We start from the raw sequence: 144179 nt of genomic DNA, 5'->3' as shown, positions 1-144179 counted from the left end.
GCAAGGGGGGAAAGTGCTCAGTGCACTGGTTCATCCTCCGCCCCGTCCCACCTGGAACGCCCCTACCATGCTCTCACCACACCCCTGCAGGGGCCTGCACCCAGTGCATTGCGCACCCCCAGTCCCCTTGGAGCTACGCCTCTGTGCAACACGCATACACTCCCTAGCTCCTGATAGTAACTGAGCTGTAACAGAGTTTTCAACTTGTCTTCAAGGGCAGACTATGTTAGAGTAGTCTAGCTGCAAGGTTACTGTGGCATGAATCCATATAGCCCGATCAGACAAATCTTGGTAGAGAGCCATCCCCCAGGCTAAATTGAGATGGAAGGAAGTACTTTTGCAGCTGAATTAAGTTGCTTCTGCAACTTTTTAGTCCAGACAATTCCCTCAGTTCAAAGACATTCAGTAATAACTTAGCATTAGTATCCTGGCATGCAGTGTTTGCAAACTGAAGCTCCATTTTAAGGTACCAGCATTAACAGCAAAGCAGAGTTTAGTTCCAGGTCAATGTATTTTTTCTATCATTTCAGAGGTTCCATGCTCTTGTCTATTCTTCAGGATGAAAAAGCTTTGGGTGCTAAACTAGGGTTAAAGAAACAGGATTGCATTTTGTTGGCACTTCGAGGTGTGCTTTGAGGTTTTCATTTTTTCCTGGATATGCTTCTGCCCTCGTAGCAACGCATGGCATCTGACCCACGTTCCCTCTGGCTGACTATCATCATCATGTGTCTTTTCAATTTCTTCCCTGATGAAGGCAAACTTCTAAGCTGGGGGACAATTTTAAATTCTATCCATTTCCCCCAACTTTCTTTTTCTTTTTATCAATCCAACATCTGACCTCCCAAAACTGATCAGGCCATACAAAATTTTCTCTTTCTGCATATGCATGTGTCTTTCTTTTATTATTATTTTTGCTACGAAATGCTTCAAACTGCTTATTGTAATTTAAATTTGATCGCTAAGCTGGATTCTTTAGGCTGGAGGGTGAGGGGTTATTGCTGCAATTCACAGCTTCTAAGGCATGTGGATGAAAAAAGTCTGTTTGAACTTGCAAAAGAGGCAAGAATTAATCTAATGTGACTGCATTTGTAATGAAAACTCACTTCTTTGCTATCCTTAATAATGTGGGTATTTGAACAGATGTAATTAAATGCCCCTGTAGATAATACTTTTGGCAAAGAAAACCTACATTTTGCAAGAATTTGCTTGGAATGATGTGAACATTGTTTGAACTTTGACAGTGAGAGGAAAATGTTTCCTTCCAATTAGAGACTCCATATAATGTTTGGTTAATTTGTTAAATGTCTGGCTTATTTGACTATTTAAGATCATCGTGGTAAATATTTGCCTTTTCTCCATAGGGTCATTTATTAATTTTTGTTTTAGTGAGGCTGATATTGTGTAAGTAAGTAGTGCTTCTGACATTTTCATAGATGCTCGAATTCAGCTCTCTCTTTGTTTTTACAACACACAATGCAAGACTAAGCACCTTTCTAAATCCACTGAACTCAATGGGCTGTGATTGCTTAGGATTGTACAAACATCAACCAACACATCACATAGTAAACCAGGATCAGGGGATGTAACATCCTGCTTCTTATACCAAGGGTCACCAAGCCCCATCCCCAACTATGACACATTTTTGAAGGGTCTACTTTGCCTGTTGTGATTTGTTTACATGCCTCTGCACTAGCTAGTCTTTCATACATTTAAGAACCAGAGGATAGCTACCGGTAGTTCTTGGTAAATGTATACTTTAAAATCCCACCATAATTACCCTAAAATGGTTATCAACAGTTCAAAATATATCTCAGCAGATGCAATGTGTGAAATGGAAGGCTGTGATCTGCTTGGTGCCTGGGATGTAAACTAAAGATGAGATGTAGCCACTCTCCTCTTTCCAATTTAATTTCTAGAGAATTGGAGGAGTTGTCTGATTCCTGAAGAATGACAATTCCAACAGTTCAAATCAAGACAATATAATGTTCCCAACAGGCAAAAACATGGGCAGTGATGAATCAAGGGAAAGTATCACAAAGTAGGATCTGTCTCCAGTAAATAAGAGACAGTTGGAATATAGGGGGTGATACATATACAAATTGATTATATCCATATTCTGTGTGAGCATTAGAAGCAATGAGGATTTAAATAACTGCTTGAAATAAAAACTACCTAGGGAAAAATGAAGAGCCATGTGGCCTCTTCAAGACTAAGAAAGACATTGCTGCATAAGCTTTCAGGGTCATTGTTTGTCAGATGGTCCTTCTAGTAATGAGATCCAATATGGTGCATTGGTTAAGGTATCAGACTAGAACCTGGGAAACCTAAGTTTGAATCCCCAGTTGCCAGAAACACAATCATGATGTATACCTGCACTGTTGAGCCTGGGTTCTTTTTCCCCTCTAAATCCACTCTTCCTCATACCTTGAATGGGCTTACACTCCCCTTGGCTCATTCCGTACATGCAGAATAATGCACTTTCAAACTGCTTTCAGTGCTCTTTGAAGCTGTGCGGAATGGCAAAATCCACTTGCAAACAGTTGTGAAAGTGGTTTGAAAACGCATTATTTTGCGTGTGCGGAAGGGGCCCTTGAGAAGTCAGGTTCACACCTTGAAATATCTGCTGCACCCAAGTGGCTGCTGTGTTTAGGAATGCTTCCTTCCACCCATTTTTGGCAGGTGTGCCAGCTGCACCCATTTCTGGCTCTGTCTGTACTAACCACAATGATCCATGCTTTAGCTACATTTAAACTGGACTACTGCAATGCACTCTACGCTTGAAGAATATTCAGAAGCTGCAGCTAGACTGCTGGTAAGTGCCCATTATCAGGATCATGTGACCCCAATCCTACAATTTCACAGACTTCTGATTCACTCTCAAGCCCTGTTCAAGGTACTGGTTTTGAACTTTAATACCCTCAGTGGCTTGGTGCCAGGGAATCCGAAAGACCATCTTCTCCCATACGTTGCTACCTGGGTACTAAGAGCATAGGCAAAGGCCCTCTTGACTGTTCCATCAACCAGAGAACCTGGGTGGGTTCATGAGAGAGAGCCTTTTCATTTATTGAACAACCTCTCCAAGAAAGTACGCCTGACCTCCTCACTTGTGATCTTTTGGAGGCAGATGAAGACAATTTTATTCAGGATAGCATTCAAATAAAATAAAATAAAAATATTTAATGGCATTTTCAAATAATATAAAGGGAATATTAAAAAAAATCATGTGTAGGTTAAAAGTTTGTTTACACAAGGGAGCATCTTATGTCTTTAGCTTGATGTTGGAATAGGTTAGCAAGATCTGTCAGCCATTATGGTAGATAAAAAATAAGCCACCGTACAAGTTATTGTTTCCTTCCTGTCCATCAGCAACAGCTTCACATGATCCTTGTTCGGGAGACCATTCTGATTTTCAAGTAATTGTCCAAGGACAAGTGTTCGGACTTCTTCATGTAGAGGGCAGTGAAGAATAATATGAATGAGTGTATCCGGTTTGTTAGCATTACAAGAACACAGTCGGGCAGAGTATGGAGTTTGTGAAAATCTCCCTAGGGCCATGGTGGCGAACCTTTGGCACTCCAGATGTTATGGACTACAATTCCCATCAACCCCTGCCAGAATGGCCAATTGGCCATTCTGACAGGGGCTGATGGGAATTGTAGTCCATAACATCTGGAGTGCCAAAGGTTCGCCACCACTGCCCTAGGGTGACTGCAGAGGGGAAGACGTTTAATCTTGCTAGGGAGAACGCTCTGCAATGTATTGGATCATTTAGTGTAGTCAGATATTTTGCACTTGCATCTACCAGGGGAGTTATTCCTAATGTTCCTGGAGAGCATGTTCTGGGTTTATGAGGGTGTAATAGATGCCTATCATGATCTCTTTGTTTGATTGTTTGGTGAATGTATTTTTCATCACATGTTTGCAGGGTGTCCAGTGCAATTCCAATTTTGGCTATTTTGTTGTAAATGGGTTTGGACCAGTTTGAAAATTTTGAGTCCTTGAGCAGAAATGAAATAAGGTTATCTTCACTAGAGTTGAAGTGAATGTTCAACCAATATCAGATAGCAAGTCGCCATCCTTTGGACTCAAGTAATTGTTGGCCAGTTTCAGCACAAAGAGTCATATAGCTGACACATTTGGGAATGCCAAGAATTTGTCTAAGAAAGTTGACTTGTACCTGTTTGATATCTTTGTGGAAGGAGTTTGTCCAAATTGGAATACCGTAGAGTAATTGTGGAACAGCTTTAGCCTCAAAAATCTGCAAGGCAGCAGGCACATACTGGTTCCCCTTTAGAAAGAAATTTTTTTGAATTCCAGCAGCAGTGCATTTTGCTTGTGAAGTAGCTTTCTTCCAGTGGGTAGTCCATTTAAGATTAGATTGAAAGTTTAGACCCAGATATTTGAAGAATTTCACCTGTTCCAAATAAGCTCTGCCAAGTTTCCATGTGTGGGATAATCTATTTTTAGAGAATTTCATAATTTTGGATTTTTCAAAATTAACTGAGAGTGTGTTTTGTTGGCAATACTGGTCGAAGGTTTGTAGGCATCTGATTAGACCAATTCTTGTACAGGAAAGAATGGCAGTGTCATCGGCATATAAAAGGAGCAAAGTTGGGCAATTCCCAAGCATTGGTGGGTGACCATTGACTGTGTCAATGGTGTGGAGCAAATCACTTAAGAAGAGGTTAAATAGGTGAGGTACTAGTATGCAACCTTGTTTGACGTCTTTCATGATGGGAATTTTTGCTGATAGGTTGCCATTTGTGTTAAGTTTTATCTGGCAAGATGTTTTAGAATATAATTTTTGTATCAGAAATAGCAGTCTAGGATCTATTTTCAAATGGGTCAATTTCTCCCACAGCAGGGTCCTTGATATACCATCAAAGGCACCTTTGAGATCCAGAAAGGCCACAAAAAGATCTCTTCTATCACCCGCTGTATACTTTTTGGCTCAACTTGTTTTAATTGTTCTGACTACTGCAATTTTAAATTATTGATTGATTCTTAACTGGTGGTTTTATGCATTTTATACATTTTTGCATTTTGTTGTCATTTAAATTAGAAACTATTTTGAGTACCTGTGTGGAGAAACAGGCCTAGTATTTCACCCAGCCCTTTCCCAGGGATTCCCAACTTCTCCTGGAATGAATTTTATTTCTCTCTCTAGGGCCGTGGTGGTGAACCTATGGCACTCCAGATGTTCATGGACTACAATTCCCATCAGCCCTTGCCAATATGGCCAATTGGCCAATTGGCCACCACTACTCTAGGGTAACTGCTGTCCCCACCTGACCTTTGTAGGACTTTCCCACTGGGGAGAGTCAGGGCATCCTAGCTTTCTTACCAACTCTGAGGTCTTGCCTCTGTGTCTCCCAGTTTCCTGCTCCTGGATACAATAAGGATGGTTTACAGCCTGGTACAGCCCTGAAGGAATTGCTGCTTGCCAACTACTAGCCTTCCGCTTGGTGCCCTCCTTTTAAAATAGCATGTCCAAAATGTCTATGTGGTTTAGAGCACTGCTACCAGCATCCAACATTTCATTGCATTTTTTTTTCATTGCATTTTAATTCATACCCCGCCCTACCCCCAAAGGGCTCAGGGCAGCTAACAATGTGATAAAACAGTACAATAGAATAGAATAACCATTAATAACAATTATAATGCATTAAGAGTTAGAAATAAGATCAAAATACTCAGGCCCCTTCCGCACACGCAAAATAATGTGTTTTCAAACCACTTTCACAACTGTTTGCAAGTGGATTTTGCCATTCCCGCACAGCTTCAAAGAGCACTATTATTATTATTATTATTATTTATTTAATTTGTATACCGCCCGATCCCCGAAGGGCTCCGGGCGGTGAACAACATTCACTACAACATCAACAGGAGCGGTCGTACAAATATAAACACATAGGCTCCATCCCATAAAATAGCTTAAAACTCATAAAACAGCAAAAAACCATAATACATAATAAAAGGCGTCCGACCCCAATTTAAAACCTACCCCCATGGGGGGGATGGCAGGACCCCTCAATATGAGGGGACCCTGATGTAACTGCCCTAGGGGCAGGGCAGTAAAGGGGCACCATGTCAGCAGCTGGACACTCCAAAGGCCCGGTGGAACAACACAGTCTTACAGGCCCTGCGGAACTCACCCAGGTCCCGCAGGGCCCGGACAGCTGGAGGAAGGGTGTTCCACCAGGCCGGGGCCAGTGCCGTAAAGGTCCTGGCCCGCGTGGAGGCCAGCCGCATCATAGAGGGCGGGGCCACCAGTAAGTTGGCCTCTGCAGAGCGCAGAGGCCGAGTTGGGACATATGGGGTGATGCGGTCCCGAAGGTACGAGGGTCCCAGGCCGCGCAAAGCCTTAAAGGTCAAAACCCACACCTTGAAGATGATTCGGAATTCAACCGGGAGCCAATGCAGCTGTCGCAACACAGGCTGGATGTGTTCTCTGAAGGCGCCTCCTGTGAGCAGGCGTGCTGCCGCATGTTGGACCAGTTTTAACTTCCGAATCAAACGCAAGGGAAGGCAGTTTTAACTTCCGAATCAAACGCACTGAAAGCAGTTTGAAAGTGCATTATTCTGCATGTGCGGAATGAGCCTTAGATGATGACTTAAACATAGAAGAAGCAGCACTAAAACAATACAAAGTTTTGTATTTTAATAAATTTAACAGTATCTATTAAAAAGAAAATGTTTACAAGCACGTTTTCTTCACAATTTGTAAGGTAGAAAGATGAGTAATACATGTTTTCAATAAATAAATAATCATTTAACTTTTTGTCTGCTATAGAACATTGTGCTTGCTAGAAAGTGTGTTGCAATTCTGTTTTTGCTGTAAAGACAAAACAGTGATTCTTTTTTTCTTGGTTAGAGGTGACAGGCTTCATCTAGCCACAGAATTGGAGCAAAAGAAGCCAGTTATAGAATCATAGAATCACAGAGTTGAAAGGGACCTCCAGAGTCATTTAGTCCAACCCCTGACAATACAAGAAATTCACAACTGTCCCCCCCAAAAAATCCCCAGTGAGCCCTGCTCCTTGCCCAGAGGAAGGCAAAACAAAAACAAAAACAAAAAACCCTCAGGATTTTTGGCCAATCTGTCCTGAAGGAAAATTAAGTTTTCAAGTGTTGACTGCTGAAGTGTTGACTGGCTATGGGAAAGGTAAGAGCTGGGGATCAGACCTTAGTACAGCAATATGTTTTATAGATGCTAGTTCCAGTATGTGACTGACCTGACTCCTGAAAGACTTTAGTTAGCTCATTCATAATTTAGACGAAACAGTGGCTAACAGCACTAGTTTGCATTCTGCACAAGACTGTAGAACTAACAATGCTAGAGAACAGTCTGATATGGTGCACTAAAAATACACAAGCACAAAAACTGCAAGGCTCTAATCTCTTTGCAACAAGAGTGGAATTTTGCTATTCCTTATTATTGGTTTGGTTGACTATGAAACTATGGAGAACAAAAACCATGCAAGCTGGATTGGTTCTCCTAAAGACATTTCCATTGTGCTGTTGTGAATTCACAAGTTTCAGGTATCTGTGTGTTGATGTACCTTTTCACTCTTTGCATTTATGCTACATTTTCCATTTGCATTAGCCTTGTTGGCTTTGATCACAATAGCTCACCCCTGTGGCCCCTAATGCGGTACTTGCAATCTCTGCTGCCAGTTCCACTGAGAATGGATAATGGCCTATTGAGGTTCATTGTGTTCAAAGTCTCTCTGAGCCATCTTTATATTTCCTGTCACCCATTGGCAAGTAATTCTCAAGTGACCTTTTGGAGAAGCACATCTATCAAAACTACTTGATATGCAGAAACTCCAGAAGTGCATCTAGAATTAGCAACTACTCCAGATTGCTCTGATCACCTTGCAATGTGCCACTTCACATCCTTTAAAGAGTCTGATTTGGGAAGTAAATGGGGTTTAGAGCAGGTGAAACATTCGGTAATTACAAATTATTGGGACACTTCATGGCGTGAGGACTCTTCAAATAATTTTAAATTGCTTTACACTAATTGTGATCAGTGCTACATTCACTTCCAAAGCCTCTTCAGGATGACAGCAATGTTGTATTTTAGGACCTGACATATAGAGCCTAGAGTGATTGTTGTTGTTTTTAAGTTCAAGGGGAGGGGGGTCCATGTTTAATATGAAATGCTTCTCCACAGCAAAAGTGAAAATCATTTCCAACCCCTAATACTCTGACTTTTCTTTTTTTCAATTCAGAGGTAATAGTCAAATCCAAGGTCACCTGAGGAGAATTCAGATAACCAGCTAATGAATAGTAATTTGCTTTGGTGTCCATACAGTCGTATGAAGAAGCTGATCATGAGTATTGTTTGCCCAGGGGACAAGAATTCTTTTGCAATATTCTCATGAGGGGTTGCATTTGGCTTTTGCTGAAAAAGCCAAATTAAAAAAAATCAGCTTTTTCAGGATTGCCACAGCTGCTGTTAAAGGGTGCCTAAAGAAGCCCCTCCCCCAAATGTTTCTGTCCATTCACAAGGCATTTAAATGTTAATGCCTCCAGTGTAATATGGGACTACAATGGCCCTCAAATGCATTTGTCTTCATTTTCCAACAAAAATGTAATTTTTCAATACTGCATCTGTCAAATGTACTTCTACAGTGTGAAGAGAGTAGCATATTCATGCACTTATTTCTTTAAAAGTAGCAGCAATATATTTTTTTTAAATCGGACTGCCCGGAATATAAATGATTATATTCCTGGTAGATAATATTCTCCTACTTGTATGCTAGGTCACTACCACCACCATTTAATGTATTGGACTGTAATAGCTTATCATAGATTACTATTATTTTCATTAAGTGTATTTCAGAAGAAAATAAATGGGTAGAATGCATTTTGGTTTTCTAGGTCCATTCACAGCAGGCATCAGAGTCAGTGTTTCCTCTTCTCCCCCTCCCTCTCCCTCTCTCAGATTAATACTACTTAGGCTTCATTTCTCCATCACTGTCATTTATGAAAACATAAAATCGCATGTGTGATCCCTGTTGGGTCCATATGCTTGACTTCGAGATACTGACAGCCCATAAGGTCAACAGACAGATGGCTGACGTACTGAAAAATTGACAGAGCAGAAATTCAACGGCGATATCCATCATTCAGGCTGACAGGCAAGATAATTATTAACCTTAAAAATCCAAGCAAGATCATGCTGCTTTTTATGCCGGTTGTATTATTCTCTCACAAGAACCCTCAAAGGGAAGTATGAAACATGGTTGGCGACAAAAGGCCAGAAGATTTAAAGGAGGGGGTGTATTTTGAAATGCTGAATGTAAAAATCCATGTGCTTGGTTTCTCAGAACTCCAGTGAAGAATTCTTGTTCTTTATACCGGGAGAAAACCCACCATGGAGAAGCAAGATTTGACTTGGAATGTTTAACATTAATAATTAACCTTCTGTCAGCTTCAGCCAGAGGCAATGCCTGTTGCCTGTCTAGCTTGTCCTTTTCTCAGCCTTTAAACATTTTAATGACCTCATTTACTCCTTGCTCTTTGGCTGTTAGCCTTTTTTTTTTTTTGCCAATACCCCCTCAAAATGCCTCCTGGAGTGAAGTATATTAATGAATTCTGGCTTTCCTGGTTGCCTTCATGTATCATTTATTTAAGTTTGATTGTGCCAGCATTACTTTCACTTTTTTTGTTTTTACCGCAACCCAAACATCACAGGAGTCAGCCTATTGGGAAGACCTTCCACTGGGTTACAGCTGTCTTTGCCTGTTTGAAAAAAAAAAAGACAGCTGCTTCATAAGGCTCGTGGCTTTGCGAAATGGTACCAAAGAGCAGAGAAACAAGCTGTTCTCAAAGATGTGACTTTGGGGTTTTCTTCCAGGCGTTATGTCATGTCAAGGAGAGGAGGGAGGGAAAAATTAGAGCAGCACTTAAAAGACACAAGTGTGTATGAAGAGAAATTCTGAATATGGCAGGTGGGAGGAACATTGCAAAATAATCCCTAATGTATTTGTGTAAGTCCCATATCCCCATGACAATCCGTTCCAGGTTAGGAAGGTTTCCACAGGAGTTATCCCTAACTGTGACTTTTGAAGTCCAAGGCCAATAAAACACTGTTTTAATTCTGGATAATCAGCTATGCAGCTTTTCAGCCAGTAGGCAAACATCTCTTGCTAACTTTTACCGAGTCAGACTAGTCCTTCTAATCCAGTATTCTCTGCCCTGATTTGAAAAAGCTTTTCAAGATCTTGACAAAGATCTTTCCCAGCCTTACTACCTGATGCTGTGTGTATGCTTCCTGAAAGAACTATTTCTTCTTTCCTGAGGGCATGGGTTTCTAGTAACCAGGAACCTGGTGCAGCACTAGCCTAGGCACAGCTGGTGGATTGTAAGGTGCTGGGAGAATTCAGACCGAAAACCTGGGGTTTGCAGTTCTTTTTCTGTATGCCAGCTGAGCTGCCTGCTTGCAATGTAAATAAATAATCTCATTTGCACACTCCTCAAGTTGCACAGCACATCTGTTAACTATGGGAAAGAGCAGACTGAAAAATCCCATAAGATCAAGCCTGCAGATATAAAGCAACTGCCTCCAGCTCTGGCTCTTGAGTCTGAGCAAGCAAGTGGTTGTTATTTAAAGACTACTATTCCCACTGGATCGTGAGATCTAACCTCTGTCTTTGTTTGACCTCATGCCTCATTTCGGACTGCCTTTCCGGTTCTGAGTCTCCTTACCTGATCGCAACCATATTTCTGCTTAATCCTAGACTTGCAGATCCTGACTCATAGCCTGACCTGTATAGTTTCTATCATACTTTATGAACGTTGCATCTGCTTCTGAACCTCTGTTCACCTGACCTCTGTCCTGACACGGATCTCTACTCTGTATTAGTGTTCTAACAAAAAACCTCAGTCTCCATGAGGCTTCCAGTGCTGTTTTTTTTAAAGTATGAGAGTTTGTAGGTAAGCAAAGAAATATGGTACAGGCTGTGGCTCAGTAGTACAGCATCAGCTTGGTATACAGAAGGTCCCAGATTAATTTCCAACATCTCCAGTTAAAAGGATCAGTAGGTGATGTGAAAGACCTGAGATTCCAGAATTGCTACCAGACACAATAAACAATACTGACTTTGCCAATTGCAAGGAAAGGCTTCCTTCTGTTTGAGACTCTGGAGACCAGAGTCTGCCAGTTCTAGACAATATTGAGTTATGAACCAATAGCCTGGCTCAGTATAAGGTAAAATTCTGGGTGTGGGGGTGGGTGTGTTTATCCCCCATGTAAAACTTTTTTCCCCAGGACTTCAGAGTATATGCACAAGGTTCCCAGTTCTCACCTTCTCCTTAGCCTCAGAAGTAGATCTACATCAGGCATCTTCAGACCAATCTTTGAATTTTTCTCTTTATATCCTCTAAACGTATTTTCTAAACATGGAGCCAGACTCATTTTTTGAAAAATCATGAAGGCTTTTTTTACCTTTGCGTCTTTGCAGACAAAGATGTGGAATCATCCACCTATCCATCTCTTACTTCCAAACAGATACAGGTGCAATTCTTCTGGTGATATTTTTCTCACTGAGGTGACTTGAGGGAGCGCTCAGTTAAATGAAAATCTGAAAGGATGAAATACTTCTGAACTAAAACATAAGAGTAGCCCTATTGTTTTAAACTAAACTGGTCCCATGCTTAACATTAAATTTAAAGCGCTTTGTTGGACTGAGATTAGGAAAACCATGTGTGTCACATCAGATTCACATTGAGTTTGTAATTAAAGCCTCCTGCCACCCGTTATTCTTTCAAAAGCAATTTAATAAGGTACCCATACCACACAATGCCCTTGTGGTTTGCAAAGCAATATGAAAATCATGCATGTGCATATTCAATATACACTCCAAAACTGATAAATATATTCATTCATATGCGTAGAGCGCTCACACAAATCAAGCACTTCATATTTTTCACTTCTTACGAAAACTGGAAATGCAACATGATGCTCAAGTAAAATCAACAATAATGACAAGCCCACAATATGAAAACATTCACAAATGTTCAAGCACCAAAGCAACACACAATAAATTGAGGTTAACATTAACAACATTCCTATCAGATTTGGCAGGTTTGGGAAGGACATGTATACAATGACACAGGGAATGGGTTCATAACATAACATAACATAACATAACATAACATAACATAACATAACATAACAAACATAACATAACATAACAACATAACATAACATAACCTTTGTCTCTTCAAGCAAATCTTTTGGTCCAAACTGCCCTTGATGACATCACCCCAGATACAGGGAAAAGAAGCAGAGTCCTTAATTATCCCATTATGGCCAGAAGTGGCAGTCACATTTCTCACTGGCTGATTCCCAGGGATCTTCTGGTGAAGGGTCACTCCTAAGAACCTCACACTTGCACTGCCTGCCCTAGCCAGTCTCCCTGGATAGGCTCCAAACTCTACTCAGCATTACGGAGAAGGCTCCAATAGATTTCTCTGTTTCTTGTACGTGGCAGTCATGGAAAGTACAACCAAGTCACCGCTGACAAGGCAAACTTTTAGGGCAGTGATGGTGAATTTTTTCGAGACCGAGTGCCCAAACTGCAGCCCAAAACCCACTTATTTATCGCAAAGTGCCAACACAGCAATTTAACCTGAATACTGAGGTTTCAGTTTCGAAAAAACGGTTGGCTCTGAGACGCACATTACCTGGGAGTAAGCTTGGTAGTAGTTGGTGGCTTTGCTTTGAAGCAACCGTGCAACACTTTGAATGGGTGAATCACAACCCTAGGAGGGTTTACTCAGAAGCAAACCCCATTGCCAGCAACCAAGCTTACTCCCAGGTAAAGGAGTAACCATAGGCACCAGCCCTCCCAGCCGAGTCCTACCTGCTCACTGCGGTGCACGCACGTCGTGCCCAGCAGCCCAGGCCAGCCTAGATGTGCGTGGGGGATGATTTTCTGCCCCCCCCCCACATGACGAACTCTGTGCGTGCATGCCCACAGAGAGGGCTCCGAGTGCCACCTCTGGCGTGCATGCCATAGGTTCGCCACCACTGCTTTAGGGTTTTCAAGGCAAGAGACATTGGAAGATGGTTTGCCATTACCTGCCTTTGTGTGGGCTGAGAGAGTTCTGAGGGAACTGAGACTGACCAAAAATCACCCAGCAAGCTTCATGTAGAATTACAATGTTTTCAAAACAATGTTAATGTTGATTCTTTTCATTGGTATAGATTCTTATTTTTGTATTTAAATTGTGTTGTAAACTCCCCTAGCCCAGAAGGCATATTAAATCAAACTAAATAAAATAATAAAAAATAGGAGAGTCTCCCAAGGTTAATCACTACACCCTTCTGGCTCTCGTGAGTGGAGCTAGCTAAAATTCCTCTCTGCCCATCACTCACATTCCAGTACTTCATTGTTCTTCTCTTCCCTGCCAAAACATCTTTGATCCTCCCAGGAATACATCACTTTCAGACTTCTGAAAGTGTTATCACTGTACAATAGCAAATTCAGTATAGCATTTAGAAAGCCCTTTTGTTGCTCTGTAAATACTACAGTGGATTCTTTTGCTGCTGTTGTATAGATATTCAGATTTCTCAGTTTTGTTTTATATTGAAGGGAAGTTGTATTAACTTGTTTGTGTCAACTGGAATTTTGACACGGTTTTATGGGAGGTTAGTCAATAATTTGTATAGAATTTAAAGCAGAGTTAGGCACAAGTAACGGTATCCATGAAAGGTATGTCTTGGCAACTTAATACATACTTCAAACACCATAATAATAAAACAATAATGAGTGCAGTAAGGAAACTATTTTCTTGCAGCCCTGGGGTTCTAGCTTGCTGGAACGTCCAACTCCCAGAACACTTTTACTCAGACTGTGACTGAAGATCGTTACTCAAACAAAATGTGCTTTATCCAGTTAATGATAATCATGGCTTCATTCTTATTAAAAGCAAAGTTCAATGGTCTACGTGTTCAGCTTGACATAAAAGCCAGCCATTATTTGTGGTGGCTGCTGACTCTTCCCCTGAACCAACTTTGGAGAAAATGTAGGGAAGAATAAAAATCAATCCTTCCTATTTCAAGTTCACAAAGAATGCAGATCTCTTTTCTGGTTATACTACCCAGCCCAAGAGTTAAGCACTGCCTCTCCAGGTCCTAATTTCAGTATCATTGCCTTCAGAAGTGAGGCAGGTTGTGACCAGAAATAGGGTATTTTCTATGATGGCACCTCACCTTTGGAACACCATCCTCCTTGTGGCTCCCTCAGCACCTACTTTACTTCCTTTTAGGTTTTAGGGCCTTTTACCCAGGCTTTTAATTATGGGTTTTAAAAAAAAGAAAATATCATCAACTATTTAATGATTTGGTTCTGTTTTATGGATATTTTTATTCTGCTTATGCCCAATAGCTTGTTTTTAATGGACAGACAGACAGTGAGATATATAGATATAACAGGTCAAAGTTGGTTGGCAAAGAAGTCTAGGCACTGCTGGTGATTTACCAACAGGACTTGTAGCAATTTTGGAATAACTATGGTCAACCCTACTTAGTTTCCAAGCTTTGATGAAACTGGGCTAGTATGGGCTATTAGGGCTGCTACTCAATGCAGTTTAGCCATGTCTAATTTCAACTGTATCAGGACCATAAAGTGCTTTGATGTATAAGGTACAGGTTCAGAATTCCCTATTCAGTGATGGATTGAGAAGAAATATGGTTGCCTATTTTACAGTGTTTGTTAGCTTTGTCTCCTCTGCTGTTACAATTAATTGCACATGTGAAATGCCAAACATTAGTCTGGCTGCTCTGTATCTTTCTCTGCTACTATCAAACACAGGTCATCTTTTTTGGGAAGGGGGAAGGAACCAAATCAAGGTATCAATCTATCTAATTCTCAACATAGCCAGATCTGTAGAAACTTCAGAAATTGAAGCCATGAGCAGATGGTAGATCTTTCTACAACCTGAGAGGAGCCCCAGGTTTGCAGAAAAATCTGAAATCTTAAAAAAGGGGGGAGTAAAAATCCCCAAATAATAGAGGCAGTCTCTACATCTTTAGGAAATGTCCTCTCAGTTGCTATTGTGTGTGTTCCTAGGCAACCACAACATTATTGTTAGCCTTCAAGATCTGGTTTCCATTTAAAAAAGGCATATGGAGGAAGGCAGGACCTTTTCCAGGATGATTTTGACTTGTGAGGGATGATTCATCAAGGCTAGGCCTGCCAGCAGCCACCAAACTTCTTGATGCCATGAGATTTCCATAACTCACTCAGACAAGGCTGTTCAACAACCATTGTGATCTACTGGCAGGGGCGGAGTACTCACAGGGACATATGGGGTCACATGAGACATATGGGGTCACATATGGGGTCACATATGTGCCCACAGGGACATATGGGGTCACATGTCCCTAGGTGCACACCATCCTGTCACGTGGGGGGTACAAAATCACCCCCACACCCTTCCTCCCCCACACTGACTCGGCTCCTGGGACTGCATGGGGGAGGAAGAGTGTATCATGTGGAGGGCTTTTTTGTGCACCCTCCCATGCCTCTCCTGCAATGACTTGGCTTGTCCAAGTCGGCTTGAGAAAGGAGGGGATGGTGCCATGGGGGGTTGCAAAATTTCCCCCCACACGGCACACCCCATTTTGCCATTTTGCCAGGGCGTCATTTTGCCCTGGTTGCCATTTTCCCCCACTACACCTCCTTCTACTGGGACTTTCATTTCAGTCCAACTAAACACTGATCCCTCTTCTTCTCTTGCCACCAGTTCATTAGGTTCCAAATACCTTGATCCTGATGATTAAAAGGTCTCACAAAATGCGAAGAAAATCATTCATGGTTTTTGTGACTTCCATGCTTGTCACAATAACCTTGATGCACCACTTATACGCATATCTGGATTCTAAAGATTAAAGTTTTTCTGTAATATATATCACTACTTCAACGATCAGAAAAAAAATAAGAGTTAATTGTGATTGGTGGGAGAGATCAGGAGCCATTTCCCCAGATTTAGCAATCCTCTCGCACAGTGGTATGAAAGTACCTCTAGTTACATTCTTCTGCAAAGCAGATCAGTGCTCTCAACATTTATTAGAAGGAGGATTCTTGGATGTGATCCCTTCCACTTTTTCTTCCACTTTTCCATAAGAGGTGACCGGTGTTGTCTGCATTAATTTTGTTTGGTGCCCCATAGGATATGGGTCCCCCCCTATCAACTTCCTATGCACCCAGGAGAATCCATGGCCAGAAACCTTTCATTTCTGTACACTGACTGCCTTTGCAGGATTGCTTTACAGCTGTTGGGTGGTAGTATTCTCCTGAAAAGGCTTGTACAGCATTTCCCAGGGTATTCATCTCCATCTCTCCCATTTTTAAGGTTAATGAAATTTCAAAGAATGTACTAAGGACAATGTCCTACCTCACAATAAGAACCACAGTCTATAATGAACATTCTACTGCTGTGTGGCAAACAGAGTTCATTAGTATTGAAATTGTCTCATACATAGTTCACTTGCAATTTAGGGTCCAATAAGCTTTCTATTTAGATCCAGCAATGCTATGAATTTATGTCTTGACTGAAAGCGGGTGTAATACTACTGCATAGACATGCAATTTCATACAGAGATAAGATACTGATCCGCTGTACTCTGGTGATTCAGAACATAATTTGAAATGCTTTTACCATCTCTCTAGGATAAAAAAACCCCTTTAATTCAAAGAAGAAAAAAACACATTTCACTCCTCTGTTCTATAATAGCACAAATAGTAAAAATGGTCAGATTATATCAATGGAATAGGGAAAAAATCCAAAGAAGAAGGGTACTCAAGGGAATTTCATTTCTGGAGAATTTCATGTAGCATTCCACTGGTGCACAGTCTGGCATTTTGTCCATTTATGTTTACATATATGTATCACGATATGAGTTGTACAAATGACATTAAGGAAAAGACAGAGCAGTTCCCAATAGTTTACAGGTCATTATGCACATAGGAGCCCAAATGGGAAGGAACCCTTTTGGGAAGAATAAAAGAGACACCAGAAAGAAGGCAGGAGGGAAGGCTAGGAAGGAAAGGGATGTGAAGTGTGAAGAAGTGGTGTAAACTGTTTGCCATTAACGTCCTCCTGCTAGAAACTGCTCACCTCAAGGTAGTTCACTAAGGTGATCCCCCTACTTTGCAAGTAAGATGGGGAGGGCAGACACCCACAGCATGGGGCTCTACAAATGTATAAGAGATACTTAGTTTCATCTGTGAAATATTAACGAGCATCCAAGCTCAAAGACAATATATGGTATTCTCTGCTGCTGATCTAGCATACAGGAACACCATTAGAATTATTGTGTGTCTTTTTTTAAAAGGACCAGTTACAATTCTCTCAGAACTCTCTCAGCCCACACAGAGGCAGGCAGTGACAAACCACTTCTTAACATCTCTTGCCTTGAAAACCCTCCAGGGTTGCTATAAGTCAACTGTGACTTGATGGAACACACACAAACACACCTTTTCTTCAAAAAAGAATCTCAGTGTAGCTTATAAAACAAGTCCAAGTAAAAACCAATCTTTTTCTAAAACTTAAACACCACTATCATAAAATATGGGTGTATATTCCAGATAAAATACACACAGACAAATGGCATTGATTGTTAGAAAAATGCCGTATTGACTGAGCAAATGCCTAATGGGGGAGCGCTGAGTTGATACAGAATACCAATTACACTCCAGCAGAACTTCCGGCTGCTGCTAAAGCTGCTGCATACTCTTGGGCTGACAAAGAGAAAAGCAAAGGCATTTCAGGCTGTTGTGTGTTGCGCAGCAGACTCCTGCAGTGCATACTTACAAGCTTGCCTAAACAAAAGAAATGTCTCTTTGCAGCACCTCAAATGCATGCAAATAGCCGAGAATGCCCTTCAAGGCAATACAACAATTCTCCTAGTTAGAAAAACTGAAACTCCATTCATGGTTATAAAATATGTGATCAACTGAGACTGTTTTTAACCTAAGGCTCCCTCAGGCAGTGGCATCCTGAGTGGAGCTAGAGGTACACACCTGCAGCAGCACAGGGGGGGTATATTTTTCCGGCAGCTGACTTGGCAACACTGCAAATCCAGTCCTGTCTTTGGTGAGGCTGCACTGATTACGTCTGATCAATATGCCAAATTATTCACACAGTGCTTCTCCCCCTGGTCTCTGCCATATTGTGAAGTGTAAGGCTAAGACCTGGGAAACCAAGGTTTTGAACCCCCACTTTGCCATGGAAGCTGATTGGGTAATCTTGGGCTAGTGAGACACTCTCAGCCTAACCTTCCACATAAGATTTTTGTGAAGATAAAACAAGAGGATAGAACAGGGGTAGGGAACCTGCGGCTCTCCAGATGTTCAGGAACTACAATTCCCATCAGCCTCTGTCAGCATGGCCAATTGGCCATGCTGGTAGGGGCTGATGGGAATTGTAGTTCCTGAACATCTGGAGAGCCGCAGGTTCCCTACCCCTGGGATAGAAGAATGATGGCAGAAGCTTTGGGTCCCCATTGGGGAGGAAGGTGGGGTATAAATTGAGTAAATAAATAAAATGAAATGGTCTCTGTAATATCAAGTTCAATGTTAGCATTCTCAGGATAAAGAAGTCCATCCTACCCCACCTCTTATTGCCATCATTTTCTAGTGCTGGCTGTTTTGGGAGAAGGGTATTGGACTAGATGACTTTTGCCCTAATACAGAAGATATTGAGGGTTGTAACAGTGGAACTAAGTGGAGGTATCTGTGGTCAGATGTTCCAACTGTGTTTTTAAACTGAGATGGCTATGTGTGGCCCCAATTCATATTTCGGCCACACAGGGAGGGCAGAGAAAATGTAGCTGTTTTACCCATCCAGCAAATAAAAACCACCACCACTCTTTATGTACTGATGGCTCTTTTTAAAAAGATTTAAAAATAGGCACCAGTCTTTTTACTTTAAAAGGTTAAGACTGGAGGAATGGTGCTTGTTTTGATCAGTGAAACCATGCAGGACTGTGGAAGGTTTGAATCCTCCTTTGCTTCAGAGCTTCAATCCAGTCTGCAGAAGCAGAATTCCTGCTGGACTGTGACAGTGTTTGCAATAGATGTGGGGCTAATTTGCCTTTAAAAGACATGGAAATTGCTGAATTTTCCCATCATAGCTTTGTTTGACCCCTTAGACCCACTGACTTCAGTAGAGCTAAACAGACTTAAATGCAAGCATTTAAATATGAGGGTGCTCAGAATTGGTCTATACATCTGTCTGTGGGGAAGTTAGTTTGGATTCTCTGCTCTTTGATGCAGCTCCACAGATTAATTCAGTCTGTTGCATTTGACACCCACGAGTGCAAGGTTTGACATGGTTAATCCAGCTGAAAAATGAAGATGTGTTTCTGTTTGCCTCCCAGCCCTATCAACCATAAGATACAATTTTCTTCCCATATTTCATTCAAAGGAGCCACCCTTTGTTGAACTAGATAGAGCGAAGATATCAAATGGCTCCTTTTAGTAGCACATTTGCTGTTTCAAAGTGTTTAAGAGAGCAGGAGGCAGCTCATTCAGTTATTCATTTGGGCTCAGTAGTGTTAGACATGGATCTTAATGGATAATATTGATTGAGAGAAGCAAAGCACATTCTTTTTTTCTTTGTTCAAAAAGGGGAGTTTGCCAAGAAGATGAGAACAGAAGGATGTTGCTGCTTCAGTCACATGACAGTAGAGCACTGTTGTACACAATCCACAAAAAGCCGGCGGAACATCATCTCAGCCAAAGGAATGTGTTGTGTATTGATGGTGGTAAGTGCAAATCCAAGATATTTGCATGGGAATTCTTCAGGCAGTCTGGAATTCCAGTTCTGGTTGCAGTGAAACAGTCTAAGTTCTTGCAGCATTAGTTCTGACACAGGAATTTTGGTTGACACAGAAACTCAATGGCAGGCATCATTAATGGCTTGAGATTACAAAGGAAAGGTTTTATCTCAACCCAACACTTGCTTGCACCAGGAGGTCTTCTTCATGCTTGAAGAATGATGGCTTAAAATAGGAATCTATCCCAGCATATATGTGAATCCAAGTCCAGCATGCTCCTTCATATATGTGAAGGAATGCTGGCAGGCAGCAATTAGGTTTGGCACTTCCAATTTGGGAAATAGCTGGGGATTAAGGGAAGTGTGATGGAACAGCAGGGCTTGGGGAGAGAGCTCAGTGGGGATGTGATGCCATAGTGTCTGCCCCCCAACACTGCCATTTCCTCCAGTGGAACCGGGGTCTGTAGTCCAGAAAAAGTGTCGTCAAGTCACAACTAACTCATGGTGACCCCTTCCATGGGGAATTCTAGGCATGAGATGGCAGCGTGGTTTATCAGTCTGGTGACCAACTATAATTTTTGGCATTGGTCACTCTGGCTGCAATCCTTTTCCTTTTAAAAAAAAGTGGCTGAGACTTCACAAAAAATTAGATCAATGGTTTCAAAAATTAAGTCAGTTTTTAAATCTCTCTCTTGGCCAATGGAAGAGCTATTTAACTGAGAGAAAACTGTTTTACATCTTCCAGCCTAAGGTAGGATAGATGCAAGTCTATTCAATGCACAGAAGCCTTACTCTGTACATTTGCAGTTTTGTTCTCTTGGGTTATGCCATAGACTTTTCTAATGACTTGTTTTAAGATTGTGTGTTTATCTTTGACTAAACATCAGCAAAGTTTGTCTATGGATCATAAGTAATTGTGTTGCTCCAACCTTATTCCTGGAACATCAAGAACTGATATGGTTGAATCTTTAGCGCTTATTAATTAACTGAAAAGTAATTGCAAGCTACAACGTAATGATGATTTGCAATAATGGAACCAGGCCAGATTTTGTCTATACGCAGTTGATTGATTGACAGTAGATTCAAGACAGACAAAAAGAAAGCACCTCTTTACCCAATGCATAATTAACAATTCCAGCCTCCCTGCCAACATGAGCCGCAGCTATCAAATTATAATCCAATGATTTTTCCCAGTTTACAAATTAGCCTTCTTCCTGCGGTATCCCTCATTATTTCTTATATGATATAAAACAGTCAGACAGCATAAGTAAATTGATTATCTCTGTAGGATGAGAAGGAGGTGTGATGGTGTTTGTTAGTGACACCGGTAGAGTGCTGTACTCCTATTTTTTCTAGTTATACAATGAATATCTCAGTAGCAGCCTATGCACAATGCTTTGTTACATTTATCTCACTGACTGTGACAGATCCAGAGTCAAGAATAAATGCATCACCCGACTGCACTCCCATGGCAGGCCAAAGAAACACCTTCTATTGATTACCCACAGTACTCTAGAAATCATCTGTTTTGTCCAAACTACTTGGACTTAGTTATATGCTCTTTCTCTTTACAAACAATCCCCATAATTCATTGATTTGTTCTGTCAGTCTTGCTCTCATATCATAAAGCAATCATTAATCTGGTTTAATAAACCAGCACAGAGGAGTTAATAACGTGTGCATTTGGGACGTATATGATCTATTCCTGTAGATGCTGTATAGCACGAGATTAATACAACGGCCCAATGGATTGAACTGCTAAATGTTCCTGTCACTGATCCATGAGGGCAACTCATGGTCCTCTCAGGTCTTCTTCTCTCTTCTGGGGTTCAGCATTGAAACTTCATGTACAGGATTAACCACCTGGGCGCACACCAATTAGTCACATGGAGGCACTTCATCGCTGATGTTTCAACTCTCCCCAAATCATGGGGCACTGTGATATGTAAGAATTATTTGGTGGGTAGGAAAGGAGAAGCAAGGCAACAACTTCTTTCTGGCTGTCGTGCACAGAATTTTGTGGGTCTTTATGAATCATGGGAAATGTACAGGCAATCACAAATCTGCCAGAGTCCAGAGAATAGGAGAGCCAAGCTGGATCCCACCAAAGGCCCACTGGATCCAGCATTATATTCACATGGGGACCAATCAGATACCTCTAGCACCCCACAAACAGTAGGACTGAAGCAGCGAAAAGCTTTCCTTGCATGGAGGGCAATACTGGCTTGTTTTTTCTCACCTCCTACAAAAAAGGAAGATCATCTTTTAGCTGTAGTTAATTGTTTGTGTTGGTACAGCTAAAGTCAGTCTGTAGGATCAGGTTATTAGAAGAATAGGATCAAAGCATACCAGCGACATCTGCTTTAATCCATTTATGGGCGAGGTAACCACTAGGTTCCAACTAGCTGGAATGTATGGGGGAATGAGGCCTTTGCTACATTTAACAGAAACACTTTCACACTTCCACTTATTTTGCAAGGGATTCATATACTGGGTGTCCACATTCCCTTAAAATGATTGCCTGAATATGAAACAGCCTCAAATCTGCTCTTTATTTTATTACATTTCTGTTTCTTGTGGGACTTCAAAAGTGCATCTCCCATCAATGCATGTCTAGACCTTGACATTCTTGGCTTTATAAAACTCATTACATCAAGTGCCTTTTATTAAGACTCATTTAAATATGGCGGGGTTTGTAGAAGGGGTTGAAAAGTAGAGATGCTCCCAAATTCCACTTCTCCAAACTGACAGGCAAAAGGAAGGAAAATACAATGTCAACACAAATCTACAGATTTTGCAGGAACCTTTTACCTTTTGCAAGTGAAACTTAAAATGCTGAAAGGATTTAATCAACAAAGGATGAAGGACAATCAAAGTAGAAAAATATTAATAAGCGTTCAAACTTCAAGAAAATACAAGAACGTCTGAAAGGTGATAGGGTATTTTTCTTCTTCTCTATTTTAGCCTTTCTGAAAACCTCTCAGTCTTTCTGAAGGTTGGCTGCCTCACAGTCTCTGTGGGGATCTGTTCTTGGTGTTCTTAGCACTGCTGCAGATCTCCATGTGGAGTTTGGGGCAGGGGTGCAGTTGAACACTGGCCAGCAGGTTTACCCCAAGAGGACCTTGGGAGCAGGGTCAACTGGGCTCGCCCCCATGGAGTTCAGGTGCAGTGGACCCATTTGATGCTGGCCTCAGCTTGCCTGGGTCTAGATTTAAACTGCAGTTTAGAACTCAGTCCAAGCCTTGCTGATGCCAGGATAAAACTGAGCTGCTGGGCTGAGTGGCTCCATATTTATACTGCTGGCTCTAGTCAGGTGGAGCTTGGGGATGGAAACAATAGTATAAATCTGAAGTCGAACAGCCTAGCAGCTCAGTTTGATCCTGGTCTCAGCAAGGCTTGGACTGAACTTTAAACTGCAGGCTGGAAGCTATAAGCCTGAAGTTTAAAGCGGGGCCTGGGTGAGATGAGGTCAGTATCAAATAAACCCAAACTCCACATGGGCAAACCCACCTGGGCCCACTCCTGAACTTTGTGTGGAGTTCAAGGGCAAGGCTAGCCCTGCTGGCATGCATTCAACTGTGTCCCAACCCCAGTTCCACAGGGAGTGTGGGAGCAGGGTGCAGTTGTGAAGAGGGGCGACTCCATAAAGGGATTTATTTCTAAATTTGATGCTAACTCTGTACAATGTATTGTCAAAGATTTTCACAGCCAGATTCAACTGGTTGTTATGGGTTTTCCAGGCTGTTTGGCCATGGTCTGGTAGATCTTGTTCCTAACATTTTGCCTGCATCTGTGGCTGGCATTTTCAGAGGAGTGTAACAGACTTCCCTATGTGATACACCTCTGAAGATGCCAGCCACAGATAAAGGTGAAACATTAGGAACAAGATCTACCAGACCACGGCCACACAGCCCGGAAAGCCCACAGCAACTAGCTAACTGTACATTTTCTTAAATCCATCATTAAAAGTTCATCTTTTCTTTCCCCATAATCTCCACTGATAAGAATTTTTTAATGACTAAAGGAGTCCTTGGATTCTCACCCTTTTAAATAAAGGTACAATCTTCATTCTACCAACAGAAACTAAATTTCTCAGGATTAGATCCAACCATTTTGTTCTAAATACTGATGCCAGGGGCAAAACAAGGTCATATGATCCAAGTTCTCTCTGTCCACATCAGTCTCCTGCTATGTCAGATTGGCTCCTTTTTGCCTCCTCGCCTGGGAAGTGCGTGTGTGAGAGGAGGGTGGAAATCATACCATCTTCCATTAATCCATGTTTTGAGATTCTTACAGGTCTCATATAAGGTATTTTATATATAGCTATTGTTAGTAAAACCATATTCACATCTGTGACGAAATTTGTACCACCTCTTTAACCTTAAATATTCACTTTCAGGACCATCAACAGGTCAAGCATTCAAGATGATGAACCTGAGGAAAATTTAAATTGGTGGAATGTTTTCCTTTCTTAGGAAGGAAAGAAACACTGAAGCCATTTCTATACAAAATTATGAATGTTTTATATAAACAAGATTTTTTGAAGCAGTATTGCCACCCAGTGGTTAAAACACTCACAAACAGGCTCTTGATGTTTGAAACTGATATGAATGTTAGACTCCTGTACCTTGAATCGTTACATAGAAAGTATAGAAAGCAGAATTTCATCTAGTGCAACTGTATATGTTTGTTTGTCTATAGTCTGCCTTTCTCGATGAGACTCAAGGCAGATTACATAGTGTAAATCAATAACAATCAACTGGATGGAAAATGCAGTAAACAATGTAATGGGTTTTGGACTGCAGACACCTGAAACAAAGTGTAAGCATTAATATGACATGTTAAACAATGCAGAAATTGCACAGAAGTATCATACAGCAACAAACAATATGTTCTACACATGGTAGCATAGTTTCTAATTCCTATCCCTTTACAAAGCATCTGTCTGAACCATTTTTACAGTACATCCCTGTTGTATGTAAAGTGCCATCAAACTGCAGCCAACGTATGGTGACCTGGTATTTTCAAGGCTAGAGATTAACAGAGGTGGTTTGCCATTCTTTCCTCTGAATAGCAACCCTGGCACTCCTTGATGGTCTGTATAGATGCCATGGGGACATGTGGGGACATGTGTCCTGGGCGCACACCAATTAGTCACATGGAGGCACAAAATGTGACTACGCCACTGAGCCTGGGAGCAGGAAGCAGCATGGCTGTAGCTGGAGTGCTCCAGCCACAGCTGTGCTGCTTCCATTCTGAGCCAAGACTGGAGGCTGGAGCATCCCTCCCTCTCAGAGAGGGAGGTCTCTTTTGGCTCCAGCCTTCAGTCTCGGTGCTTTTTTTTTAAGCCAAGAGAGACCTCGGCTTTTAAAAAAACCATTGAAAGAGAGAGGCAGGAAGGGCTTTCCCCCGGTCAGGAGTGTGGCTAGACTGCGGCCTCACGCCCAGTAGCTCCCCAGCTAGTCCCTGGGCCAGGGAGGGGGGAAGGGAGGGGCTTTGCCCGGCCTGGGAGTGTGTCTGGGCTCCTGCCAAGCCCAGGAAAAGGGAACGCAGCACCCCGGGCCCAGGAGGTAAGTGGGGCGTGGGGGCATGGCACGGGGGCATGGCGCAGGGGCCAATGGGGGGCAGAAAACTTGGAGTCTGCACTGGGCTCCATTTTTGCCAGCTACGCTTCTGCTCCCATCCAAATACTAAGTAGGGCTGACCCTGCTTAGCTTCTGAGATCTGATGAGATTGGGTTAGCCTGGACTATACAGGTCAGAACACATCCCGGTTTCCTGTGTGAAAAAGCCTTTCTGAATAATTCAGTTTTGTACAGTTTGCAGGAAGACAGGAGAGAGAGAGCCTTCTTGACCTCCTCAGGCAGGCCATTCCATTTGATGGAGGCCACAACAGAGAATACACAGTTGTTGATTTTGCCCATTTGCAAGGTGGCAGCTGCAGAAGGCTCTGTTCAGATGAGCAAAGCTGCCATGACGGAACATAAGAGGAGAGACCATCCTGCAGGTAGGTGGGACCAGGACCATGAAGGGCTTTGTATGCCTGACACAGAGATGCAGTGCATGAGAGAACCTGCACATGATGGAACTTGCTATTTTATAGCGATCTAAAGTTTCTGAATTTACAGGCATCCCAGAGCAATCCCGGTGAAATAGGTTAATTGATAGATTGAAACTGAAGCTAAAGAAAAGTCATTTGTCGGAGTCATCATCTTGGATAAAATCAAGGATAACTTACTTGCAAATTTCAGAGAAGTTACAGCCCACTTTTTTTCCATAACTGTTTTTGAGATTTGCATTCAAGGTCATAATTAATCACTGTGACTATATTTCATGAGGGGGGGGGGGTGAGCCAAAGCCCTCCTGAGAAAAGGCAATTTGGAGCCTGGAATCCCTAAGAGGCTTCTTGAGCTTGCACACATCAAAGACAATGTTATTAGGTATCCATCCACAGGATCTCCAACCAGCTTCTGCTCACCCACCCCCAGCTCTGCCTCAAACTGACTGCAAGTAAAGATCATTATTTAAGGCCATGGAAACCCAGTCTCCTTCCAGCTTGTTGAAGCCCTGCAGGTGTCTCACCTCATCATGACGCCACTAGCTCTAATCAGGGAAGTTTTAGAGTATTCAACAAGTTTTGCATTAGTAGAATGGTAGAATAGTAAACATTTTGAGAACCTTCATTTTCACTCAGTTGAATGGTGAACTGCAACTAGAATCATGTGGGATGCTTCAGAACTGAGTTGAGCCAGGAGCTTTTTGAAGGATCCTGTCTAGTGTGAAATGAATTGCTGCAGTCTGTTAGCTTTTCAGTTAATCATGATAATCTCTCTCTCCCATAGGACAGTGAAGATTTGCACTTGAGAATTGTCATGACTTCAGAGACAGTGTACATTAAAGCTGTTCACTGTTCCTGGAACAGTTGTCAAATACCACAGAAAGGCAATGCCAGTATACATTTCATGAGAAACTACTACAATGCTGCAATGATGTTTTGAAGGCATGTGGTAAATGTGGATATGTATAATGTCTTGGAAATGAAACTGGCATGATACATTCTTTCACAAAATCTGGCATATACTAATTTTCATTTACGGTAAAGATAGGAAAAACTATCAGCTCCTTAAGCTGTTTCATTCACTCCATGAAATCTGGATAACATCTTGAGAATTTTAGCTTTCACCTTTTTTTAAACAAAATATCTAGCATCAAGTACCACGATCCTAAGCAATTGCATCAAAACAAAGACCCTGAGAAGGATGCTGTGAATGATGGCATGGTTTCATGAGGTAGTGAAAGCTTCCAGTAGAGTCTTCCCTTCAGAACAAAGTGTTGACTCTGTTCCACTCAATATACACATTGTGCAAACTGGCTCGTATTTCAGCAGATGGAAACAGTACTTCCAGCTACAAAAAACATAGGCCCCTTCCGCACACGCAGAATAATGCGTTTTCAAACCACTTTCACAATTGTTTGCAAATGGATTTTGATATTCCGCACTGAAAGAGCATTGAAAGCAATTTGAAAGTGTATTATTCTGCGTGTGCGGAAGGAGCCTCAGTTTCTTTACAAAGATCCATTCACAATGCATCTTAGTTAAGGCCAACCCACAGCCCAGAAAACCCACCAGAACCACATATTCATGTTTGCTTATTGAGTATATAGGTTGGTTGGATCCATGCAGAGATTATTGCATGGTAACTCGCAATTGCTTTCCCACAAGTTGTGGTCCCACTGTAGCTGTACGCTGATCTCCTGATGGTCTTCTTAGAAGCAAAGACGTTTCATTGCTTCCTACAATGATTGCAGGGACGTAGGTATAGATTTTTTATGGGGGGGTTGGGGTTGGGGCCACACCCCCACCCGCCCCTAGGGCATGGCCATGCCTCCCCAAGCCCCGCCCCTGGCCTAGCGCTTGTAAAAGCAGCTCTCTGGGGCCGGGGATGGCAGACTCCCCTGCCCTGCCCTGCCCTCCCCAGCCCCTCCCCTCTGGGCAGAGGCATAGAGGGAAAATGGAGCCTGGTGCAAAATCTGAGTTTTACGCCCCCCTGGGCAGCTGCTGTGATGCTGGAATCCACCCCCAAACAGCATCACTTTCAATGGTGTTTAAACTAGAGAGCCCAAATTCTCCTTTTAAATCCACCTTAAAGGGAGAATCTGAGGTCCATAGTTAAACAACATTGAAAGTGATGCTGTTTTGGGGTGGATTATCCCCCACCCTGAAACAGCATCACGTTCAATGTGGCATAGTGGTTAAGAGGAGGTGCATTCTAATCTGGAAGAACCGGGTTTGATTCCCTGCTCTGCCACTTGAGCTGTGGAGGCTTATCTGGGGAATTCAGATTAGCCTGTGCACTCCCACACACACCAGCTGGGTGACCTTGGGCTAGTCACAGCTTTTCAGAGCTCTCTCAGCCCCACCCACCTCATAGGGTGTTTGTTGTGAGGGAGCAAGGGCAAGGAGATTGTAAGCCTCTTTGAGTCTCCTACAGGAGAGAAAGGGGGGATATAAATCCAAACTCTTCTTCTTCTTCTAAACTAAGGATGGGGGTGGATTTAAAAGGAGAATCTGGGGAAATTTGGGGGGTGCCTGCTGTCAGGGGTGCAATTATTAAGCTAGAAGCACCAAACTTTCAGGGTATCTTTAGGAGTCTCTCCTAATGATACCACCTAATAGAAGATGGGGCTACACCTTTGAGGGTCCATAACTTTGGACCCCCTGAACCAAACTTCACCAAACCTGGGATGTATTATCAGGAGGTTCTATTATTCATACCACCCAGGTTTTGTGAAGTTTGGTTCAGGGGGTCCAAAGTTATGGACCCCCAAAAGTGTAGCCCCCATCTCCTATTAGCTCCCATTGGAAACAATGGGGAATGGGGCACCCCTTTTCGTAGTCCATAGCTTTGGACTCCCTGGACCAAACTTCACAAAACCTGGGTGGTATCAATAAGAAACTCTCCTGATAATACATCCCAGGTTTGATGAAGTTTGGTTCAGGGTGTCCAAAGTTATGGACCCTCAAAGATGTAGCCTTTGTCTTCTATTAGCTCCCATTGGAAAGAATGGAGGATGGGGGCACTCCCTTTGGGAGTCCATAGCTTTGGACCCCCTGAACCAAACCTGACCAAACCCGGGTAGTATTATCAGGAGAGTCCCCCAAACAATCCCTGAAAGTTTGGTGCTGCTAGCCCAAACAATGCAGGCCAAAAACCGAAAAAGCACTAAAATGTTTTAAAAACCCACAAATGGATGGGCGGAGCTTCGGACATGAATGGGGGGGGGTTTCAAACCCGAGAACCCCCCCCTTACCCACGTCCATGAATGATTGGTCCCTGGAAGACAACCACCCTTGAGAAACTTCTGTAGATGGAGTCCCTTTGTTACCGCGAATTGCCAGGTAACAATAAGTGATTTCAGCTCAGCAACTTAATGAGGCACAGGGAGCAGGCGTTTCTTCAAAGCAGAAAGGATTTTATTGCAAGTGATTTCTTGGCACAGCTCAGCAGAAAAAGCCCCCACATGGCTGTGCATCAGCCCCTTTTATACATTTCCCAGTAACCCAGAAAAGGGGGGTGTAGAACCGTTAGACAAAGACAACTTTAAATGATCCAATGAATTCTTGGATCCTGAAAGTAAGGATGTGAACAGTCCAATGAGCTTCTGGATCCTGAGAGTAAAACTTCAAACAGTCCAATAGCAAAACAGGGTGACATCTTCCAAGGCTGGGTGACCCTTGAGTGCTGGCAACAGATTCGATTAGCAAGTCCAAAGAGGGTCGTTGTTCTTATCAAAGGGTCAGCTGGGCGTTGGTCTAAGCAGCATTCCAGAGTCAACTTCCTTGTTACTTAATTTCAACCTTTCTGGCCACTGCTTTGGCCATCAGAAACAAATTTCAAAAATAACATTTCTAAACTTAAACGTTAGGGAAACCTTAAAGGATAAACATACGTACTTATACTTATGGGCAAGACTTTACAGATACTTATTGGCATGGCTTTCTTAAATCTAACAATAACAAAACCTTAAACTAACTGAAGAACCTAACTAACATCCTAAACTGCAGGCACATCATAAATTCAACTTAAAAGGGGCTTTTATTACATCCTAGAAAGGCATAAACAAGAGGGAAACCATATATTATTGGCACAAGCATACATAAGCATTCTTTACGAGCCTTATGGAGGCTTCTGAACCACACAAGTCTCCGCGTCTGGGCATGGAGCCAGTGTAGCTAGGCAACCTGACTTCAGGAAAATATTTTGTTTATTTTTCTGGTGGTAACACCTTCTCCTTCCCTCTAAGAAGAACCATTCTTGGGGAGAAATAGTGTGCTCACAAGGCATCTCCATGACTAAGTACTATGTACTTCTTGTGGGAATACCCATCAGCCTTGAATGCCATCAAGCAACAAGAATGACAAACTGAAATTGCTGCTGTGTAGAAGTAGAGTAGCAACCCTGTACCTTTAAGAACTCCTGGGCCTCACTATTCTTGAAATCCTGGCAGAGTGATGTCATTCAGTCAGCTAAGGTTTAGATCTCAGTATATATGCTGCAGAGGATAAAATCTGCTGCTGCTTTTGTAAAAGCCTGCAAGAGGAAGGGCAGATGCAGAAAAAATGAAATGAATAAAATAAAAAATAGATGACTCATGAAAACAAAATAAGACACCCAAAAACATTATACATAATTTAATTTTTTTTAATCTGACAAATGCTTTTCTAGCCTTTTGTTGAGGCAAATGGCCTTCTTCCCCCACCTGGACATGTGGTAAAGCAGGCACAGATGGCAAGTATGCCTGAAACTGCCCAGGTTGCATTCTCAATAAACCAGCTTGGACATGTTAATCCTCCCTCAATCTGAAGCGAAACTGATTGTAACTGATTCATGTACACTAAAATAAATGAAATAAAAAGTACAGCAGCTAGTATTTCTTCAGTGTTCACATTTCTTGCTCTTATATCTGTATTGGCACTGAAGGCTTTATAAAGTGGTCATGAAACTGCATTCAAATTAGGTATGAGAACATGATCGGCATTCCATTTCCTTAAGTTCATTGGTATTCTTGTCAGGGTCTCCAATTCTCCACTTGTTGCTGTTAGTTTTAAAGATTTGCTTGCAATGGGTATGTATTCTGTGCCATTTTTATATTCAATGTATAAGTACAATGTATGCCATTTAAAAGTACAATATACTATAATATTGATTTATTGACACACAGATATTTTTAAAAGGTGTATATTTTATAAGGAAATAGAAAATAGCACAAGAATAAAAACTCATGGGTTTAACACAAATATAGGTAAAATGAAATCAAAACAGATTAGGAGGTTGAAATAGCAGGCATGGGAAATCTGAAATTACTCCTAACAGGCAGCCCAATCCAGAATGGCCATAGGAGGTGGTGCAGGCTTGTGCCAAGGTCTGAGGCACCCAATCAGTTTCCAGTCTTTGCTTCCAGAGTTGCGTTGGCCTAACTTGAAGGCTGATGCAAGTGGGAGCATTCCAAAGACAGTCCTGGAGTTGAAACCAATATTACTCAGCTTCCACTGGGACAAGTGTTCCAGGAAGGGGGAGAGGAACATGCGGGTGCTTCCTGGTGATAGCATGATACTTCTGGGGGAAACCTAAAAGTAATGTCACACCTCTATATGAATAGTAATTCCTAGAGCGGATTGACATCACTTCTGGATTTTCCCCAGAAGTGATGTCACCTAGTTAGCCAACAGTGAATTTTTTTTTTACATTACCTTTCTCCTGCCACCAACAGGAGCAGTGGCAAGAAACGAGCTGGTAGCAGTGGATGACCACCTCCAGTGGGAAACTGGCAAACCTGACCTGTGCCCTCCACTTCTCACTCTGTAGAAGAAAACTATTTGCATCATTACTGCAAAATATATTTGCAGTATTACTGATGTGGCAAAAATTATTCCCAATTCCCATTCTTTTATTTTCAAAATATGCTGGTGCTATTCTTAATTATTTAGGTCTTGAAGGTTTATTACTCTTCAGAGCAACCAGCAGTTAATTTAATTAATAATAACAAGTAGTTCAATTGCTTTTTTGAAAGCTTGTTTTATCATTATACAATACTATTAAATTATTATTTAGGAGAAAATTGTTGATTCACTCGAGCATAAAAGAGTTCCTCCTTGTCAAAAATATTTTCCATTTTCTTCTCCACTGATCTTCAGGTTCCAAAGGGAATTGCTTCACAAACAAATACCATATAGAAAATCCTGACTTGACATCCTAAAAGTTGTTCAGATTAGGAATGTCTACAGCAGCGTTCTATGTGCTAATGTATAAAATTATACACCAGCTTCCCAAGGGAACTTTTTTTAGTTCAGAGATTTTATAAACCAGACCAAGCAACGTACTTAGAAATAAATACTACATACACACAATCACATTCGTGGATAACTCATTCATAGTGTCCTATCAGATCTGTGTCCAGATAAAACAGAAGAGGTTGTTCACAGTGATTTTAATGTTGTGTTCTTGAAATCACTTCATTCTAGTAAGAATGTATCTTAATACCATCCTTTTTTCACTTCAAAGTGTTATGTTCTTGTTTTGACATTGGCCCCTTCCGCATGGGCTAACCATGGGTTAAAACCCGTGGGGGGGGGGACTTTGCACAGATCCTGCTTCTAACACGAGTCCCCTCCACATTTCACACACCCTAACTATCAGTAGCCGAGCTAAAGGCCCAGGGCGGGAGGCACTTCAGTCAGATGCATCTTTGTCTTTTCTTGTTTCCCACCTCTCTCCTGTGTAATTTTAATACAGAAAAGTCCTGATACAATATTTGGTAATTGGATTAAAAAACGGGACAGATAGGAACATATGAACTGCATACAAGTGAATCAGAACAAAAGGTTATGTAGTCTACCCTTCTCCTTCCATCAGTGGCCAGCAAAATGGCTCTAGAAAAATCACAAGCATGGAATGGAGGTGATAGTATTGTCCAGCAGCAATCACTGTCTCTGAGCATGGGAGTCCCATTCCAGTACCACAGCTAATAGTATTTTGCATCACATTCTTGACCTAGTACGGTACAGTTAAAAGTCCCATTGCATGGAAATAACATCCTGTCATTTCTTTGTGGCCATACCTGATTTGCAAAGGTATTCATGTCTGATCTTAGATTCCCTTAGATTGGCTATTCAATAAATTTTTAGCATTGTAATTGAGCCTCGTGGAAGGGTATACTTGAGTGGTCTCTTTTTGACCACTCATCACTTCTTTTGAACTCTGATCATATCTTCACTGAGGCAGCAGGTGAAAGATGGATCTTCCCTACAATGCAATGTCATACAGAGGGCAATGTGCCTTCCTACCTGTGCTGGGTAATTGTGGGAGAGTGTGAAAAAAGCAATCCCTCTTTTGTAGGCTTTAAACAAATTGAATTCATTGTTTGCTTTAGAGCTCCTGGAGTGTGCCTACTGCCAGTGTGGCACTACTTCTTTTGTCTATTAATCCATGTGCCATTATCCTTTATCAGTTAAGAGTAGAATTTCTATGTATGGTATCACAGTATTTGTTTGCTTTGTTCTATAGTGGATGCATTAACAGTCTTATATCCTTCATGAATTTTCCAAAACAGGATCTGCCTACAACCAAAAATAAACAAAACAAGTATTCTACAGCATTTGGTTTCTGTAAGGAAGCAGAGCTTTGGAGCTTTGCCTAGATCTGAACAAATAGCAGTAAAATGTCTCTTTTAGTCAATTGTTATTAGGCTTTGGAAAACCAGTGAGCTTCCACTATGATGGTGCACCAGATTCGATCAGGCTCCATCTATGATCAGTTCAGCTCCATCTAAGTATCTTCAAATCACAGTCAACTTATGGCAACCCCACAGGTTTTTCAAGGAAGAGATGTGCAGAGAATTGCCTGTGCTCACTTAGCAACCCTGGACTTCCTTATTGGTCTCCCATCCAAGTACTTAACCAGGTCCAAATCTGTTTAACTTCTGAGATCCAGTGATATTGTACTGGACTGGCCCAACCAGGTCAGGGCATCATCAGTAGGTTTTACCCTAATTACATCCATAAATTAACCAAATTCAACTGGAGCTGCCTCCCTCCCATTTGTCACTCTAACCTGCTCTATCTCCCTTCCCCACTTCCTTTGAGGACTCCATTCCTCTGCCCCAATGTAGCACACAGCTTATCATGTTCCCAGCTGCTCAGTGCTCCATGGCTCTTTACAACCTCAGAATCCAGGATGAGAAATACCGTATCTGTTCACTGTGCAGGTGGTTCTGTTGAAGAAGTGGTCTAATGTTGTAGGAAATAAAGAGCATTGATTTATTTTGGGTTTCACCACCTATTGTGTAGGGTTAGCATGTATGGAGTAAGCAAAAGCATCAGATAGTTCAGAATTCACCAAACTTTAGCTTCACATTTCCATCTTTCCACTTAAGCTTCACATTTCCATCACATTTCCATCAGATAATCCTGTCACTTTTATTGCAGTCTGTAGCTGCCCTAGCCACTGCCACTGCCACCTTTGTCTATACAACATTCATCTATTCAATCTTCTTGGTTGTGGCTCCAAAATTATGGAAAATCCTCCCAAGGGATATTCATTTCTCCCCTTCTGACACTGTTGTTCACCAGATGAAAACTTTTTTTTGGTTCCATCTGGCATTCACTCAGTGATCTCTCCATCATACCTTGTGTTTTAATTTGCTGTCATTGGTTTGTCATCCAGGTTTGTCCCCAGGGAAGTCTGTTATTTTATGAGAAGAGCTGGAGATCTCTATTAGAAATCTAAGTATTCCTTAGGAGAACCCATGGTTGTCAATCAGGAATAAACTCATTATGAATTATAGTAAATATGTTATTATCACCTTTCAAAAGCAGAAAATAACAATAGTATATATTAATACTGAATTTGTTGGTGTCATACAACAGTAGGCAGTCCCAGATCAGGCACACAGAAGACAGAATTTTCAAAGTCAACCACTTACTGATGTTACCTTATTAGAAATAATGCTGGGATTTTCCTGCTTTAGTAAAATGATATATCTGATGGAAAGTCAAGTTCAAAGGAAATGGAGGTAATACATAAGAACATAAGAACAAGCCAGCTAGATCAGAACAGAGTCCATCTAGTCCAGCTCTCTGCTACTCGCAGTGGCCCACCACGTGCCTTTGGGAGCTCACATGCAGGATGTGAAAGCAATGGCCTTCTGCGGCTGTTGCTCCCGATCACCTGGTCTGTTAAGGCATTTGCAATCTCAGATCAAGGAGGATCAAGATTGGTAGCCATCAATCGACTTCTCCTCCATAAATCTGTCCAAGCCCCTTTTAAAGCTATCCAGGTTAGTGGCCATCACCACCTCCTGTGGCAGCATATTCCACACACCAATCACACGTTGTGTGAAGAAGTGTTTCCTTTTATTAGTCCTAATTCTTCCCCCCAGCATTTTCAATGAATGCCCCCTGGTTCTAGTATTGTGAGAAAGAGAGAAAATACAGCAGCAAACAAATCCTCACATTCAAATATTTGTTCCTTTCTTCAATGTTTTTCATAAGCAAATTGTCCAAGTCACAAGTATCTTACTTTCATTCTCTGATGTCATCGTCATTAGAACCTATAGAAAACCAGCAAATAAAGGCAGCCCACAGTTTATGAGCACTTTGTGCAATGCCCAAAAAAACCAAAGTTTTGTTTTCACCATTGTGGATGCTTTTCCTAAATATACTTTTCCAGGTATGCAGATGGAATGAGAAGTACCATAACCAGCCCAGAGGAAATCCTGGCTAAATACTTGGGACAGAGTATGTAAAGAATGAGCAACAGTTCCCATTGCTGTGTTTATCATGCAATGGTACTTTGATTATTTGAATTTTCTATAAAGATAAGATATAATGCCCAGAACTTGTTTTAATATGAATGCAATATGTGCATGGAAGAAATCTTATCAAACAGTAAATTTATGGCTGGGGCCTCAATAACTTGATAAATTAATAGTTCATAAATAAAAAAGAAATAATAGAGCAGTTCCATGTCTGGATCTCTTAACATCCTTAATTTATTTAAAAGCAGCTACTAAATTTGAGGGAGCAACTCTAGGGGAAGGCACCATTTCTTCATTTAACAATGCATCCCTAAACAATTGAGTCAATGGGGCTTAAAAGAGGATAATTGCTTAGGATTCCCTGCCCCCCAGCTACTCGTTAGCTCTGCTGGTGAACAATGCAGGCACCATATATGTAACTCAAATTAGCCCCCAACAGGGCTAATAGCATCTTTGCTGGGTGAGACCAATTTACATCAGACAAACAGCACCAAGAAAACAGTTAAAGGTCTTTTCTGCATGAATCGTTTACTATATTATCTTGCCATCAAATGCTAGGTGTTTTTTCTTCTAGTTCTGCACATTTTTTGCTCCATTTGATTCTGGAAATGTTTTCCTTTCATTTTTCCTTTGTTGTTTTCCTGAGAACTTTTACAGTGATTTTTTTTCCCCAAGCCAGCTTTCGTTGAGCGTGCAGTCTTGTGGAAATGGTTTTTATTTCGCCACCCCACCAAACTCCTAGCCTTATCCATGCCTCTATGTAATCACCCAACCTCCCTTTCAGCCATTTTCTCCTCCCCTTCATTGTCCATTTTCAAAAGAATTTTTTTTAAAAAAAACCTCTGTCATATTGAGCTAACAATATAACATCCAGACGCACATAAACACAGTTGACTGGATCAGCTTTGTCAATTTCACACAGAACTTTTAGTGGAACATTCAGACAGAGATACAAACAAGCAGGGTCAATTTTAGGGGAGGAGGCTATGATGTAACAAACACAAGCCAGGTCCATTGTGTCAACTTTCAGGCACATTCAAAGCCTCTGGCAGCAGGAGGCAGTGCTTCTGTGGTCCCACCCCACCCCACCCCCTTCTAGAGGGCTTTCCAGTGGCATGGAGAGCACAAAAACACACCTCTGCAGTACAAAATCCCTCTATAGGGTTTACAGGACTTTCTCAACCCATAAGGTGACATTAGTCCAAGGGCCAGGGTGCCACACTCCCAGCCCTAAACCCCAGATAGAACATCCACCATTAAGATTTCCCTGGCCCACCCACCTGCCATACTGGCATTTGATAGGGCTGCCAGCAGAGCCCTGCCATGGTGCTGCTCCCTCTTGCCCTTTTGGATGAGGCTATAAGTCAATTTCCTTTGGAATTCAAGATGTAACATTAAGGTTAAGATACACTGCGTTGGTAGTTATGAACAAGTGCAAATGTTGAGAGAAGTTGCTTTAGCAGGCTGAAATTGACAAGGGCCTTCTGCAGTAATGATCGTGTGTTACTGCAGCTCTAATTTGGCTAAAAATGTGATTCTTTGTGGTAGTGGGGTTTTTGTTCCTTTCAGGTAATGGTGCCTACTCCAGTAGGGGGGTTTTTTGCTGCCATTTCCTGCCAAGTGTGCAATACTTGGCCCTTAGCCAAGCCCCATGTAGTTGCCCAAACTCCCCTTCAGCCATTATCTTCTCCCCCTCTTCTTCTATTTTTCTAAAAGAAGCAACCAGAAAGTGACCAATTCTCAACTGGAATTTTTACAAAATATTCACAAAATATTCTTCATTTTGCTAGAAGCATTGGATATAAGTTAATTTTTACTGGAATATAAGGGAAAATATTTGGTTCAGTTACCATATGGAGCTGGCAATTGGAAATCTTTCTGAACCTAGTCCTCAGAAAATGACTGGGTGTTCCATTTGGAACATCAGCCATTTCTTTTAAAGAGGAAACAGGACTAGTATTGCAAGTTTTATAAAACTGATACACAGAGGTGTGCCGGGGGAAATGGTACCCGGGGACAACCTCTGCTTCATGCTCACCCCCCAGCCCCACCTCCCCCCAGCCCTGTGCCCCCGTGCTCAGGTGTAGGGCTTGGGTGCAAAGCTCAGGGCTGCATCGCCTGTGTGAGCCACCCCCTGAGGCAGCCCCCCAAGCCGCTGTCCCCTGCCTCCCTGCAGGCCCTGGGGGGTGCAGAAGTCGGCCTGCAGGGAGGCGAGGGGCAGGGTGCTGCAGTGAGCAGCCCAGGAGGCGGCCTGCCACTGTGGTGCCCATGTGAACTGCCCCTGCCTCCAAGCCCTGCTCCCAAAGGCTTGGGGAGAAAAGGAGGAGGCTTGGACGGGCGCCGTGTACTGTCCATGAGGACAGGGGGGTCAAATGACCCCCGGGTTGGTGTGGGAAAGGAGAGGGTGGGGGTGTTTTTGTGCACACACTCACCCCCACGGTGCGCCAAGGGTCCTTTGACCTTCTTGTCCTCGTGGGTGGTATGTCCCTGCTGATACAGACATAATGTCTTGCATTCAACAAAATGATACCCACTGGCATGTGTATGTTTCACATGGAATGCATGGAGCAAGGGAGACCCACTCTGAACTCCTTTGGAAGATGACACAATCCAAAAGAGATACCTGCAGTCTCCTTATTTCTATAGTAGTCATTCCAAAAATCATGGAGTGGTTGTACATGGCTTCACTGGTCTCTGCATATTCTTCTTGAACACAAGATTATATAAATGCATCATTCCTTCAAAGCAGGCTAATCAAGGCCATACATCTCTTCAAGGCAAACAAGTGACTAAGTGATAAACAAAATCATACATCTCTTCAAGGCAAACAAGTGATAAGCTATTTGTACACTTTCTCTATAGACCCACTGCTACTGTCCTGAAGAAAATAAACCTTGTGTTATGTTGATCTTGTCAATCAGGAACTCCTGGGCATTTCCACGTGTTCAGGTGCACTGATAGTTTATTTTGTTCTCATTGGGACTTGATAGTAAATGCCAGAAAGTTTCTAGCCAACTGTTTTCATTGCTCAGCACAAAACTTGGTGGGCTGGTTTCATCTAGCCCTCTGTTTCCTCTTCTTATCTCACCATAAGCAATGTGCAAATATCAGCTCTGAGAAAAGGAGCAGGGCTAAAAATTGGACTTAATAGCTCATGTTCTATCTCAGAAGGTGCTCCTGAGATGTGTCCTGTGTTTGTGTGCAACCAAGTCTAGTGATACAAACTTCTATCAGTTTTCCAGTGGGTGACTTTGCAAATGGTTCTCAGCAGGGATCAAAAACTGTTTACTATTCCTGTTCACAAAAGGTAAGTTCACATTTTTTAAAAAAAGTAAAGATTTTATGTTGATGTTTAATGGCCAAATGCTAAAAGTCTCCATGAATTAAGCACTTTATAACTTGGTCAATATTTGTTTTTTATGTAAGTTTTGGATTTTGTTTTTGACTTGAAAGTGCAAAAAAAATTATTACTGCAAAAAACATACATTGGAAATACATAAAGAACCCAATCTACCCACAGCTGAAAGAAAAAGGCAATGTTAAACTTGCTTTTTAGAGCATAAAAGCTAATAATAATCATTAGTGACTTAAACAGTTCTGGGGGGTGGCGCAGGGAATCATACACAAGGGTTACAACCATAGATGCTTTCCTAGGAATAAGCCCCACTGAGTAGACTTCAGTAGGATTCTGAGTAGATTTGCTGAGGATTGTGCTCCAGGTGCCAATTTACTTACTTATTCCATTTTTATCCCACCCTTCCTCCAAGGAGCCCAGGGTATCATACATTATCCCTCCTATGTCATCATCACATCAGCCCTGTGCAATGTTAGATAGAGAGTAGAAGAGTAACTTGCCCAAGGTTACCTAGTCAATTTTATGGCACAATGGGGAACCCATGTTTCCCCAGACCTTAGCCATTTACACCACATAGTATGATATAGACGCAACTGAAGAAACTTATCAGAATTTATCAGTATCACCAGTGGACACACTTACCCAGAGCAGAGGGATAAGCAGAACACTGCAACATATATACAAAGGGCATGAAATATGTAATCCATACTGCAGAGAAGAAACTCTTCGGATTTGGGGTTGGATCCATCTAGCTTTTCTGTTGGATAAAAAAGGAGGGGTCTCCTTTGACCACTAAAAACTGCTGGCCATGTTATCTGCATGGACAAAAGCCATATGGGATGAAACTGAAGAAATTAGGAGAACTTGATACTGAGTGGAAAAGCTGGCTGGATCCAATCGTTTGGATTTATCATCACAAATTTAAGATATAAACATACAATTGGGGTATACACATCAATCTTTGGACAGAGACTCAGCTTCAGTTTGTATGAAAATATGTTGAAGCTAAAGTTTCCAAATAATATAAAAGTTTTCATATTTAATTTTCATTTCAGAAAATCAGAAAATAAAAGTTATTGTTGGAACCTTTAAATAGCAAATATTTATGAGCTAAATCTGAACTCCTAATCTCACACTAAGTGCAAAAATGTAGAGTATAACTTACAGATATTTGTAGATGTCAGAGGCTGCTAAATCCTGAGCACTCTGAATTAGCTCATTCTGTTAAAGATGCAAATATGATAGTATTGGGGATGCTGGCTGATTATCTATTGTTTGTTAATGGACATAAATGATTGACTGATATCAGTTCAGTTTATAATCCATTTTGCTACTTCAAAATAATTTTAATGTGGCTTGAGATATTTCAGAAGGTGACATTCCACCCTGACCACCATGAGGGTACAGCCAGTGGGTGCATCATCCTCACCTGAATATTAGTATTACCAGACCTACAGATTTTTCAAACAGGCTTTTTAATTTGTGATGTGACTGCTTGTATTTAAAGAATTGGGGGTGAGGGGTGGGGGGGTGTTGGTTTTAGAATAGGAAAAGTGCTGGTTAAAAATAAACTAGCTGTGACTGAAATCCACTGACCTGGCCAAGCCAGTTGTGAGCATGCTAGCACAGATTTTTTTTCTTCCCATTTTCCCCAGGATTTTTCACCCAAGGGTTCAGGAGGTATTATTCAACTAGATGATTGTCTGCTTTACCATGTTTAAATACTGGAAATATAATTTTAACAGTTACACCTTTGTGTTCCCTTCTCTTAGCAAGCCATATGTACATTTGAGATCTAAGGAAAGTCCTTCATTAGCAACAATAGTTGTGAGAACAGCAGGGTACTTAAAGAAGATAAATTCAATCAATGTTTTCCAGCTTCTGCCACCTTGGGCCATATTTTCTAGCCATGAGGAATGTGATTCCCAGCCATGGAACTACCACCATTCTACTTCTAGTGCATATTCTAGAGCATACATTCTACTTCTAGTGCATATTATCTTATTTAGCATGGAAAAGCAAGCAAACCTTCTAGGAGAGAAGCTTGAGGGCTGCAGCAATGGTGAGGGAGGGTTACTGAGAGCCATACCTGAATCCCATTTTAGCAGCTTGATCTCCTTTGCCATTTTTGCTGCCCTCAAGCTTCTCTCCCAGTGCGATGAAAGACCTAACTGGGCAGCACGTCCCACTGCAAAAACACCACATGTTTCCTCAGTTGTGTGCACCCTGATGACATGCTATTTTAATTTCATACAGGGTACTCATCACTGCAACAGCAACACCTCACAAGGTGCCCTGCAGGCCACATGGCACTGCTTCTCACTTTGCACAAAATGAGAAAATGCCCTAGTGTATATTGTCATTTTCACAGGAACCCCCAATCATTGTTCCAAAAGGGAGGGATCCCAGGAGGGATGCTTGATGGAACCAATAGTGGAGAGAAAAACCAAAGTGTGGTGCTGACCAGGCTGAAGTCAGCCCATTCTAGAGTTTCCTCCTTGACTGGTATCTCTCTCAAATGAAATAGGTTGGAGGTCACAGGCTATAGGGCATGGTTGGACAACCTGAGAACAGGAAGGGGGAAAAGGCTACACCAATGGGCAGGAGAAGAAGACAGTGGAGAGCAAGGTAAAAGGCTGATAGGGTTAAATAAACTTCTAGATCCCTATATGTTTGCAATTTGCTTTACCAGGGGATCTTCTATAGAAATTTTCCAAAGTGGGAACTAGGAAATTTCTGTAAGAAGATCTCCTGACAAATTGTGAAATTGAAATTGTGAAAATGAATTGTGAAATTCATAGGGATCTAGAAGAGCTAAATAAACTCTCAGCCTTGTTCTACTGGACAACCTGATGAGCAACTTGCACAAATACTACTATTGTTTAATGGAGCATGCCAGTTCACTCGACCATCACAGACTTTTTAAAAATCATTTTTAGTTCCCCATAACTCCCTTACAATCACTAACAACATACACACAGAGGGTAAAAGGCAAAAAAGTTGATTATTTTTCAAACTCACTCAGGGGTGACAGTGATCATCAAGAATGATTGCAGATTATTAAAATTGTGAAATATTGTGAAATATTTAGTCAAGACATTCATAATTAATTTTCCATTTCATTTGACATTCATATTGCCTGCAGAAACATTGTAAAATTATCCTTTTTGCATATGGTACTTATTTAACACAGGTATTCTGAGCTTAAACATAAGCATTCTAATTCAGCTTGTACAGTTCTGACTCTAGCAATGCACAGGCACTAAAGTACATACATGTACTTGAGGTTGGCTGCAGAATTTTCTGAGGGCATGAGGTGGAGGAAATAGCTTTCTCCTCTTGCCCACCCCCTTCAGTTCTTTGAAACCCCACTTGGAAATGAGGCAGCCCCACCCTTCAGAACTAAAGGGGAGGAGCACAGAGGGCCACTCCGCACTCACCATAAGCCGCGGGGTCACCTCTTTAAAAGACACGAGGAGGATGGACGTTCCCCACGTCACCAGCGCCCACTGCGCAGCTGCCCTTAATTTGCCGCTCTCCCACCTCCTTGTCGCGCGGCAAATTAGGTCCTCTGCAAAGAGCAACATTTTCAAAAACCCCGCAGGTGCCGCAGGGGGGTGTGGAACCGCGGCTGATTCGCTCTGACGCGCAGCTTCTGTCCAATCAGGAAACAGGAACCGCCATTTTGTTTAGAGAGGGTGTCCCTGTTAGAAAGTGCTCGGAAATTGAGACGTGTGCACAACAAGACGTGCCAACATTGCTCTTTTTTGCTCTTTTTTGCTCGAGCTCCACGGTTTTGCAGCTTGGCAAAGTGCCGCTGAGCACAGGGTTGTTGGCGGTGTAAACCGAAACCAATTTTTACTTTCGTTTTTCTGCCCAAGCAATTTGCAACGGGTAGTGACATCAGCATGTGCAGACGTCTCAAAACAATGCGTTCAGCTTATCCAAACCAACTTTTCGGGTCAGCCAATCACAATGGAGCCCCAGCTTCGGCTGGCTGCTACTCCCACGTGTAAATGACGCACACGAGTGCCAGCCAATCAGAACGCTCGATTGCCTCTTTGACTCTTGATGTGGAACCCCACGCTATTTCCTGAATGGAAGATGAGTGGGGAACAAATGTCTCCATGGTCAAAAGCCACGGAGGCTTTTCTACGAGGGGTTGCTGCGGGGTTGCACTCAGACGAGATAAGTGGGGAGTGGCCCAGAAACAGTCTCGAGTGGGTTTTTTCAGTTTACAATAATAGAGACTGTAGCCTTGCAGTGATGCCAGAAGAGCTTTCTGGGGATCTGACACAGCATCGGTTCCTGTTGCCAGAGTGTCTGTTTCTAATAAGCCTTGCTTGTATTTTGGCCAATAAACCAAAGATACCATGAGATTCCTGACTCTCTCACCCAAAGGAAACTAATCCTTGGAAAATATTGACTGGCTTGGTTTATTGTGACACTTCCTTGCCCCTTAGAATTTGCATTTCCCATTATTTCTTCCTGCTTTTCCTGCCATTTTCCATTCACAGGTAATTTGCAAGTCTCTGTAGAGCTCATACATAAGATCATACATTTTCTTATACGTTGAACCACAGTAAGTACCCAAAAATTTTGTTTATAATCTCTGTAACTTGAAGGTGTATATGAACAGATTCAGCTGCCTTATACAAAGTCAAACCACTTGTCCATCTATAGTTCAATACTGTCTGCCTTGTCAGAGGTTCTTTAGGATCTAAGGCACAGAAAGGTCTTTCCCAAAACCTGCCATATTGGGAAATGCTAGGGACCGCACCAGCATTCTGCCACTGAATTACACCCTTCTGTAAGCTCCAATCATCATGAATATGAGAAAGGAAAAATTAGCAATTTTAGACCACTATTAATGTATTCTGTCTGTAACAGGCTAGTTAAATGTTCAGTAAATGGTAATTAATCTTCATGAAATGATCTTCATACACCCTCAGAATCGACTGCTTTCCTTACCTTCCTCAGAAGTTTGGCACGACAACAGACAATCAGATGTTTGATAGAATGTTCAATTATTCATGCCACTTAGAATCTGAAGCCGTGCTGCTGCAGCACATTGCAAGAAAGGACTCCAGACTGAAATGTTGTCAGAAGGAGTTCTTGTTAAAAAGCAAACCAGAAAATGAAGGGATAATATTTAAGCAGGCACCACTGGAATCAGCATCTCACCAAGAGCCTTGAAAAATTCAACCGCTTGTCCACAGTGAGTAGATACTTTTCCAGAAAGAGCTGCAGATGTAAAGCTTTTGATTAACTGGTACCAGATTTTTGTGGGGCAATAACATTATTCCCAAGGCAAAATAAGAATACTGTTGGAAAGACCAGACAGTCCTTATGTTTCCTTTCAACATCACTCAATGCAACTAAGAGAGGACACAGCCTTTTAATTTGCATCAGCCAGACAAGTATGGAAAGAATGCCGCTGAAACGATTTTAAAGAAACCTACTAAAAGAGTTGATGCAAAAAAAAAGCAAGGTCCAGAATGCCCATTGGTGGTAGGAATTCCAGCTACTGCATTTTCCTATGGGAAGGGATGGCTTGAAGCATGGCAGGCATCCGCAGAAAACGTCATCAAGTTTGTTCCTCAAACAGTCCATGACTGAAGCCTCCTTTTGGGCATTCCCAGAATAGCCGCAAGGGCTATGCAAATGGGCAGCAACATCCCAATATTTCACAGTCTTGGAGGAACAGTTGTTCATTTTGCCCTAAGACCATATGACTACACAAAGGAATTTTTTTTGCATTTATCTCTGAACAATCATTGAAGAACCTCAAGGATTTCCACCCACCTCTGTACCACTTCATAGACCTTCTACACATCTATTCTTCAAAGGCATGCTTCTGCTTTTCTGTTATGACACAGACATACATAAGGAATGAGAAAGAACCATATCTAGAAAGAACTTGAGCTTGTCAGCACCCTTTCTGCAACAAAAGAGACAGATGTTCAATTCACAGCAGATTGAAATTAACTTTCAGCGTCAGTAGAGATTGCATTAAATCATTACATCGGAAAGAAATCTCTTAGCAATTTTAAACAAAACAAAATGAGAGTAAAGAATCCAGTCAGTGCTGCTGCATCCTGAAATGTCTCCTGGTTTTCTCTTTAGAATTCGCACATCCAGGATTTTGATGAATTTCAGATCTTTTGCCATGGCTTGAAATATCTAGTGGAGGGATGAAGGTCTCTGTGCCTGCCCCACACAGTAATAACATCTAATTGAAATCTTCCTAAGATTCAATCAGAGCTAGCTGATTTCTTCCTTCTCTATGTAAACAATCCCCCAATTTTTCCAGCAGAACTGGATTAACAAATATTTTAAATGGTTTCTTAGCCCACATCTTCATTAATAGAGCATTGTCCTGTGCTTAGAAAAAGATTGAGATTCCAAATAATTTGAAGTTTACAACTGAAAACAGCAAATTAGTGTGTGTGCATGTAAGAAAGGATATCACCATACTAAATTTTATTATGTTTTTATTAAGATCATAGGTTCAAGGAACAGTCATTATGCTGAAGGCGATCCAGCTGTACCTGTGCCTCTTTTTCGTGTTTGCATTGGGGATATTTTATGAGCTGTCCATTGAACCTGGTTGTTTCTTTGACTGCAAACCTAGTTCCAAAAAGTTCTTGACTCTGAAAGAAGTCATGACCCAGGGTGAAAAAATCATCTTTTTGGAGACAAGCGATCGTTTAGAGCCTCCTCCACTGGTCTTATGTTCTGTGGAATCTGCTGCCAGAATCTACTTAGATAGGCCTGTTGTTTTCTTTATTAAAGGATTGGACAATAACACATTGATGGATGTCAAGTCTTACTGTCCAGCCCTTTCAGCCTTATCTGCTATGAAGAATGTTTTCATTTTCCCACTGAAGATGGATATTTTGTTCCAGGACACCCCTCTATTGCCATGGTATCTTCAGGTGAGAGGCTGAAGGTAATAGTTTTGGTGGGTTGATGGGAATGGACAAATGTGTTTATAGTTATTTACTGTGACATCACTGAGAACCAATGTTCTGGAGCTGGTCTAGGATCTGGGAAACCCAGGTTCAACCCCACCCTGCCATGGAGCTTGCTCAGTAGCCTTAGGCTGGTTATGCACCCTCAACCACTGGAGAGAAAGGAAGGGCATTAGTGAAATAAACAAATAAATAATGGTGACAAATATTGATCTTTCTGAGAAACAAAACATAATATAATGGGGGTGGGGTGGGGTGGGCTTTTCCTGCCAAGACAGGCCTTCCCCTGGCAGGAGCAATGGCTCAAGGCAACAACATGTGCTTTGCATGCAAAAGGACCTTAAATTGCTGATATCTCCAGTTAAAGTAGCAAATGTTGGGAAGGACTGTGACAAGGAGCAGCTGCAAGAGTTAGGTAGCAGCTTTTCAGCATAATCAGCCAAGCTGGACGTTGAGCCAGAATGCCTGTGACCTATCAGAAACAGAGGAACCATGTCCCCTAAGTCCCCTGGGTAAATTGGGGAGAAAAGAGGGATTCCCAGGGTGGGAAATGAGACCAAAGACCAAATGGAGCCAGAGACAGGGGAAAGACAGCATTCCAATCTAACTAGTTATAGTTAGGACAAGTGATACACAAGGCATGACCTGCCCTCATGGTTGCAAGACTGAGAGAGAGGAGTTAGCCAGAAGTAAGGAAGGTTACTTGACAGTAGTAATTTGCACATCAAGGAGGCAGTGTTAGAGCAGTAGAAATGAAAGGATACACAGGTCCAGTGACGTATGTATAGATTTTTAATGGGGTGGGTTTGGGGGAGGAGCCATGCCCCCATTCGCCCCCGGGGGGCGTGGCCACACCTCCCCAAGCCCCACCCCGGCCTCAGTGCTTATAAAAGCAGCTCTCTGAGGCCAGGAACGGGTTACTTCCCTACCCCGCACCCCGCCTCCCCCACAGACTGGGCTCCCAACTGGCAGCCAGCAGTCCCTTCTGCATCCCCTCCGGGCAGAGGCCTAGCTAAGGAAAATGGAGCTTGGTGCAAAATCTGAGTTTTGTCCCCACCCCACCCCCATGGGCGGCCACTGTGATGCTGGAATCCACCCCCAAACAGCATCACTTTCAATGGTGTTTAAACTAGGGAGCCCAGATTCTCCTTTACAGTTCAGTTTAAAGGGAGAATCTAGGGTCCCCAGATAAAACAAAATTGAAAGTGATGCTGTTTTGTGGTGGATTATCCCCCACCCTAAAACAGCACTTTCAATGTTTAAACTGGGGACCTCAGATTCTCCCTTTAAATCCATGCCGAAGGGGGTGGATTTAAAAGGAGAATCTGGGGAAATTGGGAGGGTGCCTGCTGTCAGGGGTGCAATTGTTAAGCTAGAGCACCAAACTTTCCGGGTATCTTTAGGAGACTCTCCTGATGATACCACCCAGGGTGAAGTTTGGTTCAGTGTGAAGTTTGGTTCAGGGGGTCCATTGGAAACAATGGGGGATGGGGCACCCCCATTGGGAGTCCATAACTTTGGACCCTTGAACCAAACCTCTCCAAACTTGGGTAGTATCATCAGGAGAGACTCCCAAAAAAATCCCTGAAATTTTGGTGCTGCTAGCCTAAAAACTGCGCCCCCAACAGGCCACAAACTGAAAAAAAATAAAAATACAAAAAACACAAACGGGGGGGGGGGTGGAGCATGTAATGTGGGGGTTAAACCCGGGAAACCCCCCCCCCCTTGTTACTACGTCCTTGAACAGGTCTTGACATATCCATAACTCTGGCTTTCTATTGTCTCCCTCTAAAGTCTGAACAAGGAGAAGGGGCAAGGCTTCAGTTGGAGGACCAGGGAAACAAAACTGGTCCTCCAGATTAGAATTTGCCGCTCTTAACCACTACACTATGCTGGCTGCAGGAAATTGCCTCTTAAAAAGACAACCCCAACGGTCTCACAATATGATCCCATACCTTGATCCCTAACTACTAGGTTAATCTGTATCCACACTGAGCCTCAGACATTCAGAATTTCTGCTTTCCGCAGTTTGTAAATTTTGTTAAATAGGGTACTGAAAACATAGTAAAACAGTTGCTTATCATTTGAGGAAATGTTATAAGTACTTACAGGAAGTAAGATATTTGTCTTGGAAACTAATGGCTATTTGTAATTCTCTGTCCATTTTGAACCTTGCAGATCAATGCAACAAAGGAGAAATACTGGATCTATATTAGCTCTGATGCAAGCAGGCTTGCAATGGTCTGGAAATATGGTGGGATTTATATGGACACGGATGTCATTTCTATAAGACCCATCCCAGCAGCAAATTTCTTGGCAGCCCAGTCTTCCCAATTCTCCAGCAACGGAATCTTTGGATTTCAGCCGCATCACTGGTTCCTCTGGGGTTGCATGAACGATTTTGTTGAGAACTACAATGGAAATTTTTGGGGAAACCAGGGCCCTTATTTAATGACAAGAATGCTGAAGGGGCTATGCAATCTTACAGATTTTAAGAATCTGGAGGATCAAAGATGTCACAATATTTCTTTCTTGCATCCCCATCGCTTCTATCCCATCCCCTATTCAAAATGGAAGAAGTACTATGAAGTGTGGGACTCGATTCCAGACTTCAATGACTCTTACGCTTTACATCTGTGGAATTTCATGAACCATGAACGGAAGAATATGACCACTGGAAGTAACACACTAGTGGAACATCTGTACAAAACATATTGCCCAACTACTTACTGGAGCCTCATTCAAGCAGCAGAAGGAAGTAAAGAGATGTCTTTAAATCAAACTAGCTGACAACTGAAACAGGATAAGGTGCTTTTTCCTTTTTAAAACTCCGATAATCGTAGGATAATGTAGATCATCAAATGGGCTTCCATATTAGCCTCTGGTTCCCAAACACTAAAGTTATTTGGATTACCTTGCAGCCAGGGAGTCAACACAAACCCAAACACAAAATCCAGTTTGCGGGTCTTCCCCCACACCATGAACAGGAAGTGAACCTAAACCTAAAACCTCTCAGAAGCTTTGAACTCAGACTAGACCAGTCCTTTAAACACACAAAAAAAATGGTAGCAGGCTCAATACAAGAGGTTCAATAGCCAAGCACCAGGAGATTATGTTAAGGCCTGATTCAAGTTCAGTAGCATCTCAGAGACCAGCATGATTTGGGGAGCTTAATTTTTTGGGAGTCAAAGGGTTTCTTTCTGCTTCAGCTTCTTGCAGGAAAGAGTACCATATACATCTAAAATGGGAATGCATTATCAGCCATTGAAGGAGGGAACCAGAGGCATGAGGAAACAGTAAGAAAGTGTAGATACTTGTTTTCAGCATAAGGTATTGCGGACATAAAACCCAAACGCAATAGACAGCAAATTCATTTGACATCTGTTCTAAGATATTCCCAACGAAGTAATTAAAACATTAATTGAAGTTCAATGTCTATGAAACCCTAACTCAGTCAAGTCTGGAATACAAAAACCTAATTCTTAAATTTTGGAGTTCAACGATGACTCCAAGCACTAACAAAAGAATCAGAGCAGAACCAACGCAAACTGGGATAAAGAACTCTGCTGGGAACAAGCATCACCTACTTTCTAAAGACGCTTTGGTGGCAGACACCATGGTGCCTATGGGTTGGTGGCACCATAGTGGGGATCCCTGATGTAGAAGATAAAGATAATGACAGTGAAAAAGAAGCTGATACGTTGTGTGGGGAAAAGACCCCAGGAGATATTATTAAGCAAATCTAGCAGTGTCAGGGATCAAAGAAGCCCAATTTGGCATTTCATGTATCAATAGTGTTGTTGTGTGTGGAGTTTGCTGTTGTGCTTATACATCACCACTTGTTCTTGAAGATGCTATGATAATTAATAGTTCCATCAATAATACAGTAGGGGAAGAATATTTGCTTTTCAAAAAGATTTAGGAATCCCATCACAATAGTAATCATGAAAAGTTTGAAGTATAAAAAAGCCAATCATATGTTATGATAGATGTTATTCTACTTGTAATACACTTGACTATGATTTTGTCAGATCCAGACCTTTATACAATTGCTGTAAAATGCGATGTTGTTAAAATATTACTGAGATATTAATGACTGCTAACCTGTCAAGAAATGCACTTCAGTTCAAAAACTTACAATAGGGTGATTTCTTGGACCTTAGCCAAGGTGGCAGCTTCAAACATCAACATTCGACTTTTGCTAAAATGTTAGCAATCTTAATAAGATCCTTGAGAACATGCTGTCAGAAAGCCATGCATTTCAATCTTGCATGTACATTGACCCAAGATATAATTTTCTACTTTCATCAGTGGATAAGGGCTAAAATTCATTTGTATAAAACAGGAGCCAATCTGGAATTTCTGAAATCTGATATTTCAAAAGGCGAACTAAATATAACGTCTTCTGAGTCCAAAAACCTGAACCACTCTTTAAAACATCCAAGGCTACCAAGAAGCAAAAAACACTTGATTAAAAAGGCAAAGCCAGCAAAAGTCCTCTTTCAGAATTTTGTTGATGATCATCTTCTCAGTAAAAGTGAAAACATTCTTCAACATTGGAAGGAGCAAAAAAACCCAACAAATCTTAAGATATTTATATTCTTACTGTACATGTTAGTGTAGAAAATACTTTTCCTGGTCTCAGATTCATTCTGTCACCTTAATGTATGTGTTTTGTTGAAAAAAAAAAGAATTCTTTTTAAAAAGTCAAAGGGCTTTAAGTTGTTCTGGGAAGAAATCTCAAGGTGTACACATTATAACTGAGAAGATATAAACCTTCTAGTTTCTGATCTTAACTTCACATATACTCTTCAAATTTTCTAATATCTTGTTTTTCAGTACAGAAAAAACTTCCATATTTTAGCATATACATCTGCCATTTATAACAGAGAACGGAAAGGAAAGGACAGGATTCTTTTCAGACCCATACTGGCTCATGGAACTTGTACTAGTCATATTTAAGGATGGAGGGTTACCATTTCTGTCATACACAGTTTATTATTAAACTAAATGCTCTAGTTTAGCTACTGCAATAGAAGTCACTATTTACACTGCTTGCTACAGCTAGGGCTAATCTTTAGTAAATTAGTTTACTGGAATGCCTCAAATTCTTCCAATCTTGATATTCTAATATTAAGTTCTATTTCATTAATTTTGTTAGCTACACGGTATTGGTAAGGAAATTAGTGAACTAAATGTCCAAATGAACTTAACAAAGCAGACCCATAATGAAATAAAATTCACTATCCGTGCAGATTGATTTATCAATAGTATAATGCCACTACGATTCTTATTAAATCTATAGCAACACAAAGAGAGTAATTCTAAGAATACTTTTCTGTAAGTTAGGCCTACTAGTAGACTGCAATAGGATTTTGCTTAGGACTGGTTATAGTCAAGATGTAACTGTTCTCCATATCTGTGGCTGGGATTCAAGAGATTCCCCCATCCTGCATGTGAGCTCCCAAAGGCACCTGGTGGGCCACTGCGAGTAGCAGAGAGCTGGACTAGATGGGCTCTGGTCTGATCCAGCTGACTTGTTCTTATGTTCTATGTTCTTAATGACCACAAAGTCTTTCTTTCCGGAGTGTAAATTGGCTTTTTCAGAGGTCACATCTAGTTGTTCTTTTAATGTAAAAATATTACCGCTTGCAAATGTCTGCTGATGAAGGTCCAGTGAACGAAACCCATCATATCCATCATGTGCAGAAATAGTATTATGCCACTTTCAGTATTGTTTTTACACGAGTATCACACACTTCGACAAAATGCGGCTACACAAAAGGTCCTTTGGGGGAGAAAACATCAACCCTGTCTCCTCTCCACAGCTGCACGTTAAGGTATGATTATAGCTACATGGAATAGCCATCTCTCATCGACCGAATTAAGCCTTAATAGTCCCTTGAGAATCAATGTTTTAAAACACTGGGCGTGGCTGTCCCTCCCCTTCCATCACTGTGCAGCTGAAGCCAACGACGTTACTAACGGAGCTAAGCAAGCAGAGGTCGAGCGAGAGGAATCTAGTAATATATTAAAGCACTGGAGCGCTGTTTGGAGAAGTTACTAGAGCAACAGCTGGTCTTTCGGGAGAGCTCTGCAGCCTGTTCCCATCCACAGGAGAGACCAGCGAAGCCTCCCCGCTGCTCATGATTCATCCGAGGTTGCAAATTAGATCTAGGTGATTCGTCACTGTGGGGAAGGAGAGAGGGAGTTGGAATCTTGTAAATGGGGGGGGGGGGGGGGGGGGATTCCAGCTCGAAGGAAACCTGCCAGTTTACACTGCCTTTGAGCAGTCTTTTCCTTCCCAGCACCACTCCCCCAAACAAGAACTCTGAGGGAAGGTAAGGATTTCCTTTGTTCGGCATCTACAACTGGCATTTAGCTCTGCGGCTCTCGATAGCAAGTTGGGAGGAGAGGAGGAGACAGACGCCTGCAGAGGGCCGGGACTGCATGTCGCTTGCAAAGGCGGCCTCTCCTCTCCCCTTTGCTTAGTTCCGCTGCGCAAGGAGGTTCCGGCAGCTGGTGTTTGTTGTGCAAGAGACGCTTTCTAACCTTCGCAGCAGCCGTGCGAAGCCGCCTCTCCGTCTATCAGCCGGCTGGCTCCAACTGAGCTGCTTTTCGCTGATAAATGATTCCGGGGGGAGGCCAGCGCTAGGAAAACAGTTTTAGTGCCTGGAAACTCCTGTAGGTTTTCTCCGACCACCTTTTCAGAATCAGATTTATAGACTATGCCCAGAATTTCTGGAACGATTGAGGGATAGTTGGAGGGGAGGAAGAGGGAAAGGGAGGCAGGCAGGCGGGGATTCCTACTCTTGAGTTATAAAGTAGACGGCCGGGGGGAAGTGATGGAGGGGGCGATAATCCAGTTTTGCTAATTCCTTCCCTTGCATGTAAAACTGCACCGCAACTGTGAGCCAGATGGCTCTGAAAGTGAGCAGGGCCTGCATAGTCGTCGGCCTCATTCCCTGGTCCCAGACACTGCGGTTTCTTGAGTTGGCAGATTCAGGGCCAAGTTTTCACCCGACGAGGGCCTGTTGAGGGAGGAATGCAAATGAGGTGATTTTCTCTTTTTTGCTGGGGTGGAATCACTTTTCAGCTGGGGCTCCTGGAAGGGCTGCTATATTTCGCTACTTGTGTTTTGCAAGGGAATGTGGGCCTGTTTTCAGGATGGAAACCAATAATGACTAGGTTTTATATTTTGACAACTGGGATGACAATCATCTATGTCCCTGTGCGCTTTGAATTCAGCCTGGGATTTTTCCTTTTTTGCACTAAGTATTACAGAATCTCAGTAAGGCTCCCCATCATATCCTCCATAATTATTTTTGAAGCTATTTGCAACAAGAATTATATACCCTACAACATCCCTCTCCTAAGAGGCCGTATCAGAAAAGGCCTTAGCCTGTATGCTCTGTTTATTAGCCCTCCAGGGGAACTAGTTGACCACTGTGTATCAGGATGCTGGGCTTGGGACAGTGGTCTGATCCAACAGGGGTTGTGTGTTCATATCACTTCCCTCTTTTGGGGGGAGGTTTACCATCCATCCTAGTGAGTTTTGAAAAACTCAAAAAAATTGTTTACTGTTCCTCGTAGCTCTTCATTAGGTTTAAAGTGATTAAGCAGAAGGTAGAGAGCTGCCTGTGTATTACCTTTGCTTCATTCAGATGACATCTTCATTTCAAATCTCTACAGCTACCAGACCTTTTTGCTTTACTGATCAGGTGGATCAGGCTACTGATTGCATTGAGTTACACTGTGTCATTTGCCTTGAGTCTCAGTGAGAAAGGCAGACATCCTGCCATATAGAAGGTAAGCCATGTTCTTGATGGCTCATTCCTTAAAGTGAGGGACTCTGGGAGGGCACCGTTTTCATCTGCAAAGAGGAAACAACTGGACTGCAACTCCCACAATCCTTCAGTTAACAGCGTCCTCATCAATACACCTTGCCTTCCCCAAGAAATGGCCTTCTGGACGGAAGGCTACTGCAGCTGGGGGCAGAAGAGGTTGGGTGGGTGGTGGTCAGTGGTAGGATTCAAATAATTTAACAACCAGTTCCAAAAGGACTCAGTGGTGGGATTACAACCATTCTCTGGACAAAAAATTAGCTAATGGTTCCACCGAATAGGTGTGAATAGGCTGAATCCCACCACTGGTGATGGTGCAATGTTTGTGGCTGGCTTGAAGGCCATTGTACATGCAGGCCTGGAGGTGGGAACGGGTCAGCAGGGGCATAGTCTGCATAGCCCTGGTCAGGGCCACAGAGAGGTCCTGGGTGACCTAGCCAGCGTGGTGTAGTGGTTAAGAGCAGGTGAATTCTAACCTGGAGAACTGGGTTTGATTCCCCACTCCTCCACCTGAGTGGCAGAGGCTTATCTGAAGAACTGTGAACCAGATGTGTTTCCATATTCCTACATTCCTACTGGGTGACCTTGGGCTAGTCACAGTTCTTCAGAACTCTCTCAGCCCCACCTACTTCACAAGGTGTCTGTTGTGGGAAGAGGAAGGGAAAGGTCCAGGAAGGGGCTGCGGATTACTTCAGCATTGAGGTTCTTTCTGTATGACAAGGTACAGTAAATAAACATACACATTTTTGATAAAGCTGCTATGGCTTTGAAGTAAAGTAGCATGGATTTGCAGTTACATGAAATTTTTCACTTGGCAAATTGAGACTCTGGGAGAAAAAAGACTGTAAATGAAAGAAGTAAATAAATAAACCACTAATTCAGTACTGTTCTATAAAGCAAAAGTATTGTATAAAGTTAAAGATATGCAGAGAGGAAATTATGGACACTAATATGTATATATCCAGAACTTGAATACATACTTTCTTTTTTACTCAAATACTATAAGGTGAGTTATTTATTTATTGTGTTTAAAATATTTATTTTCTGGGCATCTCAAGGCAACTTGCAAGAATAATTCAAAAATTACAATATAGAACTCTAAATACAGCCCAATATGAATTCAGTGGCCTAATTCAGGGCATTCACTTTTCAAGAAATAAAACATCATGGCCCTTCAAACCTTATCTGTGTTGGTTCCTTCTGGATTAGCTTTAGAACACTGTTGCACAGAACAGCAGCATCAACAGAAGAGTCACAGGAATGAACCAAGGCAGAACAGGTCACACGCGTGGTACCAGTGTGGGGTAGGGGGACTGAAAACTTGATATGCTGCAAGGATCATAGTTGGTATGTGAACAGACGCAAGGAGTAGTGAAACAGTCTTGCCAAACAGTGTATATTTTACAGGATTCCCATTGTTAGGGGACCCTGTAGCGTATTCTGCCTTATCTCAATACAAAAGTGCTAATTCACCTTTACAGAGTCTTGCAATGCAATCTTAAGAACACTTACCATGGAGTAAACCTTGCAGAATAGACCTAAGTAGGGTTATGACTTGACTTGTTCTTTCTTTAAATCTTTATTGTACTTTTCTTCTGCAAAGCAGGACAATTTATAAAAACCAAATAATGAACAATAATCTAAACCCATCATTTAGGAATAGAAGTGGGGCAGTAGCCTGGGGGTATGTATGTATGTATGTATGTATGTATGTATGTATGTATGTATGTATGTATGTATGTATGTTTTATTAATTAATTAATTAATTAATTAATTAATTAATTAATTAATTAATTGGACTTTTATACTGCCCCATTCCCGAGGGGCTCTGGGTGGTGTACAACATTAAAAACACAGTTAAAATAAACTAGGTAAAACAATTAAAGCAGCAATAATAATAGGAGGCATCCAGCGAACCCCATTTTGTTTTATAAAATCCTCCCCAGGAGGGAGAGACGGCGTGTCCCGTTAGCTGGAGAGAGGCCCAGGGTAGGGTTAAGCGGGCAGCTTAGCAGCCTTAAAGATGCTTTCTTATTATAGTTTGTTGAGTGGACAGAGGACTGAAAAGAAAACTATGTGACTACTGCCAAAATCATATTAGCATCTTATCTAATGACCTGTGTTTAGAATTGCCAATCTCCAGGTGGGGTTTCGGAGATCCCCCAGAATTGCAACTGATCTTCCGACTGCAAAGCTCGGTCCTCCTAGAGGAAACAGCATTTTTGGAGAATGGACTTTATGGCTTTATACCCCACAAAAGTCCTTCCCCTCCCCAAATACCAACATCCCCAGATCTTGAGGAATATCCCAACCCAGAGTTGGCAACCCTGCTTATGAGGTTGAAAAACAGTTGAAAATCTTTCAAAGCAGTTGGTATCCATTTTGTTGCTGATGTTTTTAATTCTTTTTTTTTATTTTCTGCCATTTACACACCAAGTCAGGGATCAGTATAAATGATAATCATTCTATCAAACATGCTAGTAATGTCAGGGGAAAATATTGTCATGCCCCCAGAGAAGCTTTTGTTATTTTCTTATTAAGCATCAGTTTCCCTAATGGGTTTAGTTCTTTGTATAGTATTCTAAGGGAGGGAATTTTAGTGGACCCTGTCCCTTTAACAAATTTCCCTAGAGACAGTCTTCCTGTTATTACCCAGTAATTCCCCTGTTTAGCTCAGTCAGTCTAAGGTGCCTACGGTAGTTGGGAGGCTGCAGTATACCGTATATACTCACCTATAAGCTGAGTTTTTCAACCCTGTTTAAAGGCTGAGAAAAGTCCCCTCGGCTTATACGCCAGTCACCATTTTCTGTCCATCACAAGGAGGCTGGGGGCGGGCCAGACAACCTCCCTGCCTCTGGGAACCCCGAGGCACCCTGGCTGGCTGGGCTTGGTCAAACCCGGGGAGGCAGAGGGAGCTCCTTATTTGGCAGTGACTCCCCCTGATGTCACTGCCCAAATAAGGAGCTCCCTCTGCCTGCCAGCTGGATTTGACATCAGGGGGAGTCACTGCCCAAATAAGGAGCTCCCTCTGCCTCCTGGCTTCCCACCCTTGGCTTATACCGAAGTCAATACGTTTCCCCAGGTTTGGGCAGTAAAATTAGGTGCCTCGGCTTATACACGGGTATGTTATATGCAAGGTGTATACAGATAGCATAAAGTTAAGGTGTACAGAAAGTAGAATCCAGTTAAAGGACACTCAAGGAACCAAGAGAAGCACAGACAAAATGGACTTTCTTGGAAGAAGCCAAAGAAAGAATAAAAGTGTCAAGCTTCAAACTGTTCCAGTCAAGCAAGTACCTTATCTTAGTCGGATCCTGGGAGGAGTTAGGGTCTCAATTCTTCTAAGCAATAAACCTTGTTTTTGAACTGTTACACCTTGCTTGTGTGTCTCCCACTCTGTTCCACCCAAAAACAGGGCACCTTTAGATTGTTTTACTCGGGGAACAGAATAAATATGTTGTTTCATCCCAAGGTGAAAGAACCCATGTCAGAAATGAAAACAGTTTGTCCCCAAACCTTGTAAAATCTCTGCCAAAAATCAGAATAGTAAAAAAACCCACTAGAATATTAAAAATCTGAAATAAACAATAAGGCTACACAAATGGTTTAAAAAGCAGATGGAGACAAATAGATTTCATTGGGAAGGAGAGCTTAGGGGCGACTACATAGAATGCCCAGTTCCCAGGATTCCTTCACATTCTATGCAGATTAAAGGGGGAGGGGGGTGTTTGTCCTTAAACAGTGTTATACAAATAGGAACAAGCTTGATTGTCAATGCATCTGGTTTCCAAAGTGTGGAATTAAACCCACATCATAATCCTAGGTGGAAGAGTGCTTAATATTTGATACTTCTGTGGTAAGAGGAGTAGAAATGTTACCTAGTTTTCAGCGCTTGTCTCTTGAAAATGATTTGCTGTCCTCTGAATCTTCTGGCTGAATGTACATGGATCCACAGCAGTGGGATAGGGAATGAGTTCATTGTGGTGGTGATTGCCCTGTAGTCCCCATCCTACAAGATAACCTCATCTTCCCTCCCTTTCTTGTCATGATCATTACCATTTGGCCAATTAAGATATAAAGGGCAATTTGGACAAAAGTGCAAATGGACATGATATACAAGTGGATGAAAATAAAACTTTGCACAATGTACAAATATTGGACAAATATTTGATTAATTGATTTTCCCAATGAGGCTGCTTACAGTCATAACCTTTAGTTATGATGTAAACATATTGTCTAGCTTGGTTTTTAATTTTTAAAATGCAGTTAATTGTCATTTTATGCCAATGCTTGAGCTTCAATGGTAGCGTGAAAATCTCAGATAGGAACCCATTAAACAGGTCTGTTTATTTTTGCACTGCTTCCTACCATTAGTAAATGATAAACAAAAGAACTTTGTCCCATGTAATATATGCTCACTTCCTGGACAGACCTCTTCTACCTGGCCTTCTTTACCTCTTGGTAGCAATGCGAAGTTTATCTGATGTTAAAAAAAATGACAAGAGGCAGCAATTCCTGCATATTGAGCGATACTAGAAGCCGATTATTTTTAATCTATAAGATAATTATCTTAAATATTATTGATTGCAATAGCTACCGGTAGTTCAAAGCTAGATTCCTATAGGTACATATACAATCCCTAATAAAATGACCACTACTCAGGCTAAATAATCAACATAGGGCATATGGCCGGTGTGGGGGTGGGGGAGATATAAGCACATAGATAGGCCAAGATTCAGCCAAACAGATGCTAAGGCTGCCAACCTCTAGATGGGGCCTGGAAATCTGGAATTGCATCCACTCACCACACTAGAAAGATCATTTCCCCTGAAGAAAAGAATAATGGACACTATGGCATCCCATTTGTGCTGAGTTCCCTCAGCTCCCCAAACTCCCCCACTGCCCACTTGAGGAATTTCCTAACGTAGAGTTGACAGCTTTTCTGAAATGCACCCAGGAATATATCACTCTTTTGCCTGTCTTGATGATTGTTTGCTCACACTAGAGTCTCAAACAAATGCACACAATGCAGAGAATGAATATTTAACCACATGAAGCTTTGTGCTTAGTTAGCTAGAGCGTTAAATCTACAGAAGGCTAAACTTTAGAGTCCTGTTACCATCTCACAAGACACACCTAGTAACATGCTGTTTCCCAACACAACCGTGTGTTGTGAATATGGTTTGAGTTGAGATCACATAGAAATGCTGTTCTAATTGGAAAACATGGTATGTATTATTTCACAAATGGCATAATTTGTAAGTGATTTTATTAAATTGTGTAATGTACATAATGGTTGTAGTAAAATATTTAAAGCAGATATTTAAGGTAAAGATGCAGTATTTTAAAACTTAAATTATGTTTCCTGTAACATTGCAAGCTTTACTGGGCAATAACAAAAAAAATCCCGGAACCAGGGATTCATAAGTATTTCTGTTTTAAATAGAAATGGTGAAAAGAAAGATGACAGACATTAGTGTAGAATGACAGTTAGAAACAAGAAGTTGCTTTAACCTGAAATAAAATGAAAATCTACACAACAGTGAAATAATACTAATTTTTTAAATCATACCATCATGTGAAGAAAACATAGCTCTGGAACCTGATGTTTCTTTCAAGCAGGTGTTGCCATATTGCCTTCTTCACAGAGTTGAAGGTATTAATAGCACTGAACTGCAACTTGTTTCTTAACAAGTCGTTAATTTTCTACACATTAAGTATCTCTGTCTTCAAACTGAAAATAACCCAAAAGTGATTCCTCTCTGAGCTTTATAAAATCCTTTACCTCCCAGCTCCATTTCTTCTGTATATTAAAGAAGTTTCTTGTTTGTGTGTGTGTAAACTGGATTTGTGTGCAATTGATATGGATTGCAACCTATGCCTTAAATCAGCTTGTGCATATTATGCTGCATAGTGGTTATATTAATGTGTCATTCTTCATTCAAATAATTGATGCAGAGAAGTGCTGTCTCTCTAGTAGATGCAAAATGACTGGGTGTACACATAATGAATTCAAAGGCCAAGAACTTCAAAATTAAGCTTGTAAATATATGTGATATATCTGTCAGCAGATTGATTTTTCTCACTAGCTGTCTAATGCTTTAAAGCTCTAGGTAAAGATATACACAGCATAAATAATGATGTGCATTTTTATAGTCTTTTGTCTCAGAGAAATCAATGTAAAGATCTATGAACAGTGCAAATATGTTTGGTGTATGTATATTTACTTTTTTCAGGGATGGCCACATTTGCCTGCATTTGAGTTTGAAAGTAAATTTTGAATTCATATCTTTTATCACCTCATTCAGATATCAAACTGACACATAATATGTCATACTTAAGAATGGGTAGTATTGGGCTAGTGTTGAAGTTCAGCTCCATTGGGCTGCTACTGAGACTTTGTCACCTTCCCTGATTCCCGAATGTACAACAGCACCTGCCATAACTTGCTCTCTTTCTCTAGAGTAGTGGTGGCAGTCAACCTCGGGGTGGGAACAGGGGGATTCATAGTCAATTGTGCCACCCCGTATTTCACTAAAGCAAATGTATAACTGAACCCGCTTAGGGAACTGGTCCTCCCTTCTTCTGATGTGTTTGATCTCAGAGACTATCACTCTAGAGGCTTTTCAAAGTTCAACTGCAGAATTTTATTAAACTTCTCAGGAGAATAGGATAAGGGCAAGGACCAATTTGGCAGGAAGGAAAGAAACAGACTTATATGCAAGTATTAAGATGTTAGAAGTACAGTTCAGTTGGCATTTAACTGTTTTACAAGATTTCAGTTTATCACAAATTTATTTTAAATAAGATAGGCTTTCTTGTTATACAGCTTTGCCTCAGACTTGCACACTTGTGTCAAAAATCTAGAAGGAATGGAGTATCCACTTAATTCATTTTTCCCTTCACACTTCCCCAAACTGTTACTCGAAATGGTAGGGTCTGTCCCTTTTAGAGTGGGGAACTTGTTTTGTGAGAGGACATATCTTTTCCACCAGAATTTATGGAGGTGGGTTTCTTCAAGAAATCAACAAATATCAAAGAAATTTTGTTGGAGGAATAAAACAATAAACATAAACACACTCAAATATAAAATACAAGCACATAGAGTATTCCAACAGTCCTAGGATGTAGAAAGAGTTGAGGGGATAGGTCTAGAATAGCTCAGGGCACTGCAGGAAGGGTAATAATTACCTGTTTCTGAAGAAGGGGTCCTGAGAGACAGAGTCGAACTGCAAGCTGGATTCGGAAGGGACAGGTAAATGCAACTGGCAAACAGTTCAACAGACACACTGGCAAAGACTGCAGTGTGGGCAGCCTAGTCATAGGAAAATTTGGCCCTTAATTTGAAAATTAAGAGAGTTAATCTTCCTTAAACAAAGTCAGTCCTTGGCTTCCAGCATAGTGTAGTGGTTAACTAGAGCAAGGTCTTTTTTCCCAAAAGCATTTTCTTTACCAAAACCACAGGTCTGTACACAGACACTTAACACATCTGAACCCTCCAGTTCCAAGAATTCCACCACCCCAAAAAAATGTTGCCCACTCTGACTAGGTCCCAGCTTGTCACTCATACACACAAGCTTGGTGAGAAATGAACTGTTCACAGTTAGTTTTTTCCCCTGAATCTTTATGCTCCTAGCTTTGAAGTAGCATTATACAGAGTAGAGTTTTTATATGCTATTTTCCTTAGGTATGTCACGGAGGTATTGAGCTCTTTTACAGAGATCTGGATTTCCATTAGTGAGATACTAGCAGCTGAGGTGTCAATGTAGTATCAGATTAAAATATCCCTCCTTTAAACCCACTTTTCCATTAACTATGACAAAATACCTTTTCAGTTTACCCAAACTCTGAGATGCCAGCAGTAAGACCCTATAGTGAGAGGGGCAGATATACAATCTCAGTGACACAGCAAAAATCTGACAATTCAGGTAGTTTACATCTGTCAATTGGATTGTGCTTCCATATTTGATAGGGATGCCAGGATGTCACTTGGCAGCGCTAGAACTTCAGGGACAAGGCAGATGTGAAATTGGGTTAACATGTTGACATAATTAGAAAGAAAGACAGCTCCAAAATTACACGAATTACAACCCATGGGAGGAGATTCTTTAAGCTGAGGGAAAGGGGTGAGGGAAAAGAAGGAGCCTCATCCTCCCTTGTGAACCCAAAGTCAACTTGTAACTAAATGTATCATGCCCTTAAGAGTTGGTTAGGGTTGAACAGGGTTATATCTAGCTTTTCTCTACAAAAATGAGTCTCAAAGCAGCAAACAATCGCCTTCTCTTCCCCCTCACAACAGGCACCTTGTGAGGTAAGTGGGGCTGAAAGAGTTCTGAGAGAACTTTGACTAGCCCAAGGTCACCCACCTGGCTTCATGTGGAGTTCTTCAGATTATACTCTGCCCTCTTAACCACTATATTACGCCAGAGGTACTGACTAGTTCTTATTTTTTATGCTTTTATTTTGTCTATTTTGCTTTTGATTATTGCTTCTGACCATTAGATCTTCATGGAAACAGTTGTTTCTGTGTTTGCTTACTAGGAAAGCAATGGCAAACAACAGCCATTGCTACCTGCCTTTTGTGTCCATTTGATTGTGAAGTGGGCTCAGAGAAGGAACACCAGGGAGTGCCTAGGGCTACCTACAACCTGAATCAGCCCTGAGTGCTACAGTAGAATACTGTGTTCCAAAGCTATGGAGTGTCAAATGAAATTTGTAAACTTCATAAAGCATTTTGTTACATCTTCAAATGTAGAAACATACTGGGCTGCAAACTGCAATTATCCATTTGTTTCAGCTCTAAATCATCTATTCTTCCTTTCTCCTCCAGCCTTTTGCTTATAATTTTTATTACCCATTACTACCACCTGTAGCCAGATGCTACTGGTCAGGTATTCCAGGATCTGTGAGTCCTGTGAACTTCAGAAGCAGTGAGGATCTCTTTGGTAACATGCTGGCCAGTCCTGGTGGAATCCCAGCCTTTAAATTCCAGTCACGACGAGATGCTATTGATTGGCGACGTTTCAGTGCCATTGATGTAGAGCGGGTGGCTCGTGAGCTGGATCTTACCACCCTACAGGAAAACATCAACAGCATCACCTTTTGCAACTTAGATGCAGAAAAGTGTCCCTACTGTCAGCAGCCAATAGACCCCGTACTCTTAAAGGTTCTTAAGATGGCTCAGCTGACCATAGAATACCTGCTGCACTCCCAAGAGTACTTGAGCATGAGTCTGGCACTACAGGAAGAACGGCAGCAGACCACCCTAGATGACCTCAAGCGTGTCAAACATGACTTGGATAAGCAAGCGGAAGAGCTGAAACATGTAAAAGAAGAAAGCAGGAAACGGAAGAAGATGATTTCCACCCAGCAGTTACTCTTGCAAGCTGGAGCTAATAACTATCACAAGGTGAGTTCAACTAGGGCAGATGGCATTCAACCTATGCAGGTATAGCTTCTTTCAGAGGTGGATTTATGCACAACCTCAAGCTTGGGACATCCAACTATGAGGTCGTTTTAATTTAAAAAATTACTAGATTTCAATTTTGGTGTAATGGTATGAGGTAGCATTGCTCCCTCCAGGCTGGGAAATTTCTGGAGATTTAGGAAAGCAGCCTGATGATGATGGGATTTGGGGAGGGGGGCATTGTGGGATATAATACCATAGAGTCCACCAGCCAAATAAACCATTTTCTCCATTGAAACAGATCTCATAGTCTGAAGTTCAGCTGTAATTCCACCTGGAGGTTGGCAACCCCAGATATTATGAGGTCTCTTAAACTGGACATTAAGCAAGTCTTAATTTACTCCTGGCTGCTTTATCCATAGTCAGTTCTGATCAATTAAACATGAATACTTTTGTTTCTCTTCTACTCCTGTTATTAGGCTTGATTGTCCAAGTAAGTCTGTAGTCTTTGAGGGATGGGGCTGGAGGAAGTAAAGATAAATATGGAGAAAAGGCCATAGCAGACTAGATGTTAACATTTCAGTTGAAGCTGGAGAATCCTACAAAATGACCTGGGGGTGGATTGTGGTGTTATATTGCATTTTTCAGCAATTTACTTTGTGGCATATCTATAGCAGTTTTGCAGTGCTGGGTCAGCTTTGAGAAATGACCACTTGCTGCTTTCCTTCTGAAGGCCCAGTAGTATTCTTTGGTGATCTTCCCATCAAAATACTACCTGGGGCAGACTCTGCTTAGCTTCTGAGATCTGACAAGATCAGGCTTGCCTGGGCCACTGAAGCCAGGGCCTCGTAACATTGGGGCTATTGGGTCCTTCCAGCTTCTGTGGAAGCATGGAGGGAAAATGGGTCCTTTCAGTTCTGTGGAAGCATGGAGGGAAAATGACAAAAGTAACTTGGGGAGTTTTTCCAACAAGGGTTTTTATACCCAGTCTTATTTTCCTCTCTTCCTCTATCTTTGCTCAGTGCCAGCTGTGTGATAAGAGCTTCATGAACTACTCCTACCTTCAAGCTCACATGAAGCGCAGACACTCTGAAGCCACTGAAGCTGGTGAGCACTGGGGGCTTGTCTGGGTATTTCCTCCTAAGCTTCTATGTGGAGGGGAATTCAGGCCAAAGGTGGTAGTGAGGAATGTTTCCCTCCCACCCCAGATCACTAAATAGCCTTCAAAGTTCAAGCACCTTCAGAAGATTTTTGAGGGTAAGAGTGATAATTGGAGGACTATTTATTTATTTATTATTTTATTTTATTTTATTTATTTTATTTATTTTATCCCGCCCTTCCTGACAGGGCTCAGGGCAGCGAACATCAGTTAAAAAACAATTTAAACAGTACTATATAAAACTGGTGTGTATAACAACCACACCATTAAAACTTTAAACAACAGACAATAAAAGATGGCGATAAAAACCCAGAATAGGCACTCATGGGAGGTCACGATGTACCAATCAGGCTGGCTGGCAAGATATAAAAGCCTGGCAGAAGAGCTTGGTCTTACAGGCCCTGCGGAACCCACAGATGTCCCGCAGGGCCCTGATCTCAGTTGGGAGCTCATTCCACCAGGTGTGGGCCAGGGCTGAAAAGGCTGGCCCTAGTAGCAGCCAGCCAAACCTGTCTAGGGCCAGGAACCTCCAGTAAATTCCCCACAATTTCATAAATTGGATTTTGCAAGTATACATCCTGGGTTAGTATCTATTTGTAGGTTGAATCCACCCATTTTGCTCCCTTCAGTCTCACTTAATTCTACTTAATTCTGCTCCTTACTGTATTAAACACAAACTTGGATCCCGTAGATCTGTTCTGCTGCCAGTTATGTTTTCCTTTGGCACAAGGAATCTCCTGAAGATCCTTCTTTGTCAGGTGAAGGCTTCTTAAGATGGTGGAGTATCTTGCTTCTTACGATGGTGGAGTATCTTGCTTCACCATTAGTGGAATAAATCAGCAGGATCCAGCTTGCTGTAGTGAACTGTGGTCTGTGTTTTTCACTTAGATTGTGTTCTTTATTTATATCATGTTTTTGACATGAGCTAGGATTTGAATAGGAGAGCCACATTTCAGACTCATACTCATGAAAGCATTAAACTATTTGATATGCAATGCCAAAAAGTTAATTGATTTGTTTCCTCAAAGACGTTAAATTTAAAAATTGGAAGTGTGGAGAATCTTTAATAAATTACAGTTTGAAATATAATGGGGGGGGGATTGCTTTTCTTGCCCAGTTGATGGTCATGTATCTATATGACTTTTCCAGCCAAAATTTGTCCCATTTGGGGTAAATAACTCATGTTATTCTAAGAATGCAGGCATTCCATTCCAGAGGAGCTGTGATACCTAGCAGATTGCAATATAAGTATATGCAGCAAAGGCACTCACTAATAGCCCCTCTTTTCTAAATCAACTTTGTAGAGTTGGAGAAGAAAAAGCAGGTGGATCAAATGGAAAATGAGATTGAAGCACTGAAAATCAAGCTGAAAGAGACCCATGCCCAACTGGAGGCTGAGAGCCAGCGTAGGGCCCAGGTATGGAACCATGAGAATGTGAAGAAAAAACCAAACCCCAAGATCTCTTGGCTTGACAGACTACAAGAACCGATTTCATAACCAAAAATGTGATAATGACCGCTGAAAAGTCAACCACTGAAATCAAAGTAGTGGAAAGGAGTTGTTCTTCTGTTCCTATAAAATGTTTGCCTGAATTCTTAAGGAGACTAGGGTCGAATCCCCACTACTGTCCTAGCCAGGTTTCAGAACACAAACTAACCAGGTTTGAGGGACGACCTCCCCGGTCGAATCCCCACTACCATCTTAGCCAGGTTTCAGAACACAAATGACCTCAAACCTGGTTAGTTTGTGTTCTGAAACCTGGCTAAGACGGTAGTGGGGATTCGACCAGGGAGGTCGTCCCTCAAACCTGGTTAGTTTGTGTTCTGAAACCTGACTAAGACGGTAGTGTGGATTCGACCTATCTTAGCTTTCTAAAAACATAAGAATATCATGGCCATTCTTCTGCTCGAAGTTATTGGTCAGTGCCATACTGAGCACCATGGAACTAACATGGCAAGCTCTGGCTATGGCCATGAGGTTTCCATTCTATTATTCCTATAGTACGTGTTTATTTATATACATTTCTATCCCACCTATACCCAAAGGTCTCAGGGCAGGTTACAATGTAAGACATAAAAATCATAAATTGTGCACAATAAAACCTGCTGAAATCCCTAAAAGCCTGTTAGAATCCCTAAAAACCAAATACAATCCCCCTCCCCCACTATAACAAAAAAGACATTTCAATGCATCACTACATATATGGTGATTTCCATCTATCTTATTATGGATCCAAACTCAAATCTAGTTTTGTGCTTATAGTTGGTATTAGTATTTCATCCACCTTTCGTCCTTCTTATAAAACTATTTTAGTCCAATCCACTGTTTTAATTTAAATCTCAAATCCTGCCATTATTTCTCTATTTGTATGTGTTTTCAGTAGATAGTCCTCAAAGGGTTTCCAATCTTTAAGGAAAGTGCCTGCATTCTTGTCTCTTTTTAAAGATTTCTGAATATTCTGTGACTTTTAAAATCCAGTCTTGTTTTGTTGGAATTTTGTGTGCATATAAAATCCTTCCTGCAGTTGTCATATACATAAAAAGTGTTCTATATTGGTCTGGAATATCCTCCCCTATCAACCCTTTTTTTGTTTACTTTCTGAAGAGTTGCTGTATTTAACATATCATGCAGTTTATTAAATCTTAATCACTTATTTTATCAGGATTCTTCCCCTTATCTTTCTGACCATTTGGCTTACAGAGTCTCTTCTTGGTTTTCCTTTGGAAGGGTCTTGTTGTCAGCCTATATTTTAAAACTCACAAACAGCACTTTCTCAAAACTGAAGCATATTTCTCACCATTTTCCCTAGTCACAGATGCTTCATTTCCCTGTTTTTTATCTTGTCCTCATGAGGATTTTATGTCTTAAGGTCAAATTATTTCTTCGCTTACTCTGAATTCTTCCCCCCTCCTTTCTTGAAGTGACACAGATTTATGATGTGAGGAACGCCAGATCCAGCATTCTTCTCTCAGTTTCTCACAGCTTGTTATCTCTTCCTTCCATAAATATTTTGATCTGACAACCAATCAAATCCTTCAAATCTCACAAGTTTCAATATACATTTATCTTCTTCTCTTAATCTCTCTACTTTAAGTTTAAGTAAAATTAAGCAAACCTTATAGGGTATTTTTGTTTCCAAACTTTATATTAACATCCTTTGCTTATTTTGAATTGAGAAACTCTGTTATTGCAGGATCCTTAGGTCTTTATTTCTTTAAGTCCATCAAACAGCCAGTCTTTTACACGTGGTTGATCACAAGTCTATCTCCTTGATCTGAAAATGTCAATCAGATTTGAGAAGCCTCTCACACCTGATAAACCCCCAGCTGGATCTCTCTGTTTTCACAGAGACTTGCAGTCACTTCAGCCCCACACTGGGCTTTTGCTTTTGTAGATTTTTTGTTTTTGTGTTGTCTACATGTGTCAAATAACTTTAAAAATTGATGAAAAAAGACTCCCTGAAAACCTACTAAAATCCTGAAATTTTCAAAGTGGGAAACACAAATAGTCATTGTCTTTTTATATAGTTTTGGTCCTTTCCTGTTTCTGAACTCTATAAGAACATTATTTATATAGGGCTGACCATTAGATCCTCCAACATAATAGAAAATATTATATATCAGCCATTGGATATTTGATACCTTTGATAGGGCAACCTGTCTTTGCAAACCAGTGCCATATTGTTCTCTTCTGATCCCAGTTATTGGTTGGTGCCATACTGAGGATCACATTCAATGTTGCAGTTTTTAAAGAGCTGGATCCAGGTTCCCTGGGGCTCAACTCATGTTCTTCATAGCCACATAGCCACTTCATAGCCACATAGCCACATAGCCATGTTCTTCATAGCCACACAACTGCAGGGAACAGCTTCTTAAAATGAAGGGGGGAGGCAAGCGGTCCTGCCTGCTCCGCTCCAAACCAATTTGAGAACTGTGATAGGTGGGTATTATTCCCCTCATTTTGCTGCTCTACATGCATAAATACTCTATTTGGAGCAACAAAATTAAGGAAGATTCCCTCAGGATGGTTTTGATGCAGGAATATGGGGGGGGGGGAGAGCCTTTTCTCCCACTACAGTGCCTTTTTAAAAGCCATTCCCTCAGCTGCTATGTCGCTGTGGGGAATAGGATTGGGATTCAAGAAACCTAGACCCAGCTCTTTAAAAATTATAACTTTTAGTTTCACCCTGAGTATCCAAATGGAACCAACTTTGGAATTCTCCCTCCAGGGAGATTTCTCTGTCTTGCCTTCAGTGTTTTCCAGCAGTGAATGAAGACTACTTTCTTTCATTTGGCATACCCCCAGTAACAACTATTGGTCTTCTGCCCTGGTGTTGATACCTGTGCTTCAATGATGCTTGCTGCCTCAGAAACCATGAGCAGGTGGAAGGGCAGCATAAAAATATGTTAAATAAATAAACATGGTAAGCATGGTTCTGAGTACCTAGTGCCACAATTTCCCTCAAAATAACTCCAGCAATTTATTTCAATGTCTGTTGAGCTGAGACTTCTGGAAGCAGCTTCTATTCTATAATTTCAGCTCTTTATTCCCAGCCCATTTCCTACTGTTATTCCTTGACAGGAAGGAGAAGATATTCGCCAAAGAGAAATAGAGGGGAGAAAGAAATTTGAAAGTTGGAAAGAGGAGGAGAAGAGAAAGTTTCAAAAGGAAATGGAGGATCTCCGGCAGCTGTTCCTCACAGAATTCAGAGACATTTCCAACAAGAATTCCAACTTGGAAGAAGTACGGTGAATACATAGCTTTCTCTTTTCAACATATGCTCCACTTTCAGTAAACTGGTATGTTGTGTTTAAAACTCAGGTCGCTACCAGAGTTCATAACTCAGGTCGCTACCAGAGTTCATAATGAAATAGCAAGGTTTTTCCTTTGAGGAAACCTGCTTTATACTTTTCGGGATTTATACATGGAAATATAGAGAATATAAAAAGGAAAAGTTTGATTATTATAAAGCGCTAAGAATTCTCAGGCACTGATTGTAATAAGAACACATAAACCTTGCTCATACAACTTACAAAACTCAACATTAGACCAGAAGTACAAAAGCAAAAGTCTAACAGTTACCTCTGTAATTGGGCATTTAGCCATTTTCATTGGCAAATCTTTTTGGATACTTTCTTTGCTTTTCTTTTTTTGCTTAGAATGATTGTCTCTAATGTCCCCTATGCATTATGTAAAGATGATTTCTTGGCTTGTTGACTGCTCTCAGGCTTTTGAACCAAGTTGGGGACACAAGTTGCTGACTTTGGAGTGGCCTTTAGCGATACTGTTAATTTAGTCGCATACTGGTTATTTTGCAAGAAATTTCCTCATGAGTCTCTGTTGTGGCTGTTCTTGTTAGCAACCCTGCTGATTTAAATAAGACAGAGGGTGCTTTTATTGTTCAGGTGGTGTCAGCTTTTTAAAGCTGAGGCAGATTTGTGGCTGTTGGTTGTGTTTGTCCTGTCATGCACAGTTGGGGCTTTTTTTTAGACTGGTTATTGTGACAGTAACAGTGTACAGCACTCCTCAACACCCATCTGTAGGGAAATGTGTATGCCTTAGGCATTTTTGTTTCTTTTACAAACCTTTCAAACAGCCCACCTTCTTCTACATCTGTGTAGGAAGATGCAGCATGCACCCCAAAGAGTTTCAGTAGTTGGCAAGACAACTGTTTATTAAGTATGTATTTGCAAAGAAAGGAGGGTTTTTTAAGTATAGCTGAGAAAAGTTGTTAAACCCCCTTTGTTTTGCAATGGAGGGGATGTTCTCCACTCTCTGTCTCTTTTTGGTTTCTAGCAAGTAAACCACTGTTTCCACTGAAAATAGCACTGAAATGTTACAATTTAGCTTATTTTTGGCACTGCAACTCCTATGATCATCCTGAAACTGGCGACTAATTTTGAAACTCATAGCTGTATTTTCTGGTTTATGCCTGCCACAATCTCTTTATTGTGGGATTATTGATCCTCTGAAGATGCCAGCCACAGATACAGGCGAAATGTCAGGAGAAAATGCTACTAGAACATGCCATACAGCCCGGAAACCATACAACACCCCAGTGATTCTGGCCGTGAAAGCCTTCGACAATACAATCCCTTTATTACAACATATTTTGTAATATAACACACATCCCTTTAATATTACATATTTTGGGGGTTTTAAATATAGTACTAAATATAGTACAGAAAATTGCCGGTGGGGGGGAGAAGGGGGCTGAAGCCAATCATGTTTATGGAAGATATATACATTCCATCTCTCTTTTCTCATTGAAGAGAGAACCTCAAACAAGAGCTTGTGAACAGCTTGTATTCTTCTAGCGCAGGGGTAGGGAACCTGCAGCTCTCCAGATGTTCAGGAACTACAATTCCCATCAGCCTCTGTCAGCATGGCCAATTGGCCATGCTGACAGAGGCTGATGGGAATTGTAGTTCCTGAACATCTGGAGAGCCGCAGGTTCCCTACCCCTGTTCTAGCACATTCCTCCTTAGTGAGGCCTGCCTCACACAGCCTCCCTAGTTGTTATGTTTCAGCTGCAAATCTACTTCAGAAATGCCCCCTTTTGTCTGAAGCTGTTGCAAGATGCCTTCTGTCATTGGCACTTTTACATACTTCCATCTGTGCTTTCTCCAGAGACTTCATGAACTGCAGGTCAAGAATATGGAAGTCTCCCATATAGGAATATTAAAGGATGATGACAGCAATGACAAACAGCAATGGGGCAAGACACAGAGAGAACTAGAGGAGATGAAGTTAAAGGTAGAGCAACAGGTGGGAAATTATGGTGGATTTGATCTACTATGTGGTCTATGTGGGTATTCATTTCCTGCTTTTTGGTATATTATGGTTAGCTATACAAGAAAAGAAAGACAGCAGATGGATTTCTGAAAGATTACTTGGCAGGGACGGAGGGAGAGGAAACTGTGCCAGGGGCACGACCTGCTTGTGTCCCGCCCCCAATCCGCCCACACTATGCCCCTGGGGAGGGGGTTCTGGGGGATATTTTCTGCTCCTACACAATGCCAATGGCGCATGCCTGGGGCGCAGAAACTGCTTCGCCACTGCTACTTGGCAGATATCCCCTTGGCTAGGGCAGTGATACCTCTTTTCATGAGTCAATAAAAGATGAGTACTGCAGCACAAAACATTTTTATATCTTGGTTGGTAAGGAAAGACTGTCACCCTTCTGCAGTGGCATAACGCCAAGGGGGGCTGTGACGCACCAGGCGTGCGCTGGTGCGGGGGCGTGGCGGGCAGGGGTGCGGGGTGCATGTGTGCCCCGTGCACAGTTCCCTTTTGCTCTGGCCCTGCCCATCTGAAAGAATGTTTCACATCAAGCAAGTTGCCAGCATTCTTCATAGGGGCTAGATGCCATGGATGTATTCCACCAATGGCAGCAATTTCTTCTGTTGCACAAAACCTTTTGCAAATGAATACGGCCCTTCCAACTGAGGAAGGTTCAGTGTATCATAGGAAAATGCCAGCAATAGCAGAATCTACATGATCCACCCTACTGTTTTCAGAAGATCAGTGTATTAGAAAGGCATGACTGAAAAAGATTATCTGACCTTACATTAAAGTTATACTGTATGCCAAACTTCATTCATGTGTCAGATTCAGTGCAAAGACTGGAAAACTGAGGTAGCAGATACTTACGTACTCTGAGTGACAGAGGATACCATGCTGTAACTGTGAATAAAACGAGCATTTTTTACATTGTCAGAAAATGCAGTGGAAGAAAAGACTGAATGAACTTCAAAAGGCACACCAGATGGAAAAGGAAGAGGTATGTACACCATACATGATTTTACATAGCTTTCTCATCAAACAGCTTTATCCAGGGCAGATGGAACAATTTGTACAGCCCACATTTTATAAAGACACAACCATCCTGTTCACTATCCACATTAGCCTTTTCCATCATTCTCTAAGATGACTTAACTGCAATCTGGTGAAGAGGTAAGCTCAATAACTTGGATTTAGAGTTGGCGGATCGGATCGGCGGAACTGCAGTTCGGCCCGAAATCCGCTAGTTCGGAGGGTTTCAGACCCGCCAAGGGTCCGACACGCCCCCTCTGAACTATGCCTGATCCGAACACCAGTGGTTCGGATCGGGCCCTTCTCCCGAGCGGCGGCTTGTACGAGCCAGCCGGGAAAAAAATTTAAACCGGCAGGTGGCGGCGCGCAGCTTCCAAGCCTCGATCCGCACTTGCAGATCGGGGCTTGGAAGCTGCTGGGGTGGGAAGCCTGCCGAGGGAGGGGAGATGGATGCTTGGAGTCGACTCCAAGCACTCATCCACCCTCCCTCGGCACGCTTGCCACCCCCTTCCCCTCCCCAAAGGCGCCCCTGCGGGCAGCTTCCAAGCCCCGGTCCGCACTTGCAGATCGGGGCTTGGAAGCTGCTGGGGTGGGAAACCTGCCAAAGGAGGGGAGATGGGTTAGCATGCCGAGGGAGGGTAGATGGATGCTTGGAGTCGACTCCAAGCACTCATCCACCCTCCCCCGGAACACTTGCCACCCCCTTCCCCTCCCCAAAGGAGCCCCTGCGGGCAGCTTCCAAGCCCCAATCCGCACTCGCAGATCGGGGCTTGGAAGCTGCTGGGGTGGGAAGCGTGCCGAGGGAGGGGAGATGGATGCTTGGAGTCGACTCCAAGCACTCATCCACCCTCCCTCAGCACGCCTGCCACCCCCTTCCCCTCCCCAAAGGCGCCCCTGCGGGCAGCTTCCAAGCCTCGATCCGCACTTGCAGATCGGGGCTTGGAAGCTGCTGGGGTGGGAAGCCTGCCGAGGGAGGGGAGATGGATGCTTGGAGTCGACTCCAAGCACTCATCCACCCTCCCTCAGCACGCTTGCCACCCCCTTCCCCTCCCCAAAGGCGCCCCTGCGGGCAGCTTCCAAGCCCTGATCTGGGGCTTGACAGCTGCTGGGGTGGGAAGCCTGCCGAGGGAGGGGAGATGGATGCTTGGAGTCGACTCCAAGCACTCATCCACCCTCCCTCGGCACGCTTGCCACCCCCTTCCCCTCCCCAAAGGCGCCCCTGCGGGCAGCTTCCAAGCCTCGATCCGCACTTGCAGATCGGGGCTTGGAAGCTGCTGGGGTGGGAAGCCTGCCGAGGGAGGGGAGATGGATGCTTGGAGTCGACTCCAAGCACTCATCCACCCTCCCTCGGCACGCTTGCCACCCCCTTCCCCTCCCCAAAGGCGCCCCTGCGGGCAGCTTCCAAGCCCTGATCTGGGGCTTGACAGCTGCTGGGGTGGGAAGTTGCCGAGGGAGGGGAGATGGATGCTTGGAGTCGACTCCAAGCACTCATCCACCCTCCCTCGGCACGCTTGCCACCCCCTTCCCCTCCCCAAAGGCGCCCCTGCGGGCAGCTTCCAAGCCCCGATCCGCCCTTGCAGATGGGGCTTGACAGCTGCTGGGGTGGGAAGCCTGCCGAGGGAGGGGAGGTGGATGCTTGGAGTCGACTCCGAGCACTCATCCACCCTCCCTCGGCACGCTTGCCACCCCCTTCCCCTCCCCAAAGGCGCCCCTGCGGGCAGCTTCCAAGCCTCGATCCGCACTTGGAGTCGACTCCAAACACTCATCCACCCTCCCTCGGCACGCTTGCCACCCCCTTCCCCTCCCCAAAGGCGCCCCTGCGGGCAGCTTCCAAGCCCCGATCCGCCCTTGCAGATCGGGGCTTGACAGCTGCTGGGGTGGGAAGCGTGCCGCACTCATCCACCCTCCCTCAGCACGCTTGCCACCCCCTTCCCCTCCCCAAAGGCGCCCCTGCGGGCAGCTTCCAAGCCCCGATCCGGGGCTTGACAGCTGCTGGGGTGGGAAGCTTGCCGAGGGAGGGTAGATGGATGCTTGGAGTCGACTCCAAGCACTCATCCACCCTCCCTCAGCACGCTTGCCACCCCCTTCCCCTCCTCAAAGGCGGGCTTCCAAGCCCCAATCCGCAGGTGGTTGTGACCCAAGTGGCAGACAGTAGAGCAGCTCTTCCTGTTCAAACAGGGAAATGTGAGGAGACCCCTCTGTGGAGGGATTGTGGGTCTAGGAAAGCGGTCCATGCATAATCTGCCATAGAGTGGCCACCCCCAGACTTCAGTACCTTCAAGAAGAAAAAGTCAGCCCAGATTCTATTTAGCAGGTTCTTCTTCGCCTGCCTTCCTCCCCTCATATTGTTTCTATGAACCTTATGCAGTGCGGTGGCTGAGATTTGTAATGACTTGAGTTCAGAAAATGAATTTGCCTGGCTTGTAGTGCTCAGAAATATTACAAGTACAGCATCAGTTCCCTGTGAAGTTTGTCAACATCACAGCATAATATGCCAGTTAAATCCAAGGCGGGGGACACAAGGACCCCCTGAATGGAAGAAGGGAACCAGATTGTGCCTCTTGAGTCAAATGTGAGTGGTCCAACTTATTCAACGTTATAGGTGGCTGCTTGGAACTTCCTGGCATTTAAGGAAATGGAGAATGTGAAACAATGTAATATAGATCAGAAAATCTCAAGACATAGGCTCATTCCGCACACGCAAAATAATGCACTTTCAAGCTGCTTTCACAACTGTTTTTGCCATTCCGCACAGCTTCAAAGAGCCCTGAAAGCAGCTTGAAAGTGCATTATTCTGCGTGTGCAGAATAATGCACTTTCAAACTGCTTTCAGTGCTCTTTGAAGCTGTGCAGAATAGCAAAATCCACTTGCAAACAGTTGTGAAAGTGGTTTGAAAACGCATTATTTTGCATGTGCGGAAGGGGCCATACTGATTTAGTTTGGTGCCCACCTCTTTTTGTCCTCCAACCTTTTATTTTCATGTTCCTTAGTTTGCAAAGCTTTTGGTTCTGGTTTTATGAAAATGATCGATCCTGCAACTTGTAGAAACCTTCTTACAAGATTTTAAAAAATGTTTCTGAGGACAGAGGATGAAGTTTGAATTGTTTGAGAAGGCTGCTGCCTTGCGGACCCCATAATTGCTTGGCCATGAGAGCCCCAAGTCTTGACTGCTTGCTGTAAGAATGAACAACCATCTCAGAACGTTGGGTGCTTCTATCCCAGTTTGGTGACGATATCTTTAAAAAGTTTGGTGACGATATCTTTAAAAAAATGTTTTTCTCACTGCCTCTTCCCATGGAGGTTCTACTATCAAGAAATTGCCTAAAAAAAGTTTTCCAAGTTATGGACCCCCAAACAGGTGGTCCATTGGGTGATAATGGACCATCTGTTTGAGGGTCCATACCATGGGGCCCCCTGAACCAAACTGCACCAAACATGGGGTGCATGATCAGAATAGTGTCTTGAAGACACCCTGAAAGTTTGGTGATGATACCTTTAAAAATGCGCCCCCTGCAGGCACCCCAGGAATTCCCCCATTGAAAGCAATTGAAAAAATTCAATGCAAACCACAGAATCCTGGGCAAAAATCCTGGGGTGCCTGCAGGGGGCGCATTTTTGAAGGTATCGGCATGGAAATTGCAGGGTATCTTTGGAATACTGTTCTGATCATGCAACCCAAGTTTGGTGCAGTTTGGTTCATGGGGGCCCATTTTATGAACCCTCAAAGATAGTCCCTATATTCCATTGGCTCCCATTGAAAACAATGAAATATAGGGGCTATCTTTGAGGGTCCATAACTTGGGCCCCCCTGAACCAAACTGCACCAAACTTGGGGTGCATGATCAGAACAGTATTCTGAAGATACCCTGCAATTTTCATGTCGATACCTTCAAAAATGCGCCCCCTGCAGGCCAAAATAGGTAAAAACAGCAAAAAAATAAAAACGAACCCGAGAATCTCGGAAATTCGGGTGTATCCGAGCCTGGGAGGCTCGGATATGGGGGGATCCGACCCCATACATCCGAACTGGAGCCGAATCCGAACCAGGGCCGAATTTTTTTCCCATTTACCAACCCTACTTGGATTGTTAATGTTTGTATTTTAATACAAATGTTATTGTATTTGATACTTGTATTTTTAAGTATAATATTTATAGTCTGCCTTTTCTGTCAAAAGAAACTCAAGTGTACAAAAATGGAGACATTAAAAGACATTTCAAAATCTAAAAGCAAATCTTTAAAACAACAGTACGTGTATTCTAGTTGTTTGTGTTAAATATGTTCATGCAAGGAGCATTGTTAATGGGAAAGATAGACCCAATATATTTTTTAACGAATGCCTGGGAAATACACTGGATGTGTACATTTGGAATGTTGAATCCTTACTGGAAAATCAAATCCCAGTTCAGCCCTATTTAGCTAATATAGGTCACTGCACTGTACCAAGAAAGTTTTATTAATGCAAAATGATAATTCTGAAATCTCTGCACTGTTTTTCTTTTCCAGCTGAAGGGTGAAAATGAGAGATTGCAGGCCTCCTTGTCCACTGACCAATGGAAAATGGCTGAGCACAACAAGCAGCAAATGGCATCATTCACTGCAAAACTCAGAGAACAGGCCAAGGTCATCCAGTCTCAGGAGAAAACAGTAAGTTGAATATGATCTCCGAGCTGTTAAAAGCTCTGTTTCCCCCTTGAGGCTCAGCTGTTTAGAGTAGGGCCTTTGAGTTTTGATGTGAAACCAAAGTATGTTATGGCTTTGAAGGCCCATCCTGCTGTAAGAGCTCCAAACCACCCAGTCAGCAAATTCATATGATGTAGTTGTTGCAGGAATGACTCTATAAGCACTTAAGATTATAGGAGAACTGCATGTCTGAGTATAAATTTGTCCTGTGTCAAACTGATTCTGCTAATTAGGATGCTATGAAGGAAAGAACACTGCAATTGAATTTGTGCTGGATTTATGCACCATTTAGAGATTCTGGCCCCATTATCCCATTTCCCAGCATAAAGTATGTACACATACGATGGCCACATGGAGCTGTTTTGAAATTATTCCTCATTGCATATATGCTGATAATAAATAAGAAGTTACCAGTCACTGTAAACAAAAAACAGTCTTTTAATTACTTATTTTTGCCTTACAGATTAAACTTCTGTCTTCTAGCAAAGCCAGAGGTAATGCCCAAACTGAAGAAGAGTGAGTTCCCTTCAACATGAGACTGTTCTTTCAGTCTTGTGTGCATGTGTGTGTGCATGTGTGCGGGCACATGTCTGCATGCAAAGTGCCATTAAGTCACCATTGCCTTATAGTGACCCCATAGGGTTTTCCAGGCAAGAGACTGGTTTGCTAGTGCCTTCCTCTGCAAAGTAATCCTGGAATTCCTCTCCTAACCAACCCTGCTTCGCTTCCAAGATCTTGCTAGATTGGGCTAGTCTGGGCTATCCAGGTGTTTGGTCTTTTGGCCAGGCGTATAAGGAAATTCTCCAATGATCATATCTTCATTCAAAATGCACAGTGGAGTTAATTATTCAGCTTTTGTTCAAAAGGCCTTTCTGAACATTTCACCTCTGATTTCAGTGTCTGAGGCTTTAAAATGGAAGCAGAAGCCTAGAAGCAAGAAAAACCCAGTTTATTCCAGAATTACTTGCTGTTATAAATATTGACAACTACAGATTGTTTCCTGGAGACTAACGTTTCTTGTAGCACCAGGACAAATCAAATGTCAAAGATTAATGATTAATGGTGGCACTACAGTCGCACACTATTGGCTGATTAAAAAGAGAAATTTCATTAGACCAGAACTGTAAGGATGAGGTCATCATGGTGTCTTCACTGCAGTCCCAACTGGGACTTTGCAGTCACAGGCCAGCCGCAGAGAACTGGCTAGAAGGCTTCAGAGCTCTTGGATTGTTCTCCCCCTCCCCTCCAAAGCCAAGAGCAGGCTGGTTTCCCACCCAAATCATCATGTGAAAGGGGCAAGTTTCCACTCTTTCTGGTTCCTCCCCACCCCTTTCCCCTGCACACACACACTTCTTCCTCTCTGCTCTCTGTGAGAGAGGAACAGAGAGAGAACTGTCAGAGGGAGAGGAGGCAGCAGAGGCAGCACCAGCAGCAAGAGAAGAGCCAGGAAGAGCCAAACAGAGCGCTGTACTCCAGCACCAGCACAGCACTCATGGGAACCAATTTCCCCACTGAAGAGAGCAGCAAAAAAGATCCCACATGCAGCCAGTTTCTATTTCAATATAACATAGAAATAACACTACAATATAGCTATAGCAAAGAAATATTGGTATAAGCCAGCAACAATATGAAAATTTCAAGGCCTTTGAAAACCAAGCCTGCAATCTTACGACTACTGGGAGCAACCCAGAAGTGGGGGTGGGCAAGCTGTGCAGCCTCCTTGTGTGTAAATAGAGAAACATGAGGAGGCCCCACTGTGGAATGAAAAGCCCCGAGGAAAGCGCTCCGTGCATAATGGGCCAATGGGTAGCAGTATAGAACCCATGGCCATACCTGTCTTCTTTTCCCCTCCTTTCATATCTGTCTTCTTTCCCCCTCCAGTGCTCAAAGGACACCCCTGCTATTTCAGAGAGGTGGATTTTACTAAAGTGGGTGAAAGTTCCTGAGTGGTTATTAATGTGCTTGAAAAGCACATGTGACCTTGAAGAATTTTTATTGGTGTTGCTCCTGATATTCTGTATTAGCAGAAATTAGGTTTGCTTACTGTGATTCTATCAAATAGAAATTTCAGTAAAAAGTAAAAAATCACTTTTTAGTGTTCAGTAAAAAAAAACACCTTTTACTGAATTCCGAAATCAGTTTCATTCCTCAAGGTCACTGTATGCTCATCTAGGAACTTTTCTGCAATTAATACGCCTGTTAGTCTTTCAAAGGCCAGGGATGCATATTTGTTCCTTAATGATAAAGTGGTTTCATGTCATAAATGCTACAAATCTGATGCTGCAAGGCAACTCATATCAAATATGCACATGAATATACCTACATGATACCTGCATGCAAAATAATGAATCTACTAAATTTTGGTACAATGTCATGGATTCCTGAAGAAACTTATTTTCTCTTTCTTAATGAAAAGAAATGGATTTGTTCTGCAAGACTGAAGATGTGCTGTATTGCATTCAGGAACATGTGCACACAGTCCTGGTATCACCAGCAAGAATTTGAATAATGTGCTACTTTCTTTGCAGAAATCCAGGAGACTTCTAAGGCTCAAAAACCTGAAGAGTCTAGTGAAGAAGGTATTTTTTCACCTGTTTTAGTTACTGGTGGTAACCAGGTGTTCAATTTTGAATTCAGCATCTTCCAGCAAAGAAAAAAGAAGGGAGTTCTTAACTGTATGGATTCCAGCAACACAACAAAAAGTATTATGTACCAAGGCTTCTTCTGCATGAAGAATTTTGCTCTATGTTCACTGCTTCCCAAAAAGGAGCAGTGGATTTTTTTTTTTTTTTTTGGGGGGGGGGTCCATACAACTTCTTCACACAGTTACCCACCTTTCAGGTTTTCTGTGTCTTCACTGTGTTCTTCCCATACTTGCTTTAATACTTCATACTCAAAGCAAGCTTGGGAAAGGTATACGTTTCAATGTTTCAATAAGTTTCAGTGGAAAGATATAAATTTCTGCACCCAAGAACCCACATCTGATGCCATTTCCCCTCCTTCCCACTATTCCTATCACCGCCATTAGTGGGCTTTTTGCTGGGTTATTCTTTAAATCCACAGCCTATCCCCCTGCTTTACCCTGTCCACAGCTTTAATGAAAACACTATGGGAAATCGTCGGTATGTGGAAGCAAACAAGTATTATAGCCTTGCTACATGTTGATTGACATTTAAGGGGTAAACTGATAGCTATATTTCTTTCTCTGAAATGATGAAACTGGCTGAAGGAACTCCAGCCAACAAGTCTATAATCTTTCTCTATATCAGTCCTCATAAATAAAAGTAGCTGTATTTGTTCTGTGGGATAAACAGCAGACCAACAGACCACCACCGTAGTTGGGATAACAATATTGATATAGACATACTCCTTCATGCATGCTTTGTTGTTAAAGTGATGGCTTTGTCAATTTACTATGTATTGTGTGATTTTTCCACAGTTTAAGAATTATTGAACAACACAATGGTCTGTCCGTTCTTAAAGATTACACACTCTACTGCAGCCCTCATGCATAGGAAATTGTCTCATGCCACATCAGATCCCTGATCCTTCTAGCTCAATGTTGTGTATTCTGACTGGCAGCCACTTAGTGGGATCTTGGATCTTTTCCACATGCTACCTGTGATCTCTTAAATAGTTCAGAAAAGTCAGTGCTGCAAGTACTCTTCACTCTCAATTTTCCAAGTGTTCACAAAGCTACCTAACATGAATCACAGTGATCAGTTCTGAGCTCCAGGCTTGAGATAATGGGGTTTGTTTCATACATGGACCAATATAAGGTAGACAGTGTGAACTACATGTAAGCTATTATGACATAAACACCAGTTTGTGCTGCAGCAGTTAAAACTGCATCCTGATTCTGCCAAGTAGGTAGGGGTGCTGTGCTCTACTTCACAACAAATTACTGTTTGGGAGCACAATTTTGCTGCAGGCAAGGAGAAGAAATAAAGAGTCACCCCTGCATTTGACCTTGACTCACAAACCCTATTAGGTGGCTTAGCAATGCTCTGCAAGGAACCTCTTGTGCAGGAGAATCAGTGATTAACCACTCTGATATTTGTGCTAAGCTAGTTCCCTTCAAGCAACATGAGAGAACTTGTCCCCTTGAAGTGGCCATGGAGTCTCCATGTCCAAATCCTCTTAGCCCTTTTCCACAGTGCAGTGGTTCGTCCTGTCAAGCTCTATGTTTATTTTCCTGTACAAGAATGGTGTAGAGATCTCTTGAATGTAATGATTAAGGGCATGTCTCATGAATCAGGGTACCACTGCCTCCTACCACTTCTCAACCAGGAACTCACTGTCTGGCCTTAAATAAGCTGCTCATCCCCTTGTCTGCATTGGGTAGTTAGAGTTAAACTAACCTTATATTGGTTAGTTTAACTCTAGCTACCTAAGAGTTAAACTAACCTTACATTGGAAATCTGTTATTACATATTCCAATGCTATTTGAGAAGAGGCAGTTGTATCCTCTCTCTCTTTTGGGAGGAGCCAATAAAAATTCATACATTGTGACCCTGATTCAACTATCCCATCCTCTTGGTTTCTATTTTTTCAGATTATCCAGCTGGACCTTCCCTTCCCCAGTATGAGATGTAGTTGGACTTTGAGATATGAAATGCTTGAAACATTCGCTCTGAAGTGCTGTATAAATGCTAACAGTGAAAAGGTCATCACAGTGTCCTGGAAATGCCAAAACAACCCAAAACAATTCAAATAGCTGGTTGCCTGAAAAAAAAAATCTAGACAGTAGTCTTATATAGGGATTCTGAAAATAATACCAAAGCTTTAGAGTGCTAGAAATCCTTTGAATTTTTTTCCCGATCTAGCTATTTTCCCCCTGTAGAACTGGAAGATACCTCGGATATGAAGAAAAGGGTACTAGAAGCATTGAGGAGTAATCCAAATTTACTGAAGCAATTTCGGCCAATTCTGGAGGAGACATTGGAAGAGAAACTGGAGAGCATGGGAGTGAAGCGGGTAAGTTCCTAAACAGTGAGAAAGGCTAGTTCTCTTCCTTTGGGGACAGCTTTGGACTTCTAATGGCAAACCTCGCCAAGGACTGCAGTGCCCATTAAGGATCCAGTCATGGAGTGAAATCTTATTTCAAGTCTATTCTCTCTACAGTGGCTGCTCACATGGCTTGTGAAAGGGAGATAGTGTCTCTCTCAGTGCCCCCTGTGGCAGGAAATCAAGGGAACCTAATACAACATTACTTGTTTTCATGAAGTATTAATTAAACAGCATTCTGCCCAAGTTCCTTTGGAATCCAAGAAATTGTTTTCCTCAGAGTACTTGCAATTATTGTAGTATACGAACATGCTGTCATTTTTCCTTGTGCCTGGATTAAGACAGAAGAGTTGGAAGAGTTTGGATTTATCCCCCCCCTTCTCTCCTGTAAGGAGACTCAAAGGGGCTTACAAACTCCTTTCCCTTCCTCTCCTCACAACAGGCCCCTTGTGAGGTAGGTGGGGCTGAGAGAATTCTGAAGAATTCCAAGGTCACCCAGCAGGAATGTAGGAGTGGGGAAACAAATCTGGTTCACCAGATAAGACTCCGCTACTCATGTGGAGGGGTGATGAATCAAGTTTGGTTCTCCATATTAGAGTCTACTTGTGCTTAACCACAACACCACACTGAAGAAACAGAAGATGAAGCTGCCCAAAACAGGCAGTGTCATTATATGAACTCTGCCATAGTGATTCAGTATCCCAAACTGCAGTTATGTCTTGAACCCTTGGTTGCATACTGATGTTTACCAGTCTTCCCTTAGAAAAGAGAAGAGCCTGGACAGAACTGTTCACCCATTCACCTGACCAGGCTAATGTTACTGATACATTGGGCCCGACATGTGGACGCTTTGTAAGGCCTGAGCATAACTAAAGCCATTGGAAAACTATGCCCCAATGCAGAAACATTATTGAATGCAGGAAGAAGCAGAACTCTCTTAAAGTATACAGTTCATGCACTGTATTACAATACAATACAATATAACCTTTATTAGGCATACCATGTGTATATACATTGTGGGATTGTGGGGGTTGGATTTTATTGCCATCCAAACTGTTGTGGATCTTACTCTGGTTTTAGATTATTTTTGTCTGATTTTAATAATAATGATTCTAGGAAATGAACTATTGTTTTATTATGTTGTAAGCCACCCTGAGCCCTTCGGAGGAGGGCAGCCAGTAAGTCAAAAATACATATATAAATAAATAAAAATCAGGTACTAAGACTTAAAATTATCCAATAAGAAAAGAGAAACAAAGTTTATCAAATAAGCTGTTAAATCTTTAAATAATTAAAATCCGACTAAGTAAAATCCGACCAGGTAGGAAGTTGTCCCCTTTCTTTTCCCGTTTTTGCATTAAAAAAGTGGCGACTTTGTTAGTTATTTCAAAAGATAGTTCATTCAATAGGCAGGGCACCAAAATAGTCCATGGACAGTCTGTTTTTTACTTTAAGAAGCGGGATTAGATAGCTGTTACATGGAATGGAGTGGAATTGCCAATTAAGAAGAATGTGTTGGATTGAATCCACTGAATTAATGGAACATAAACAGCGTCTCTCTAGAGCTGGAACACCTTGGAATCTCCCTGCCATTATTTTAGAAGGAAAAGCATTGACTCTGGCAAGCATAAAAGCACTACGATGTAAAGGGTTGTCAAGTTTGTAAAAGTATTGTGCCATTTTCCCCTGGTGGGCGACTAATTTCAGTGACTCAGGGGAACATATGGGAAGGAAGAAAGGGAAAGTTTTTGGAGTTCTAAATCAAAAATTCTTTGTTTTAGTAGTCTAAATATGTGGTCCTCATTTGAGGAGTCAAAGAATTCAATAGAGAAGCCTAAATATTTAATTTTTATGTCTGCATTTGATAGCCAAGGAATGCTAAGTGGATCATTTTTGAGGAGAAATAAAAGGGAACATCTGTGGATGATTGAGGAGCCATATTGGAGGACCTTTAACAATAGCGGGTCTTTGCTTAAACACCAACCAACCCAATCATGGTTCCCTCATCCAGGTTGGAAGGATTTGTTCAGTAAGTGATTCCTCCATTTCATATCTGAACCTACACTAGTTGACTGTATGTAAGTCATTAATTCCTTAGCAGTCAAATACAGGGGAAGATGAGCAACTTGTAATGATGCTATCTCCAGGGTTGATCAGAAAAGATAATCTGGCCCACAAGGAACAGCCTTAATTTACCTGATAGCTAGTCACAGACTCTACTTGCTACTATTTCAGAATCATTAATACAAATTACTTGAGTACTTGTAATTGACTGCGAAATCCTGTGCAGAGTTATTTCAAAGTAAGTCCACTAAAATCAGCTGACTAAACTAACTCTTCAGAGGGTTACACTGCACAAACTAGACTAATTCTGCAGAGGATTGCACTGACAATTTATGTTAAAAGTTTTAACTAGCCACAAAAACAGCTTATAACCTGAAACAATCCATAATTGAACCAGACGCTGGTGCAAAAGAAAAAAGAAAAAAAGACATTGTTGTTAACTAAGGGTACATATGAATTTTACTTTCATGTTGTGAAGTACATGGGAAGATCACTGTGTGGCTTGTCAGGAACCAGAAAAGTTGTATGGAGGGAACCTATTATAAGTTTTCCACAAATGTGGGTGGGGAATTGAAAACAAAACTGGGGTGTTGTGTGGTTTCCGGCCTTTGACAATACATTGAAAACAAGGCTGTTTATCTCCATTTTAGCTGTATTTTTGTAATGGAGCATTGAACATATTTTCTGTGGAACATTAACAAGCTCATTGTTTAATGTTATATATGAATAGATAGCACTGTACCTTGTTCAGGATAAAGATAACAGTAGATTTGTCAAATCATCCGTCATTTCCTGGACTGTCTTTGTTCTAGAATGGTCCGCTTGGATCCTACTGCCGACTTAGTTCTGTCCCCAAAGCACTAGGATCCAATTGGAGCATTCTAGAACAAAGACAGTCCAGGAAATGGCAGATTATTTCACAAATCTTTATTTTGAACAGGGTATAGTTAATTGAATAGATGAACTGGGATTGTATTGAGTCAGTTAAATGTATTGTGAGAATCAGGGGAATGAAAAATAAATAAACTGGGAATATTATCGATCTACATAGCCCAGAGGCGAATAAAATGGAGTCCTTAAATAAAAAATTCAATAAACTGTAAATTATACTTTCATTTTGGAAGTGCAGGAGTAGAAAATAGATGGTCAGCATACCTGATGCTGCCCTTGGAGAGCCCCTCCATCCTGTGACTGTATAGAATGTCTCAAATGAAGGAACAAAGTGCATAGACAGTGTCTGTTGGTGGTAAACTAATCCTTCCTGAATTGTCTTGCTATGCCTGATGTTAGGAGGACAGTTGGTGATAGGAGTAAAGGTTTAGAAATTGCCTGATGTAAGAAAGAGGTAGAATTGTTAGAGATAGCTAGCAGTGGAGTCCCAAACAAAGTTACACTCTTCTCAATCCACTAAAATCAATGTACTTACTTAGGCTGGTCTAATCTGGTTTAGGATTGCCTGTAAAATTGATGGGTTGCTATAGTGGTCTATATTAGATACTGATGTTGTTTGGGGTGGGGTGGGGTGGAATCGTTTCTCTCATTTAGTGTCTTAATGATTTCTGATTTTATGCCATTTGGTCTCAAATTGGATTGAGGGACCAGACATGGTCAAAAGACTTTCACCCTCACCAATTTATTAATTGGTTGGGATTTATATTTTAATATTTATTGTTTACTAGCGGGCCCGGCTACGCGTTGCTGTGGCAACTGTCCTTCTCATCACAGTCCGCAACCCACACAGATGTCCATGCAGGTCCAATGATCCCCAGCATAGCCTTTTGGGGTGGTCAAATGGAATCCCTCTTTCCCTTTTCAATTCACATTGTTATATGGTGCTGTCTTGTTTTTTTAGTATAAGGTAACCCTTTCCATTTCACAGTGGAACTGTCCAGAGTGCGAATCCCGCTGTCCATCATGCTGGTTGACACGCACAGTCCTGGCTTGGGTAAGGCAGAACTGGGACAAGGAGGCTATCCCAGTCAGGCAGCAGAGGCTGTGAGGCGCTCAGATCGAGGCCAGCTCCCTGGGTTCTTAAAGGGCCATGTGCAAAAGAAACGGAGCTGGTAGTGTTGGTTCGCCCCCCACCCCCACCCCGCGGATTGTCTTAGAAGAAAAAGGCAAACTCCAGCTCGCTTTTAGTAAAAGAGAGCTGTGGCGAATATGGGTGAGGAAGTGGGTAAGTGGTGGTTGGATGTGAGGGAGGGCAGAGTGAGGTGTGTGAGGAGGAGCTGGATGTGTATTGTGTGGTAGCAGTGGGTGAGGCACAGAGAGTGAAAGTTACCTGCGTGTGAATGGGGGGGACCCCACCTGACGTCTCATATGGCAAAGTGTGTATGTGTTTCACTTCCACTCGTATTACCTAACAGTATTACCTATTTACTGGTTTCACTGCTCATCTCTGCCCATCTGCACGAACATTCTAAGCCCTCATACCAAGCCCTCAGGCCACAGACAGACAGGCTGTACGAACATTCTAAGGATGACAATTAAACACAGCCAGCTTCATGGCCTGGTGCGCCAGGAAAAAGACGTTTTACCTGCCTCAGGTATGGACTTTCGGCAATTTGAAGGTCTGATTACCTGCCCGCAATAGGGAGGGACGTCCTGTGAAAATTTGGGGGCGATCCGTCCAGCAGCTTCTGAGGGAGACCATCAGGGACAAACACACTGTTAGATTTTTATATAGAGAGATGGAATGTTTTTAAATATGTTGTAACCTGCCGAGAGCCCTTCAGGGAAAGGGTGGGATATAAATCCAACAAAATAAAATAATAAAAAATAGAAATAGACTGTACTAAATAAATGAATACACTGTTTCCATCAGCTGAAGAGATGCTCATCAATCTCTTCTCTCTCCTTCCCACAAAGCAAGATGGTTCCTAAGCAGCCCTTCAGTGGTAGTTGAAGAAGGCTGTATTCTACACCCAGCACCAGGTTGCGTGAGGAACAATTTTTTTCTAACTGTCACCAGAGGACTGTATATACAAACCAACTTGCACAGAGGGTAGGAGAAAACTGCCCACTATCTGTTTCCCACTGCTTCTAGCTGTGGGGGAAAAGGTGACCCCTTTTTTCATCATGCCATCACAAGATTACTTACGTGCCACTTTCACTTGATAACATTATATTTATATAATTATTTTTGTCACTTCAAGTTCTCTTTAATATAGAAGCAGGATATTACTTTCCAGAGTAAATAAATTGAGTTTTGAGTTTCCTCTGCATGGTTATCAAAGGTACTGGCTGGAAGTTACTAGACTTTTTCCAGTGAAATGAGTGGGAATTAAGTGGACGGTACTTAAAGTTTCCATTAGATTATGTTCCTGACTAAAAAGAGAATTATGCCACAGGATTTATGTTGATCATGATTGGTTTTCTTACAGGGTACGAGAGGTATCTCATCTCACAGCTATAAAAACTTGAAAGGTGTGATAAAAACCCAACAGCAGCAGAAGGCCAAAAAATTTCCACACCTTCTCAAACTGAGAGACAAACTTGAGCAAACAGTGAAAGAAAAACTTCACTGGAGTCAGCAAGATGAAAATGTTATGTCAGGGCCATTCTCTGGAATATCAGGTAAAAGTTTCTTGATATAATTGTTAATTCCAGAACTCTGATTCCAAACACATTTTATTTTTTGTACACCACTCACTCCTCTGTGATTTCAAAGTGGGTTACGCTATTTTAAAGAACAAAATGGTTTTGATTGGTAGATTAATCTGTACATTGGAGTCTACAGGTGTAAATGCTTACCTGACTGGTAAACATTGATGGTCCATCCTTTTTTTTAAAAAGTTTTTAAATTTACCTGTCCATGACTATAGGTAGTTTTCAATATTCCAAACAAACAACAATACAATTATTTAATAAAACCAGTCACCAATATGAATTCAGGTCTGAAGCAGCAGAAAAAACTTTTCTTCTCGGTATAAGCTTTTGTGTGAAAGCACACTTCTTCAGCTACCTAATACAGAAACTTTTATTTTTTTTGCCATCAAGTCACTCCCAGCTACGCACAGGTTTTTCAAGGCAAGAGATGCCCAGTGATGGTTTCCCATTGCTTGCTTGTGCATAGCAACGTTGAACTTTCTTGATGGTCTCCCCTCCAAGTGCAGGGCTGCTCATTTATCTTCCAAGGTCTGACAGTTTGGGACTGCCCTGGGGCCATCCAGGTTAGGGCCCAGAAGCATTAAAGCGCATCAATTTACTAATGGGGAAAGTACTTCCAGTCCACTTACATAGGATTAAATAATATTTTATTTTGTGGGATCTGTCATTGGATCTCTTGTACTATAACTATGACAGATGCTATTTGGATTGGGGCCACAACCCCAGGCTTGGTTCCAATTAGTACTGTTAGCCCCAGTGTGTGTTGGGGCGGGTGGGAGCAGACATGATATGGTCACCTGTCTTTTTTCGATATTGGGGATAATAGCAGCTTGAGGGCGGGGGTTGTATGTATCAGAGGAATAGAATGAGGAGAGAAAATCAAACCATGGCTTTGATCCAGATTAAACACTTCCACTGTAGCAGCTTCTTAAGGATAAAGCTGATGTCAGGAGAGCCAATAATATATCTCAAATGTAACATGTAGCTTGGCCCTCTTTGAATGCCTTAGCAAAAAGGGTGCAATTGGTAAACCCTGCACCTTGCAGAATGTTCATTTGTATCGTGTGTGTTTTAAAAAAAATATTTCATTTGCACCATGCCTTTCTCCCCAATGTGGATCCAGTTTGGCTTCCATAATTCTCCTCCATTTTATCCTGGCAACAACCCTTTGAGTTAGGCTGAGAGAGACTGACCAAAGGTCATCCAGGAAGCTTCCATGTCAGAGTAGGGGTTGAAACACAGATCTAGACTGACACTCTAACCACTACACCATTCTGACATATACTTCTGTTGATGATCTCTGGTTCTGTCTCTTACATTAACTACAATTGGATATTATTGTAGCTCAAGGGCTATGTAAGTGTTGCTTATCAAAATGCAGTTGGCTGTTCAGTGTTATGAGGACAAAAGACTCTTTCACCAAGGTTTCTAATTTACTCTTTTCTTTTCAGTTAAAACCCAAAGTAGCCCACATTCCCCACTTCAAGTTACTTCTTCTAAATCCAAAGAGTTGCAAACTGAATCACAGCCTTATACTTTTGAAGTGCCTAAACCAGCTCCTCGGAGCAAAGTCAGCTCCTTGACTAGCTCACTGGAGACCCCCAGGCTATCTTCTCCAAAGCAAGCCAAGAGCAATTCCCTCTCCCCTCAACCCTCTGCTGTCCACCATCCTAGGTGAGTTCCATGTTATCCTCTGCCTAAAAAGAGCTCTTCCCCTTAGACCTTGCTGGTTGGATTTGATGTGGAAAGCACTTGGCCCTCTGGGATCTGTCAAGTTGCCATTGTGGTGTGGTAGAAAAGCCCACCCCCACCAGTTCCACTCAGCAGCACAGTTGGCAAGATTTGTTTCTCTAATTTTTCATCTGGCACATTTCTTTCTCCAGTACTTCACCTTTCAGCTCTGAAGAAGAATCAGAGGAAGAATCAAGTTTTACCTCTCCAAAGCTTGGAGTTCTCAAGACAAAGCCAGAACTTCCCAAAGTGAAACAGAATGAAGAGAGTGACTGGGATTCATCTGACATAGAGCGCTCTCATGGGAAAAGCAGCACAGGAGGGGTTCTCTTCACTGCAGCTACACCTTCAGGTGGCTCATAATAGTTTCTTTTAAGCAAAGTCGGGGCAACTCCCCATGGCCCCCTTTACAAGTTTTGGTATTGATTCTGTGACCTTATCACAAGGTCAAGGCTGCCCTTCTGCTGTAGTTGCCTAGACATGTTTTGGTATAATCTGGTAGAACAAAGGTTCTCTGGGCTAAAGAGTAAAAACAAGATGTGGAGCTGAGTGTTTACTCATGGAGCTGAGTGTTTACTTCGTTGGAATGTTTGCAAGGTGAAGCTTGCAGCACAAATTAAATGCTGATGTGGCTTGCCATTTCCCAGATCAGATGTTTTTCTTGTGTGTGAACTTAAGCAATGGTGAGATGGTGTCTGGGTGAAATTCTGACACTGACCTGTCATAGATATGAACAATTAAATCTGCAAAATGCTTTGCAAAAAGAACAGTTGTCATCATCCAGGACCAAGTGTAAGTTCATGCTGAAATTTTTTTGCTGGCAGAAGGAGTGGGATAAATTGTCTCATTTCCCCCTCCTACTTCAGAGCTCTGGTTTTTTGCTTATGCCGTTCCTGGAGATCCTGTTTCATAAATCATCTCTGGTTGTGAGGTGAAAGGAGGAAGTTCCATTCTGCTAACAGAAACCCCTTTTGTCCAAGGAGATTTACTGTTGGAAAAAATCTTCAGAAGCCCCCTCACCATAGGGTACAGCTTTACTTTGCACACTGGCAATAGAGGTATACACCATTACTACCACAGAACAGACATAAAAAATATTCTCTAGACTGTGATTGTTTTTCTCCATATTACCCTGGAGTGGTCTGGTAGCCCACTTAATTGCCCACCACTCCTCAGTAAGCCAAGGAGAAGAATGGACTCAGTGAGGTGATGAAAGATGTCTAACTTCTAGTCTTAATTAGTGCTAGTGTAACTAAGCTCAGTCACATTGGGGCCATACAGCTTACAATGCAAACAAACCTATAATCTAGTAGAAAAGGGAATGAATCCCTTCTGTGTGGTTATAGCTCTTCCGGCAGAAGACAATGTCTTTCCTAAATTACATGTGAAGGTCACATCTCACCAGTTCTTAACCATCTTCACTGGCTGGCTGTTCACAGTGCTGTTTATCACTTCTAAAGCCTCACATAGTCTGAGATCAGGGTATTCAAGAAATCATTGCCTACTGCATGATCCTCCCCATAATCTTTCTTGTGAGGTACTGCTGTCTGTCCCACACATAGAAATCTGCTGAGTGAACACTAGGGACAGGAATTTTCACAAACTGCCCAGTCAAGTAACAAGGTAACCTTTTTACTTCCCCAATTATTTGAATTGTCTTATGTCCCCCCCCTCCCCTCCCTTGAAATGTTTTTATTTCTGGTGCCTCTGAGTGTTTAAGTTGGGTGCTGGTTTATGGCTTCAAGTTTTTAGATTTGTATAGTTTTGTCCACCAGTTGGCTGTTTTTCATTGGTTTAGCACATGCCCAAACAAAGATTTATTCTATATTATTGTGTTGGATATATTAAGCTACCCTGATAATATTTTATTGTGGAATCTGGATTTGATGGAAATAATCAAATAGCCCCTTCTTCAATTGTGACACAGCCTCAGCTGCTCTTCTGAAACTACTTCTGATGCAGCCACTCCCCCTTGGTGCAGCTGCTAGTTACTCATTTGCAGTAGGTAGACAACTCCTGAAGTAGGGGAGATGGGCTATGTGTAACGTGTAGGCTGAATTGACATGTGACAAGGCTGCATGGAAAAGACTCACCTAAGCTGCCAATTCCTTTAGCTGACATCTAATTTAAAAGGCGCTTACCATGTATTCTGAAGCAATGGGGTACAGACAGTGTTAGAATGCCAAAAACCTGAGACATGAGAAGATGTACCCCCAGTATGCTAACATTGCACATGAATAGCCTCCACATATTTAAATCTGGTCAAGTGATTTGAAGAGTAGGAAGGATGAATCTATTACCGTGTTTCCCCGAAAATAAGGCAGGGTCTTATATTAATTTTTGCTCCAAAAGATGCATTAGAGCTTATTTTCAGGGGATGTCTTGTTTTTCCCATGATTTTGCACCCCCCACATGACCAGATCAGCTGCACCAAGGAATCTGTAACTAGGGTTTATTTTTGGAGTAGGGCTTAAATTTCAAGCATCCTCCAAAAATCCTAAAAAAATCATGCTAGTGGTAGGACTTATTTTCGGGGAAACAGGGTATGTGCTGTTGGCCACAGATTCCAATGAAACATCTCTTTGGGCAAACACAAGCAGTCTATTTCTTAGTTCTGTCCTTCTAAGTGCTTTTTACTGTAGATCCTTACGGAAGCCATGTGTTAGATAATCGAGGCTGCTTCTTTAGATTCTAACTCTGAATTATTCTGTACTTCATACAGAGACATTGGTGCAATCAATGGCTAAAAATCTCGAGCGAACTCTGACTGCTCAAGGAAGAAAACCTACTGGTGGAGTGAAACTCTTTTCCATTCAGACCAAAGAAGATCCTAAACCCAGCCACTCCATTAAAAAACTTCAGGTACTACCTATAGTACACATTATCTTGAAAAGTTTGATTGTATGTGGCATTCTTGCTTTCTACAGTTAATCCCTCAAAACGCTGATGGAGCTTCTGCTCATATATTGTATATCAAGAACTGTTTTGGTGATAACAACCTCACTGCAGTAATTATTTCAAAGAGGGGCTCCTTCAAAGAGAAAGTTAAGAGCCAGTCTGCCGCAGTTATGTAGTTATAGATTTTTATGGGGTGGATTCGACTCCCTAAGCCCTGCCCTGGCCTCAGTGCTAATAAAAGCAGCTCTCTGAGGCCAGGGACAGCAGACTCCCCTGCCCCCCATCCCCCGGCTGGGCTTCCAGCCTGCAGTCCCTTCTGCCCACCCCCTCCGTGCAGAGGTGTAGCTAGGGAAAATGGAACCTGGTGCAAATCTGAGTTTTGCGCCCTGCCACCTTCGGTGCCTGTTGTGATGCTGGAATCCACCCCCAAACAGCATCACTTTCAATGGTGTTTAAAGTAGGGAGCTCAGATTCTCCTTTTAAATCCACCTTAATGGAAGAATCTGGGGTCCCCAGTTAAAACAACATTAAAAGTGATGCTGTTTTGGGGTGGATTCTCCCCCACCCTGAAGCAGCATCACTTTCAACGTTTAAACTGGGGACCTCAGATTCTCCCTTTAAATCCATGCCGAAGAGGGTGGATTTAAAAGAGAATCTGGGGAAATTTGAGGGGTGCCTGCTGTCAGGGGTGCATTTGTTAAGCTAGAAGCACCAGAATTTCAGGGTATCTTTAGAAGACTCTCCTGATGATACCACCCAGGTTTGGTGAAGTTTGGTTCTGGAGGTGCAAAGTTATGGACCCTCAAAGGTGTAGCCACCATCTCCTATTAGCTCCCATTGGAAACAAAGGGGAATGGGGGCACCCCCTTTGGGAGTCCATGACTTTGGTCCCCCTGGACCAAACCTCACCAAACCTGGGTAGTATCATCAGGAGAGCCTCCCAAAAAATCCCTGAAATTCTGGTGCTGCTAGCCTAAAAGCTGCGTCCCCTACAGGCCAAAAACAAAAAACACTTTAAAAATACAAAAAAAGTCACAAACGGGGGGGGGGGGCGGAACTTCGGAAATGTAATGGGGGGTTTTAAACAAAGGAACCCCCACCCTTAGCTATGTCCTTGGTCTGCTGTAACCATTTAACCTCCTGTAGCATTCCATAATAGTTATTTATAAAGTACTTAGAAAGAAACATATTTGCATAAAACCTTGAAATGCAAAAGATAGTAAACTCACAGGGCACAGCTCACAAGGAAATTCCCTTTGAAATGTGTTCTGCCACAGCTCCCATTTTTCCCCCAGGAGATTACCTATACTTGTATTAATACATGAGTTCTTGAAAAAACACTTTAGTAAAACAGAAGGGGGGGACAGCATCTTAATAATCAGCATTATAGTGGATGATAGCCATAGAATAGGAATCTTTTCTGCACAGCTTTCTATAGAGGCTATTGTGGACACATCCAGATGTGACAGCTCCAAAGACCAGTCAAATGTCATTTGGTATATCGGGGATGGGTGAGTGTCTCATGTTGTAGTTCCTTGCACACCTTTAAATGTGGATGAGACATAGTTCTCTGCCCAGTATTAGTCAAAAGTTTTTATTTTGTAAAGCACAACATGCTTGCTGTGTTGCCCACTGCACCAACTCCTTTCCAAAGCTACAGAAAAGTGGGGATGTCCTGCTTGGTTTTCCCGCAGTTGCTGTGGATCCACCAATCCGAAGTGTTGCCTTTGGGGGCAGGGGAAGAGACAATCAGAATGCAGCACACTGGGGATGTTCAAGCAACAGACGCATGGCTGCATCTGTGTTGTAAAACCAAAAAAAGCCGGGCTCGTGCAATAGAAATTGGAATATGTATTCCTGGTCTTAACTCGATTCCTTCACGGAAATAGGCACCCATGTGAAGGGAGAAGCTGGAGTAAAATAGACCCAAATTTTAAGATACCGAATGTATTATGGTGCTTATAGTGGGAGAAGAGAAACTGGGGCAGAGAAAGTTTTGTCTTGGAAGCTGTCATCATTATTTTGGGTGTAATTCCCTGTGTAAAAGACTGTTATGAATAGGTTAGTACACATCATGGATGATGAGGGAAGTCAGAGGTTTCAGCCTCACTGTCATGGGGTGTACAGGAGCCGGAGTGTAGTAAAGTAAGATAGAGAACACCTGATCAAGAGAGAAGCAGTCAGAAGCATAAGGCTGACTAACCCAGATGCCCCAGCTGGGAAGTAATCTTCATTTATCTCTCAGGCAGAGAGGTCCTTATATAAGTGATAGGTAGTGACATAACTGTGTTTCAATTTATTTTCCTATATTCTGCATACTTTTAGTGTGTCTGTAATTTGTCCTAAATCTTGGTGTACGGGTGTCAGTGGGTTTGTATATTTGCGTGTTGGCAATAAAAGAGTAAAACGTGATACTTGTACTAGAGAAAATTCCTGGATAAACTTAGCCATATCCTGCAGCTCTGGAGTGCTCTCCGCTATAACCCTGAATAAAAAGAAGTGGGGAGCTGATAGCCTTTTCATACATGTGCTCACTCAGTCATATATCCAGTAACAGATCTTTAGAGTGAGCTTGAACCAGCCTGTTCTGTATTAATATTGAATACAATATTTACTCAAATGCAATAGATTTTTTCAAAGGTATGCCATCAAAATGGGGAAGGTTATCTTATGTTTGCATACAACTTAAAGTTATGTCCACTAAATTATACATATGTACTACTTTTAAGGGCTTCATCTTGCACTGAGGGTCATTTTTCTTTCAAGTAAATACAGGTGTTAATTTGTTCATGTGGTGGCTGCAATTAATTAAGGGAGTTTGTTTTCTCTAGACTGGGCATATATCAAATGCACAGCTAGGATTGAATCTTGATAAAGTCCTCCCTGGGAAGTGTCTTCATTGTTAGAAAGGTTCTTAGAGGATGGGCAGGGCATTTATCCACTGCTATGTTTACATATTGTGTCTTTCTGCTGTCATAGGCGGTTTCCGCACGGGGAAACAACAGCGCTCCAGGACGGGGAAAAACCGGTCCCTGGGGCACTGTTCGCACAGGGGGCGCTACTGCATCGCAGCAGTGCTGTCCTGGCTCCCCTGAAGTGGCGTGAAGACACCCCTTCCTAAACTCGCTCGGGGGGCGAGTTTTTTGGAATATGCCAGTTGCCACCCATTGCCGAGCAAACAGCAGCAGGTGGCAGCTGGGGTATTCCTGCGGTGCTCCCGAACAGCTGCCTACCTTTTCCCTGCCTTTCATCGCTCTGAGGAAGGAAGGGGACATGCCTCCTTGCCTCTGTTGCTTCAGGCGTGTCCTCTTCCCTCCTCAGAGCGACGAAAGACAGGGAAAAGATAGGCAGCTGTTCGGGGGGCTGCACAGCCGTTCGTGCAAACAGCCCCAGGGCTTGCATCGGCATCAATCATGCCGATGCTAGCCCGCAAGCCTGAATGTGCGGAAACTGCCATAGTGTTTGCACTTATCTCTTCTCTGTTCTCTCCTGCTGTAGTTTGCCGAAGAGGACAGTGACTTGGACATTTCCTCCTTTGAGGAGATCACCCAGCATCTGGACAACAACATCATGCCGAAGAAGCAGCAAGCTGTAAGAAGTAGTGGAGGCTCAGCTGGATCTCAGACTGCCAGTTTCTGGGATTCTCGCAGCACAAAGTCTGATGCCTGGTGATAGTTGACTCTGTAGTTGGGCTGTGCGATGGATCTGCAACAAGCAGGAGAAAAGAACAATAAAGTTCACAAACCAACAAAAGAAATGCAAGACTTTCAGATGGATCTTATGAACAGCGGACATACATGCTCAGAGTCATAGTGCTGACAAAGGTGTTTCCACTGAGCTGCGAGTTGTTTTCTTCCTTTGCAATCACTGATATGATGAGCCTCAGAAGAACAAGGCTGAACTACACTTTTGTCTGGGAGAGGTTTCCCACATAGGCTTCTTCCCCTGTGATACCTCTGGTGGATACATCTCATCTTACATAAACTTTCCAGTAGAAGTTTGTACTATCATTCTTCAGTAGAGGCCAAAGAAGGAGAGTTGACATTTCTCACCAGAGCCACAGAATTCTCTATGAGAGGATGAAGCAACTTTAACATTTCAGGAGAATGCAGTGAGCAAGGCAACAGCTGTCATCATTGCTGTTAGCAGAGTTCAAGCTGTGGTCCCTGCTGGGCTAGCACTGCTAGGGCACAGCTTAGCTTACTCCTGGCCACCAGTAGCCCTCCAGCGCAGTACATTAAAGGGCAAATCTGGACCTGCAAGTGGAGGTGCTGGCTTAATTAACAGTGCAGTCCTCTGCATAGTTGCACCCTTCTAAGCCCATTGAAGCCAACTCTGCTGAGGACAGCACTAGAAATGAACCTGTATGCTAGAATCCCTTTCCCTGACATCCATGTTCCAAAGTGTTCAGTTTTATAAGCCGCTGTGTGCACCCTGAAGTGGTAAAGTCCAAGCATTGTTTTACTACTATAGCAAGAAGAATGAGGCCTAGTTGATTCAGAGCCAGTACAGTCCTACTACATATTTTCAGTGCCTTTCAATGTTTTGCCTTTACCTCTTGTGGTTTGTAGAGCAATGTTGTATTCACTGGGGAAAAAAAAGAATAATGCTATGAGAAAGTAAAGGCAGTAGGGAAAATCAAGACCCAACATTAACTCAGCTTCCAAGACCTGAGGAAGGCTATAAATAACAGGACATTTTAGAGGTCATTAATTTAGCAGGGCGTTTTGGAGGTCATTAATTCAATTGATGGAATGACAAATGGTGTATGTGTTAAGTGCCGCCAAGTCACTTCCAACATATGGAGGTAAGTTTGCAGCACATAATACATACACCATTTGCCGTTCCATTAATTTTCATCGTGAGAATCATTTTAGTGGTTACAAGGATCACCTCAGAGTACATCACAGACTACTATTCAAAAAATATTCACATTGTGTATTTTGAGGAGTGCTGAACACTTTAAAAGTGGTGACCAGAGCTGGCCACTTGATGGCACCATAACTCAAGAAACAATCTGTAATATTTATTCTTCAAGTGAGTACCAGTTATAGAGAAGTCCTTTTTGATTCAAAGTCACATAGAACAAGGCTTAGTAATTCTATTTGTCTAAAATTTCCACCAATTCCCCACTCAAAAGTTCTTTAAAATTTGGGGTTTTGTTCCTTCCCTATGAATTACATTAAGTCAGTTGTGAGTTTTCTTGTCTTTCTTTAAGGAAAAGACTGTTCTAAAAGTTTAGTCCTAAATGATTCACAGGATTCACATGAGTCCAGATTTTGGAAAAGCTGGAGTGTTCTCTCCCAAAAATGCTTCTATAACTTTCTTCTGACATTAAAATTATTTGCAGATGTAAGAGCACATATGTGTATGATATTTGATTTTGGTGGAGGAAACTAGGAAGATGAAAAAAAAATCACAAGAAAACTGATTTTAAACACTTTACAAGTTAAAAGTTTTAGCAGTGCTGATAATGAGAATTGTTGGGAGGGTTGTTCTGTTTGTATGTACACTTTGTATTGTGTTCATATAAAGGTGTAATTTATTTTTGTAACTCCATGCAGCTGCAGAGAATTATTTTTTATTATTGTTTTTAATAGAGACTATATATAATCTGTTTATCAATCCTAATATCTGTCAGACAGTAAATAAAATGAGTAAGTGAACAGTAAAGTCACTCAGTCTTGTAAATGTGCCTATTTTTTTGCCTCAGATTCTCCTGCTATCTGATCTCAGTCTCAATGCAAGCCTAGACTGGTATCCTTGTGGTAGGTTTCCTACATCACAGCTGTAAATGTGAACTCTGTGTCAATCAAAGCCATCACTCATCAGTGAGTTTCTTCAGTACTAGTAGTTGAGGACTGGAGCAAGAAGTCTGGACATGTAATATTTAGTCCAGCTCCTTCATTGTCATCATTTAGTTTTAAGATTAGTTTTTTGCTTTCATAAAGTTGTGCTGTATTCAGGAAGTTTATGAAATGTCACTAACAAAACTGACTAACAAATAAGGGGCCAAGTGAAATTCTTGGCAGGTTACTGGAAACAGCCATTTTTCTCTCTCTCTTCTGCAGAATCTTCTGATTCCCTGAATAATGACTGTCTAGGTCAGGGGTCCCTGGGTGCCTGAGAGCACTTTAGTGCCAGCTGCCCCTTTTCTTCTTTTAGAAAGTGGGTGGAGCTAGTGGAGCTTTGTGCAGCAGGGCTTCTCGCTGACTGCTGGAGATCTCATTGTGCAGATTTTTTAAAAGCTGCTCCTGCCACCCACACCACAAGGATCTTCATGGCATGACTGAAGGAAAGCTGTGTGTATGCAAGAAAATATTTTAAAATGGGTACCTAATTCAACAAAGTTATGCATGACCTCCCTCCCTTAGGTTCTGTGGCTGGCTCTGCCTCCTGCGGCAGCCATTTTGTGGTTGGCTTCACCTCCTGCTGTGCCCACCGCCCTATGTCAGAATAGAAAGGCTCAAAAAAGTTGGGAACCCCTGGTCCAGCACATCAGAAAGGATAGCATTTCCATATATAATAAAGAACCAGAGCTAATGAAGATTAACTGTGAATCTAAAGCTGAATCAGCAGACTGCTTTTGAAAACTGTAGTAATACAGCTCAAGCAATACCCAGAAGCTGCTTGTTTAGAAGTATTAATGGTTATGCAGGGCTTTTCATTACAGTACTCACCAGAAACCAGTACTAGTGTTCTGATCTTTGTGCACCAACCCACCCCACTCAGCCATAGAAAAAGCGATTGGGCCCTCGCTAGCAACCTAGTGAGGATCTGTAGATGGGGGGAATTGGTGGAAATCAGTGCAACCTTATATGTGCGTTTTGGCGACTTTTGGTGTGTGTTTTTTCCCCAAAAAATGCATTGTGTTTATAGTTTTCTTCATGAATTCAGTGTTCAAAATATGTTCATCTCCAGATGTATTAAAATGAACCAAAATCACGATTTTATAACCTTAAATAGCTAAAGAATAATCATGTCATGTGTTACAGGTATATTCAAAGTATTAAAATTCGTATCTGTCAAATGGCTGTTCATTTCTAAAGTAGCATGTTATAGATGTATTTTAAAAGTTAAGATATAAAAGCAGTTAAAGGGGTATACAAATTCTACTGGGATTTGCTGTCTTACCATACATATTTACAAGGTAAGTCTTATGACCCCATCACATACTATAAGGTAGTGATGGCAAACCTTGTTGAGACCGAGTGCCCAATTTGCAACCCAAAACCCACATTTATCGCAAAGCGCCAACACGGCAATTTATCCTGAATACTTAGGTTTTAGGTTTTTTTTAAATGGTTGGCTCTGAGATGTACGTTACTCGGGAGTAAGCTTGGTGGTAGTTGGTGGCTTTGCTTTGAAGCAACCGTGCAACTCTTCCAACGGGTGAATCACGACCCTAGGAGGGTTTGTTCGGAAGCAAGCCCCATTGCCAGCAACCAAGCTTACTCCCAGGTAAAGGGTCGTGCTTTAGTTCTTCGCATGAAAATCAGTGGGGTTTAACAGTGCTTAACAGGGTTACCTACACTGCTTTCCCAAAACTAGGTCTTAGGTTTAATGCTAATAATCGAGCCCAGCGGCCCAGGCCAGCCTAGATGTGGGGGGGGGGCACTCTTTTTGCCCATGCCCACAGAGAGGGCTCTGAGTGCCACCTATGGCACCCATGCCATAGGTTCGCCACCACTGCTATAAGGATTAAAGACAAAGCAATGTTTCAAATTACCCACATGGTGGTGCTATTTTCTGTTACTCTGATGTGTAGCTGAAAATCTAGTTATGCCACTGTGATGGCATAACTTTTTTTAATTAAGGAAAGAACCCTAAAAAGTAAATGACAATTTCCTCTGGTTAGCTAGTTCAGTATGATCAGTGACTAACAAGAGAAGAAATATATTAGTTAAATACATAGTGTGCAGTGGAATTCAGGACAAAAAGGAGATGCTGCACAAGAAATAAATAAATGAAAATCCTCACAAACATATGTGTCCATATGTGTGAAATAACTTTTTTATATCTATTCAGTCTTTACTCTTTCACATTCTTCCCAATTTAGTACTTATATGCCCTATGCCATGTGATATTATAATTACACATACCAGTCATACCGAACCAAATGCTGTCTGTTGACCGATATTTTGATCATAATGCCAGGTGTCTTGTCAGGTAACTTTGGGTGCCATTAGATAGAGATAAGTGTCATTTACATATTGATGGTAGCTCAGCTCAGCCCAAGTCTCAAGATGACCTTTCCCCATGGCATAGAATAGATGTTGAAAAGCATGGGAAACAAGATGGAACTTTGGGGAACTCCATATACCAAACCCAAAAGGCAGAGGAGTATTGAAAGGTTCACATTCCTCTGTCCACCTCCCAGCACATGTCAATCACTTCGGCAACCAAGGTGTCATGACTGTTCCATGGCAAGGTCTGAAACCAGACTGGAACAGATCTAAACAATCTTCTTCATTTAAAAATCTTTGAAGTTGGCCAGCCACCATATGTTCAATTACCCTGCTTAAGAATAGCAATTTGGGACTAATAGTTGGTCAACTCCCCTAGGTCCAGAGTAGGTTTTTTTTAGGAGTGGATACACCACTGCCCATTTCAAGGCAAGATCAAGCACCACATCCCTCAGGGAGGCATTTACAGTCTCCTGAACCCAGACTTCCACCCTCCATATTGGCAGATTTTAAGCAGCCAGGAGCCAAAGGGACAAGAGGTGGCAGACAGGTAGCAGGTCTCAAACTTCCCAGAATCCTGTCCACATCTTCAGATTGCTCAGGCTGAAAGGTACCCCACACAACTGGAGAAACTGGCACCCTGGGTCCATCTAATCTTGCTGTTGCTGATGTAGAGTCCAAGTCAGAATGGATGCAAGAGATTTAATCCACAAAGTCCTTAGTAAAGTGACCACAGCAGGCTGCAGAGCAGTTCATCTCCTCCCATTAGCCAGAACCCAATAGGAACCTGACAACCCATAAGAGTTCTGTAGGTCTACACTGTGCTGATGCAATGATGATCATAAAGTGTTGCTTCTTTGCACCACGGAGAAGGCTTTTACATGAGCTTTAGCCTGTGCCTTGTCAGTTTTCCCAAGTCTTTCTCCGCCATTGTTCTAGCTGTCTCCCTGCCTTTTCATCACCTGCAGCCCCACAGTAAGCCAAGGAGCAGGCTCTTCCATCTGAGAGAGGGTGCCTAGGTACAATCATGTAAAATGCCCAGGTCACATCATCAGGAGCACCAACCATATCAGCAGGAGAAAACCCTAATAGTGAGGCAACCTCGTGTGTTTCTTGAAACTCTCTGAAAGGTTGGATCTAGCCCTTTTTTATGCCATCTCACCTAATTCCAATCCTTACTAAAGCCTTCATTCTATGTGCCTTTTGACCATGCAAGTCCTATGATCCCTCGCATAGCTTTTTAGGTGATAAAAGGGGATTGCCTTTTTCATCATCAGAAAAGCTAGTTGGATCCACTCCTGAACTCAAAATCTGCCATCGTCTTGTGTTTCTTGTTTAGTTTCCTTCTGCAAATCTACATGTTTGGTGCTTGTTCATTGAACTGTACAATACAGTTATAGTATATCTGTCACAAGCCTTTATTGGCATAAAATAAACATACAAAATCAGCATACAAAATTTGCCCATTATTGCTCACAATTATAGACACTGGTACTAAAATACTAAATACTAAAATATATACATGGTCCTTCTGTAACTATAGGACATTCCTTCAGCTAAGTTAACTCACTTTAAACGCCATCGGATACTGCCAGAAGCTAGTAAAATTACTGCTGGCTATATGGTCATAATATTATAGACATTGCTTGTATTCATTCAGACTTATCGCCTATTGTTAGCAGAAATTTTGGTTACTCTCACACACTGTGATCCATAAGCACCAAAAGCATAGGTATCTTAAGAGCATCAGTTAGATTGTTACGCTGCGAAATGGATAAGTGCAGATTGTGACATTCTTGGATTTTGCAAACCTACACAATGAAAGAGGGTATGATCGAAAGGTTCCAATTCGACCATATTGATGGACATAGCCTCCTCTCTGTTTATCAATTTGTTGGATATTCGCCATAGAGCAGCATAGAAGGCATTAGATTGAATCTGGCCAGTGTTAAAGCTCTTCTAATTTAGGGTTGGTGATCCACTGTAAATAATTGGCCATGTGTCCTTGTTCAATTGGAATAAGCAGGGTCAGGGGAACATCGCCTTCGCAGCTGCTATCATATCCCCATACTTTGTTCTAATAGCTTAGTTTTCAAGCAGCTATATTTCTTGATAGGGGAAAGAGTGGACTAACGACTCTAATGAAAAATAAGAGTGTTGATTTTTTCCTCAACTAGTTTCAGCCACCTAGAATTTGCATAGTCGAAAGCATGAGGTGTAACAAACTGGAGTGATCCTGCAGATATGGGATAATGCAGCTGCATTCGACAAGTTCTCAGCCAGGCCATCGGCATATGATATTTGCCCGAAGTTCTAAAACATAGGGCTGCATATGAAGCAATAATTTGGTAAGCCCACAATTTTGTGGAAGAACGACTTAGCTGTGTTTATATTTTGTTTATAGCTCCGATCCAAATAGGTGCTCCATAGGAGCTGAGAGTTTGATTTAGCAATGGTAAACACCTTCACGCGGATGGTATATACTGGTGGGCCCAGAGAAAAGAAATGCTGAATTGCTAGGCACTGTTGTTAGCTGCAGCTGCAGTGCTAATTTCCTGGCGTACCGCCCACCATATTGCTAGGTAAGAGTTATGCCCAAGTATTTTGAACTGGTTAACTTGTTCTATGGGTCTATTGTTATTGATGGTCCATGTATGACTAGGGTCTTCTAGCTTCTAAGACCATTATTTTGGTTTTTTTTCATAGTTAATTACCAGTTCGCTCCTCTTACAATATTCAGCACAGCAATTTAAGAGACGAGGAGACCAACTTTAGTGTGGAAAAGAAGAACGGTGTCGCCAGCATACAGTAACGCTGGCACGGTTTAGTGCTTAGTTTGGGAACATGCCCATTGGCCTTCTGGAGGGCTGGCACTAGGATCACTAAGGAATATATTGAACAAAAGTGGGGCCAATGTACAGCCTTGTTTGACCTCTGGTTGTGATGATATTTTCTTGTGAGCGTCCTTTGTTGCGGCTCTTATTCTGCTAGTGCAAGTGTGTAGCTGTTTTATAAGAAACAGTAGTCTGGGGTCCATGTGTAACGCCAATTTTCTCCACAGTAGGGCTCTAGGATAAGGAGTCAAATGCCCCTTTTAACCAGGAAGGCAAACAGTTTACGGTTATTATGAGTTATAATTTTTTGTTAGCTAAGTGTGCTAAAACTGTTACATGATCCAGTGTTGATTTATTTTTAGTGAATCCAATTTGCTCCGGTCCTATTACTTCTGCTTGCTTGACCCAATCTTCCACCTCCTAAGGAGTAGTTTGCATATAGTTTGGCCAATTACAGATATTAGGCTTATAGGATCTATAGTTTTGAAGGATTTGTAATATCACCCTTTTTGTAGATTGGGACAACTATAGATGCCAGCCACATCTTTGGGATGCGGCCCGTGTTATTTACATGGGTAAATAAGGAAGCCAGAGTTGTAGCCCACCACTCGGGTGAGGATTTAAGTATTTCTGGTATTATTGCATCAGGACTCAGTCTACCGCTTTTCTCAAACCACTGGATTAGTTTACCAATTTTTTGAGGATTAACCTCATAATAATCTAGCTCCTCTGGTATTGAAGTGGAATCAGGGTATTCAGTTAGGCTAGCAGTTATAGTATAGTAAGTGCTATGCAAGATGAAACAAATGTGACTTTGGTTTCACCAATACATAGGTGTATAAAATAATTTAAAATACTTGATATAATGGGTCAGTTTTCTACATATCTAGAGAATGGATGGCAGAATCTTACAGAAATATCATAAGTCTCCAAGCTCTTGGGGCTGCTACCTTCACATCCACAATCCCCTCTTTTGTGTGTAGTTTTCTCATGGAATGTGGTATTGCATTAATTAAGCATCACTAAGGGTTGCAAGATCCATCCCTTCAGATCAAAACAAATAAGCGTGACACCTCTGAACACTAATTTCTAAGCCAGAAAACAATACATAACAGATGTTAAATAGATTGTGCTACACTATGGTTGATTAGAGCAAAATGGCAGATATTATCACTGACTATCTCTGCTGCTTGCTGATGAACAAGATATGTTTTGACTTAGAATACAACTCAGTAAGTGTCAGTTTTTCTGGATATCAGCCACAATGCAGGAATGAATGCAAACAACAGTCAAATATTTGCTGGTATTTAACATCAGAGCAGAGAGAATGTCTCAGTTTTAGTCATCCCCTGCATGGCTTTGTCCATTCAAGCTTCCGCACACTTCTTCCTCACAATCTGCTGAAAAGCTGCTGATAGCCATTGGCCTCTCATAATCACCTATGGCTTTCTAGTATTTAAATGGACATTATTATCCCCAGCCAATTTTTTCACAGCATTCAAGAGATAGGTTAACCCAATTGCCAAGAGACTGCAGACATGAGGAAAGCAAGTTCTGGCCTCTCCCTCCATCTAAATGTCCAAAGGCCACTAGGAGGTCATGCCCTCCCCCTTCCCAGAAGAACCTCATTTCCAGGGGAAGGCCTGACCCAATCATCACCAGAATCTTGCTTTTCTCCTCCCTGCAAGGACAGATACTGTCCTCAAATACCAGTTGGCCAGAGACAGAAGCTGGGAAGGAAAGTACATTCTGGCTTCTGAACCAATTGGAGGTCCAAGGACTGTGGAATAGCATGTTTGGCATTTTCACAGCATTGTATTTGAACGACCAGGGTGATCAATAATTGAAAAGCAAGATATAAATCTTTAAAATAATAATAAACTGATGAGAACTTGGAAGTTGTACCAACTATGTTTCCTGTCTGCTGCTTCCTTTCCCACAAAATACCTTTCTGGCACTCTCAGTGTCTGCCAGCTATGGCTATAGTATTGTTACGTGAATGAGAGGTGATGAAGCAGTTCTATAGGTTGCCCTTTTACAACGCTGTGCTGCCTATCTAGTTGTTGACTGTTGCCACAACCTCAGCAGCCACCAACATTCCTACATTTTAAAAAAATGATTCTCTGCCTTAAGTTTACAGAGTTTCACCCAGAGGGGCTGAAATTTAACCAGCTGTGACCAAGTCAAGAGATTTCACCTTACTCTGAAAAACATGGGTGGTTGGTAAAGCCATGTGAAATCTTTCAAATGTGGGCTCAGCTGCCATGTGATGGTGGATTCAGCCATCCATTTAGTCATGCATTGTTTCATACTGCACACTTCCCCAAGACTTAGGTGGTGTGCATGCAAAAATTTCTGATCTGAAACAGTGCCCAACATTTTTTAGCTTTAGTTTTGGTTCCGATCCAAACCAGGAATTTCGGGCACTATTTTGAATTGAATACCCAAATGTACAGCTACAATTTGGAAGTTCTGTTGGCATTTTTATAAATCCATTTCCTTTGTGAGGAAAGAATGGGTGTCCATTTCTGGTACTTGTAATAAAATCTTTCTTTGCAGATGTAAAAGTAGAATAAATGGAAAAAAACAGTCAGGACAGGTAGGAATACAATATAAACAGCATCATTTCCTTAAAAGGAAGTGTCCTCCTTCTTATCAACCTAAACCTCAAACACTTTTTTTCTCTCCTGCTCACATTCAAACTATTTTCTTTTTCAGCCCTCTTGGACACACTGGTTTTACCCACCACCACAATCTCCCCCAAACACAAACTAGCAGAAAGGCATGGCCTTCATTACAGACATTTTCCTTTAACTAAGGCTGATTCTTCACAGGCAACACTAATGGGTTAAATGAACCTGTGTTGCGTGTGCCACCATTTGCCCAGTGGGTGCAGGGGCCAGGTGGAATCACTGGATCCCAACAGCAAATGACAGCATGTTCACATGGGAAACACTGTGAACCACACACCTGAGAATCCCCCCACCCGAGAATCCCCCCCACCCACTTACCAGCACAACATGGCAGCTGCCTAGTGAATCCACTCTAATGGCAGTCACCTGAGAAATCTGCCATAATGGTGGATGGGTGGGGTGGGGGAGGAAATAGAATGCTTTCTACTTGCCAAAGTTTGCACAGGCACGCAAGAAGCATCTGAAACCTGGATTGAAGGGGAAAAGTCTCTGTTTTAACGACTTTCATTTAACCCAGGTTCAGGCAAATATAATGGATTAGAAGTATTTTGGGGGTGAGTTTTGTGGGAACTTCTCGCCCACAACACTTTTAAAAAGAGCCTGAACCCATTATATGTGGCCTGTGCGTAATCACCCCAAGCCTAAAACACAACACAACACAACACAACAGTGTAGCCATGAGTTATCAGATTACAACCTGGAGAGCCATGCTGTACCTTTAAATGAAAGGAAAGGCAACCATCCCATCCTCGTCAATTGCTTCTTCATCATTTCCCTCCTCTACCTAGAATCAGGCTTATTTAGAGCAAGAAGGGAAAGGCCAAAACAAATGAGAGAGGAAGGAGCCAAAAATGCTATAGTTGCATCATGAAATTTATAAGCATTTTGTGGAACTCTGAGCGGCACCCTTGCACCCCCAGGCTGTTCTCGGCTATTGTCCTTGGTAATAGAAACCTCCTGGAGTCAGTATCTGGATTTTCTCATAATTCTGATTTCCATGTGACAAAATTAGAATTTTTAAAATTGGTGAGTTCAAGGAATGCTGCCTGTGATTCAGAACTCAATCGTACTCACTTTAAAGCTGATTTCTTGCACATTACAATTATTCCATGTTCTCAGTGTATTCTGCATTGATAACATCGCCAGGAGGAAAATCAAAGGGAAGCAAAGGGATTACAGAATTCAAAAGAATAACAGGAAAGAATTATAAATGTGAAAATCCATAGGAGACAATGTCAAAAAAGTAGTCATTGAAGGGTGGGAACTTACTTTTAATCGAGTTTAAATGGAGAAACAGGTGCCCTGATAATTCCTTTACACAAAGATTTGTTTGTAATGGCATTAGAAAACAAATTTAGCTTTCCCACAAGAGAAATAGAAAGGAACAAAAGCTTAATCCAAAATGAATTTCCTTCTTTCTGCAAAGATGAGATTCCAAAACAACCACGAGACAATGAAATCCTATTACCAGCACATGCCACTGGGATTGGGGTAGGCCAGCACTCAATGTGCAAACACATTTCATGCAAATTGAAGATGCTAATGTGTGGTGTGACTTGTAGCTTATTCTCCACTCAATGACACATCAAAACACAAAATGCAGAAAGCTGAACCTTTGTGGGTCTGATCTGCTGATGTAAACTGGCACCACTCCCACTGTTCGTGAATGATGAAAGAAAAGGCCAAATTGGATCTCATCTGGACCAGAAGACAAATGAAAAGGAGCCTAAAAGAAGCAAATAGATGGACAACCTGAAAACAGATGACGTGCTTCCAATTAGAAAATGAAATGCACTGCAACAAGAACTCCAACCACACTGTATGTTAAGAAAATGCATTTGTTATAAACAGAGGACTGGTGACTTGAAGAAGCAATAATTTTATTCCAGTACAGGGGTCGGCAACTCAGGGCTCCAGAGCCATATGCGGCTCTTTTGTTCTCGTGATCCATGCGTGTCTCCCAGAAGCAGTATTGCCGTTAACGGCAAGTTGTTGGGACGCCGGGTTGGGACGCTGCAGCTTCCTTCCTTCCTTCCTTCCTTCCTTCCTTCCTTCCTTCCTTCCTTCCTCCCTCCGGTGTCCTTTCCCCTCCTTCCCTCGTCTGGCACCTGGGAAGGAGAGAAAAAGATGCTGAAGAAGGAAGGAAGGAAGGAAGGAAGGAAGGAAGGAAGGAAGGAAGGAAGGAAGGAAGGAAGGAAGGAAGGAAGGAAGGAAGGAAGGAAGGAAGGAAGGAAGGAAGGAAGGAAGGAAGGAAGGAAGGAAGGAAGGAGGCGTGTTTGCCACGTCTCAAGTGCAACTTGCCATTGTTGGCGTCGCCACCACTATCTATCCCGCCTGCTTGGATGAAGGCAAGGCTTGGGGAGGCTGGGGGCGGGGCTTGGGGAGGTGGGGCCAAATGGCTCGTTGGATGCTAAAGATTGCCAACCCCTGCCCCAGTACATTCTGGATATTATCTTTTTCCCCTCTTCCTGGATAAGTCACATGAGCAATCCCAGCCAATTGGGAATTATATAATGAATGGAATGACATTACAAAACTATATAGCCAACCAGATTCAGCTAAGCGATAATGTACTAACAGCAAGCAAAATCAGTTGAAAATGGAAGGCAGCATGCCTTCTATTTGTCTAGTGACTGACATCAGCCATACAAAGATCTTGCAGTTAATGGGATGGCAACAAAATATGATGTAGACAGGCAATCATATTTGGCTAAGAGATGACATTACTTAGGAGAAACAGAGCCAACTGAGACGAGGAGCAAGAGAGGGCCATGCAAATTAATAGGCAAACATTTCCATGGACATTGATGATAAATCATTGAAAGACTGGATATTTTTGGATACTGCTGAAAAATTCCCAAGGAAGAGCACATGTGATTTCAGCTCAGTCCTAGAAATATATTAGTAATGATATATGGCTGATAGTGGAAAAGGAGGGAGACAACAGGGACATTCGGGTTGAAAAGTAAGTGATTCTAACTTGTCTTCGAATGAAGAAGATGTGCCCTTCAAGTGTAAATATCAATCCAATGAAACCTGCTGCTATTGTTGGTTCTGCTAACTTCACCACTTTTTACCGGCATTCCTAACTGGCTATTAGTGAGTGACAAAAGTGTCTCTAAAACAAATCTTGCTGCCCTGCTACATTTCAGAGCTTCTCTATCCAGACCTCCTTGAAATGCTGATGGATTGATAAGGCTAATTGTTTAAGTTTCAGCCCCTGGACTCATGGCATCAAAGATGCAATGGCATAGCACTTACTATCCCTTTATTCCACCAGCCACAAGCAATTATTTGTCTGCAGAAGGTCATGTCCCTGCCTCAGTCTGACTGCTTATGTCAGTGGAAGTGGTTTCTTTTCTGGTCCATTCTCTGCCTATGTTTCATATTCCTTATCAAGTGCACAAAGGATGATGAAATCGACCTCCACCCCACCCCCCTGCAAGTCCAGCGGAAATTCAGCATCCATTCCCTGGCTTCTGATATAGGAACTACCATGCTGAATGTCCCTGCTTTTTTCTTTTCTTGTAGATCAAGTGCCAAATATAGCATTCTGGATCACAGGCAGTGGCAAACTGTAGGTTGCCGCAAACCCAGAAATAACTAATTAGGCTGCAGCATGGGAAGGAAGGGAAAAGGAACTGCTAGGCTCCTTCAAGACTTGTCAATATATTTTGAATTGCATCTACATTAAGCCATTGCCTGTGTGTTTTGGAGACATGTTGCTGTCTAGTGCAAATGGAGCATGAACACATGGAGTAGTAATGTTAGGGCCCAGTGGACTCTTCCTTCCTCCTCCTTCCTTCTCATCATGTGCGTGTGGACAATTGTTGTGTTACACATCAGCTTGCCAATTCCAGGTTGGAAAATTCCTAGAGATTGAAAGGTAAAGCCTGGAAAGGGGAGGGAGGGACCTCAGAGGGGTATAACATGATAGAATCTATTCCCTTCACTTAACCAGCTATTAAAATCAACTATTAAAGCAACTATTTCACCCTGGGGGAATGATCTCTTTAGTCAGGAAATCAATAGTTGTTCCAGGAGATCTCCAGAATCCACTTGGAATGTTGGCAACCCTGGCATGTGAGTTATTGCCCAGAATGGGAAGGCAGTGCACTTTCTGTTCCTTGGCCCAACCCCCACCAATAACCCAGTACCTGGTGTGGTATGTGCTTGAGTTTAAAGTTCAAAGGTAAATCCCCAGCCAAATCCAAAATCCAAAAGCAAATTTCCAGTCTACAAGTAAGGGGAAGAAATCCTCCAGCTTCCTCTAAAACAACTTAGTTCTAAAACAACTCAGGAAGGTGTTTGACAGAGTGGTTGAAGTAGTTGCTGCATTTTTAGGCAGATCCAGTTTTAGGACATTATCAGCCAGGCTTCTCTTGGTATATATTGGCAGAGATTCATAATCAAAACCAATTAACCCCGTACTGATTTGCAGTCAATGTGAACCTGCTTGGCTGTTTAACAACATTTTTGTGTGCATTTTGTTTTCCCAACTGACATTTCTTTCTCTTCAAATGTAAGGCTTTATAGAGAATATAAACGATGGTGGCAATTAAGAAATAATCAAATGGCAGCAGCATCTACCTTTGGAAATGGAACAAAACTAACCGAAATAACACAGACCCTGAAAAATAAAGGAAAGGGAAAATGATATCAAGTTTCTTCAGCTCAACTATCTCACATGGTGAGCTCTGGTCCCATAATATTTGGGCCAGAACCATGTCATAAATCTTGAAGCTATTTAACCCGGAGTCATTTATCTCCACTCAGCTACAGAACAGCAATAACCTTGTCACTACAGAAAAGGAAATAAGACTTTTAATTGCATATAGATTACTGGAGAGCTCTTATCTTACTGTCCAATTTGTAGCTCCAGACAGAATTCTTTGCTTCCCTTGATCAAATTCAGAACCAGTCTATCAAACTACACACACACACACACACACACACACACACACACACACACATACATACTGGGGAATCCTTGCATTAATGACTGTTACAGGCCATGCTATTTGCTGCTCTGTGCTTTCTTAAATACAATCCTAAAACACTTCTTTGTTGCAGTGATTCAAGCAGAGGTTAGTGCCCCAGAAAGAAATGAAATGCATTACAAGGGAAAGAGGGGCAGGTCAACCGGATTTTGCAGTTGCATTGCCCTGCAGGCATACTTACAGGGTGCTTAGAACCCTTCTTCTTGTACGCTGGTATTTGCTGGGGCTGGAAATTTGGAAGTAGGCAGTAGACGTTCAGTAGGCAGCTCAGTAGACATTCAGGCAGGTCTTTAAGCAATCTATGAGTTGATCAGTCAATGCAGATTACAAGGCAGATTAAGTGAAAAGCCAAACAAGGGTCAGCAGCTGAATAGGGCCAAATGGGACCCTAGTGGCCTTTCAGATCATCTGATCCCCACTGGATTACAGTAGTGATGGTATAGTGTGACAAGGTTACTGGCAGTGAAAGCCTAAATGCAAAATGGTGAAACTCGGTTTAGGATTGCACTACAAATGTCCCTCCTTCAAGGAACAATCCCAAGAAGTCACGTTTTCTTGTGGCTAAGCATAATAGCTTCCCCAGAAACAACAGAAATGGGACGATTTTTTAAAATATGTATTTATTTGTATGTAAAATACAAAACAAAAGTGTATTAGTCACATTTTCTATACTTTATCGCTTCACTGGTGAGTGATGTTAGGTTGACCCTTCCATGAAATAAACTCTTTCAAAAGCAGTGTGGCCACCAGAAATTCCTGGAATAATGCCTAGTGTACTGTTTTTGTGGTTTACAACAAAACTGACCAGGAGAGAGAATGGAACAGACACAGCAAGTAGATGACAGCCAAGCCTTGCTGAGACTTGATGGGACCAGGATGAGGGACTTGTCAACTACATCTTTTACTCTTTAAAAAGGTTATTATTGAAATGCTGTCCACTTCACTAAAAGGGTTTAATGTTCATATATGTAGATATGGAAGGAAATATGTTGCTGCCCCTCTGGGAATTACCTCATTCCATGAAATCCTTGCTCAAAATACACTTCTAATTCATAATTTGTATTCCCTGGGGTGTCATCTATATCTCTATATATATATAGATGACATCTATATCTAAAAAGTAGCAAAGTCTTTCTTCTACTAACTCCCAAAAATTCATCAAAAGTATAACAATGGTTTCAGACCTATTCCACAGAGAATTCAGAAGAAATCAAATCAATTTGGTATCATTGGCTCAGAGCAGTTGCCTAAAGGCTATATGAACCATAGCATGTTCATTCCACAGTTCATTCCAGTACTCTGGGGAATTCCTCTGAGGAATTTTATCCATGCCTCAGAACTGGTGTACCCGTCCTTCATATTAAGTGTAACAATGATTCAATACAGAATGCAGTATAAGGTAATAAATAATAAGCATCAAGGCATTGTTGATGTCTAATTTGGGGAATGTCTGTCTCCAGGGGGCTTTAAAGAAAGGCAAATGATTTTTGTTTTAAAAAATGAACAGCTCAGAGCAATGGTCCAGGACTCAGATGTCAGAGTGACTCCTAATGATCCTCGCCAGTAAAATGACTGTTGTTGATGTCCTATGGCAGAAAGGGAATTCCAAAGTGAAGGAAGGGTTTATGAAAGTCTGGGATATCTTATTATGTTTTTTCTAGGAGTTCATATTTGCTTTTACACAGGGTGAACTTACTGCAATGAGAAGAAAGCAAATTGCAACTTTATTTCCTCTGAAATTCTCAATTGATTTTTCCTCCCCAAATCCATCTTGGATGAGCCTTGTACATGAAATGGAAGTCATTTCTCTTTTATTGAACTTAGGTTGGGCACCTAATCAACAGTTTGTTTAGTGTTTTTTATTTGCCAACAACAGCTAAATATGGTAAGATTTACCAAAGCGTGAACCTCACATGCTCTAAGCACTGCACACTGCAGTGATGTTGTGTTAAATAGCTACTTGCATCTAGAGATAGCAGTGCTTCAGCTGCCTTTGATTCTACTTACAGTCAAAGGCATCTAATCTTATAATGTGTAAGGAAGAAAATCAAAATTCTATAGCAATGGAGCTCGTTACAATCGCAGTATCTATTCAAAGTCTTATTGAGCATATTAATAAACATCCAGGCAAGAAGTCACCAGACCAAACAAAGAAGGACAGATTAGACCAGTGGTGGCGAACCTTTGGCACTCCAGATGTTATGGACTACAATTCCCATCAGCCCCTGCCAGCATGGCCAATTGGCCATGCTGATGGGAATTGTAGTCCATAACATCTGGAGTGCCAAAGGTTCGCCACCACTGGATTAGACTTTTAAAAGACCTCCAAGGCTAGAGGCTTAGTAAACGGAGGGTAGGACTACACCCTTCTTTCTATACATAGTCATATTTTGAAGGATAAGAGCGTCTCCCATCATCACTTTTCGCAGCCTCATATGCTGTAGTCTTCTTGCTTTCATACCCAGTTCCAGCCTTGTAGGAGACATTTTTTCCAGAGGCATTATACGATACAGCTTTATAACTGAAACAGAAATAAAACAAGGTATCAGTCAGTGGAACTGCCTAGAATACAAATAATTAGCTACATTATTTCTTACAGGGTAGTGGATATAAAGCAATTGGCTAAACTCCATTCATATCCATTATGTTATCATGCTGAAGTATAATTTAGGGCAAATTCAGCAGTGATGAAAATACAAAAGGTTTTTTTATATGCTTAGTGGTGTTCCTGCTGTAATTTTCTGAACTACTTATTATCAGTAGGACAGTAACAGCCCAATCCTGTGTGTGTTTCCTCAGAAATATGGCCCATTATATTCAGTGGGACATTCCTGGGTAAGTGTTGGTAACACTGCATCATATAAAATAAAAATCATTCCAAAGCTGACTTTCAGTTATGTGTTACTAGCAATAGGCAGACTAGGAAAGCACACAGTAATATACATGCCAAAAACTGCAGATATCAATACTATAAGTGACAGATCTTTCAAAAAGAGAACTAGCTATTAGTAAATAGATACCAGCAATGTGCCACTGTTTCCGAGGAGTGCGCATGAAAACATCAAGCTAACCCTGACCCCCTCCTCTCCATACACTGGAGCAGTTTCTTCCCCAGCCATCCCTGGAAGAAAACCAAGAAAATGGCATCAGGTTACAGAATGTGGCAAGGGGGCAGAGTTCCTTAACGTGCATGTCTCATTTTCTAAATGTATCTCTGAATGCATGTCCATTCATGCTCATGCCCCTGATTTCTCTGAGAATAAGTGGTCATGAATCTCATGTCTAATTTGCTCCTAAGTAACAGACTCCTAAGTAAGAGACTCCCCTAAGTAAGAGATATGTGTGTGCATAAAGTGCTGTCAAGTTGCAGCCAACCCATGGCAACCTCAGCAAGAGCCTTTCAAGTCAAGTGAAAAGCAGGTGTGGTTTGCCATTGGCTTCCTCTGCAAAGTCCTTCTTGGTGCCCTGTCCAAATATTGGCCTTGCTTACCTTCTGAGATCTGATGACAGCAGGCTATACCATGCCACCTTCCCTCCCAGAGGCCATCATGAAGTGGAATGATTTATTGGCCTCTGAAATAAAGCACTCACCTCAGTCTACACCATTATGATAACAAATTTCATGAGAAAATATAGTCACTTACTGGGTCTTTTCTGGTACCAGTCCTCTGCAGGCAATACACATCATGATGCCTCCAACCAAGGCCAATCCCCCAGCAACCCATCCCACAAAGAGGGCAGAACCGAACGTATACCTAAAAAACAAAAAGTAGTAATACTAAGTGCTAATGCCCTGCTTCTCCAAAAAGGCCCTTAAAGTATAGTTACTTTATAAGTCCAGCACCACTCGTCCATCCTCAGTGATGCTGGAGGATCTACATCAGTAACTTCTGTCTTAAATGACTGTGAGTCCACTTTTCCTGACCTTTCATGCTATATCACAGTATGAGCCAAATCACACATGACATTTGGGGGGCAGTAACTTCCCTGGACCTAACACTCTGTCCTCACAGTCACACAGCAGTTGTGGGAAAAGACATTTTAAAGTCCCAGGAGTCTAGTTGGGCTTGAGAAGAAGGTGCAGAAGAAAGAGGAGCTCTTGCCCTCTCTCCCCATCCATTTTCCCAAGCTGCAATATTGGGGGGAATAATCTGCCAGCCAGTAAAGCCAACCCTGTGCAACAAAAGACTCCTCTGAGATAAAGGAGGAAGGGCTTACTAGGAAGTAGGTGCAGAAAGTAAGAGCAGGGAAGCAGGAACTGGGCATGGCCACAGAGAAAAAGGTAGGGGGGGCAGTTGGCTGCTATCTAGGAAGAGGCTGTGGGCAGTCAAACCTGGAGCCTTAGTAGGCTGGGGTTTACCAGGTTTCCTGGAGGTTCAAATAGTGTCATTTCTGGCCAAGAAGGAAGCCAGAAGAAACATTTCCCACCTGACTTATGCAGATTGGTCCCAACCTGGCTTAACCTTTGCAGAAAGGGTACAGCAGCTGGAGCTGCCAGGAGGGCTTGGACTGGGAATGCAGCCCAACACCTGGGAGGAGGGGCAAGTGAAAAGAAGTGAACTAACTGGGCTACAAGGTGGTGGTTAAACTCTGAAAGTCCGTCTCCGCAAAGCAGCCGCCGCACAACCAAGGGCAACACACACATTACGCTGTATTACGCTGCTACATACAAAGCATGCCATGTACGTTACTACATACACATACATAAGCATACATATACGCATACATACATGTACATACAGGCTACGCTACGTAAGCATACATACATACATAGTGTGATGACTTGTCTTTGGGATTGTGGAACAAAGATGCCCCAGGGGGATGAGGCCCTTGGCCCTGGGGACTTCCCAATCCCCCAATAAAAGAGGAATGCCTTCTATACCAGTTATATTCATGGTATAGATATGCCCTATGTCTCTCAATAGATCTAGCATAACAATGGTTAAAGAGCTGGTATTACCTTGTTTGGAGTGTCTGCATCATTCCTGTTGGATACATGCTAGCTGTTGACATCCAGAAGTTTGTGACAAGCATGTTGGCAAAAACAGATACCCCACAGATGGCACACAGACCTGTCAAAGAGGAAGAAGCATCCCTCATTCCAAGAATTAGATATCTGGAGATGTCCAGTTGCATCCAATTGCATGATTGATGTTCTCTTTTTACCTCATGTGGCTAACTGCCACAGGGTGTATATAAAAAGTGCCATAGGGTGTATATAAAAACAGTAATAACCTAATGCTACTTTATTCTTTTTTATGGAAAGCAAAAACTAAATAGAATCCAAAGCAAGACCCCTTGCATCAATGAAATGACTTAAGTCATAGGTTTGTTCATTTTGTTGTTCTGAAGAGTCCAGCACTAAGTCATAATAGGGTAAATTCTGCCAAGTTACACTTTAAAATAACACTATTACACATTAAGCTGCCTTATATGAATCAGACCATTGGTCTATTAAGGTCAGTGCTGTCTACTAGACTGCCAGCAGCCACTCCAGGGTCTTCATCCTTTGGACCTTCTACATACAAAGCAGACGCTCTACCACTGAGCCATGACTCCTCCCCTGAAAGCAACAGCATACCTTATTATTCATGGAGGTCAATAACTGTGAAGCAGATATTTTTATTGCTCTGGTCATGCCAAATGTACATAAGTACACAACATAAAAAGAAGGAAGATAATGTTGTGGATCTTATTTGGAAGCCTATACTGAAAGCCTAAACATTCATCCTTGGATTCCTCTCTTGATGGTATCACCTCTCTGAAGCCATGGCATAAAATGACAACAAAGTAGTGTAGATAATTGTTTAAACATGGGAATCTTTATGAAAATACTAGACATAGAGAATAAAGAGAATATTTGCTCAACATTTCCAGTCTCTTAATTTCATTTGTCATTTCCAAAAGAGGAGCACCATACAGACCCAAACTCACCAGCTACAATGAACATTACTCCGGCAGTCAAAGTCATATTTGCTTTTGCTGAGTCTTCCATATTGCCAATCCTCAAACACTTCAAGGCAAAAATGGCAACCAGAAGCCCAAATGCTCCTAGCACGATGCCCACTATCATCAGAGCCCGCACAGCCTGGAACATTGCTGCAAAATACATAGGAAAATTTAATTAGTAGTGAAAAAAATTGCTCACATTTCTTAATACAACAAAAGGGAAAGATTGCTCATTCTAAAAGGAATTCTTAACAGTCAAGATCCACAGGTGCATTGTGCACAGAGTTTTCTTTTGCCCCTTTAGAAGCATTATGTTGAATTATTATCCCCAAACACTTTTCAAGACAAAAGTAGCATTAAGCAGAAAACGTTTCATAGACACCAATTTTGCATTCTATATTCAACTGTTAGAATTTTATGATGGTATGCTCTGGCCTACACAACCTTTATTGAAAATAGGGGTATGATAGAGGTACCCAGCTGGCATGTGTGGGAGTGCACAGGCTAATCTTAATTCCCCAGAGAAGCCTCCACAACTCAAGTGGCAGAGCTGGGAATCAGACCCGGTTCCAGCAGATCAGAGTGCACCTGCTCTTAGCCACTGCTCTTAGCCACTACGCCACTGCTGCTCCCAGTAAAATATATGGAAGTAGTGTACAATTCTCGGTGTAATCCTAAACAGAGTTACATTCTTCTAAGTCCACTGAAGTCCATTACACAGTCTATGCAGTATTCAGCAGTTTGGTTTATGCATAATGCCATGAAAATATGACAATGGCAGATTTAAATGCCCTTGTTCACTGCAACCCAATCAAAAATGTACATCTTGCACTATATTAAGGAAATTGCAGGAAGATACTAAATTTGATTTCTTGGGGGGGGGGGGGAACCTGCAAAGTTTTGAGTCATTTATTACCTGCCTAGTAGCAATAGTTGACCTTGATATAGGCTTTTTCTGTACAAGTTGTTTAGAAGGAATCTTGCTGCCAAATGCTATGTTTTTTTCTTTGAAATCCGCACATTTTTCCTCCATTTGGTTCCAGAAAGTTTTCTTTTCACTTTTCCTGTGTTATTTTTGCAAGCACTTTTACGGCAATGTTCTTTTCTATCAATTTCTGAGTCAGCTTCCTTTGAGCATGTGGCCATGTTGAAACAGTTTATATTCCTCCACCCCACCAAAAACACCTGGCCCTATCTGCACCTCTGTATAGTCCCAACTATACAGTGGTCTCTGTAGTTTGTGTACAGAACACCTGGCCCTATCTGCACCCAACCTCCAGCCATTTTATTCTCCCCCCTCATCCTCCATTTTTAAAATAGTTTTTTTAAATAAAAGATTGTCTTTATCATATACAATTAGCAATGTAACATTGAGACAGATAATAAGCAGGGGCGTTTAGATCAGCTTTGTCAATTTCACTTAGAGCTTGTGAAGTTAATGTTCAGGGCAGGCACAGATGTAAAGACAAGGAGGTGATTAAAGCAGCTTTAATAATCTTACAAGGAGTTTGTGATGTTAACATTCAAGTACAGATATAAAGAAGCAGGGGTAATTGTATCAGCTTTGCCAATTTCAGTCTGAATAATCGATGCAACATTGAGACAAAGATATACTGCATCTGCAGTTAGGAGTCAGTAAAATAAGAGACTACCACAGTAACAATGGTGCATTACTACTCTAATTTGATCAAAAAATGTGGAGGGGGGGGAACATGTTTCTGTTCCTGCTCCAGTAATTTGTTGGCTTCCATTTTCTGTGAGAGGTTCTCAGTGGTAGAAATGGAGGCTGAGACATGTTTTAATTGCCACTTCAACGTAATTGCACAGCAATACAAGAGCACCTGTGCAAAAGGGGAAAGGGGGGGAAGGTCATTGTTCTGCACCACGGATGACATCACATCACTATTAAGAATAATATGTTTTCAGCAATAGCATATGGAATAAATGCAACTGAAGAGCTTAGGGGGGAAATGACAGGGGTGTAGTGGAGCGGGCAGAATGATTTCCCAGAAAATGTTTCCAAGACACAAGGTTTGGCCCCTGGGAAAATCTGTGGTAAGAGGCCATATATGGACATATCTGATGTTTCCAAATCAGGAACCCTTCTAATAGTTGGACCTTTCTTGCTTTTGTGACTCATTCTAATCGCAAGGTATAGTCTTATCAGTCAATGCAAGAAAACAAATGTTAACTATTAGAACATTTTCAGGCTCCTATTCATTTGCTGAGGTCAGTGTGGTGTGATTTCACTATTATGCATGAGGAAACAAGAGAGTTAATGAAACTGTGCTATCAGCACCTGAAAGCAGTCTCTGTAGTTCGTGTACAGAACAGAAGGAAGCAAACAGAAATGTATTATGCTCTACTTTCAGTTGCCCAAGATTCATCTTAGTGGTTTCTGCTTCATCAAGGTCAAAAATGATCTGGTCTACTACAAAGCAAAATTCAGACTTGCAATAGACATGGGAAAACATGGATATTCCACGCTAACTCCAAAGTTACTATCTAAAAGTTGGTATATCATATTACACCTTCTCAGATGATACTAATGGTCCCCTACCCTGCACAGCATCTCCAAATATTTACCAGCTTGCCTGATTTCTTTTTAAAGATGCTAGGAAAATTTAGTTAAATATAGACTCACAAAACCTGAGCATGTGCAGAACCCTCATCGTTGAACTCCAGTTCACACATGATATAATGAAAACAAGAACACAAGAAGGGCCCTGATATACCAGTGGTTCATATAGTCCAGCATCCTGTCTCATACAGTGGCCAACCACTTACTCTGGAGGCCCAACAATAAGGCACATAGGCTGAAGCCTTCCCCTGATGTTGGCTTCTGACATTGAGAAGTTTACTGCCTCTGAATGTGGAGGTTCCCTTTAGTCACCATGGCTTGTAGCCATTGTCAGACCTTGGCTGTTTCCGCACAGTGGCGGAAACGCAGCTCCATCGGCATGAATTGTGCTGGTGGAGGCTCGGAGGCCGTTCACACGCTATTGGCCCCAACTTGCTCCCAAATATAATTTTCAGGCCTAATCTCCTGTCCCACACAGTCTTAAGTATATGTGTAAAAGTGATAATATTCCAATAGGTTTTTTTTAAAAAGTATATGGTTTGAAAAACGTGCACCTGTCTAATGCCAGTTCAGTGTTTAGTCTAAGCACTGTTTTAATGGTTCATTTCAAATCTTATATTAACCTTATATTAATGCACCTGTTGTTCTGAGACTGCTAGGTAAACAAGTTGGCCTAATTCAAGTCAAGCACTAGACTTGTGTGCAGGTATGCAGCTTTGCTTCCTTCTCCAGACTGCAGTGGTATTCTGCCTGTGTACATGACTGTGCACATGGTAGAAATAGGACAGAATAGGAATAAGACTCTGTTGAGCTTGCAGGATCACTCCATTCATTGATACTGTACCCCTAAGTGGAAGGACCATACATTTTATTTGGAATTCAATTTATAAATACTAAAATTTTAGAAAAAAACAGTACATTCACACATTTTGAAGTAATATAAACAAAAAGTCTAGGAGAGCTGGAAAAACCACTGATTTTCAAAGTACAGTATTTTATTAATTTTTTACTGTTGGATTGAATAATAGACAATATACAAATGACTTTTCTGTACTTATTCCAGTGCAATATATTAATCAACATATTGTTAAAATAGTAAACCGATAAGTCCCAATTTATGAACTGATGGCAAAGAGTCGTGAATATCTTAAAAGTCTAGTGGATTATATGAAACAGAGACTTATTTTTCCAAAAGACTTGGCACAGAGTACTATAGATGCTGGAAAAATGCACATCAGATCTGATATAAATGCTGGAAATATAATAAGAATAATTCACATGTGTTTATTCTAACTTCTTGAACTATCGGTGTCTATTATTAGGATATTTGGATATTATTAAGATATTTGAAGTGAAATCTAGAGATGTGTAAATGATTGTTGGTTGAAAAAAATATTCCTATAATTTAGAATACTATGCACATGATTATACTAAGGAATGATCAGAAAAGCAATTGAAGAAAAATAATGGGAATGTTTTATATGACTGAAAAAAGATAAACATGTTCAGAAAATCGGGATAGTATTCTTTGGTAAAATAGTGAATTCATTTTCTGAGTGGATAAAACTCATTTTGAACATCTGTGATAATTTCAATAGAAATTATACATAAATCACACATTACACATAAATCACACTTTCAGTATTAATGAGATCTCTGCTTGAGTTAAATAGCACACTCTGTGTTATGCACCCAAAGTAATGTACATAAAACTCCTGTAATGACATTGAGAAACATGAAAATACATATGCAAGCAGGTGCCTTATTAAGATTTGATGTATCCTGTATTAGTAAACCTCTGTCAGCAATATTCAAGTTAATTATAACAAAGAATTCTATCCTAGAACAGAATATAATCATTTATATAGATGTGGAATTTTCTGAAACCCAACGTCTGGAATCAAGTAAGAGCGTTTAATCAAAAACAGCCCACAGGAAACAAATATTTACTGAAATATGTAAAATAGCTTCATACTAGTTACTTAGGTGTTACTTAAAGCAGAGTTATACCCTCCTAATTCTATTGACTTAATTGTACCCTTTAAGTCTATTGGCTTCAATGGACATAGAAGTGTCTAACCATGCTTCGGATTGCACTGTTAAATTGAAATAACTGCAAAAATCAGAAATATAATTTAAGTCAAAATTTCCAAGCATAAAAGCTATAGGACTCATATATTGGGTATGATATTAGATTTACGGCAACTGTATCTACATTTACGATCAAAGAAGTCAATATGTGGTCTGCATTTATACTAGCATACTGGTAATACATTGTTTCACGTTAGTCTGTGAAAACTCTAGATTTCTTTATGTTTCTAAGGTAGCCTTGACCAACCCATGCCCTACCTGGTAGCCCAAGAATTGTGAAATAAGGCCGACACTCCGTAAACCCCGAACTTTGACTGACACAGCTCCTCCAGAGCCCCTGATACTGGAACACAGCTGTCACTGGGTTGTCATATAAGTCCTGGGTACTCCACATATCCATCCCTGTGGCGGCAATGCAGCCAGCTAAACCCAGGGCTGACACTAAAAATCCCAACACTTGGCAAATTGTTGTGGACATATCTCCCGTCCAGCTAAGAGGTGATATACCACTAGCAAAGTGAAAGGGAACACTGAAGTCCCCTTCACTGTACCAGCAGACTGTTGCTGCCCTTATCAGATGGTTTCCATTAATAGACTTTGTTTGCTCAGTGTGTTTTTGCAAGATATCTCAGTTTCACTCCTGTTGGCTAATGTTGTATGCTTTAGGGTTGGTGGGTTTGGGGACTGGAACGTTTATCTCTTAAAAGCCTTTGTCCTCTCATAGTAAAACCGGCATCATTGGTCAAGTGTAGGGTAACCTTCTCTGAACAAACCACACTATACTTTTTGTGTGATATCGTAACACATACAAGCCTATGTCCATAAGATATATTTGGTTACCCATTCAAAGAAAAAGGGAACTAAACCATGTTTACAAGATAGAGACTATAGACTGGATCTACAGTGAATTACCATCATTACAAAGGTGTTTCCATCATTGGAGAAGGGGCTAGTTTTTACCAATTTCCCTCTTCCCTGTAGATTTCCATATTGCATCCAGAATCATTCCTGAGGAGTCCCAAGGACAGCCTTTCAGAGAACTTGAGGACATACAGTGGAAAGGGTAGACAATGAAGTTCCATTTTATAAACCAAACCCCAATGGATTGGATCCTATGACTATCTTCTGCAGAGTGAAAAATCTTGCTTCAGAAAAAGTCTCATTTGATAGGAAAAGACTCCTCAATAGAAGAACAACAGTGGAATCAAACTTTTTCAGTACTTCCTGAAGAGACCACTTTTAGGTAATGCCATCTAACAGTGGTTTTTTACCCTTGCAATGGATCTCAATGTAGACTTTTATTTTTATGAAAATAATATTACCGATAGTCCAATGTACTTTGGTTTATTATTTATTTGTTAAAACATTATATTCCTCCTTTCCTTATTGCTCAAGGCAGCTTATAAAAGCAGTTGAAACATTATTATGAAACTTTTTCAGTTTAAACCAAAAATAAAATAGCAAATATCAGAATTTTCTGCTTGCAATGTGAGGTTTCTGCCGGATCTTAATGTAGAATAATAAAGTTAGGCAAATTCAGACCATAACTCTGCATTGCATGTTAAAAAGTAAGGATGAGCCACTGATCTGTTTTCAAGGGGAGAGAAAAACGCACTTCCATTAAAATTACTCTAAAATAGTTATTTTTAAAAGCCTTGAAAAGAGGAGTGAGAAGGCTTCTACCTTGAACACACAGTTTCAGTTACAGTCATGTTATTGAAAGATAAAAGGAATACAGATGGATCTTTCCCCCTAATTTACTCATGTGCTGTTTTTATACATTTGTTGTATTAACTACCAATGCAGACAGGATAATGTTCTGGGCCACAAGTCTGGAATAGCAGCCTCATGCTCTTACTTTGCAGATGAGGGGTTCCTCTGGCCTTATGGGCCAAAGTTAACATGGAAATGGGATAGTCACTGTGCTAATCTGGCTGTGAAACTATGAGTCAGCCAATGAAATTAATAGTGAGCAACTGTTTTCTCGGTAGTACATCTAGAACAGGAAGTCAGTCTCTTACCGAAACTCTGAAGGTCTACTTTTTAATTTTAAAAAATAGGACTTGGAAGATCTGGCATGAGCTCTTAAACCTTACATAAATCCATTAAATAAGAGACATTTTAATGCAGTCACAACACTAAGGACCAAAGGTATCAGAGCAGAGCCTGGACTCTTTATGGTTTTCTGTATCTCTTGTCCTCAACAGAATGAAGAGTTGAGCTGATGCCACTGGTTCTCCTGTTGGGGAGTCATTTTCCAGTGCATGTTAGCCAAAGCACTTTCTACTTCTGTTCCCTGCGTAAATCTTTAATCAGTCAGGCCTGAGTCTCCTGCTAAACACATCCTAAATGCTTGCTTTGAAGAGCAATATTTTATGAAGGACTAGAGATGTAGCATACAACCCTTGCAATGTTGCAGAGGATTCTGGGACCCTAGTACTGAGTACTAGTACTGAGAGGTTCAGCTTCTTGGTACAGCAAAATATCCTGGGCTGGGCTTCAGGGAGAGGAATCTATGAATACACAAACTGAGTGGCTGCAACAGTTTCATGCTGGCTGAGAAATCATTCTGGTGTAACACTTGATGGAATAATTTGATTAGTTATTGGTTCAACTGGGAGAGCAACATACATAAATAGGTCACCCATCCATATCTTTATTGCAGTTATTTCCCAAGTACCTATGCTCACAGCTCTTCAGCCCTAATCAGGCATGTTATGCCCATTGACTTCAGTTTGAAATCTCTACATGCCACATGACAGGAGAACTGTCACTTTATAATCGTTGAAAAAGGCAGAAGGTCTGTGCAAATTAGGAAATTAATCCTGTTTCTCCACTGTGGGGAATAGCTCTCAGTAGTGATATAAATTTGCCAGAGTCCTCTGCCAGATGCACAGCTGTGAGTTACAGGGACCTTCTGGACTCCAGCCTCGTCAATTCCAATCTGCAACTGATTTACTTCAACTCTGACCTAGAAACAAATTCAGCTTTTATCCAATCACAATATCTTTATTTGCAACAGACACAATCAACACAACACCCTCCTTGAGAAGCTGAATGGAAGCTATCATTGATAATGATGAGTTCATGTTACAGGGAGCTTATTATTCATTGACCACCACATGACTATTTATTTAGTTATTTATTTCTAAGTTTTATATACTTCTCTACCCCTGAAGGGCTCTGAGTGGTGAACAACATAATATTACAACATATACAATTAAAAACCATTAAAATAAACACAGCGGTATATATAATAAAACAGCGTCAGCAATAAGACCCTTATTAAAACCCTCCCAAAGAGGGGAGAAGGAAAAATGGGTCCCATAGATGGTAAGGGACCCCAAACACAGGAGAATAAAGGGGCACTTTATCAGCAGCTGGACACTCCAAAAGCCCAGTGGAATAACTCCGTCTTACAGGCCCTGCGGAACTCACCAAGATCCCGCAGGGCCCGGATAGCTGGAGGCACCAGGTGGGGGCCAGGGCCGAAAAAGTCCTGGCCCGAGTGGAGGCCAGCCACATCATTGAGGGGCCAGGAACCACCAGCAGATTGGCCTCTGCTGAACGCAGAGGCCTAGTAGGGACATATGGGGTAATGCAGTCCCAAAGGTATGAGGGTCCCAGGCCGCGTAAGGCCTTAAAGGTCAGCACCCATACCTTGAAGATGATTCGGAACTCAACTGGGAGCCAATGCAAGCGGCGCAGCACAGGTTGAATATGATCACGAAAGGCGCCCTCCGTGAGCAAACGAGCCGCCACATGTTGGATCAGCTGTTAACTTCCAGATCAGATGCAAGGGTAGGCCCGCGTAGAGCGAGTTACAATAGTCCAGCCTGGAGGTGACCGTTGCATGGATCACAGTGGCTAGGTCTGCGTGGGAGAAGAAGGGAGCCAACCGCCGGGCCTGATGAAGATGGAAAAACGCCACCTGGGTTGTATGGGCCACCTGGGTCTCCATTGAAAGAGATGAATCCAGGTGGACCCCCCAGGCTGCGGACGGAATATGGTGTATAATACCTGTGTGGGTGGGCAGGGCATCCCTAGCAGGCATGAAAATGAAGAGGCTGGACATTTATCTGAGAAAGGAGAAAAATACACCACCTATGTGCTGGATGCTTATATTACTGGCTGATTATGCACAAGGTGTCTGCTGCATGATGGGGGCAAATGTCCATCACAACAAAATGTCTTTTATGGATGTATTTCCTCAAGCCCCACTTTCACGTTCCATTCTCTCCACAGCAAACAAGACCACTTCTAGCCAACTTTTAATTTGCTTCACCACCAGAGCCAGTGGATTTGCCAGTGAGAACAACTTTGCCCTGGACATCTTCCCTCTCCCCAAGGCCAGCCTACCTAGTTCTACCTTTCCCACTTTCTTATGCTGCTGCCCACTCCTTCCCCCTCATGCCTCATTCCATGTTGCAGGCTCCTTTTCTAAATGCTCATTTTAAGATATCAATATCTCAATATAATAACAGAGAGTTGGTTTTTCCAAGGAACCAAGGGTCTCTTTGTAGCTCCACTCCACCTTCCCCACTCTATTTCAGCCCTCTTCGATGACTGGGAGGAGTTTTAAAAACTTTATTTCAAACACACCTTTATTTTTTAACAAGCTTGTCTCTTCTCCTGCAGCAGCAGCAGTGTCAGGAAGTGGGGTGTGTGTGTGTGTGTGTTGTGTGTGTGTGTGGAGGGAAGACGAGAATATCAGATCTAGGACATGGGCAGAGAATATCAGATCTAGGACATAGTCTTCTTGTTTAGCAGAGTGTGGTCCAGGGAACTGCTTTGCCTCTTTCATTTGGGGATGGATTATTTTTGGAAAGGAGCCAAAATATCAAAATAATTGCAAGAACAGGAATATCGATACAACAGAAACTGCTATAGCAAAAACAAAAATGTCAGGACACATTGTAGCATAAGATTTCATGGACTATATAGCTCACTTCATGCAACTAATGAATGGACTTTCTCCCATGAAACTACACTATAAAAATTATACAAGACTCCTTTTTGCTTGAACCACATCAGTAGATACACAGTAAAAATTGCTCCCACTCTACATGGGAACCACTGCCTCTGCATTACTAAGTGTGTGCCATGTGGCATTTAATTTGATTGTTCTATTCCAACTGTACATAAGAACATAAGAACATAAGAACAAGCCAGCTGGATCAGACCAGAGTCCATCTAGTCCAGCTCTCTGCTACTCGCAGTGGCCCACCAGGTGCCTTTGGGAGCTCACCTGCAGGATGTGAAAGCAATGGCCTTCTGCGGCTGTTGCTCCCAAGCACCTGGACTGTTAAGGCATTCGCAATCTCAGATCAAAGAGGATCCATTAATAATAAGACCATGGTGCTCCGGGATTTCCTTGGAGCCCAACAAGTGGACCTGGCATGTATCACCAAAACCTGGGTGCGCGAAGGTGAGACCATAAGCCCTCAGCCAGTCAGCCCCCGGGTTTAGTGCCTTCAAGATCACGAACCCAGGGCCGGGGGGGCGGTGTTGCATTGTTCATCCGTGATTCTATCCCCTTCAGGGCAGCCCCCGTCCCGGAGGTCACCAGCATAGAATGTGTCAGCCTGGAGTGGTTGGCCTCGGAGAGGTTGGCTGTTCTCCTGGTGTACCGGTCGCCTAGCGCACTGAGAGACAGCCTGCAGCGGCTGCAGGAGGTAGTGGCGGACTGGGCGTTGCGGTTCCCCAGACTTATTGTCTTGGGGGACTTCAATGTCCATGCCGACGCTGCCTCTTGCACAGCAGCCGCGGACCTAGTGTCATCCATGGCGACGCTAGGCCTCTCCTTGATAAACTCTGGCCCCACCCATGAGGCTGGGCACACGCTGGACTTGGTCTTCGGGTCGGGGATAGGCTTGGTCGTATCCTCTAGTGATAGAGTGCCATGGTCTGACCATTTTGCCCTGAAGGTCCGGGTGGACCTGCCGCGCCAAACCCGTCTAGGCGACGGGCTGATTTATGCCCGCCCGCGGAGACTTATGGATCCACTCGGTTTCCTGAACGCTCTGCGGGACCCTGAACCCACCGGCACACTCGATGAGCAGGTGGAGGATTGGAATTCCCGACTCTCCGCTGCTATCGATGTTGTTGCTCCCCGGCATCCTCTACACCCCCGCTCTTGGCACGCTCCATGGTATACAGAGGAGTTGCGCCGTATGAAGCGGGGGCTTAGACGTCTAGAGCGAGTATGGAGGAAATCTCGTGACGAAGCTGCGCGAACATCCTATAGGACGCTTATGAAAGCCTATGAGATGGCGACGAAGGAGGCGAAGAGGACTTTCTTCTCCTCCTGCCTCGCGTCCGCTAGCTCATGCCCAGCGCAATTGTTTCGCATAATTCGGTCATTGACCTCCTTATCGGAGAGATCTTCAAACTCTCAATTGGACATTAGCTGTGAGGCATTTATGAGCTTCTTCGCGGATAAGATCGCGTCGCTCCGCCACGACCTTCCATCCACGTTGGCTACAATTAGCGAACTGGAGACTCCCTTGCCGTCCTCGGGCCCTTGTTTGACCCAGTTTTCCCTGCTCTCTGAAGCCGTTGTTGACAGAGCCTTAGCTGCTGTTAGACCTACTACCTGTCCTCTGAATCCGTGCCCGTCCTGGCTTGTGAAAACCTGCCGGGCGGAAGGTCCACCGACCCCATCATTGAGTATTATCATCAATGGTTCTCTTGAGCAAGGAACCTTCCCAGATGGGTTGAAGGAGGCAGTGGTCCACCCACTCTTAAAAAGACCATCGTTAGATCCAGGAGATCTGGCCAATTACCGCCCCGTTTCGAATATTTCGTTTCTGGGGAAGGTAATTGAGAGAGTGGTGCTGGAGCAGCTTCAAGGTTTTCTGGATGACACATCGGCTTTTGACCCCTTCCAGTCCGGCTTCCGTGCTGGGCATGGGACGGAGACTGTTCTGCATTAGCGTCACAGACACACTCCGCATCCAGCTTGACCAAGGCGGATGCGGCGCTGCTGGTGTTGTTGGATCTCACGCCGGCGTTTGATGTGGTCGACCCGCGATCTTTTGACCCACTGCATCTGGCCGCCTCCGGAGTGCAGGGCACTTTGTCCTTCGATGGATAATTTCGTTTCTCCGGGGCCGGAATCAGCAAGTGAGGTGCGCGGACCAGGAAAACGCCCGGAGGTGCCGGCTACAATGCGGTGTGCCTCAGGGGGCATTATTAATCCCGCTGTTATTTAACATCTACATGCGACCCCTTGCTCAGTTGGTGTGGAGTTTTGGGCTGATCTGCCATCAGTACGCTGATGACACTCAGCTCATTCTGTTGATGGAGGGGGGAGCAGCCGCTGCCCCTGCGGCTCTACAGCATTGTTTGGAGGTGGTAGCTGGTTGGTTGCAACAGAGCAGGTTGAAACTGAATCCCTCGAAGGCGAGGAGGAATCCTCTGGCAGCCGTGAAGGGGGGGAGGGGACTTTCCAGCCACGCGGTATGGGAGGAAGTCACACTGGCACCGACCCCCCTCGATCGCAGCCTGAGGGTCCACCTGGACTTATCTCTCAATGAAGTTAGGTGGCCCATACAGCAACCGGGCTGCCTTTTTCCACCTCCATCAGGCCCAGCGACTGGCCCCCTTCACTCTCCAGAGCGGATCTAGCCTCGATTGATCCATGCAGCGGTCATCTCCAGACTTGACTATTGTAACTTGCTCTACGCAGGCAGCCCGCTAGCGTTTGATCCGGCCCGGTTAAAACTAGTACACCATGAAGCAGCACGTCTGCTTACAGGCAGCACCTTTCGGGAACACATCCAGCCTGTGCTGCGGCAGCTGCATGGCTTCAATGGGGAAGTTCCGGATCATCTTCAAGGTGTTGGTGTTGACCTTTAAGGCCATCCACGGCCTGGGGCCATCGTATCTTCGAGACCGCATCACCCCATACGTCCCTAGGCGGCCTCTCTGATCTGCGGAGGCCAATTTACTGGTGGTCCCTGGCCCCTCGGTAATGCGGCTGGCCTCCACACGGGCCAGGACCTTTACAGCCCTGGCCCCGGCCTGGTGGAACGCTCTTCCTCCAGCTGTCCGGGCCCTGCGGCCCGGGCCTGCAAGACGGAGCTGTTCCGCCGGGCCTTCGGAGGATCCAGCCGCTAATAGTGCCCCGCCTTTAGCCCTTAACATCTGGGCCACAATTACATCACTGAGACTCGCCATGCCCCCCTTCATCGTGGGGAGGGAGGGTTTTTATATTATTGGACCGCTGGACGCTACTCTATATCTTGAATTTTAATCTAAATCTAACTTTGGGTTTTAATTTGTGAATGCATTGGGAGTTTTTATCGCTGCTTTTAAATGTTATTTAATTATACTGTTTTAAATCCTGTACACCGCCCAGAGCCCCTCGGGGATGGGGCGGTATAAAAATCGAATTAAATAAATAAATAAATAAGATTGGTAGCCATAAATCGACTTCTCCTCCATAAATCTGTCCAAGCCCCTTTTAAAGTTATCCAAGTTAGTGGCCATCACCACCTCCTGTGGCAGCATATTCCAAACACCAATCACACGTTGCGTGAAGAAGTGTTTCCTTTTATTAGTCCTAATTCTTCCCCCCAGCATTTTCAATGGATGCCCCCTGGTTCTAGTATTGTGAGAAAGAGAGAAAAATTTCTCCCTGTCCTTGTTTTCTACCCCATGCATAATTTTATAGACTTCAATCATATCCCCCCTCAGACGCCTCCTCTCCAAACTAAAGAGTCCCAAACGCTGCAGCCTCTCCTCATAAGGAAGGCGCTCCAGCCCCTCAATCATCCTCGTTGCCCTTCTCTGCACTTTTTCTATCTCTTCAATATCCTTTTTGAGATGTGGCGACCAGAACTGAACACAGTACTCCAAGTGCGGTCGCACCACGGCTTTATATAAGGGCATGACAATCTTTGCAGTTTATTCTCAATTCCTTTCCTAATTATCCCCAGCATAGAGTTTGCCTTTTTCACAGCTGCCATGCATTGAGTTGACATTCCCATGGAACTATCAACTAAGACGCCCAAATCCTTTTCCTGCCCTGTGACTGATAGCACTGACCCCTGTAGCGTGTATGTGAAGTTTTTTTGCCCCTATGTGCATCACTTTTTTGCCCCTATGTGCATCACTTTATATTTTGCTACATTGAACTGCATTTGCCATTTCCTAGCCCACTCACCTAATTTATCAAGGTCCGCTTGGAGCTCTTCGCAATCCTTTGCGGTTCTCACCACCCTACATAATTTGTAGCTGTGGGACTTCACTCCTACCGGCCATTTCATAGTAAAGTCATCATTGCAGAAGGTGGTGGTGAATCTCAGAGAAGATTATGATGTGAAGACACCAGAGCAAGAATCATCTCAGTTGAGTAGGCTTATCACTCCTCTTATTGCCCATTTACTATGGGTGCAGATATTTGGAGTAAACAAATAAGGAGTTCATTCTTAGTTCTGAATCAAAGCTTCTCCTGATGATTTGTGAATTACTCCTAACTGATGAGATGGTTAAATGACTCTGACAAGGTTTTTAAAAAGCACACTTCAGCTTAGGAAGAATGTCAGGAACTCCAGTTCATTTTGAATCTTTTAGGCTCCCTGAACAGCCTGCATAGTCATGTTACAGTAACTGCATGTACATCCTGCCTAGACAACTGCACATCTATTAGAAAGAAAAGCCAACCTGCAGTCACTTTATGAATGAAATTAGAGACCAGTACCTGGATAAATGTGGGGCTTGCATCACACATTAATCTGTACATACATTGACAATAACATGAAACTTGCAAGAACAATTAAGATAGGTTGTATGTGCATTCACTGTAACTCGTAAAAAAGGCTTTTGTCAGTTGCTTATGTTATGACATTGCAAACCATCTTGAATGAGCTGACCCTATGATAGTGGGCATCATTCTATAGAACAAAGGTTATGTCTCCCTAAAGGTATTAAGAGCCCCATCTGGGGGAGGGGCAAATCTGCCCTTGGGAGTAGCAGGTGGCCACAGCGGTGGATCCACCCTCCCTGGGGCACTTACCCCAGCAGAATGGCAATTTTGGCAGCATGAAGCTGCTGGGGCCCTCCACCCTCCCCAGTCCAGGATACCCCGCCAGCATCCCAGTGCCCCTGCTGCCACCAGTGTAGTGGGTGTGGGTCAGTGGCTTGGCCAGAGAAGGAGCTGGTAACCATAAATACAGATTTATGGAATCTTTTTGGGTGGCATAAGTATGGTAAAACCAATGGGGGCTTCTCAGTGGTTGGGAGACTTTCATGTTTGCAAAGTCTCCCCACACCGAAGCGAAGCCCCTTTGGAAGTGGCAGGGATGAGCAATGGTGCCACAGCCAGGGGTCTTGGATGGGGTTGCCCATATTACAAACTAGTGATCTCTTTTGAAGAAACACCAGTTTCCCTTTGGAAAGACAAAAAAGCAGCTGAAGACTCAGCATCCCAGTCAGGAATAGTTTTGTATTCCCAAACTGCCACTGGTTGTTCACTGATGTGTTGCAGCACAAGGAACCAAATATGTATTATTTGTCACTGAACATCGCCCTAATCCCAGTTTCAGCAGCTCACACCTCTCTTATCTGCTGTTTCCTCGGGCAAATGTTTCTTTGACACTAATTGCTGCACCCCTTTGGAACATTTGAATGTTATCACTGCTGGTCCTGCAAAATTACCATAGCTAATGTTGACTTTATTTTTAGCAAATACAGTCTACTCCCACAATATCCAACTAGTTCAAACTGGAAAAGAATGAACAGACAACCACACCCACTTCTATACAGTAGTTCTGCAGAGAGAATGATACCGAAAAATGTATCATGGTAGACCTTAAGTTCATCAAGCATCTTATGGCCCAACTAGATTATACATGTGATGAATAATATCAGGGAACGAATGCTACCAAGCTCTGATGGACTGGATTCAGCTTGTGAGTGCAGTATGAGGGGAAGAGGGCTTCACCCTCTGCCCCCCCCCAGCTGTTTTCCAAGCCAAAATTGCCATGGAGTGGGGCTGTCTGGCCTGCTGTCGGTGCTTGGGAACATTAGTTCCCTGAAGTTATATGTCAAATGAGCAATCTACTACAGTCCTTTCACTGCTGCATTTCAAATAGGGGTGTGCATTTTTTTCTTTTTTTTCAAGATCAGAATAACCAAATAGGGGATTATACAGTGTGTATTCATTTTATGGGTATTTGGGATATATTTTTCAGATATTACCAGTATTTTCCAAGTATTTTTTCAGTTTGTATATACCAAATGCATCCATAATTTCAGAGGACGAGCTGGAGACATGTCAGTTATGAAGACCAGGAGAAAGTTTTGCTTAGAGATTATTTTCTTATTATGATTGGTATGTTTCATCAATACAGCAGTATATATCCTCTTTCTAAAGGAGCATCTGCACAGTGGTTCTTTTGGTGATCAGATATGGGTATGCAGAGCGCTTGATCCCTGTAGTCTGCATGTTCAGGGGCTTTAGTCCACACGGATGCAACATATGCCCACACAGTTTACTGGTATAGTCAAAGTGCAATCTTAAGAAAACTTCCCTGGGAGTAAGCCCAGTTGCCTGGGTTTTGTGAACCTGATTTAGATGGTTTTCTAATAAATAAGCATCAAGCACACTGAAGAACAGAGATGTAGTGATGGTAATGACTTCTGTGAAAAGCAGAACCAATACCCTACTTATTCAGCATTTTTAATTTAGTGAAATAGCAAATACATACACTATTTGAGCTGGAGATTGGGTTGCCATAGCACTCCATAATCTGTACATAAGATAGCCAGAACACATTTCCTAATTCCGACAGTAAAAGGGAAAGGAGGAAAAAATAGGAGCTCTCTCAACTCTCCATCTCCTCTGCAAGCACTGAGATGGTGGTATAGCTTGGCTTAGCAATGTCAGCACTGAAAGGTATAGATAGCCCAATGTAGGGTCATCAACGGTGGGTATATCTTGGTCAAGGAAAGGCAGTGGCAAGGACTCACTAATCGTTCTGTTTCTTAAAACATCCATACATTCTAATAATATTTAGGTCACTGTTGCATCCCATGTATCCATGGCAGTATCCATTATAGGATCAAAAATAGATCCAAATTTAGGCAAAATCCCAAGTAAATGCATAAACACAGACACTTAATTTTTAAAAAAAATTTGAGAATACAATCTGATATGGAATTATGCAAAGTAAGGACACAATCTGCCTGGCTGTTCAGTTAGAAGCTACTCTGCTCCCATTAATTTCAGTGGGGCTTGTTCCAAAGAAATACCCGCTAGACTGTGACTATGGTAGCTAATCAGACCATAGAAATTCTCATTATACTGGTTTACAGTTCTAATTTTATTCTCTTCACATCAACCTTACAAGAGAGAAGATTGTGACTTGCCCAAGGCAGATTCAATGAGCTTCATAGCTAAGGAGGGATTTTGGACCTGATACTCTGACATCCAAACCTAGCATTTTATCCACTGCATCATATCAATCTCAGTGCTTCCTGTGAAATTTAAAGTCTTCTTAAATTCTTTTTTTAAGCCTAGCACACTGATTTTATGCGAGTTCTGTGAGGGTGTCTTCTGTAATTGGTGTGTATTTTAAACTGAACAACCCTGTTTTGTATAAGTTTCAGTGGGTTCTTTATTTTACTACTAGCTATATGATAAACAGATTGGTCCTAAACATATTTTGCCAGGTCTATTTATTTTCAATGAGTTTAAGACTGCTCAAATCTTTATGGTATTGAGTCGCCTGACAATCATAACAACATGTTTTTTTTCACCAGGTAGTCAGCAGTAAATATGATATCTTGGCCAGATCGGGATGAAATTGTATCAGAACTAAATTGTTGGTGCAGGACCTGAATTCTAGGTGTATTTTCATAAATACTCAATATTTCTCAAGCCATCCTTGAACAGTTCTACTGAAGTTGCTGTATCTACTTTAATACAAAAGACTCGAACAGCCCAACCTTGAATGGCATTTTCATCATCTCTTTTCTGATATTTTGCATTAACCTACGTACAACAACAACAAATCCCAAGGAGCCTTTGTTTTTCGTGCACTTGAAGGTGGAACGGCATCAGGGGGAGAAGAAATACAGAAACAAAAATGTCAATGATGCATTTGAGTTGCCTGGCTACTCCACACCAATCTTACTGTTTTTATTCAGTATGACACTATTGTTCATAATATAAATTGCTATTGTCAGAATAATAAATAGGGCTTTATAATGGAAATGCTGGCAGACCCATTAACTATGTCCAAGCAAGTGAGGTGGCTGTAATGCAAAAAAGGGTAGGGTGCAGCAAGAGGAAGCCTATCCCTCAGTCTTGTAATTTTCAACTGTGCAAAAATACGTATTGCTATAATGTGATTATTTATGCTTATTTGTTCTTCTTTAAAAATAGCTCACTTATTTGAAATGGTAGAAAGGTATCTCCATCACAACTGGGGGGGGGGACATCCTCCTTAACACATAACTGTGCCATTGGCAAGGCTGTTCTTCTAAGGTTGTCCCCAGAGACCACCAATGTCATACAATATATAATAAGAGAGAAAGTGTTTCCAGTTCTGGTTCCATTAAGAAAAGCTATATCATGCCAGTTTAAAAAAATATTCATACAACCCATCATTCTTCCTGGGATTGTACTGATAATGTTTACTAGTTACCAGTCACTTAAAAGTAAGCAATTATGTCAACGTGTATATAACTCCTTGGCTAAGAATACCATTTTTTTTAAGATTCCCCCCTCCCCTTCCATGAGGAAGAATTTACATGCTAATTGATTTGGTCTGTTAGGACTTTAGGATGACAAGTTAATTAAAAATGTATACACAGTGCAGAATCTTACATAAAACCACTCAAGGCTTTCAGACTGATTTTATTTTGGCCAAGCAGGCTGTGATAGCTTTGTTTCTCATGTCTCCAGATGCAAGGTCTATTCCCAAGTGGCTCTTTTTATTTTAAAGTGCCAGGGGAAAGGGAGGAAAGAATATTTTAGATTACAGCTAGCAGCTTTCTTTGTTTTCAACATCAGGTAAAAATTGACTTTTTCTGATGATGAATGATGCATTTCCCCATAAGAACAACCAGGATGTTCAAAATCTTTCTGAGAACTATAAATAAATTTCATTCCAGTTACTATATGGAGCATTTGTCCATGCCAGTACAAAATTTAAATGCAGTTCAAGTTTTACTTCAACAGCTCATATAACAGTTCTGTGACTACTGATTTTAAGGGATTGTGAATGGTACAGAAGAGGCCCATAAGAGATGGTTTGCTTCCTGCATCTTCAGCCACGCATTTCTCTATCCAACTGGGGCCACTTTCCAATTCTATGTCTGCCTTGTCAAGCACTGGACATGTTGTATAGAGCTAATATTGCTCACTGCTTTTTTAAACCTAAGACATTTCTTGACAGTTCCTTATTGTGCTCAGTTTCTTCAAAAAGTCTTACTGGTGCCAGCGAGAGAGAGGGAAGTAAGATGCCAAGCATTATGCCTTTTTTCAGACCACCCTGAGGTAAAGAACAAGCTCTATAAGTTTTAAATGTTCATACACTTACTACTAAAAAATTACCACTAACATTTACTGTGCGACTGCAATGAAAATACCATACTATCTACTTGGGAAATAATTCACAGTTTTCAAAAGGGACAAAAGATGGGTAATAATGACAAGATACAATCATTTATTCTTCTCTTTTAGGCCTCTCTTTAGACTACAAATACAATGCATGTCTTGATTAACATTCCAGAATAGTGCATTTTTGGCAGTTGTTTTTCAAAGAAATAAGCCATTTCACACGCTGCATAGTTTCTTTAGTGGACAAATGAGTTTACTGCAGTACGTGAAGTGTAGCATAAGTGACCTTAGACCACAAGGAATGCAGAATAGGTTGCATCATATACAGTACCTATCTGATCACTGTGCTTGTGGCATATAGGTGAAGGTAAGAATCACTAATTTCATAGTAAACTAACAGTAAAAGCATGAATGCAAATATTCAAGTCTAGTGAAGGACATCCCTTTCAGATGGTTCTCTTGGAGCTTCTTTGCAACTTCTACTTGGGGCTGATGAATGATTATGCCCTGTGCCCAGTCTTTGCAGCTGCATGTTTGGTAGTCAACCTAACCCAGAGGGTATATGTTTTACCACCACTCCTTCAGTCTAAGGAGACTTTCTCCAGCTTAAGTCCGCTCAGCAAAATTTGAAACCTTCTTACAGCCCGAGCCTTTCTCTAACATAGGTGGTTCTTCTATCAGTGGAAGAACCAACTAAGTTAGAGAAAAGCTCGGATTGTAGGAAGGTTTCAAATTTTGCTGAGCAGACTTGTTGGATACAGGCTGAGATCTATACGCACTCATGATCGGTTTGCAGAGCTTCCCATTCAGTTTGGGTACCCCTTTCCATCCCATGAAAAGTAACCAAGGCTGTCAGACATGACAATTGGTTCTGGTGGGTTTTCCGGGCTGTGTGGCCGTAGTCTGGTGGATCTTGTTCCTAATGTGCCGAGAAGAACTTGATTCTCAGCAGTTTTGATTTATTTTTAGGCAACCCTGCAGCCAGTTCAGGCTGCTGATGGTAGAAAGTATCATCAAGTCACTCACAGCCCCTCCAGTTTTCAGCATATGAGACATTTAGAGGTGATTTGCTGCTGCCTGCATCTGCATAGCTATCCTGGCCTCCCTTGGTGGTCTCCCATCCAGGGTTCTGAGATCTGGTGAGATCAGGCTAGCCTGGACCATCCAGGTCAGGCGTGGTCCAGGTTAGATGCTGTTAACTAAGTGGCGGCGGCAGCAAAATAGTAGGAAAGAATAGTGGGGTTTGCACATTTCTGGTCTTGATGGAGATTTTCCCCTACTTAATTGTTCTCAATATAGATTTTGTAATTAATGCTCAAAATCCTGCCTTATCATTGCTGGCAAGAACAGTTATAATAGCTATAACTTTAGAGTTTTCTTTAGAGATCTGTACAGCAGTTATTTCCCCAAAATCAACCTGGTATTGGTACAAAACAACGTAACTTTTATCAAGCCCCAAATGATTCAAATTATTCCTCCCACGGCCAACTCTATGTCTCTTTCATGAGAAATAAAATTGACACATGAATACTTTGCTTGCCTTCTATTTTCTCATCCCTTTGCATAGTTCTGTGGTTCATATTAGCAAAGAGTCTGTCCTGTTTTGTTTAAAAGTTACCGCAACCAAAAATACAAAGAAAAAAGGGGCGAATGAAGTGAAGCACACTATAAATACAATTATATGTTATTGTTTTTAAGTTATAACAGACTTGCTCAGAATTTGAAGAGCTGATGCTATATCGGTAATCACTATTTAAAAAAATCTTGAGTCTACAATAAGTGGAAATAAAGAGCAAAATCCAACAGAATCTTGTAGCAATAGCTAACCCCTTCTTCCCACAATTGTCATAATAATAGCATAGCCAATTCCTACCTGGTAATCCAAGGATGGTGAAATAGGCACGGCATTCTGTGAAACCAGAGCTTTCCCTCACACAAGTGCGCCATAACCCCTGATAATTAAACACAGCTGTGACAGGATTGTTTTGAAGATCTTGGGTACTCCATTGGTCCATGCAGGTAGAAGCAATAATTCCACCTAGCGCTAACAAAGAAACCACAAACCCTACAGACTGGCACATGGTTACAGACATGTTAGTGACTGCCTTTAAAATGGTCTTGTAATATACACCAATGGTACCGAGACTGCATCTGACTATCCGTCAAGCAGAAAGGAGCTTTTACCATTAGGCACCTGCACACGTCACTAACAGGGAGGAAACCGGGCCTAGGTGAGACAGGCTCACCCAGTTTCACTTTATCTCTTTCCGTTAGATTATTTTCCTCTGTTGGTACCAAGAGTCACTTGTTATCCATTTTGCAAGGGCCTCATTCTCTGTTTACCTTTGAGAATAGTTTTCACTGACTAATTCAAAGGGCTGGCACCAGTTACGCCTGGCATACATGATTCTAATGTCATGAAAGCTTTTGAAAACTAAGAGTGAAGCTAGACAAAATGTAAAAATCATGGATTGTATCCAAGCACTTCCTTTTGATAAGTTAAGAGACAATCTGACAGGGAAGATGTTGTCCTCTTTCAAAATAAAAAAACCCAACAAACCTCCACACTTAGCAGAAGAGAATGCTAGGATTCAACTCTATATTATTTAGAACAGAAAACTGACGTGTAACCCTGTTTTGATTTGGAAGCTAATGTATTGTAGTTGCTATTAACATCTGGATAATACATCAAAATGTATGGGGTTCTTCCCATTGTTTTTTTTTTCAATGTCTCCCTTAAGAACATAAGAATAGCATAGATGGATCAGACCAGTGGTCCATCACATCCAACACTTTGTTTCACATAGTGGCCCATCAGTTGCCTTGGAGAGCAAACAAACAAAGCATAGAGGTCAAGGCCTTCTCTTTAAGCTGCATCCTAGTATTCAAAGGTTTGCAGCCTTTGTATATGGAAATTTCCTTAACATACAATTACTAATTGCCTCTTATCCATAAATTTGTCTAATCCCCCTTTAAATCTATATAGGACCATTCAGGGTTGGTCATTTTATTGTAAATTCCTGTCCTAATAATTCCCTTGGCTTTGCTCCAGTTGAATAAAAATAACTAACAATTATGTGTCCATGTTGGTGAAGGTACATGCAAACGAGTGTGATAAGTCAGGGTGCTTTTGTCACAAAGGTTCTGGGGGAGGAAAAGAGGCTATTCTGAAGAACTTCCAAGTCAGTCAGCAGAGATCAACAGCACCAAACAGAAGGAATTTGAAGGGGGAGTATTGTTGATAATCATTGGTTAGTGAGGTTTTCGTTAGTTGTTTTTAATTATTTATTATTTTATTTATTTTATCATTAGATTTCTATACCGCCCTCCCCCGGAGGGCTCAGGGCGGTGTTCAAATAAACATATACAGACAGGGGAAGCTTAAAACCAGTCCAAATATAATACAAGCCCTGTCTCCTTATTAAAACCAGTAACAGCAATACAGCCAGCATCTGAGAACTAAAACTGACCGCCCCCCCCCCCCCCCCCCCCCCCCCACCCCCCACCCCCCCAACAAAACACACAACAAAAAAAAAACCAACAACTGAGAAAAAAAACTGACCCCCCCCCCCCCCCCCGGGAAATTGAAAAGGTCCCCACTAAAATGAGCCACATAATTAAAACAGAGAACAAACAGAGAACAAACAAACAGAGAATTAGTGTTATTTTGAGATTTTTGACATATTTGGAAAGGCATATAACATTCCACAGTATATAGGTCTGCAAGATGGAAGTGAGAGAGGTGTTTTAAGCAACAGGAGAAATGTACTGTTACACTGTGCCTAGTCTCTGACCCATTTCTACATTCCCCTTATTTGACTCAGGTGTTTTCTGTAAAAAAAACCTCCATGATCTGCTATTTCACTGACAACTCTGACCAAAACCTGGCTGGATGATGCTAGCAGTTTTGTCTCAGATGACACCAGCTGAGTATGCTGATCCTTTATCAACGCTGATCCTTCATCAACCCTGAACAGGGGGGTGGAGACAGGAGTAGAATTAGTCCTCTTTCTAATTTCACAGGTTCTCAATGACATTTGATCTTGATTTTGTGTGTTGTCCTCAGTAACAGAGATTAGTTAACAACCTTTCTGCATGTTTTAGTATTTGCTTATGTGAAACAGAAGTTAGAACGGCTTCTCTTCCTCCCTTAATTAGATTTAATTAGACTAAACACTGTTTAGACAACAGTAAGTTGTTTTATTGGTGGGATGTCTAAAATTCTTTTACAAGTGCCACTTTACTATTGCAGACTGTTATGATTTTGCTACTTTAGACTATTATGACAAATGACACAATATTTTTAGAAAATATTTCAGCAAAATGACTCTGAATGACCTCAGTACTTCTCATCCAGCACAGCTGCATAATCAATTTTTCACTCCTTTTGTGATTGCTAAAAGTACACAGGTATACTTAAATAGATATCTTACTGACTTATTTACTAAGGATTTATTACAATATGAATTTTTTGTGAACGACAGCCCATCAGATTTAAGAACATAAGAACATAAAAAAAGAGCCTGCTGGATCAGACCAGAGTCCATCTAGCCCAGCACTCAGCTACTTGCAGTGGCCCACCAGATACCTTTGGGAGCTCACATGCAGGAGGTGAAAGCAATGGCCTTCTGCTGCTGCTGCTCCTGAGCACCTGGTCTGCTAAGGCATTTGCAATCTCAGATCAAGGAGGATCAAGATTGGTAGCCGTACATCGACTTTTCCTCCATAAATCTGTCCAAGCCCCTTTTAAAACTATCCAGGTTAGTGGCCATCTTCACCTCCTGTGGCAGCATATTCCAAACACCAATCACACGTTGCTTGAAGAAGTGTTTCCTTTTATTAGTCCTAATTCTTCCCCCCAGCATTTTCAATATATTCCCCCTGGTTTTAGTATTGTGAGAAAGAGAGAAAAATTTATCTCTGTCAACATTTTCTACCCCATGCATAATTTTATAGACTTCAATCATATCCCCCCTCAGACGTCTCCTCTCCAAACTAAAGAGTCCCAAACGCTGCAGCCTCTCCTCATAAGGAAGGTGCTCCAGTCCCTCAATCATCCTCGTTGCCCTTCTCTGCACTTTTTCTATCCCTTCAATATCCTTTTTGAGATGTGGCGACCAGAACTGAACACAGTACTCCAAGTGCAGTACTAATTATCTGCAGCATAGAGTTTGCCTTTTTCACAGCTGCCATGCATTGAGTTGACATTCCCTTGGAATTATCAACTAAGGTTGAATCCCCACTATTTTTTTAGCCAGGTTTCAGGACACAAAGTAACGAGGTTTCAGGATGACCTCCCCATTGCTTGTGCGCCAGACATGGATTCTTCCTGTTTCTGGTGCTTGTTCTTCCCCTTATCCCGCTTCCCGGCAGAACCTGCTTGCAAGTGGGACAAACCTCATTGGTACAGTTCAGAGACAGATCCGAGGGGGGGACAGGAGTAGAAACTGCGTTTGTTTTCGCACCATTGGAGTGATGTGACGGCTTTCCAGCGAATCAGAGCAGAGAGGGCTGTGCCTCCCCAGCCATCCTGCTCTGGGATTTGGAGTTATATGGAGGATCTGTAGAAAGTGAGGGAGGGGGAGAGAGCTGGACCGAAATATTAGGTGTGGGGGAGGGGAAGGACTAAGCTCCCCTTTGGTCCTCAGGGAAACACCTCGCTGATGCTGCCTTTCCGTGGATCTTGTCCACGAAGAGATGCTTCTGTGACCGTGCTCTTTTGCTGCAGCACGCTCAATCAGCAGGATTTGTCAGCAAAGTTTGCCCTCTCTGTCTGTTGAGAGCTCAGGAGGAAAGTGAAGGGTGGGGTGGGCTCCAGCAAGGCTTTTGCTTCCCCTCAGACTGCAGTGCAAGCTGAGAAAAACAGCCTCAGTCACCAGGGTGCCTGGACTCTCTGGGCACGTATCTGTCAGCAACAGCGAGAGGGAATTATTGTGGTGGGCTGGAAGGAAGTGCGCCGTGCGCCTTCGGGTCAGCCTCTACAGCAGCAGCACAAGTGGTCAATTCAGGAGGAAAGCGAAGGGTGGGCTGGGCTCCAGCAAGCTTTTTGCTTCACCTCAGACTGCAGTGTGAGCTGGGAAACACAGCCTCAGTCACTGGGCGCTTGGGCTCTCTGGGCACGTATCTGTCATCAACAGCGAGAGGGGATTATTGAGGTGGGCTGGAAGGAGGCGCACCGTGTGCCTTCGGGTCAGCCTCTGCAGCAGCAGCGCAAGTGGTCAGTTCAGGAGGAAAGTGGAGAATGGGCTAGGCTCCAGCAAGCCTTTTGCTTCCCCTCAGACTGCATTGTGAGCTGGGAAAAGCAGCCTTTGCCGGTCCCCCCAACATGGCACGTTTTTGCAGGGGAAAAAGATCCCGCCCCAACACGGCACGCCAGCCAATCAGGGGAGTCCAGCGAAGCGAGATCACCTAGTAGTAGGGATTGCCACATTTCTGGAACCAGGGATAGGCATCCATGTGTCTGCTAGGTGCATGCTGTAGTGGGGAGGTTGAAACACCAATGAAGAGGTGCGGTTTCACTACAAACTGTTTTTGATCTGCATAGAATTTTCCAGTGGGGATTCGACCCTTGTTTCCGCAGCCCGTTTTTTGCCGTTTCCCCATTACTTGCTCCACCAGCCTGTTTTTTGCTTTTTCCCCATTCCTTGTTCCCAGTGGCATAATGTCCATTGGGCAATGTGGGCAGCTGCCCAGGGCTCAGGAATTTTGCAAAGCATGCGCCTGCATTTTTATTTTTTTTGGTGTTTTTTCACATTTCAGCCTGCAGGGGCGCATTTTTAGAGCCACTGGCCCCAACATTTCAGGGTATCATAAGGAGACTGTCCTGATGATGCCTCCCAAGTTTGGTGCAGTTTGGTTCAGGGGGTCCAAAGTTATGGACCCCCAAACGGGTTGCCCCATCCCCCATTGTTTCCAATGGGAGCTAAGGAGATGGGGGCTGCACCTTTGAGGGTCCATAACTTTGTCCCCCCTGAACCAAGCTTCACCAAACTTGGGGGGTGTCATCAGGACAGTCTCCTGATGATACCCTGAAATTTTGGTGTCACTAGCTTAACAATTGTACCCCTGACAGGCACCCCCAGAAATTTGCCCAAGAATCTTACTTCTGCATTGATTTTTTTTTCCATTGATGTCAAAGGGGAATTTCTGGTGCATCCTGTGGGGTGCACATTTCTGACGGCACAGTCACAGAACTTTCAGGGTATCTTCAGGAGACTGATAACCCCCAAGTCTGATGAAGATTGGTTCAGGGGGGCTAAAATGGACCCCCAAAGGGGCAGCCTCTATCTTCTATTAGCTCCCATTGGAAACAATGGGGGATGGGGCACCCCTTTTGGAAGTCTATTAACCTTGGCTCCTCTGAACCAAACTTCACCCAACTTGGGGGATGTCATCAGGACGGTCTCCCTTTCCCCATTCCTTGTTTTCCCAGCCCGTTTTTTGTTCTTTTCCCATTCTTTTTTCCCCCATTCCATTTTTTGCCCTTTCCCCATTCCTTGCTCCCCCAGCCAATTTTGCCCTTTCCCATTCCTTTTTCCCCCCAGCCTGTTTTTTGCCCTTTCCCTATTCCTTTTCCCCCAGCTAATTTTTTGCCCTTTCCCATTCCTTTTTCCCCCAGTCGTTTTTGCCCTTTCCCCATTCCTTGTTCCCCTAGCCCTTTTTTTGCCCTTTCCCCATTCCTTTTCTCCCAGCCTGTTTTTTGCCCTTTCCCCATAACTTTTTCCCCCAGCTCATTTTTTGCCCTTTCCCCATTCCTTTTCCCCCCAGCTCGTTTTTGCCCTTTCCCCATTCCTTGTACCCCCAGCCTGTTTTTTGCCTTTTTCTCCACATCACAACCCTGGTATTCTTTGAAGGTTACTGTAATGGACTTGCCCCACACTAAAGGGCTGGTGTGTGTAAAAGGCCTAATGAAAAGGCCTTAGTAAGAGCCAGAGTTAAGGCAGCAGGCTCTACTATACTAAGGACCGCATTTGATTGGTCGATCAAAGGCACAGTTGCCTATGGCCAGGGATAGGGGGAGCCAGAGTGCTGGCAGTATAAATAGACAGAGCAGAGCCTGCCAGTAGATACAGACTTTCTGAAGAGATTCTGATACAGAGATCAGAAGGAGTC

At 42.3% G+C, this 144179-nt stretch overlaps 3 protein-coding genes across 13 annotated transcripts; 2 read left to right on the top strand and 1 right to left on the bottom strand.

Annotated features, from left to right (window-relative positions):
- Nucleotides 1-38704: 38704 nt before the first annotated feature.
- On the top strand, nt 38705-50518 carry A4GNT (alpha-1,4-N-acetylglucosaminyltransferase). Of its 3 annotated transcripts, XM_048506271.1 has the most exons (4): nt 38705-38922; nt 43488-43552; nt 45473-45908; nt 48123-50518. In XM_048506271.1, exons 3-4 carry the CDS (start codon nt 45498-45500, stop codon nt 48732-48734), a joined length of 1023 nt encoding a protein of 340 aa, XP_048362228.1. In that variant the 5' UTR covers nt 38705-38922; nt 43488-43552; nt 45473-45497; the 3' UTR covers nt 48735-50518. The 3 variants fall into 3 exon arrangements, with proteins under 3 accessions (XP_048362228.1, XP_048362227.1, XP_048362229.1); XM_048506270.1 differs by lacking the exon at nt 43488-43552; XM_048506272.1 differs by lacking the exons at nt 38705-38922; nt 43488-43552 and adding an exon at nt 44136-44188.
- Nucleotides 50519-51938: 1420 nt separating this feature from the next.
- On the top strand, nt 51939-97852 carry DZIP1L (DAZ interacting zinc finger protein 1 like). Of its 9 annotated transcripts, none has more exons than XM_048506740.1 (17): nt 51939-52122; nt 53637-53753; nt 62619-63197; nt 64217-64301; nt 65658-65770; nt 68936-69097; nt 70985-71122; nt 72075-72137; nt 76676-76816; nt 77316-77346; nt 79381-79431; nt 81696-81829; nt 87307-87499; nt 88984-89206; nt 89416-89615; nt 91986-92125; nt 95660-97852. In XM_048506740.1, exons 3-17 carry the CDS (start codon nt 62739-62741, stop codon nt 95831-95833), a joined length of 2307 nt encoding a protein of 768 aa, XP_048362697.1. In that variant the 5' UTR covers nt 51939-52122; nt 53637-53753; nt 62619-62738; the 3' UTR covers nt 95834-97852. The 9 variants fall into 9 exon arrangements, with proteins under 9 accessions (XP_048362697.1, XP_048362700.1, XP_048362694.1 ...); XM_048506739.1 differs by lacking the exon at nt 51939-52122 and adding an exon at nt 52190-52285; XM_048506738.1 differs by lacking the exon at nt 51939-52122 and adding an exon at nt 52840-53000.
- Nucleotides 97853-113247: 15395 nt separating this feature from the next.
- Nucleotides 113248-121973, bottom strand: CLDN18 (claudin 18). The gene is made up of 5 exons (XM_048506834.1): nt 121754-121973; nt 116809-116973; nt 115835-115946; nt 114519-114629; nt 113248-113395 (listed from the first exon to the last, which is right to left on the bottom strand). Exons 1-5 carry the CDS (start codon nt 121971-121973, stop codon nt 113248-113250), a joined length of 756 nt encoding a protein of 251 aa, XP_048362791.1.
- Nucleotides 121974-144179: the final 22206 nt, after the last annotated feature.

This window comes from Sphaerodactylus townsendi, linkage group LG08, assembly GCF_021028975.2.
Source record: "Sphaerodactylus townsendi isolate TG3544 linkage group LG08, MPM_Stown_v2.3, whole genome shotgun sequence".
In the NCBI taxonomy this organism is placed as follows: domain Eukaryota; kingdom Metazoa; phylum Chordata; class Lepidosauria; order Squamata; family Sphaerodactylidae; genus Sphaerodactylus; species Sphaerodactylus townsendi.
The sequence above is the reverse complement of the archived record's forward strand: the minus strand, read 5'-3'. Positions and strand labels throughout refer to the sequence as shown.

Bases quoted from the DNA above. Each gene is read 5' to 3' on its own strand.
- A4GNT (XM_048506270.1), top strand. From the start codon at position 45,498: ATGCTGAAGGCGATCCAGCTGTACCTGTGCCTCTTTTTCGTGTTTGCA. The intron at 45,909-48,122 runs GTGAGAGGCTGA...TGAACCTTGCAG, and splicing joins TATTGCCATGGTATCTTCAG to ATCAATGCAACAAAGGAGAA.
- DZIP1L (XM_048506735.1), top strand. The intron at 71,123-72,074 runs GTGGGAAATTAT...TTACATTGTCAG, and splicing joins AGTTAAAGGTAGAGCAACAG to AAAATGCAGTGGAAGAAAAG. The intron at 72,138-76,675 runs GTATGTACACCA...TTTCTTTTCCAG, and splicing joins ACCAGATGGAAAAGGAAGAG to CTGAAGGGTGAAAATGAGAG.
- CLDN18 (XM_048506834.1), bottom strand. From the start codon at position 121,973: ATGTCCACAACAATTTGCCAAGTGTTGGGATTTTTAGTGTCAGCCCTG. The intron at 114,630-115,834 runs GTAATACCAGCT...TTTGTTTTTTAG, and splicing joins ATGCAGACACTCCAAACAAG to GTATACGTTCGGTTCTGCCC. The intron at 113,396-114,518 runs GTAAGTGACTAT...TTTCTGTTTCAG, and splicing joins CTGGTACCAGAAAAGACCCA to TTATAAAGCTGTATCGTATA.